Source organism: Falco cherrug, chromosome 10, assembly GCF_023634085.1.
Source record: "Falco cherrug isolate bFalChe1 chromosome 10, bFalChe1.pri, whole genome shotgun sequence".
Taxonomy (NCBI): Eukaryota; Metazoa; Chordata; class Aves; order Falconiformes; family Falconidae; genus Falco; species Falco cherrug.
The window spans coordinates 18,197,950-18,320,381 of record NC_073706.1 but is presented as its reverse complement, the minus strand read 5'-3'; the positions used below and the strand labels follow the sequence as shown (position 1 = coordinate 18,320,381).

Genomic DNA, 122,432 nt, shown 5'->3' with positions numbered 1-122,432 from the left:
GCAGGCTTGGTGAGTTCCCAGACTCTGTTTTTGCATCTTCTCCTCTGGTGACAAATTGAGATTTAAGTGAAACATTCGATTTCTGTACCTGTTACAACTGGCGTTGGAGCAGGCTGTTACTTCACTATTGTTGTATAAGTGTGCAAGGGGAGGGGAAGCTTTGGCTTGTAAAGATGCAGAAGGATCACAGGCTGCTGGCCGAATGGACAGGGAGCTTTTGTGATTTGGGCAGCCGCCTTTTCCAAAGCCCTTTTGGACCTAGATTCTTCAGCTAAAATCTCTTCTACATCCTTTCCCTAGCTAGGATTCCTAGTCCTCCGAAGGAAAATGTGTTTCCCTTGAGATATTGTTGCCAGGCTGTGATAAGCCTGTCTCTGTGCTCCTTACTCTCTTGGTGGCAGACTGTCCAAGAAATCAGTGACCAAGAGCACTTTGCAGATACCTCTAGTAACAAAAATGGCTTGTCTGGACTGGTTTCTGGATGTAAGCTAACTTTTAAAAATTCAGGGTACTAGGGATTTCTTGGGAAGTAGGTTGGCTGCAACACACGACAGCTGGATTGTCATCTTGGTTGGTGAATCTTTGCGCGATGTTGCCATTGTTGTATTGGGTCAGTCATCTGCATCTGAACGTAATTTTTTAGTGCCCTGAAATGGTGCAGTCACCAATCTCTGGTAAACCTGGGGGTTAAAAGGCAGGCTGTCTTGTTATCTGTTGTATTACTTCAGCTCCAATTCAGTCTTCCCCTTCATTGCTCCTCGGGAAAAAAAAATAATCAGTTCACTTAGTGTAATTGTATTAGGTAAGATAAGGCACAGGCTTTTGTGTTGCTTCCTAGATAGAAATCGCTGTAACCTCATGATTTGTAATGTTATTTCCTCGGAATTGCTAGTGAGGGTTGCTCCCTTTACACAAACGCTGTCCTGCATGTTACTTGCAAACAGAACTGTGTCCCATTTCCAGTGGGAAAGGGAGTTGTCTGAAAGTCAGTTTGGATGAAGAAGATAGTCAAATGTGCGTGAAGCCTCTTAGGCCCTTTGCTTTAGTGACATAAGGAAGTTAACAAAGAGTCTCAAAAGTTCTGACTGTGGGATGTTCCTGTAAAAGCATGATGACTGTAAGAATATGGCTGGAATAGTGGCATCTGTGTTTCTATTTTGTTACTTCATTTTCTTATTGATTAAACACTCTTAACAATTCCATAATGCCAACTTTTCCTCCAAGCTTTGAGTCTCTGTACTGTTTAAGGCCTGAGTTCCAGATTCTTGTCCTCTTAAGAGCCTTTAAAAAATGGCAGCAAAGAACAGAAGTCGCTGTACATTTGTGCTTCAGGTGCTACTTAGTTCTGAAACACGGTGACAGAATGCATTGTCAGGTGTTGAGGGAAGGTAAATACCATGGTAGCTTTGATTTTTTCAGTTCCTAATCCCAGTAATCACTTAAGTGGATGGAGGGAAGACCAGGTCATGTTCTGGTTTTCCTTTCTGACTGAGAAGAGTCTCATGAGGGAGCAATTGGACTTGTGGTGAAGAAAATTTCTGCTAATACTGTCTTGTCCAACTCTCACGTGACATTTCAGCACTGTGTAACACTGCTTCTGCTTTGCTCCTTACAGAAGGATTTGAACTGCAAGCTCTGTCAAATGGAAGTGCTCCCTAAAAGAAGGAGCAGTAAGTGAAGAATTATCAATGATGTCCAGACAAAGGTGTGTCTAGATCAGAGGATGTTTTTTTAAACCTTCTTGATTCTTTCCTTGCACGTAGATGCCTCTGGGTTTACACCTACTTACTGATGTATAGTGCTTGTCCTCTGCCAGTATGCGCTGGTCTTGTCCCATTGAGCTCAGTTTGTTCAAGGAGAGTGCATTTGGTGTAATTCACGTGCAGAGGGACCAGAAGGAAGGGAAATGGCTGGAAAAAAAGTTACTGGAGCATGTAATATGCTCCAGCAGCTAGCTCACATTTTAATTTTCTAAAAGCTACCTCTTCCTCACACATGTTGTCTCCTGGTCTCAACTGATGTAGTGCATACCATCTCAATCCCAGATTCCTGGGACGGGGCTGTATTTCTGACAAGGAAAGTGGTGTTATTTTTACTCCAGATCTTGGCTTAATTCATGAGTGTAGCTGAAAAGCAGGCTTGTGGTGTAGTGTTGACAACAAAATCAGTGGCTGCTTCAAAACAAATCTCAGTGGGCCACTCTGGTGAGGGTTATGCATGTGGGGAGGGGTATTATTGACAGCCGGTTGTGAGTCCTGGAGGTGCTGAAGTGTGTGGAGAGGGGTACGGTATAAGAAACAGCTATACCTGAGCTGGAGCATGAAGCTAAGGAGGTAAAGCTTGACTTCTGTCTATGCCGCGTGTGTTCAGAGGCAGTTTTGGGAGAGCTTCACATCTGGTCAGTTGTTGTGTTGCTGCACTAAGCTGGTGCTGTCAGGAAGTGGCTGCGGACTTCCCAGTGTGTTGGCTTTGCCTGCCAGTAGCTGCCCAGCCTGTGAGCCTGTGAACTGGTTGAGCTGTTCTTGAACTTGTCCTTTTTTCTGAGGGAAGGCAGCAGGCAGTGCTTTGAACTGCACAGCAGTGCTGTACCCTGCTCCTGCTCTGTGCCTCTAATTGACTTAAAAAGCTTTCCACATAACTTAAAAAGCACTAACTACTGTATTACACACTCCAAATACAAAAATTCCTGTCTAAATGCCAGTTTAGCTTCAGGCTCCTGCCATTTGCAACCAATTTATCTGGAGGGGAACTGGTGTTGAAGATCAGTGAACATTTCCGTTATTTCTGCTTCTAGACTCTGTATAAGGCTTCACTTGTTAGTAATTTGTGCATTCTGCTTCTGCTGTAGGTATTAGATTTGCTGGGATAAGAATGGAGAGCTGGAACTGCTGTCAAGATTTTATGTCGTTGCCTCGTACAGCAATTGGCTTGGTAAAGCTTTGGAAACTGAAGCATCTCCAACTTTATCCAGATGTATTTTTGTCCTTGGCTTGAGGGTTTTAAAATTGATCTCTTTATACAAGAGTTGATTCACTAGTCTGAAACGAATTTTGATACAAATTGTAGTTACAGAGTTGCTGTGTTGACATTTGGTGGTACATTTTACCAAGTAGAAGAGAGTCTAGCCGCAAACTGTTTCTTCTGTTTAAAGAAAAGGGTGTTCTGCCTGAGTTGCTGCTGTTTTTTCCTGTTGTCTGGAAGAGCTAGAATAACTCTCACAAAATCCCTGAGCTACCAGCCACTGCTGGGAGGAAACAGCTACCTCTTGTAGGCAGATGACTTTGCACTCTGCAAGCTGCCATCACATTTGCTTGCAAGAAAAGGGCTGTGGCAATGAGAAGGCTTTGATGCCTCTGAAAAGTGAGCCTTGCGTTACAATGCAGGCTGTCTTCACTGCAGCAAGCTTTTCGGGTGAGTTAGCCGAGCTAGCCCAAGAGTGAAGTGCAGTCCTAAGGGGTAAGCCATCTGAATTGGAGCTGTTGCTCTAAAAAGCAGAGATTACTGATTCAGTTCAGAAAACTCTACATGTGGGACTGAAAAACACTGAAGAAACTGGAGCTTTTTCCTCATTACAACTTTTATTTCATATAAATAATTCCTCTACATCAGATTTTTTGATTTTTCAGTCTTTTCTCTCACTGTAAAGAAGAAACAGCTAGCCACAGTTTTCTGAAAAATGGCAATCCAGGCACCAACCAAAGTGCATTCAAGCGAAGTGTTAATGAGCAGGAAAAAAATTACACTTAGAAACAGGCACTATCTGTACAGTCCCATCCCTGGAGCTTGGTACAGACTCAGTCCTTCCTAGGCATCACTGAATGCAAAGTTACTTGGATTTGTAGGAGAAAAAGGAGGGAATGTGGGAAAAGTGACAGTTTTCCTTTCAAAAAGGAGTCTAGGGCCATAAAATACAGCAACAACTGCAGCTGAGTTTTTTATCTCTACAACTAAGTGCTGGACCAGGGGCAATATAAAAGTTTGTTTACCTGGCTGTGTGCCTGACTGCTGCTGAGGTGCAACAAGCTCTTGATCTGAGACTGTATTTTGTGTGGACCATGAGGCAAGCCAGTTCCTGGTATTTGCTGGTAATGTCTCAGTCTGACTGGACCAAGATTGAGATCAGTCACCTGATGTACAAAATAATAATAAATTTTAAAAAAATAAACAATTGTAAGCAGGTTTTTGAGCCGGTCAGGTAAGGCATATCAGCCTTTAACAGTGATGGAGAATCTCCAGGACATGGAGCAGTTCTACAGTCTGGCTTCTTTTTTCTATCTGTTCTTTTTATCTGTGGGATAAGTCCAAATAAACCCAGTCTGGTCTTTGGTGGGATTAAGATGTTTCTGCTGATAAAACATGAAAGCTGCACACTCTGTTTCTTGATAATATCTGGTCTGATGCCAGTAAACTCCCCTGAATCTGGCATGTAGAGGAAATACCCAGGCTTGTTCTTCATGAGATAGGTGCTGTAGATCTAAGTTATGTGGAAAACCAAAATGTTTATCTGTGCAAATATTAGTTTATTAAAACAGGATACAGTATTTCAGTCCACACGTGCCAACCTTATCACCAAGGCACTCTGCCATTTTGGTTAGTGAATGCGTCCTGCAATGAAATCCAATAAATCTCCACGCATATGTGTCTGCATGTATGTGTACTCCTGCACCAAGTTTTAGAGCAGCACTTCAAAACAGAGGTGAGATCCTCTTTGCTCTGTCATTCAGAATTCAGAAACTATGTTGTGTTATTCCTTGTGCCTGTCTTCTGCCACCTTAATTGGTAGCTGTCTTTCAGCTAGGTCCTGGTTTGCTGTGAATCTCTTAGCTGCTTGGGGAAGTCCGAGCAGCTGGGATTCTCGCACATTTATGCTTGTAAATGCTCATCCAGATCCTCGATTTGAAAGGTGTCTTTTAAGGCCAGGTCAAAATGTCTGCATGGCAGCTTCCAGAGGAACTGCTGCCCTCTTATTCAAGCACAAGGCTATGAAAGGCACAACCAGGAACTTTAAAACATTTGATAGGAAGCCTTAGACCTTCAGCTGCAATTTGGGCTGGGTCCTGCTGCCAACTCCTTTGTGCAGTGTGGTGGAGAAGGAAAATTATTGCATTTGTGCTGTCCTCCTCCTTGCCCTGCTTGGCACATAAAAGCTGCAAGCATCTCCAGCTACTGTAGATACTCCTGGCCCTATGAAGTGGGCACGGTGTTGTGCTGAGCTGCATACATACCTGCTCAGTCTAGCAGCCACCTCAGAAAAAAGCATGGGCTCCTAATGTGCTGACCTGGCCTCTGCTGCAACAGGAGGAAAGCAAGCTGGTAAAGGACAAGGTGCGGTAGTTGATGTGTGCTTGTCAAAAGCACCTGCACCCCACAGTGTCACTGGAGGACTCTCCATCCCCTTCGTGTCCCATGGCCCATGCAGCTACCATACGCTTCTGCCAGCACTTCAACCACATACAAACCTCTAGTACAAGAGCTGCCCTAAACACTACTTTTTCATCCAGCTACTGAACTACAATGTAACACCTCTCACCAGGTCTCCTATTGCTCTGCTGTGCCAGTCGCCTGCTCCCTGCCCAACAGCGACCGGGAGCTCGCACAGCCCCTGCCGTCCTCCCAGCACGTGCAGTCCCCTGCCAGCCTCTGTGGGAGGAAACGGGTGGTGTGCCTAGAAACTTAAATCTTAACTTTAAGCAGAATTAGTTATTAAATAAAATAAAGTGCATCCAGTAGACATTTCATGGGCTTGCCACACAGCTGCAATATAGGCAAAACAAATACAAAGGATAAGTGACCGTGTTTTCTTTGTAGGTTGGGAGTGTGTGTAGCCTTCCCTGTCCTTTGGCATATGGATAGGAAAGGGTGATGCCAAAACTGGGAGTGGGGGGTGTTGACGGGGGACCCCATGTGTTGCAAATGGGTGCTGAAGGGCACTGGGGAGGTGCTGAAAGATGATTTCATAGAAGGTAAAAGAGTGAGGACAAGCTTGTGCTCCTCTTCTCCTTTCATCCACCACCTTCAGCGTGTTAGCCTGTGAAACAAAAGCAGAAACAGCAGCGGGATTATCAGCCTTTAGGGAACTGCTGAGCAGTAAATTAAAAACGTCTGCTGAGTTTCAGCCTGACCTTCCTGCACGGCTGGGGCTGCTTGGGAGGTACCACTGCAGCGTAACCCAGATCCCTACATGCCACATCCAGTGGGAGCAACGTGCAGCTCTGTGGCCCAGGGGATGGACTGAATGTACCAGTCTCGATGAAATGCTCCCAGTCCTCCTCTGGGTTCATTAAGACTACTTTAATCTCTTCTTTTGTCTCAAGGACTGTATGGTTTTGTGTGTGTTTGTGCAGCACCTGGAGCCACATGAGGAAGGGCTGATTTTGCACAGGGCTTTGTGGTCCTTTTCTGAAACCTTGCCTGGGGATGCAGCACTTGTGTTCGCCAAGTGTCACCTTTTCTGTAGTGAAAAACCTAACCTGTAAGTGGAGCCTGCTGTCCTGTAGCTGCCTGCAGACCCAGATATGTTGATTTTAATTGGGAAAGACAGACTTTTTTTTCCCCCCCTCTCCTTGTAGTTGCCAGATGCTTGGCTGCTGCTCAGAACTGCTGAGCTGGCATTTTCCCGCATCCATGTTTAAATCCACAGATCTGCCTTTTGCTGATGCAGATTTCAGCACCCAAAGCTCCCAAGAAAGCACAGAGAGGGGATATAAAAAGAAAAACTGATTAAATACCATGAATGCAGGAGAGGCGATAGTAAGCTTGGCTCGCATAAAAAGGAAACCTCTACAGGAATCATTCAAGGACACAGCCATGGATATCTAGTAAGGAACTGCACTGAAATCATACCTGAGGTACTGAAATAATTGGTGCTGAGAAGAGACTCTTAAGACTGTTGTGCTGGAGACATTTTTCATCGCCCTGTACATGTGCAACGGATGGGGTTGGCCACATCCTGCTGCTGAGGGGGTGCTTAGTGCTGCAGCAGCACATTTCTGGGATTTAACGCTACTGGGAAGGGCCAGGAAGCAGATTTTCAGAGTTGCTCTTGGTGGTCCACATATTGTAAAATAATCTGCTTTGAAAGTCAGAACTGACACCAGAGCTAGCTCTGTTTATTGTTAATCTCTTTTATTATTAATGTTTTCAAAAGTCTGATTGACAGCCCTGTGCTGTTATTGCCGGTAGACAATTCTCATTCCTGTTTTGCAGTATTATTGTTTCCATGCAGACACCTTCTTGCTGTGCATGAGCGAGTCCTTACAGCCAAGATACTGGTGGGCTTTAAAGTCATTACTTCTCTTAGTAATTAGACATAGTGATTAGCATTTCTCTCATTTCAAACTGTATCCTCTTTTCCATGCATAGCTCAAGGGCTGGTCGGAGATTTAGCAAGCTCCATGCTAGCGTGACTGTTGTCAGTCAGGGCTCAGGAGAGCGATGCGGCTGTGTGCTGCCTTTGACTGTGCCATCAGCAGCAAGGGGATGCAGTGCCAAATTCCCCTCCGTGTGTCACTGTCACATGGGAGGATTAATGCAGATCGCTGGTGGTCTATCTCAAAGGCTCCAGCTGCCTCACATTTCCCAGCCTGGCTGGATGTGGGACACCACTGGGATGACTTTCACAGCCAAGCCAACAACAGCCCGTTGTAGGACCTACTGGTTAAATCTCGTGTCATGGGGGTGGATGTACATGAAGTCCCTGAAGACTAAAGCTGAACGTAGCTGATGAAGTCTGGAAATTTGGCCCCTCTTCCTTCGTCTGAGATTAGTGCCATCCATCCTCTGCTTGGGTTGGAAGACATAATGTTGTTTGGTCTCTCCGGAAGCAGGCCCAGAGTTTCCAGAGACAATTTTGTTCTTAGTGGACCACTCAGACAGTCTCATGAAATACTGCAAGGCAGATTCAGGCATGACGTGTAAGGACCATCTGTTAGACATCATCATACCAGATTTTCTCACTTAGCTTTTTAAAAATGGAGATATATATATATATATTTATCTGCTGTTCCCAAGTATACTGTAAGGCCAGAAAAAAAGATCAGTAAGATCATGAGGCATCTTCTGTCTAGCGCAAGGCCATTAGACATCCCTGAATTAATTCCCATTTGAATTAGAACTGATTATTTAAGGGGAAAAAAATCCTAATCCTGTCTAGATTTTCCACTGGTAGAAAAAATATCACTGCAACCCTTGATGAGCTTAAATATGTAAAGGCAGTCTTTGGTGGAGATTCCTTTTGGAGTGGTTTAAGATATTGTCACTCTCTGTAGTCTGCCTGTTCCTTCTCAACAGCAGAGCTGGCAGAAAGGAAGATGGGGCTGTGCCGTGGCAGGGCAGGCCCTGATGTGGTACAACTAACTCCTTTTCATGTGGGGTTTACATTAAGAGGGTTAACACAGCGGGCTGAGGTATGGGCACGTGCTCCCTTCTGCCAGCTCTGTCATAACGGCAACAACTGCAGGCTACAAGAGCAGCTCCATTTTCAATGTTTAAAATGGCAACAGCTTGCCTGTCAGAGCCCTAAATTATGTTTAGACTTGTTAAGCTTGAGTAAATAGCCATAAGGAAGTACAGGTGCTCCAATGACTAGCTTTGGCCTGGGACTCTTGATGCACTAACAGCTTCTAATAGTTCCTTCTCTCCTCAAGTCACCCTGACAAACCAAAGAAGAGACAGAAGCTCTTGAAAAGTGCCAGAGAGCTTTAGGAGTCCAGAGCCTACATTTCCAGATGGGATGTATATGCTAGTTGTTCTGGGTGTCAGTGAAAGCATCTGCTTTGACAGTGGTCACCAACTTTTGACAGAAGCATACACAACTGTCATCAAATCCATCCTGTCACTGTCAAAAGCACGACACCGGTACCTCATGCCTGCCAAAGCACGCTGGTCAGGCCAGCCTAGAAGATGATAAGAGTCCCTGCTTCAACCATGGCATGCTTCTAAGTCACCTGTCCTCTGACAGGGAGCAACCTTTTTCTGATTTTCCCATATTTATTCATGGGATGCTTCAATATATTGATTCTTGCACCAGCACTGTTTTCTGGCTTGAATGTTTCTCCTCCTCCATGGGTGTTCACTACTGCACTGTATTTACAGAGATCACAACTCCCATCACTTTCTGCCTTCATTTTGCTAGACTAAACAACCATTCCCTGAACATCCCTGGAGTCCTTCCCTGTGCCTCTTCAGTTCAAGTACATTTCTCTTGAACCATTCTGACATTAAAAAAAAATTCCCTGTGTTTTCCACTGTTAACAGTATTTTCCCATGTCGTGCCACGAGAAGGGCTTTCCATCACTCTAGAGGTATGAAGATAACTGTGCCAAGTCCTGTATTAAGCCATACCACTCCGTAATTCTGCATGAGGACTAAGCTTTCCACGTTGGTGGTACGTGGTACTAAGATGTGCTCTGGGAATTGGAAATGCCGACAGCATAATGGTGGGCTCCAGAAGGTGATGTGGACTGCAGGAAGGACCAGGGAGGCCGATGCTATTCAAGTCAAGCCCTTGAGACCTCACCCTGCCAATCCTAGGCCAACTTCCAAGACATAACAGCAGATGGCATCTTCTTGTCTCCTGAACCTTAATGAAACTGATATATTCTTTGGTAGCTCCATAAATGTATTGAGAAGTGTTGGTTTCTGCTTGTACTGCTTCCTGCACCAACCTTTAGCACTGGTTTACATCAGAAAGCTGACCTCTTCTGACCTCCTCAGTCCTGCAACACACAGGCCCTGCCTGCCCCACTCCTGTTTACGTCAGCCAGAGCGGCAAGGTCAGATCCCTGGAGCTGCTCTGGAAATCTACCCCCAGCTGCATTTTCTCTAAAGATGTTAAGATTAATTTTCTCAAGAGAATTCAGGGAAAAGCTTCTGTGGTTTTTGTGTATCGTTTACTTCTCTGGGACTTGTTGGACATTCTCCAGGGATTCCAGTCCTGCACTTCGGGTAAATATTTATTCCTTGTTATTTGAAGCAAAGGATAAAAGCCCCACCACACTCTCTGCACAGCATCTCCAACTGGTTTGAAGGTGCTGGCGATTTTTAGTGCCATAAATAGACATTAGCAGTGGAAGCTGTGAAACTCACAAGGGGGCTACTTACTGCAAGGAGCTGCTGTTCTGCAGAAATGGATGAGTAGCATCTGCAGTGGGGAGTGAGATCTGCAGATTAATGTGTGGGGGACACGGGCCCCACAAAGCCCAGGAGCACAGCAGGTGGAGAGCACATTGTTATCACTGATCACTGATGTTTACTGCTGCTACAGGTTATCTGCTGTGCTTTGCGACGTTGTGAGGTCCGTGAACAGAGGGCATGTCCCTGGCATCACATGAAGTGACCTGGTACAGGATTTTCTACTGGATGGGAATTCCACAATATAAACTTTTCAACGGTATGATATTTTTACAATCCTTTCAGGGTTGATAGGTTGTATTTTGCAAAATCATACCATCTGTTTCAACACTGATTTTCCAAAAATTGCACAGTATCAAAACTGAATCACCAGTATTTAAAAACATAACATTAAAATTTTCTGTTTAGAAAAGGTTTAACAAGGACTCCAGTTTGGGCTTTATGAAATATGAGATGTTGAAGCAGACACATTTCTGGTACATGCATGGCATTTGTCAAATCTGTATTTTTCACTGAAAAAAACCCCTATCTCACTGGTAAGTTACCTGCTACCTCCTAGCAGGAAATCATTAACCAGTCTTGATAACCCATGACAACAGATTCCTCCAGATGCTTCTCCTTAAGGCTAGTCATATTACATGTAGGTCTGGTTTACATTAATCATCTTCCTTTTTCTCTACAAAGTCTCTGTCCTCCAAGACAGTAGCCATCCAGATTATAATTTGGGTTCTTGGCACAGGCTTTGCTCATGTATTCTACCAGGTGCTTCAGGTCATTCCTTGGTGTAATGTCCACTGGGTACGTGGACACAGAACACAGTAAAGATTTCCAGCTGACCTGGATTTACCAAAACAGAGCTGCTCGGTACCTCCTGGAGGTTTGCAGAACAACAACCCATTTACCTTGCCACATAAAGCCCTTCATCAAACAAAAGAATTTGTGATACCATTGCTCACACGCCACAGGGTGAAAGACACCCCCTTCTTCCCCTGCTGCAGTGGGATAACATCGTAATTGTGTTGGCCTGATGTCAGATCAATACAGTTAGGCACGGACACCTGCAATTCAGTGTAAGCATCAGCTGTTAAAAAATATACATGAGGCACCAGCCCACAGCCTCTTAACTGGATTCTGGGCTATTCACTGAGGACTAGCTGTTCCTTAAAGATTATACTCAAGTGGTGAGAGGAAGCAAATAATTAAGGCAGTTTGGGCACCTGAATTCATGGTACTAGGCACAAACAGAATAAATAAACTCTTAATTTTGCATTCTAACAAAAAGTGCAGCTCTTCATTTAATGCTTGATCTTACTGCTCTTTCAGCTTCTTGAATGATGCTCTTTTCCCAGTTCTTGCTAAAGCTTGCTCTGCTGGATAATGCTGTGCTTTTATTAGATAGGCTGAAAAAGGCAGAATCATCAGCCTGCCACATGGTTACATTCGTGATGGGACTCAGCTGATGTAGCAATGTTTCCCTTGAGCACAGCCACACCTATTAAGTCCCTCTGGGGGCCACCCGCAGTGGCTTTGCTGAATGCAGGTTTCCTACAGGTTGCATTTTGGGCAATCCTTTACCTAAAGCATCAGCTGCAGGCATCAGGCTCAATAAGCAAAAAAAAAAACAAAACCCAAACCAAAAACCCAAGTAGAAAATCCCACCAAAGATTCAAACATCCCGCAAATGGGGGCAATCCTAAGGGATCTGGTTCCAAAGAATTCCTGTGAAGTAACACTTCAGGGAGAATTACATGAAAATAAAGTAGAGCTTTGCAGCTTTTTATACATACTGTGGTCTAAAACTAATCTGTCTGTAGAGCACTGGGAAACAGAAGCCAAGGGAGAAGGGAAGTGACTGTTACCAGCCGGTGGTTATTTATGACTGCCATCTGTGTCATTGTGCAGCCTGTCATGTTGATTTGGGAACTTCAAAGCAACGGCAGGAATAGACACGAGACCTTTTCACTCCAAAGACACTGACAACTTAACCTACTTGAGCCAAATGAGCTATTGCTTTTTTGGTGGTTGTTGTTGTCATTGTTGCTATTTTGTTGCTCCTAGGAGCCCTGCTGTCAAGCCATGCAGATGAACTGTTCTCGTTGTGCTGAGCTAGTGCTAGAGAAATCCAGGTCTTGCTTTTTTTTTTTTTTTTTTTGTCTGCCAAGGGATGTTCCTGACAAATTGGACACAGGGAGCAGACAGCTAAAGACAGGCCCTTCTGTCTTCCTCTTGGCTTTTCTCCCCACTACTGATAGATAAATCATGGCAGAATTCACCCTGTCTGCAAGTGATCTTGTTTGGGAAAGCCAACCCTGATAGTGGCATGTCACTGGTGCAAAGGGAGAGGTCAAATTGCTTTGTGCTGACTTCAGCAGATAGGAGGTGACGTTGATGCCCTAGAACATCATTAAAGACTAACAGGCAAGCAGCACTCATGCACTCGTTCTCTAAATGCTCTTGCAGCTGACGGAATGAAAAAAAAAACCCAAACCAAAAACCTGGAGAAATCTATTGCTGGGATGGGGAAACACAGAAACTGTGGCACTGGCTCACCCTGGTACCTCCATGGGTGGTGAGAAAGCCAGAGGCTTCAGTGGAAAGTGAAGAAACGTTCAAATGAAACAACCACAGACCAGTGTGCTCAGAGAGGACTAAAGGAATGAAAATGCATTCTCTCAGTTTAAAATTTGATGTAGCTGTGTTGCTTCCTGTGATCCTAACACAGATCTGACACTCTAAAGGCCCTAACACTCTAAAGCACTGACACTTTAAAGGCCCTCACCCCAAGTGACCTGCCATCCATATACTGCACAGGGTTCCTCTGAAACTGGAAGCATCTCCTAAAATAAATTACAGGAAAGAGCAAGAAAAGGAAGTATTTTGCTTTAATTCATATGCCTCAAAAGGTGGTACCTGATGCTGAGTGCATAGTTCAGGCACACCTAGAAACTCATCTTAACCTATTTGGGAAAGAGAGGAAAGTGAGGCAGGAATACACGCTCTTGTGGGGGCACACTTAGGCAAGGGAAAGTTTCAGCTAGGAAGTACATGGGAAGGCAGGCAGAATGAAATGGCAGTGGGTAACTGGGACACCAGTTAACCCCTCATTTTCCCCTGGCATCACTACACTTGGTGTTTCCCAAGTAATAAATATTTTCAGAGAGCAATACTAGTCTCAAGTTCCAGCTTAGCCAAGCAGACATGCGAGTTCTTAAGTGCAAACACCAGGTTAAGTCACCTTCTTTTCTCTAAGACATAAAGGTATGTTTATAATTAAGCCTGCTGTAATGAGTTCAGTGAGGAGTGATGGAGTAAAGAGCCATGCTGAAGTGAACTCAGGGCCCTACTATCAAACCATAGGAATCTCCATTGCTGAGATGAAAATGGACTATTTATTGTTTCTTCTTAGCTAGTGTCTAATTAAAGTTATCCTGAGTGAGAAAAGTAGTCATCAGTTCCTTCATCCTCTACTTTGGGGGGATTTTTGGTAGGCTGGAGAGGCATGGCCTGGACAGTAAACTCCCGCTACGTGCATCCAGGTGTCTTTAACATTTTCCTAAATGCTATTGGAATTCATTTCCCTCACTTGAAGGAATTTTAGTTCACACACAGACCTAGCTCCTGCTGGTTCTTAGTGTTTTGTCTTTTTTTAAACAGCTGTAACGCTTGCGCTTCTCCATGCCTTTTGTATAGTATTGGATTATAGTGAAAGTCTTTGTTAGCAGCTTAACCACTTCATCCCTAAGCTCATTTGTACCTCTGGGATGAATACTAAGCAATACCCAGTGACAAGCTGCTGGGTCGGGGTCTGAAGAAAAGCCTGCTGGAATCAGGGAAAGGCACTTGGTGGGGGGGATCTGCCTGCCTCGCTTTGAGCTGAAGTGCCTACTTATGGAATATAACTGCTGCCTTTCTACTTAAAGGATAGAGCCAGGCGCAGCCTGAGAACAATTCTGGTGTTAGCAAGAGCTGGATTGCATTCTGGAAGTGCTCATCTCTCTTCTTTGAAGCAAAACAAAGCCCAGATCTTAAGTTAGGTGCCTGTGAGCTCAGCCTGAGTTAGGTGGGGTGAATTGCAACCTTACTGCCTAACCTGGTAATAGAATCACATCCTGACTTACTGGTCCGATTCAGCACCTGTGGGTATGATACACTGATCTGTGCATGACATTGCCTGGAAAAAACACATCTTGCCAAGGTAGCTGCCAAAGAGCCCCTACACTCTCTCCTTGCCTCTTCCCCCTAATTTCTACATTACTTTTCTGCCTGTCATACTTTGGTGTTTCTCTTGGCTTTTCTTGTTCTGCATTTACCCCGCTGGAAGAAACTTCTTTGCTTGCATAAAACCTGGAGCATTGCTATATAACCAGATCTGTTCTTCCTCCTTTAGGTTTGGTTCATAAACCTTTTTTACGGGAACCACCTCACCCTTTGTATTTATAACTGCCTTGCACATTAGTGTTACCACATGTGTAAGCCAAAGTGTAGCATTCACAGATCTTGTACTGTGAAGAGAACCCCACATGCAGCCCACCTTCTTCAAACTACTGTCCACGATGTGGGTTTCTATAGCTTTGCAAGTGTTTTGGGAAAGGGACCATGCTGACCTCAAGTTACTGTAGTTGTGATCACCCCAGAGAGAAATAAATTCATCCGGCTATCCTTTCTGAGAGTTATCCCTTCCCAGGAACAGTTTCAGTTTGTGCCCTGACTAATGCTTGTCATCAGCCAGACTCAGCAGCCCAGTCTTCTGTCCAAATTTTCCTGTCTAACTTCCCATTGCTTCCCTGACCAGTCCAGGACAGCTCTTTGGGATACACAGATTTAGACTACCTGAGGGATCCATGTAATTATTAATGAACATTTCTGGATAGTTATCTGGTGTGATGCATTATGGTCACAGAAGACGCAGTCGTGGACCTGTACTATGGCTGACTGTGTTAATGGGATAACAAACACACCACAAGGAGTGGGGTCAGGAACTCACCTTCTGTCTCAGGCAAACCAGTGCAATCTTTGCTAGTTGAGAGTGTCCCCACTGTCCTTGTCCTTGCAATCCTCGGCCTGGTCCCCTTCCCTGGGCTGTGATTTTGCTGTGTCCTGCTTGGACAAAACAGTCTTGTCAGAGTTGGCTTTCCTTGGGGGCAAAGGCTCTCCTCTGTGTTCAGTGCCTTCAGCATCTTCACCTCCTTTCAGTGCAAGTGTCTGCCCCTGAAGGGCAGTATTATGGGTTGCTTCCTCCCCTCTTGTTTTCACCAGCTGTCCTTGACTTGCATCCAGTCTGTCTCCTCCTACTGTGTCCAGCTTTCCTCCATGACTGTTTGAAGAGCCCTCAGTGGACTCCTGCTCTGAAGCTGTGTTTTTCTCTAAGCCAGCTCCATCTAAATTCGCTCCCATGGGCAATGACAAGGTCTCCTCACTGCCACGCCTGGTGGCCTGCACAGTGCTTGGAGGGCTGCTCTGTGAAGCAGTGCTGTCAGTGCTCTCCTTCTCCTGGCAGATGTCAGAAGTGCCAGGTTTCCCATTGGCATCTTCCACAATGCCTTCCTTACTTGGCTTGGGCCCTGGCTCCGAGTCACCTGTGCTGGCTGCAGGTGCCTCCATGCTGAAGCTCTTCATGCCTCTCCGCTCCTCCTTCTGGCCATTGTGGGCAGACTGGACCTTTCCACCTCGTAGCCTTTGTGATGAGGAGGCCCCATGATCTTGGAGGCTTGGCTGTTTCACCTTCTCCTCCAGTTCAGCTGTGCAGTTCGCTTCCACCCCATCCTCACCTCTGTTCTTCCGCTTGTCCATACCAAGGCTCCTCTGAGAAAAGAAGGAGATACTCAGTTCAGCTTATTGGAATATCAATATATGGTATTCCCTGTCTATAATGGTACTCAAAACTTGAGGAAAAATTTGCCAAGGCCATTAAACAATGAAAAAAGCTGTAAGTGGAGAAGATAAGTGTTCAGGGACCAGAATAAGTGGAGTGGTTGTGCTGACAAAGGGTCAATGCAAGAAGTGAAGCTGCTCTCACATCATGCCACCTGGAGAGTGTAATGAGGGTACATTTACCCCAACATAGAGGTGTCCCAGCTCTGCAGTGGCTGAGAGCCTTCAACTTTCCTGATAATGCATGTTTTGAGAAAACAGCCAGCCTTGAACTCATGAACTCACCTGGCTGTCAAGGTCATCCTTCAGAAAAGATATGTCCTCGCCTTCTTTTGCATCCCATCTGTCAAGAAAAAAAAATATCAGAATTTAGGCTTTCAGGTTCTTATATAGCAAACCCACTCTCCCTGCCTGACACCTGGATAGGAATTTCTGCCAGGCCATACATTCCTTGTCTGAGCTCGCTGACCAGGCAATGAGAGATAAAGGTGGCAGACATGACTAGTCCAGTTCCTTTCAGCATCTGTAAAGCACACAGCCCATCCACCAGAGACACTCATCTGAGATAGCTAAATCTTAATGAACTGGTTGTTATAATTCTAAATGTAGTGAAAACATAAAATCCAATTGCCAGAACAGACAATTGTCCCTAGACTAATAAGATACACAGTTTGTTTATGCTGATGTCTGCCATAGTCTTGTCCTGCTTGTCTGAGAGTGCCCAAGTGTCCCAAATCTCCACAACAGCAGACATGGAGGCAAACACTGAAGGATAAATTTGCTTTGAAGTAGCCTGGGAGATTGGAGATGTGGAGATGTGCAAGCAGACTGCAAGAATAGCCATAAGGATTAGACTGAAGGTCCCCCTAGCCCAGGCTCTCTTCCCCTCTCAGCACCACTAGCAGATGCTTAGGGTAGAGTTTGGAAAGAGCGCAAGCATGTTGGTACCTCCCCTGTACCCTACCCAGCTTCCAGAAACGTGCAGCTCTGGGATTTCCTGAGCCTAAGATGGTATCTCTGGGTTGAGTCATGCTTAGCAGACAGTCTCTTCCAAGGATTTGTGTAAGTGCATTTTGACCCCATAGTAAATTCCCAGCAGCTACAACATCCTATGCCAAAGAGAGCCACAGCTTAGTTAAAGGCTGCAGGACAAACTGCTTTCTTTTGCTTGTTTGAATTTGATAAGGTGAATATAAATCCGAATCTGGCCATGCAGTGCTACTGGGCAGGGAATGGGTCTTAGTAACCCTTACCTTATATGTCTCCCTGGCAAGTTACATCACACACACACAACCAGTTTTTATATATATACACACATATTTCTCCCTGCCCTATAAACACATCATCTGCAAAGGTGTGTGAGATTAAATTCTTCTCTAGATAGACTCAGCTGGACTTACTGGTCTCTTCGTTCAACAGATTTGGACCAAGATACAAAAATGAAAACACATATTTAGATGACTGCAGAGTCAGGCATTTCCAGAGGCAAATGTGTTACAGTGATCCCATGTGCCCTTGTGAAACTTGTGTGGGAATTACCATCACGGACTCCACTATACAATCACACTAAGCTGCTCCACGCTGTCTTTTTATCTAGCAAAGTCCTTAGGGCAGAAGTGAGTTGCATTTGCAAGCACCTCAAGGTGCTCTACAGAGCTTAGAGCTGGATGCAGTGTCCTTAATAAGCCAGAGGGCAAAGCAGCTTGGAGCAGTCCTACAGGGCTTAGAGCCAGACCCAGCACCCAAACCACAGCCAGTGAGTCCTTGCCCTGAACACAAAGTAGGTCCCTGCTGCGGGGCCAGCTCAAGCTGCAAAAGGTCCCCCTTTATTGGAAGCAGCCCCCACCACGGGGATTGTGTTTTCAGTGGTGCCCTGCAAAAGCTCTGAAAGTCAGGCTGTAGGGGTAGAGCTCCTCACACATGGTCAACCGTGTTAAATTTCAGCGTGGGCTGCCCTCATGATCAGTTCCCTTCTGCACTCAGCATTGATGCAGGTGGGGCTGATGTCTGCTTTCCCCAGACAGGTACCCTAAACAGAGGAATGACTTGCTGATTGCAGGTTTCTGCCTCTCCCTACTCTATCTACTCTACTGCTGCATGGCTCCTGCAGAGCCATCCCAGAACAGGCCACTTCCACAAGTCTAAAGATAGGCAAAACTAGCTAGACAGCAATTTTGAAATATTCAGCATCTCTGCCTCACATCTTCCTCTTCCCCATCGTTACCGCTAAAACACCAGAGTGTGTTATTAATCACTAACATGCAATGAAAATACTCAGTGCATTCCCTAGCATGGCTGCTGCTATCCATGATAGGTGCTTGGGATATGGGAACTTGGCTCCAAACTCTTTACAGGGTGAGGTGCTGCTGGAAATCACCACCAGATGCTCTAAATGGGTCTCACCACTGCTATTGGGTTGCTTGGACTTAAATGGGAGAGGATTCTCTGAAAGGTAAGGAATATTCAGCACCCCAAAGGCTCTCTGAGCTGAGGTTTGAAAGGAGAGAAAAAGCTTCAGGAATGTTCTTCCCAAAAAGAAGCAGTAGAGCAAAGGATGCTCTTTGAGCTTCAGAGACAAGATTACATGGCCAGAGAGTCACAGGATCCCTTCTAGATCAACAGAGGACTCAGAAGATGCAATGAAGAGATCAGAAAAAATAAAGTCCATGAGGTGGGATGGGGGGGCAGAAAGAGAGCTATTCTATAGTGATTCTGGCAGGATGGAGCAGCTGGATGGTGCTGAGGGAGGTGTCCATGCTGCAGCAGAACAATGTTTGGATTCCTCATTTCCCCCAATTTTCCTGGGTCTACAGGTAAAGGTGAGGATTTGGTGGCATGGCTCCATGTTTCAGCTACTCATATCAGTAGAGATTAACATACTTCTTTGTAGTTTCAAATGAACCATGATTTCCCATCCTAGTAGTTGATAAATGTGAAGTACAGCAAACAAGAATGAAAAAACGTATATTGAGACACCTTCTAGCCCCGTTTCTAATGCATGATGTTCAGGAAGGAGTACCATGTATTTTTCCACTGTGAGATAAAATGAGAAATAATAAAAAGAACAAGAACAAAGAATGTCTCTGCAGAGACAACAGTATGTAAGATTTTGTAATTTCATCATCAAGAGAATTTAGGCATCTAAACAAGATTCTAGCACCAGCCATTTTGGGGCCTTAAAGCCTTTAAATGGATACGAAATATCCTGATTGAACCTGGCAGCCCTGGAGGCACAAACATGTACTGGAAAACATACCATCTCAGTTTGTTGTGAGGAAAGGAATCAGGCTATGGAAGCCCATGACAAGCCAGGCATCCTCTCTCCAACACATCCCCCCTGCAATACATCCTCTGGGCCTCCTGACACAAGGTGCTAAACCTCGCTGTGTCATCTGGCTAGCTGACCTGCCCCCCTCCCCAGATACAGAACACATCCCAGAAACTATTTTCACTTTGAACTGGCTGACATTGCTGGTGTGCTTTGACTCCAATATGCTTCAAGCAGGCATGTCCAAGGCACAAGGGATCTTAAGTCTGCTGGACCCACCGCATAAATGTCCTGCCAATGGGGGGAGGTAAGAAAAGCAAGGGAATAAAACTATATTATTTCAGCAGGTAGGAGTGTGGATACCCTGATATAGCCCTACTCAAGCTGTCCCAACCGCTGGCAGAGAGGAGTCTGCTATCCAAGCTCTGGAGCAGAAGAGGCAAACAGAGACCACTGCAGGAAGAGACTCTGAGAGCCGCTAATGAGGTACAGCTCAATGAGATGTCATCAAACAGCACTCCAAGCTGGTCAGTCAGAGGCTCTGAGACAGTGTGCAAAACATTAAATCCCAGCCCAATATTATTTCTTTGAACTTCTGCCATAAGACATCTAGCCAAGGCATTCCTTCTGGGCATGGCTCTGAGAGCTCAGCACAGAAGGAAAAAGAAATGGCTTCAGACCTTGTTATGATTTCTGGAAACCACCCAGTATCTGCCTGTCACAGGCACACTTTGGGGCCTAAGTCAGCCTTTGCCAAGGAGGAGGAGAGATGGAGATAGGGGAGTGGGTGGGTTCTCATCCCTTCCCCTGGGTCTAACCAGGGCAGAGATGGAGCCCAAGGCAGGACCTGAGCACAGGCGTCTGACCCATCAGCCGTGACATGGAGGCAGCAGATCATAGCATGATCCATCCGCCTGTTCTGCCTATAAAAGGGAAGCAACAAACTCATTTTCCATTCCACGAAGCCACTCAAAATCAACACTGCTCTTTCGTTTACAGCCTACCGACAGCACACATTTAACCAGCCATAAGCATCTAAATTGTACAGCTAAAATGTCCACAGAGCAGAACAGAATGACTGTATTAGGATTCAGATCAAACACTGGAAAAGAGGAGGTTTATCATGCCATCAGGTCCTTCTAACATCATTATTTTCTGAAGTCTTTCCTTCTATTTTCCTGCTTGGGAGGAAGGACAGGGGTGGGCCACATCTGGATAAGCTAACTCACTGCTCCCACACCTTATACACCTGATCATCCCTGAAGGGCCCTGAGACACATCCCGGGTCTCATGGTGAGTCAAAGCGGGCATAACCAACAGTTGAAGGCATGACCAGAATAAACCAGATGCACCACCACATGAACCTCCCAGGGAAACCTCCTCTGCACCTTCCCACCTCCCCAGGCCCTGGAGTGCAAGGAAATAAAAGACTCCAGCAGGAAGGAGAGAGAAAGGAAGAAAATTATGTTTGCAGTGGGTATAACTCACTCCCAGCAAACACTAACAGAAACCATGAGCTGCTGCTTCTGTGCAATTTCTTCCAGCCCTTAGGAGCACTGAACATCTCTCCCACAAGAAGACACAACCTGCTCTGTGGCAATAAGGTGTCCCGTGGACCCTTCTCAAAGCAGAGGGAATGGCACTAGATGCGTGTTTTAAAGGAACGGATGGATCAAAGTCCAAAGGGAAGGTGTCTCAGGAAACAGTGTTCTCTGATTAGCTTGGAGGCGACTTAGACAACTGATAACAAATCATTTAAGTTCAGAGGGAAGTAGAGACAGCAATGCTGCATCAGTAGCCTTCCCCCTGAATCCAGTTTAGCCCCAAACTGGTGTGTGATTCTAGGAAAGCTGTATTCTGTAAGAAGTGCTATCTTTCAGAAAGGCTGATGATCTCAAGTCACGTCATTTGTGGCTGTTTAAAATCTTACAGCCAGTGTGGTGGTAGTAGTGTCTGCCCGACAGCTACCTGTGCTTTAATTTCTTATATAGTATCAGGTGGGTGTATTTTTTTCCTCCAGTTTCTCTCCTCCAGTGCATCTGTTGAAGTAACTCCTGTGCACAAATTTTCTTTTGATGTCTCTCTCTGTCTACTTTCCTGTCCCCGGTTTTTAATTCTTCCCTCAAAGCCTTGTAGCCTGTCCCTTTTTAAATTTTATTATCTCCCTTTGTTCAGCTCCCTGTCCCTGTTTTGTAATTCCTCCCTCTCTGCCCTGTAGCCCGTCACTTTTTAGATGTTATTTCTGCCTCTCTCTCTGGCCAGCTCCCTGACCTCCTTTTTCTTATCACAAATAGCCAAATTTCAGTGGCAAACCTCAGAAGCTGAACCACGCTTAATCCTGAGGGTAGTTGTTGAGGTCTGGGAGGTTGGTTTGGCCCTGATGGGTTGGCATCTTCAGGTGGGGCAGAACTGTGTACAATCACTGCATCTTTCATAGTTTTGACAGCAACATTCAGCCTGCAGTCTGAAGCCTTCTAAGGTATTTACAGAAAGTAACAACATAAAGCAAATCTATTGGCATGCCCATCCTGCACATCCCCTGGGAACTGCTGTAATTCCCTGATGCAGCAGTCAGTGGCTAAGGGAGAGCAAGCATGAGCATAGCTCATGAGCTTTTCTTTCCCAAATACATTTTATTGGGGATGGAGCTGAAGAATGGAAAGGGGTGAAATGTAACTTACAAACAAAGCCAACTTGATTATTTGCATGCTGTTGATCCTATTCTTCATCAATTTCTCAGAACTAAATTTAATTTTAAAAAGTATGATTAACTAACAGACCTTAGGAAGACAGAAGATAACCCATTTTTATGCTGTAAATAGATTCCCAGTCCACAGCATAACTAGCTGAGAGTTATGGCTGCTCAAGGTGAATTTCCTCAAAGCACAGCCAGTGGGAACAGAAGTGACATTGTAAGATCTTCAGAGTTAATACAGTGCCAGGCTTCATATTAGACCTACCACTGTCCTGACACAGCAGAATCCTGCCCACACAGACCCTGCCTAACACTCTTCATTTCAGCCAAGTAATGGCTGACCTCCAACTAACTAATTTCTTCTGGGAAATGCTGTGATACCCCTATGAAGCCCATACCTGTTTATGCATCTGTTTAACTGCATGGTCATAACTGACCTGGATGGTTGAGGAATGTTAATATTAAATGCTGCTGGAATGGTTTTGCATCTGGATAAATGAAGACGCCTGGGGTATGTAATCAACTCTTCACCCTTTTGTTGCCCACTAAAGGGCATGGCAGTGCTGTGAAGGCGTTCATTCCTACTAAACCGTCGGTGTGGCTCCAGGAAACTGGAGACTGCACTGAAACTTAATTATGGTGAGCAGTAGGGAAGTGGGGCCCCTGGGAGGATGTGGGCAAACCTGTAAAATGAACTTAGCCTTGCTGATATTCCAAAATTACTTCTGCGCAAATTATTATATTGCTGTGTGCTGCCAACAGCTGGCAGGAGCAGGCCACTTCTCTCCTCACCAGGTTAGGGATCTTTAAGAAGAGTTGTTTAAGAAGAAAAGACATTTGTACCACAGTATTAATTCTAATAACTATTGGTTCAGTTGGGAATTATCTTTGGAGGCTGCCCTTCTGTATCAGTGGTGCCTGGAAGTCAGATTACGATGTGTTCAAAAGCTTGCTGAGGCATGTGCCAGTGCTACCCAAATCTGGTCACAGAGTAATCCTGACCCCCTGCGCTGTTCTGCAGGGAGTTGATGCAGCGGGTCAGTAAAGCGATGATGCACCCCACAAGTACCACAAACCCCACTAAGTAAAGTCCTGCCAGACATGGTCCCAGCCAAATGGGACTCATCTAAACAACTGCTGTTGTGAAACAACATCTTTTTGTGTCTGTCCCTCTTCACAATTAGGCAAGGAATGAGACCTGAACACGCATATCACACCCAGTACCTGCTGCCAGTCTCCTTACCTTCTGGCTCTGCCGGTCAGTCTGTCCTTTCCTTTGGCTCGGCTGCTCACAGCAGGTACTGCTTTCAGAGCAGGATCGCTCACATTCACTCCATGCTGTCCTCCACCTAGAAGACAGGTTGGAAATGCCATCCAAGAGCAGGCAGAATCAGCTGACGGACCACTGAAGGGGCCAACATTCCCATATCACTGAAAAGTACCTCTGGAGGGAGAAGTCTCTGAAGCTGTATACATACCATACACATATTTTCTAAAGTAATAGATATAAATTGAGAATTTAGGGGTGTTTTTTTCTGCATTTCTTATTTCAAATTCCAATTATAACTTTAAATCTTGTTTCTTGAATACAGTATCCCTTTAGCTAGTCTTGGAAGACTTGTTCTCCCCTGCCACACAGCATAAACTGTACCACATAGCAACAAGAGCAACCATGCGGTATGTTCCCAAAAGGCACTCCAAATCTGTGAGCGTGCCTGGAGAGAACTCTTTCCACAAGGGCGTATCAGATGTGCAGACATTTAGTGGGTTGATGCAACTGAGTCATGTGGTTTACTCACCTCTCCCATTGGGAGGAAAGGACCTGTGCTGGAATTTCCTTGCGTTTCTTCCCCCTGAAAGCACAAAGCAAAGCATGAACAGAAGTGAGTGAGGTTCCATAATGGACACACAGCAGAAAGCCTGGTGTTCAAATAAGGTGTCACAAGGGAAAGCTTTAGTTCTGCCAGTCCATCTCCTGAGAAACAGGAGTGATGATGGACTTATGCTAGTAAAGAAGCCAGCATGTGCCACAGGGATCAGAGATGATGTGCTCTGGAATAGGATTGCCTCTCAAACCAGTGTTTGGGAAAGGAGGCAGTGCTGAGCCTCCGTATTGTGTTGTACAAGGTTACAGAAGCCACTGCTCTCCCTGGGAAGGTAAAAAGCACTAGCACCCAGACGCTCAAATCCCATCCCCTGAGCACTCTGCAAAGCAGAGAGGGCTGAGACCCCAACACTGCGCTCAGAGGCGTTTGCCCAGGAAAGCCGAGTTTCACAACTGACAGCCACGACAGCTGCTGTGGCACTGGGAGTCGCACGATCAGCATTCACTAGCGTCAGGACAGAGTCTAGGTGTCCCTTGCCAACCTTTCTTATTGCTGGGATTATCCAAGGCTGGCTCCCCATCCTTAACAAAGTCCTCTTCAAACCTGCAGGTTAAAAACAGGCATTGTCAGACCTGACCGTTCTCCTCCGGTGTGCAAAAGCGTGGGCAGGAGACCTTGAGACGACGCAGGCTCCAGCCTTTGGCCCTTCTGCACCTGCCCACTGGCAAATATGTGCAGGTTTATCAGCAGGAGCTGAAACTGCATGCACTAACCAGGAGAAATGAGGCTGTGAGGCAATTCTACCCCAAAGGAAAACTTCTAAAACCTTTACATCACTACCCATATGTATATATTTAATTTTAAGAACATCCATGAAGCCTACAGATGCCTGTAGTGTAGCTGTACCATGCTCAAATGCAGCTTCCCAAGCTTCCAAACACAATGTGAAGTAGCTTCAGGACTTGTCATGTCAGATCAGACTCGTTTGGTTGGTTTCTAATCCTGCTGTTTTGTATTATGGCTTTTCTCTTAAAAATTGATATACTGGAGAACAGTAGGGCTCAGACCTGTCTTGCCAGCACCACTCAGCACCCACTTAAGTCAATTCACCTCTAATTATTGAGGTCTCAGTGACTGAAAATCTACGTATTCGGTCCCATTCCTCCACCAAGATTGTCCCACCTATCTGCTCCGTACAAACTCTTTTATCAGCAAACCTATGTAACATTCCCTAACTCCACACCCTATCAAACTCCTATCCTGGTGCAGGGGCCATGTCACCCTCCAAAGCTTTCTAGCTTGTGTGACCCAGCTGAACAAGCACAGTTAGAGGGAGCATTTAAAGCAGGGAAGTGTCAGACCCCATTAGAGCTCTCCTATATTGCTGTTGCCAGAATTTCCCTCATATCATACAGGTGGCCCTTTGAAGTGATCCCCTCACACCGCAGTGCCTGAATGGGCTCAGATGAGGTGTGGTGGATTTACGCATGTTGGCCTCTCCTGTGATTGAAAAGGAGAAACAAGCAGGGCAGTGAGAAAATCTGTGGACTAGCAATATGAATTTGTCCATCCTTGTTTCTAGAAGAGCACCTGCACCCTCCTGTCATTGAATTTGTCAATATGGAGATCAAAAGGATCCTCCAGATGTAGACCAAGTGGTGGTTCAGGCTCCCCTCCCTTCCCCAGTGCAAGTCCTGGTGGGACCAAAGGCAGGCAATCAGCACGCAATATCTCCCACCAGGGTAGGAGACCTCATGTCAGAAAGAAATAGGGGAATCACTGTGGTATCTGGTCCCACTGAGAGACATATATGATCAGGAGAAGAAAGAGACAGCAATGTGGATTTGTTCAGAGAGAGGCACATGACAGCATGGGATCTGATCAGCAAAAAATATCTGCACAAGAACTCATCACTGACTTTAGATGGCCTGCTGCAGACAAACCACCCTAAGACAGCGGAGGACCTACATGTGCTCTGACTTCTCCACATCCCAAGCCCGTCGCCACTCGCCCTTCGCGTTCTTGTGACGCGCCAGTCGTTCCAGGTCAATCTGATCTCGCTCCCTCTTCCAGCGTATGTACTCCGACCGTTCCCGTCCAGTCATAGGAAAACTCAGGTCTCCGGGACATTTCTGCACTGACTTCCCACCATCCTAAGTGGAAGCAGAAGAGCTTCTTATTAATAAAAATGTCTGAAACAGCTGCATTCAGTGTACTTTGTACTGTCACCACCAGAAATGTTCAGTAATATTTGAAAACAACTTGGACACAGGTCAGCATCTCTCTCTCTCTAGTGATGTGCACACAAAAGGGCTCTGTTTTACTCATAGCCTAAATATACTGGTCCCAGGGCTGGTTGACTTTACAGAGAGGAAAACAGAGGCAGGAAGAAGTTACATAGCTTGCTCGGAGTCACATTGTAAATCCATAGCCAACCACAGAGTTGATTCACCCCATTTGTACTTGCAGTTGCTTCAGCTGCAGGCATAAATTAGACAGCAGCTTTCACCTGCTGTGTTTGTGCTCACCTGAAGGTTTTAAAACCAAATATTCTAAATTTTTCCTGGAAGAGGCACTTTGCAAAGGTTTACTATGGCATATAGCTAGTTTCTGGAGTGCTTGCAACACAGTTTGAGAGGCTGAAGTCCCCTCCACCTGAAGACTTTGGGACACTTAAAGTTATGCCTACAAAACCCTTCACACTGACAGGGTTGAGAAGGAAGACAGCCTCCTGTGATCACCAAGCATCCGTAGGAGCCCACAGCTAAGGGCTGGGGGAAATCCTGTGCCCAGGGCACGCAGTACTGCAAGTGCCAAGAGCAGCACTCTCAGAGCAAAGGGGCTCTACACCTTCGTGGCTTTCAGCCTCTTTGTTTTGTTGTCAACCACTTGCATATACATGGTTAACAGAAGGTCAGTCTGTTATTTAACTTGAAACTTAAGACAAAATATGTAAATATCTATAATGAAAAACAAGAAAGAATTTGAAAAATAGAGGATGTTACAAATTGTTAAGAACACGTGGCCTTGGGAGAAGGGATAAACACCATAAATATGTCAAGCTGGGGCATAACAAGACAAGCTCAAGGAGAACCAAATGGTTAATGAGATCAAATAGAAAATTACTTGAACTATGTGTGAACTATCCTAATTAGCTTACTAAAAGATCCACCCTCAAGCAAAGAAAGCCCTCTCCCCACAGAACCTGCAGAGGCAAAATCACAAATAATGCTGTACCTTTAAATGGAGACGAAGCTCCTGAGAACCAATGAGAGTTAAGTGACTAAACATAATTGTGAACAACTGTTCAAAGTGTATAAAATGTTTAAGAGGTTTAAGAGGTGTGCTAGCTTTGCGGATTTACCACCCAGCACCCAGCTCTGTGCAGACATGCAATAAATGATATCTTGGCTCCATGTGTGAGATTGGCTTTTTGCACACTGGGTAATGAAGTCACTTTGTGAGACACCAGTTTATCACTCCTCCTTGTCATAGACTAGTTAAGGGCTGCCACTGTTCTAAAATGTAAAGCTTAATGAAAAGATAGTTCAGAGCTGATGGCATATGGCTCTGTGTGTGCACACACATGTAACACAGTCATCAGGTTTATGGATGTGGTGGGAGCAGAAGCCAACTGGCCATGGCTGTTGTCGAACAAAAAACTTAGTGCAGAGCTGAGTCCTGGGGTGCCAATTACCAGTAGATAATTCATCACTTCATACACATGCCCTTCCACACCATCCACCCTCACCACCTCCCCAAGCAGGAATTAACTCCTCAGCATTGCACTGCTGATAAAAGTAGAGCAGCAGGGAAGGAATGACTGAAAGCCCTGTTACCAAGGCGACCCACCTGCGTGGGCCAGAGATGGGGTGACAGTAATTGCTCCTCCATTCATTAGCTGGCAAGAGCTGGGGGACCTGAGACTGCATCCCCAAGAAGGCAGAGATGAGGTCTGCAGGAAGGGAAGGCACACCAGGGCAAAAAAAAGGCAAGCACTGGTCCCTGGGTTGGGGCACAGGCCACAAGATGCTCCCCACAGCTTCCAGCCCCATGGCATGGTAAGGCAGGGTGCATCCTGCCACGACAGACCCCGATGCACTCACAGAGGAGAAGCATGCAAGGGCTGAGCAACACACAGCCAGAGGGAGTAGGGTTCAACCTCCAGAGCTGGAGGATAAGGGAAGTGCCTGCACCGTTACCTTGGCACTTAGCAAAGGGGAGGCCAAAAGCAAGTGAAAGACCAAGGCTGATGCCCATGCTCTCTTGTGGGTAGATGCAGAGGTGGAGGCCACAGAGCAGAGGGAGCTGGTCCCTGACCAGGGGCTCACCTCAGTTGCAGCATAGCTGAGGTTAGCTGGATCACAAAGCTCCCCTTTTCTGCTCTGAGGGGCTCAGCTGCAATTAATGTTCAAGAGCCCATCTGTGTCCTGCTAATGAATCACACTGAGGTGGGGCTATTCAATTTGTGCTCCATTAATTAAGAGCATCTGCAGGCTCAGAGGAGCCAGCATGTCCTCCAGGGTTTGCATTAAAACAGTCAGTGGGAAGGCCTATGCTTTAATTTATCTCCATCTTACTCAGCTTCTGCTGAAGTGAAGAGCTGTAGCTAATATGGCCTGAGTCTTTCAACCCACAAGGAAATGATTTTGGGAGAGAAACTAGCCAGGACTGTGCTGCCACATGGGTGAGCATGCCACCCTTTGTACCATCCCTGCTGCTGTGCTAGGGACTTAGGCAGCCATGACAAGGTGTGAAGGGCAGGTCCCCTGTTACCTTTTTCCAGTGCTGCTTTGCTTCAGGTGTGTCAGCTGCTCAGCAAAGCTTTGGATGATGAGAGGGATGAACAGTGGGGACCACATCAGAGCACATTGCTGCTTCCTTTAGGACTGAGGCAACTGGTGAGGCAGCACAACCTACTGGGTTCCTCTTCCAAGACAAGAGTCCCCCCAAAGGGACACAGAGCCCCACTCACCTTCCGGCCTTGCTCACTCTCTGGGCCTCTGTCACTGTCTGATCTCCTCTTCTCTGCTGTTCTCCTCTCCTCTGCCTGCAAGAGGACAGACACAGGAATTATTTCAAGGATTAAGTCAGTGCCTCCATCCTGTGCCCACCAGGACATGTAAGCACTGCCCAGAAAAGGTCAGCAAAAGAGAAAAGATCAGTTTCCCGGACCCTAAATCAAACTGATATTGAAAAAGAATTAAGGAACGTATGAGAAAAGCAAGAAAAAGGGATGCATTCCCACAGGTCCCTCTTCCTCCCAAGCCAGAGGTAGAGAGGTGTCCTGTATGGTCCCATTTCTTTCCAAAGCAGGCCAAGTTACACGTACCTTTTCAGATTTGGGCCAAAGACCCAGTTTATGATTCATCTGTATGAGAGCTGGGAGCCCACCTAAGATGCAGCTAAAAGCCAGCACAGTAAACCTGGGTGTGATTTTTGTCCCTGTCAAACACGGTGCCCTTCCACTGGGGTCCATCACTGCTTCCACTGGGTTTAGCTGTGCTGCCACCAGATTGGCAAGCTCTACTCTAGTGTCAAAATCCCCCTGCCTGGCAGGAGGTGAAAATTAGCCCCTCCATCTTAATGAACTACAGACACCAGACATGAGGAATACCACGGGCCAGGCAGTTCTCTGCCCTTCGGTGGGACTGATAATACACACACAGCCATGTCAGAGGCCAGAGTAGGATCACAGTGGGTCTTAGCAAAATAGTCTGCAGAGCATAAATACTTTTTAAGAAAGGCTTTCTGCCCTGGTTAGATAGCATTGTTGGGGTGCCACTGGGAGGGCTGCTTGCCATTGCATGTGTCAGGCAGATGAGGGTAGGGTACCTACCTGCCCCCCATGCTGTTGAGCCTCTCAGGGCAGGTGCTTGCTCGGGGCTCTGCTCTGGGGTGGCCACACACCTCTGTGAGTGGCTCCCACTCCCACCCAGACGCTGCCATAGCATGTGACTTGCAGCACAGTGGCTGCCAAGCAGCACATTTATCACGGCTGCTTCACCCCAATTTGTAACCGTACATGGCAGCTCTGGGGCTGCCCTGCACAAACATTGCTGCAAGCAAAGAGGCCTTGGCATGCTGCAGCCCAGCAGGCCCCCTCACGCCCAGCACCCAGGAGCCAAGGCATCCAAAAATTCCCCTCCCTGCTGAACCACTAAGGGGCAGGGAGTGTGTGGGGCTGAGATTAGCGCACTGCCATTTCACACCACCAAGCAAAATTGAAACACAAAGAGTAAAGTCACAGCACAAACTGCCAGGTCAGCTGTTCTAGAAAACATCAGTGCAGTGAGGTCCAACCCAGGCTGGAAACAGAACTTTTATTCCAGCCATTTGCCAGCCCCAGGTTTTGCCCAGCATTATGTGGCTGGATGTGGGAAACTTGGGCTACTAGTCTCAATACCTGCTGGCTCTGCGCAGCCTCCTAAGGCAACTCATTGCTGCTGCAGCCTGTTCCCACGTACCCGATGGGACGGTGCAGGGAACAAGCTGAAGGCAGACGGTTTGGGTATTGTCCGCATGTGCTAAATCTGAGGCAGGTGGCAAGTGTGGCCGTGAGCCAGTGCTCATGGACATTGCACTCAATGCACGACAGCTTCACAGGTCTGACTGGTGTGAAGCTAGTGTACCTCCAGTACAGGTGGAAGCTTGTGTAAACAAATCCTTGGAAATAATGATGAAGATTTAGCTATCTTGTCCTAGGATTTTTCAGCAAAGATTTAGGAAAAATTGCAGAGGGGTCTGTGCTCAGAAAAGCCACCCCTCACCATATCCTGGCCCGTTGTGAAACAAGGCCAGGATATGGTGAAGGACGATACTGGGTATTTATTTCAAAAGGTTGCTAAGAAAACTTAAGTAATGAAATATGCTCCCCTCCAGGCTTCAAGTCAACTGCTCATGCAACCCCATTTGAAGAACCTCGCAGCGAGGGATCTAATGAGTCTCTGCAGCCCCAAACTGAGACATTGCATTAAAACAGCAGAAACCTGGAAACTTTGCTTATTTGAGGAAGGTGGCTGGGGAGCAATGCAGTGCAGGTGGATGTTTAGCCTTTAAAGCAGCTGTAAAAGAAAGTCACCATTTTAGAAAGACTACAAAGGAGAAAGCTGCTGCAGAAGAGCTGGAGCCCCTCCCTCCCTGGGGAAAAGCTTATGCAGGAGGAGAGACAGGAGAAGAGCATCCTCAGACTGCCTCTGAAAAGCCAGACAGCTCATAATTGATGGGGAAACTGAGGCAGGGAGCTGCATGGGTGTGCTTATTGTTTCATCTGAGTCTGCATATTTCTCATGCAAAGAATGATTTGGTTTGGACCCTTTACAATGCCTGATTGTGTCCCTGAAGACAGGAACCGGAAAGCCAGAGCATCCGCACAGCCGGAGCACAGAGCCAGGGTGTGAGTAAGCTCCGGGGGGAGCAGCGTGCCTCTGCCTGTCTGCAGCCCAGCACAGCTTGACTTCAGCCCTGTCTCTGCCAAGGAGCAGCGAAGAGCAAGCTTGCACCCAGGAAACATGCCGCGACGGCCCAGCTGTGGGACCATGCTGGACCTCACGAGAAGACGCAGCTTCTGCATGGCTGGCCAGCGCCGAAGACCTGCGTCCCAGAGGCTGTCCCGTTTTGGGCACTAGCTCTTCGGTGCACATCACAAACTGCTCTGTCACAGGGACACTGTACAACTCGCCAGCCTTTTACACCCATCATGCAAAGCCAGGCTGCCTTTCTCCTTAGTCTGCTTTGATTTTTGCTTCTCAGAGGGCGTTGTGGAAAACAGGACCAAAAAAATCTAGCTCTTTTCTACCAGGAAAGCAGGTCTGAACTGTGCAGTTAAGAGAATATGGTTAGCTTTGCTTTTGCACTGGCTCAGGAGCAGATTTTCACATTTGCTCCATGGTGCCCCAGAGCTGCTGTTAGCCTGTTATGACACACCCAGGCCATGGGGAAGCAAAACATGTTTTTCTCCTCCTTCCTCCTCTCCGCCCCCAAAATTATGAAATATGACAATGACATTATCATCTCATAGTTTAACTATTCCTGCACATCAGGGGAAGAGATGCAAGGAAGGAACAAAACCCTTAAGTAGACAGAGAAGATTACGTTTGTTTATCCTGAGATTTATGCAAGGATTTCTTAATTTCTCAGCCACAGAATGATGTGGGGTGGGGCAGAGCCTTCTCCTAACCAGGACATGGCCCTGGGATCCCAAACGCTTTCTGACGCTGGGTTTGTTTGACCTCCTAACATAGATATAACCAGGTAATGTGCAATGGTGACGATGCTGATGCCATTATCCAACCATGTTAAGCATTGTTTAGTACTAATAATTCTCCAAACCAAAAGCTTTGACAGGCTTCAACATCTGTGGGCTACCTCACTGTCTTCTTATTTTAAAAATAAGTACCAACAGATGTGTGTTACATTAACCTTTTGGTAGCCACTTCTCCAGGCATGTGTCCACACCAGAGCTCGCATTTCTTTTGCAGGAGATTTTTGTAAGAGCTTAGAGCTGGTTTTCCAGTGCTTGGATCCCCCACTGGGCAGGATTTTTGAAACTGGTACATAAGAGGATTTTTTTTTCTAACTCTTTGGAAAAATCTGCCTACTAATTGTGCTGCCTGAAGGGAGCTAAAGACTTTTAAGCCACCCTTTCTGCATATCTTCCCCTCCCATCTGCAATGTAAAAGCCTTTCTCCTGCCACAGATTTAATTCCTCTCCTACACAATCAGGGGAGTCAGACTCATCCCTGTAAGTCCCTGAAAGCAGCTTTTGTGTCTCTTGATTACAAACAGCCCCTTCTGATACATATCCTGGGAAACTCTGTGTAAAAAAGGACCATTTAAAAGCCCTGAAGCCCTATCAACTGTCCATTTAAAAGATGATTTGTAACCTGCTAATTAACCATTATGCTCCACTGGTCCTGGACTGCTGGCTCACAGTTCTAATATATTAATGATCCTGAAACACTGCCAGAGCGTGGAGTAGCTTTTTAGGAAGACTGGTGCTAAACATCAGGCATTATCCCTCACCCTGCTTGCAGGGAGAGCCCTGATGCAGATTTAGGGGCAGCCAGGCAGAGATGGGAAGAAAGGTCACAGCTGTGGTACCTCCAAGCCAGCAGCAGCACTGGAGGTCGTGAAGTTGCACCAGAGAGCTATGTGCTCAGGCTAATTCGTTCTGCAAGGAGACAGGATAATTTGGTCCCCCCAGCCCTCTGTGCTAACACAGACTGAAAGAGTCTTTCACTGGGTAGAAAAAAACAGGCTTCAAGATGGCAGGGTAATATAAGGCACTGGGGCTGTTTCAGAAAATGAAATCATGAGAACAGCTTTTTTTTTTCTTGCATTTCCTCTTTGGCAGCTTCTACCACAGCTGTGTGCTGCCAGCTGTGATGCGGTCTGGGACCGACAATGTGGTGCTAGCTAGAAGCACCAAGGGTAGCAAGAATGGCAATCTTTATTTTTTTTTTATTGAATTTCATGATGAATAAAAATAGAGAAAAATGTGGGATAACAATGATACCCATCAAATGTTTTAATAGGATAAATCTGGTAAGTGCAGAGAGGAGGAGGCAAATTTGACAGTGGCCAGGCTACGGGATGTAACTGAAGTGAGAGTGATGGATGTGATCCTCTCTCCTAGGCACCACAGGCCTTTGTGGGAAGGAGGACACAAAGAAGCCAGAATGAGCAGGGAACCAGCTGGGGCACGAGGCAAAAATCCCCAAAGGATGGACTATGCTGGGGTAATAAGGGGGGCTGAAAGCTAATCCTTGAACTGGGGGTCTCATCTCGGGTCCTAACACACATCTACCCAGCTAACAACACTGACACCCCATCAGGCTCTCCCAGTAGGTGATCAATTTGGGGATGAAAATGAAGTTTCTCTTTTGGGTTAACAATTATTAAAGGACAGAAGACAAAAAGTGGTAAGAAAATGCTGGTTTCCATGGCAGAAGATTAGCCCGGGTGTGCCACTGGAACATGTGCTGCTCAACATGCTCATAAATGGTCTGGAAAAGGAACTGAATAGAGAGATGACAGTTTGCTGATGATACTAAATCATCCAGGGCAAAGAATGTAATTTGCCAGGAAAGAGCTGCAAAAGATCTCTTGACATTGAATGCTTGCATCATAAAATTACAGATGAAATTCAATATCAACAATACAAAATAACTGACATGGAGAAAAATGCCTCTTCTTATATATGTGCACACAGTAATGAAGCCTGAACTATGATTAACACTCAGGAATTAAATATTGGTGTTATTGTGACTAGTTCTCTGAAAATGTTAGCCCAATTATTTAAAAAAAAAAAAAAAAAAAGCAAAGAAAATGCAGAGTTGCTAGAAGAAGAATAGAGAACAAGCCAGAAACATTGTAATGTCACTGAGTACATCCACAAGAGACCACAGGTTGAATACAATGTGCAGTTCTGGTCTTTTTGTATTTAAAGAATATAGTAAAAATACCAAAGGCACAAATGAGGACAGTGAGAGTGACCAAAAAGATAGAACTACTTCCTCACCAGACATGCCTAAATAGGGTCAGTCTCTTCAGCCTGCAGAAGAGATGGCTGAAGTGAGACGTGAAACAGGTCAATAAAACCATTTGTGCTTTGGGAAAGTGAACAGGGGATGATCTATACACTGCTTCTCATGATGCAGAAACAGCAAATGGAGTTATCAGGTAACAAGCTTGAAGAAAAAGGAGGGATGCATGTTTTCAATACAGCATGTCACTTCACGTGGCGGCTCCTGGCTGGAGATGTTGTGGGTGATAAGGTTTAGATGGACTCAAAAAAAAAAATAAAATTAGAATTCAGGCAACAAAAGGTCTGTCAAGGAGAAAGATGCTGTTCTTAGCAGAGGAGGCTGCTAACTTGGGGGCTGGTGAGTATATGACGAGAGGGACGATTGCAGGCTTCCCTAATCTTCTGCTCTTTCCCTGATGCTGTGCTGCTGGCTGCTGCTGCAAACACTTGGTGTGAGTGCAAACACTGCTGCACTAACACTCCTGTTCATGCACAGCCCACACCGGGCTTGTCCCAGCTCTGCTGCAGTGCTGGGGCAGGGCTGCAAAGCACACCAGGGCAAGTTTCCCTGTTTATCAGCTGGTTCCCTATTTACCAGCTTTCCTGAAGTGATGCAGTGCCGAGCCACTCAGCATTGCTCACATGCTTGTCATCACCACATCTAGAATGGCAGAGGCGTGCTGTAACCCTGTTTACATAGGGGAAATCAAAGCCCAGGGCTGCCGGGGTTTGTGGGTGCTGTGATCCCACTAGTGCTGGTGGGATTCAGCTTCCATTTCCAAACCGAATTGCTGTATTCAATATCCCTGTGACACACACTGAGTTTTGCAGGCTAAAATTATTTAATAGAGGTTTTATACATTTTGGTATTACTAATTCCAACCTGCTCTCTGCACTGCAGCCTTCAAGTACCTTTTGGAGAAACACATTGCTCTGAGGCACAGCATGTGAGATAGACTTGCCTGATTTCAATTTTTCAAGCACTAGCTCTATCAGAACAAAGTACTTGTTTAAAACACTAATCCTTAACGAAGCTTAGGAACAGCTGAAGTGACAGGATGGGCCAGACCAACTCTCCCTTGACTCAACCAGCCCAAGCTGGCATGATGTTTGAGATGTCAACGTGACCTGTCACTTCAGGCCCCATCTGCTTCTGTCATTGATCCTGGGAAAAGGCTGACCAAGTGCAGATGGAAGAAAGTAGCTTGCAGAGGTGACCATGAAATCCAACCACTTAACTCTCTTACAACCACCTCCTTTTGTCACTTGCAAGGTGCCCACTCTCAAGCTGGTTTTTGCCCTGGCTGTTGCAGCTGTTGTCTGAAGTTACACAAAATGGTAATATGAAGATATCTTCATTAACTAGGGATGGAACAGGGCCTGATCAGTCTAGGGAAATCACTGGGAACAAGGGAATCTCCTGAGCTCAGCTGGACTCTGAAACATACCCAGCTGGTAACAGGTATTGGAAATTAGTTTTAAGCACTTTCATATCTTTTTCCAAATTAGGAATCCGAAGAACAACAACAAATATCCCACAAATGCCCATTTTTAAAATAAGCTCATTAACACGCTCTTCCTGCCTCTCCATTTCCCAGCCATGGGAGGTGTGCTCTGTGGCAAACCCCAGTGCTTGCTCCCTCCCTCCTGTGCAGGCTGGGAAGGCACGAGGTCCCCAAAAGCAGCCTGCCTTCCAGGGAGCAGTATGTTCCCATTATGCTCTCTGTGAGCTTCCAAGAGGCTGGGGGAGGTATGCTTCAAAGCTCAGTAACAGAAAGCAGGGGACAATTTTTCTGTGACAGCAAGAAGCATGATGCTGTTGCTAAATGGGTCTCGCCAGCAACATTAGTCCAAGACTGCTGTTGAGCCAGGCTATCTGTCCAGCCAGAGGTGTGATCAAGCAAAACTTATCTTTCTTTTCAGTCTTAAGTAATGCTGAGGGCATACACTGCTCCTCAGTAGTGTTATTTGATAGCTAGACTTACATGAAGCCTCTGTGGCTTTCCTGTGCTCCTGACAGAGATCCTTCTTTTTCTCAGCCAAGGTGAGAAGGCACCAAGTGGCTCTGCACAATCCTTCTCCCCGTGGACGTCAGCACCAGCAGGCTCTCATCCAGCACCTAGTAGGCCTCCCTCACAGCTAGGAGAGTGTCTGAGCTTCAGTCCTACCCTCTGCCAACCAAGCGCCTGGGTTTGGATTAAGGGGGAAAAAAAGGGAAGACTTTCAATGAATTTTGGTATCTGAGGAGGAGCAGCACAGAACTGTTTGCATTCCTGGGGATTATCAGGATTACCTTCTAGCCCAAGCTGTGTGAAGGAGACCACTGTGGCTATGTACAATTGAGGAAAGGAGGGTTGACAGAGTTATGTGAGCTCCTTGCACTGCTATACGGAGGTAATTGCGTTCATTGGGTATTAATTTAAATGAATGAGCTTAAATGAATGGTAGCACAGTGGGAGCTGAAAGTAGCAGGAGCAAGACGCTGGACACCAACCTCTGCTGAATCACTGAAATCAAATCTGCCAGGCATTAGGGACTTCACACCAGCATTCTCAGCCTATAATGCAAAGCATCAGATCTTTGGTGGTTCATTTTAAAAGGTGTAGGCAGACAGGGCTTTAAGCCAGCGCAGCTGTAGGCCTGCTTTCATATGCACTCTGAATGTAACTGCTTTGGGGGCAATATGAGCAAGGCATCACCAAAACCACATATGCGGACAACCAGCCTCAAATTTCATGTTCCATAATGAAAGCACAGGAGATTACCTTTCCCAGGGTTGTCCATATACTTAAAACAGCACGCAGGATCTGAAGCCAAAATCTAGGCACTCGTCCTGCTGCTCTCTCCTAGCACAGTCCCAGCCTTGATGACCTCAGAGACAAGTATTTAAACAAGCTCAGCAAGAGCAGAAGTGGAGACACTTGCCCTGCACATCACAGAATTACATTTGGCAGGCTCAAGACCAGCTACAGCACAGGCATGGCCAGGTCAGTCTCACCATGTCTAGGTGTGTTCGTGATGCCTATACTGAAATGGGCAACATCTGCCACGTGAACCTCTCTGGTGAAGGGATAGTTACTAGTGGCTCGATCAGGCAGCCCATGCAAAGTTTATGGCATCCAAAAAACTGCTCAGTAGCCATGAGAAAGGAGCACATGGGCTTTCAGAGCCTAGCTAAACTCTGAGGAGAAGGAGAAGCTGAAGATTAATGTGGGCAGTTAGCAGACGGTTGGCTGCTGTCCCAGAGAGGGTGCTACATAGGTCTCCCAGCGTTCCTGGGTGTGTTTGGCAGCTACACTAGATGTTGTTTTCCTTCATAGTCTTTGCTGATCCTGTTTGCTGCAGGCATTCTTACTTATCTGTGCAAACTCTCAAGTAGGAAAATATCACATGCTTCCATGTGTGTAAAGAGGAAGGTATTTGCAAAGAAGTATTTGAAATATGCTTCAAAGATTAACAAAGTTCAGCCAGCTCACCCAGCAGGTTATGGCCAGGCACAGCAGGACTTGGGTTTAGAAGCAGATATTGCCCAGCTTGGTTAACTTTGAAGCTGTGCAGTGAATCAAGAGGACAGTGCTGCTGACTCAATCTGCTGTATGGCCCCAAAAAGAAGTTGGCAAGAGGCAGGAGGTGGGATTCATGCCCCATATCTGGCAGCGCTTTCATCAATCCTCCCAAAACAGCATCTGATATTTCTGATGGACCCAGTATGTTTAAGAGCCTGCTAGCTCTATTTAGGATCACAGAGAAGGGAAAGGATTGTAGCCTTTCCTCTTTCACGGTGATGGAATCCTGAGTGTTTTATGGTGATAAGCTCCACACGATTAATATATACTCGCTCCCAATGTCCTGTTGCTGGGCTAGTTACTAATACATCTCCACGGCCCTTCTCGTGCCAGCAGAACAAGTGGATGCCACTGTTACGCTGCAGTCTGGTCATTTGCAATGCACTTACTTTTTCCTTGTTATCCATGGTGATGGCAATCTGCATCCTTCTCCCCCGGCGGAAAGCCACCAAATGGTCTGTCTCTTCTTCGCTCAGGTCTGGCACTCTGCCTGGGCCAGGGAAGCACTCAGCACGTTTCTCACTGACGATCCGCTTGCCCTGGAAAGGACAGGATGAGTTGATGACACCCCCTTTAGCCCTGTGCAGTACCTTTCCTAAGAGAGTGGCCACCCCCAAACTGCAAAGGATTTTGGTTTGGCAGAACAGAAACATGAGTCACAGTCAATCAGTTTATAAAGCTGCCACCCTTAAAGTAGGGTGCATGTTTAGCTGAGCACAACTTAGGTAGGGTGGGATTTGCCCTATGCCAGATGCAAAGCCCTATTCAGATGCTTTGCATCTGAAAAATTGACATTTTTATTTTAGACAGGCAAGCCTTCTTGCATTTGTGTCTTGGAAAAAAATGTGAAGTTGTTCTTTCTCCGAACGTCCCAATAAAATGTGAGGCTACATTGGAGCAGAAGCCTAGAGGCTGAAAGAGAGGAAAACAGCGGTGTTCTCTCCAGCCTTACACACAAAACAGTTACTACCCTGCAGTATATTAACATTTGATAATTTATCATTTTCATAGTCACCGTGCATTCATATTTCTGGAATGATTTATTCAGCAGTGGAATAGTTTAGAAAACTGATATATAAACTTCTTGAACAAGGGCAGTTTACCCCTTTCAGATATTATTTCCAGCTGTCTGTATCAGTTCACGACTTTACTGCATGGATTTACATCTGGTTCTTATTTTGTTAATTATCTTTGTTGCTGGCTGAGCTCCTGCCAGTGTCCTCAGCCATCACTTCCACAAAATGAGCACATCTTTTCTACAAAAATACATACTTTTTCTCATTTAAAAGTATCATCTTTCAGTTCCTTCCCCCCCCCCCCCCCCCCTTTTTATTTTTGCCTTGCAAGGAAATGAGAGACTTAATAAGTCATCTCCATCTTTACCTCTGATCTTTTTCTTTTCTTTTCATCTGTATGATTCCTCTGCTCAGCTTTACCAGGGATGAACAAACCTCAGAAGCTTCCCTCTCTAAAGGATGGTATATTTTCCTCTGTTTTTCTCCTTGGACTTTTCACACGTACTGGAGTGTTGATTTCACAGGAGCTCAAAATCTCCAAGTAAACTTCAGTGAAACCTGGGAACTTTTTGTTGCTATGAGCTTGGTTTCAAAAGCAAACAGCACACACTGACCTCTGATTTGTATAGAAGTCTTGCAAGCATCAGTGAATTTGCCATGACATGTGATATCAAGATGTCTTGTATTAGCCTCATCTTCACTTGACTCTGCCAGAAGTGCAGATGTTAGTAAGGAGCGAGCCTTGCTGTAGACAGCTTTCGTCAGCAAGACTTTTTTTATTGCTTGTCCAGTCATCGAGCTTCCTAACACATGATAAATGTTTTAGGAGGTACCTGAGTACTTCCAGCATCAGACCTTCAGTCTCTTGTTTATTCTTTCACATCTGTGTAATTTTGCTGTCTCAGAAGAGATAGTTCTTGAGTTAGTCTAATGCACGTGAGAGGAGGAGTGGGTCCCTGCACTGCCATTGTCTGCCAGAGCTGTGTGGACATGGTGGGAACCTTTTTCTACATTCTCTTGAGTATGCACAGCTCTGGTTTTAGGTTTCAGCTGTAGTTCCTAACAAGTTTTGCTGCCCTTAGTAGGACCCTTGCTATTTCTGCTTTTCTTGAAATAAGTGAAGCCACATGTTGCATTCAAAGCAAGGAGCTGCTGCCAATCTGTTTAATGCCATTCTAGTACTTTCCGTCTTGTTCTCTAAGTTTATGTCAATGCAGCCTCCTGCTTTGACTGCTGCCAAGGACCAACATCTGTGAGCCATCCCCAGAGATGTCAAGATCTTTTTCCTGAGAGAGTAAAATCTGACTGTCAAGAGAACAGGCAATCATTTAAATATGGAGTACAACTGTCTTGGCATCTACCATAGCCAGACATCTAGGTGTACTTTTGCTTGCAGCTAGGTTATACATTCTGTAAAAGTCCCCATGCCTATAAACTGTGAGCTGTTTTAAAGGTTTTAGTCTATGTATCTGTCTTGAGAAGGGTATTATTTTATCAGAGATCAGGCAGAGCCAGAAAGTTCAAACCAGAATCTAAACTGCTATGAAATCCTAGCTTTACTCCCACTCCACAAATAGGGCATGCTATACCATCCTTAATTATACATCCCCTTGAAGTCACAATGTTACAAGCAATTACATTACTGCAGCTTAGCAAGTGACTGCCTAATGATAAAGTCAGAACTGGTTGAAGATGTGAAGGTCAGTGGCAGCTTTCACAGCAGTGACCAGAAGACAGTGGATTTTAGGAGCCTGAGAGCAGTAAGAAAGTCAAGCAGCAGAGTGGAGACCATGGGCTTCAGGAAAGCAGGTGTTGAATTGTTCAGGGAACTGGCAGGCAGGATCCTGCAGGAAGCTGTCTTGAAGGGGAAAGGAGCCCAGGAGACCTGATTGATTTTCATGGCCAAGGCACAAGAACATAAGTAAGGACTTCCTGTTGTGCAAGAAAATGAGCAGGTGTGGGAAGAGGTCAGCTTGGCTGAGCAGGTTGCTCCTGGTTGAACTTAAATGCAAAAAGGGAGTGTGTGGGAGGTAGAAAGTGACAAGCTCTCAAGAAAAATTATGGGAACAGGACCTGGGCATGCAGGGAAGAAGTTAGAAAACCAAAGGTCACCTGGAGTTGAATGAAACAAGTGAGAGATGTGAAGGTCAGCAAGAAGGACTTCTGTAGATACATTAGCAACAAAGAAAGTTAAGAAAGCTGTTGGCCTGTTGCTGAAGGTGGGGGGTGGGGGCGGGCAACTTCGTGACACAGGGCACAGAAAAGACTGGTTACTCTATGCTTTCTTTGCCTTGGCCTTTTACTGGCACGATCTGCTCTCTACCTCCTGAGTCCCTAACTCAGTGGCAGAGTCAGAGAAGTACTGCACTCCCTCAGCATCCAGGAAGATTCAGTTATGGACCATTTAAATAAAGTAAGAAGGTGGGACTAGGTGGGCCGCATCCAAGGGTGCTGAGGGTGTAAGCTGATGCTGTGAGGCTGCTTCCTACTTCAACATCTTATTCAGGGATCTAGATAATAGGACAGACTACACCTTCATCAAGTTCAGGGGTGACACCAAGCTGATATGCCAGAGGACGGTACTGTCTTTCAGAGGGATCTTGACAAGGTGCAGGAAGGTTAACAAAAATTAATTACAAGTCCTTCACCTGGGACAAAAGAACCCCAAAGAATCCTATGTACGACTATGGGCAGGGGCCCAGCTGGCTGGGAGCAACTCTGCAGAAGTATTTTGGGAGCCTGGTGGGCTACGACTTGACCATAAAGTGAACAGTAAGGCAGGCTTGCCTTTCACTTGGTTCCATTAGCATGAAGATAGCCATCAGGTTGAGGGAAGTGATTATTTCCCTCTGTTTGGGCCATATTTGAAGTTTCGTGTCCATTTTCCCTTCACCACAAGGTGAGAGAAGTATAGACAAATTAGAAAGAGTCTAGTGGAGGGTCACCAAGACAGTTACAGAGCTTCGGAGCACAGGATGCACATGGTGAGGCTGAGTTTGTTAAGTCTGGAGGGAGAAGAGAAGGCAAAGAGGGAACCCAGTTGCAGTATTCCTCTGTCTGAAAAGGTGTTACAAAGAGAACAGAGCCCAACGGTTCTTGGAAGTATATAGTGAAAAGGCAAGAGGCAATGGACAAAACCTGCCACAAGTCAAAGTACAACTGGAATTAAGGGAAAAAAAGTCACAATGGTGGTAGTCAAACACTTGAAAACAGGTGCCAAAGAGGCTGTGAAATCACTGTCACTGGAGATTTTCAGAACTTGATTGGATTCAGCCCTGAGCAACTTAAGATAACTTTTTAGCAGGGGATCCGACTAGATGACTTGCAGTGGTCCCATCCCACCTCAACTATTTTAGGACTCTGTTATTGTATCCAAGTCTGTAGCCTGCTTCAATTGTGAAGTAAAACTTATTTAGGTATTACACCTGTATATGTGTGTATACGCACAAATGCATGTGTGCAAGTAATGAATTTAATATGCAAGTGTTTATTTAGTAATTTTACCTGTTTTCTGTAGCTCTGGCCTTTATACAACTAGAACTAAGTAGTACAGACCAGAATTCATGATCAGTCAGCCACAAAGCTCACAAGCGCTTAGGTCTTGGCTTTTAAGTGGCACCTGCTTCTGCATGACTGAATCATATAATGTCCCCAAAGGTAACATATTTCCATTGCCAGAACTATTAGCCAATACAAACACAGGATGTTTTAAATCAAAATGAATATTGCAAATCCTGTCTATGTCCTGTGATTCATGTATTTTATTCCTAAATTTCACTGAAACTGGAGGCTGGAATTAGAATGGTCAGCATAGGATCCCTGCTTGCAGTCGAAGAAACCAAAGTGGTTTTTCTTTATGGCAGTGCAAATCACTGTTAATGGATGTGGGTGGAAGAAAAATTAACCTTTTCAATAGACTATCTTGGTTTTGTATTTCAGACCACAGAGCTGGGCTGGATAATTTGAAGCTGCAAATCTCTCCTGCTAACCCCTCTGTGTTCATGGGGCAATGTCTGCGGCCACAAGAGTATCCTCTGGTCTCATTCACATTGGCAGTTATGCCGAGAAGATCTAGTAGCTCAGAAATACATTATGGGCATGGTCATTTTACGAAGTTACTGCATATCAGCACTAATGGCCATGCCAGTGCTCCTACCTTGTGATAAACAAAGGAAAATGCAGTTCTATTTAAGACTATGTAAATGGGCACCTTTTATATGGTAGCTTGCAAAGTTATGCTAACTGAATCATCTGTGTTCCAGATATATGAACAAACACTTCCCTCTGCGATGAAAGGGTAGTGAAAACTGAAATCTTGTCAGCCACTGAAAACCTGAGCCTTCCTATTTAAACTTTCTCCCACAGCTAGAAAGGATGAAGTTACAAGCATCACTGTGTGTGCTTCACAGTTTTCCTTTATAAGGAAAACTAAACTCTTACATGTGGAAGACAAGGATGAAAAGTGCTTAGCAGTTTTTTGAGGCCCCTTGCACATCACAGGTCTGTGACTTAACCACAGAAATTTCAGTGGAGTCACAACAGGGACAAATAGAGCCTCTCTGTTTTGGAATTGGTGTCTACAAGACTGCATCTCTCCTCTTTCTCTCTCCATGCCAGCCTCTCCTCTTCTAAAAACCTGTTCCTCGCTCATATCTTTTGGGGAGGAGGGCTCTGTAAAGCAATCTAGGCAATTGCCCAAAGCAATCTGTAAAGCAGTTTTCTACAAAAGACTCTTTTTCTTTTCCCCAGCACCTGCCTCCCTGGCAGCAAGCCTTCAGCCAAGGAGGCTTGCCTGCTGCCGCCGAGGAACTCTGCAGCCCAAGCAAAGCACCGTTTTTTTCCTCAACATGCAAACAGTCCCCACAAAGGACAGTGTTCTCCTACTATAAAAGCAAAGCTCTTGGGAATCATGGGAATGACACAAGTGAGACCCTCCTGCAGAGGGCCCAGTCCTGCATGACTGTAATGTATTTTGGGAGGAGATGAGACCTGCTGACATCCTCTGAAGGCAGCCAGACACATTATGCCTTGTGGAATAGGCTCTTAACTGCTTGCTGTCCTATCTTCCTACTCTATTTGTAGCATGATTCAGATGCTGAAAATATGGGGTGGCTCTGCTTTGGAACTGCTGAATCGCTCACTCGAGCCTGGCAAATACCTTGGTGAGTTTTTTTAACAGCTCAAGCTGTACATCGCTTTGTTCTTCAATGATTATTATTCCCAGGAAATATCTTTGCTCCAGGGAAAATCCCGAGTTTCCTGGGACATTCAAGAGCATACAACTTCCCTCCTTTAAGCCCTGAGCAGGTATGTACAGTAATCCTAGGTGGTACTGCTGAGGTGAGTTAATGAACTGGAGAGCTGGGCTTGCTCTGTCATAAACAGAGCACCAATATGAGGTGTTCAGCACTCTAGTTAATTTTTTCATTAAGAAAGTAAGCCCAGTGAGGGCTTAACAAATTAATAGCAAGCTATTAATCCAGAACTTTGTACATCAAACGTTAATTCTAGCTTAACTAAACAGCTGTTCCCTAGAGCTCTTCAGTGTTTAGGTGGTGACGGCCCATCACAAATAACTCTTGCCAGGGAGGCCTGGCACCAGGTGGCTACATCTGAAGATGACTTCATCACTATCTGAGAAAGTCCTTCCTGAGGAGGGACATGGGCCCTAAGTGCAAGAAACAGCAGAGCCATCACCCAAAAACCTATGCAGAGGACCTTGTTCCCAAATACTGTGGGCAGGACTGAAGCCTCAAGCACACTACAATGAGGTGGCAACTTCCTTGGGCCATTAGATGTTAAAAGTCACAGTGGGAAGGCTGGCTCATCGGCAAAGCCATTAAACCCTGCAATTTATTGAGCAGATGGCAAGGAAGACTGAGAGGCTGATACAGGAAATATCTGTTTAACAGAGCTGCGATAGCTGACATAGAAAAGCTGGTGGTCTCCCAGCCTGTATATGTAATACCCTCTCTCTCCCTCCCTCGCTCACCATATTGCTTCTGGCTAAGTTGTGTTGCACAAAGGCACATTCTGCTCAATGTGCCAACATGTGTCTTCTTTTGTTTATTATTTTAACAATATCAGTGATTTCCTAGATTGCTTGTCCCACATTGGGAAATCCTGTGCTAGCTCCCAAAGCAAGGGGCATCAGATGAGGAAAGCACCCATGCAGAACCAACAGGAACAGAAAGCGGGGCCCAAACAGCTGGCAGTGCCTGGCAAAGCCACCTCTTCCCCTCCACAGGGCCTGTCCCAGCTTACTCACTGCCTACAGGAGATTTGAGACTCTGGCATTAGCTATTTAGCCGCAGTCAGACAAAACTACACCGCTTCCCTTCTAGCGGTTCACTGAGAAAAGTCATAAATTGAGAAGTGCCTATCTTATGTCTGAGGCATGCCCCAGATAGCAAAGGCTGTGTTAAAAATACCCACCTGGAGTATCAGGAAAAAGAACATGGGGAACAAAGGAAATCACTGGACTTCTGTCCAGTTTACACAATTTTCCAGCTGCCTTTCCTTTGGGGCTTCTTGCTTTACGATGATTTGTGCTCTTTAGAATTGAATGTAAATAGTTTTCTGCACAGCCCAGCAACTCTGTTGCTTGAACCTTGCCACAGTCATAGGAAGGTTGGTGATGGCCCATTCAATCATCCCAGTATCACCAAGCAAATCTCTCACCTGGTGAAGCTTTACTTACTGGGAATCTGAAGCAAGTTATATAGCCTCTTTTAATCTTCAGCAGCCCAGAGGATGCCTTAACAGGCCAGCAGCAGCAACAACAAATAAACTTGTACTTCATGTGATAGCAAATACAGTTTTGTCCAAAATCTAATATTTTTTCCCCTCTCACCCATTACAGTTTGATGCTCTTCGTACTCATCCATTTTGAGAACTATATTTAAAGTAACTAAAGTAAGATTCTGGATTGATGCCTCTAGACATTCACCAATAAATCAGTTTTCCTCTATCATCAAAAGCCAGGCTGCTGGGTTGTGCTTTACACCAACACACAGGAGACTTTGGGGGGCTTCTAAGGCATGTGAAAGGTGCTTAATGCAAGTAAACTCATATATATCATACAACAGGGAACTTATGGGGACTTTCCACAGAAGTCTGTGTTTCCAGCAGAAAAATCTCAGTGGTCTATTAATTGGCCACACTGAAAAACACTGGCACAGGGTTTAAAGCAGCAATGTGATTTAGCTGTCAGTGCTTTGCACTAATACAAATCCCCATCTACAACCTGAATTCTGAGCTATAGATTATGGAAACAGCTCCAGGGGACAAAACCTGTCTGTGAGAGCCACTCACTCTGCAAATGTAATTTCTTCAAATACAACGCCCCCATGCAAAGCTACATAGCCATGAGAAACCTTGGAGGAGACTCTCAAGTATTTCACTGGTAAAGTTCAGTCAGTAATGAGGATGGTTAGATTTCTATGTACCCTTTCTTCTAAGAAAAAGCGGGGGGGGGGGGTGTTCCCCTTACATCAGGAGGTGGTTTGGTTGTGCTGGAATGAGATTTCATTTGAAACGGATGTTCATGCTACCAGTAATCTGTCTGGAACAAAGGAAGTGAGAGGCCTCAGTCCCTTTCTCCTGAAAAATCATTCTGAAAGGTGCATTATTTCCTAAATGATTCAGTTCTTCAAGGTGACATATGACTTTATAATGGCATAGTGATTGTGTCCTATTTCTTCATGGAAAGAAAGGGTAACTAGGTCACAGAGAAACAGAAATTAAAAGGTATTCAAGGCACAAAATCAGAAAAATATTTCCAAGCTGCCTCAGAAGGAGAAATGGCTCTCCGCCTTTTGTTTACAGCCACAGTTTCCAGCACTCATACCCCAGTGTACCGGGCTGGCAGGAAGGGTGGGGTTTTGCTTCATTGCTCTGGGGAATGTCTTTGGCTTGGACCTCAGCTCAAAAAAGCCCACTCTCATTTTGTGGGCCAAGCACGTTGCTGTGCCTAAAAGGGGACCCATGGGAGCACCCGTTGCTGCCACCGTTTCCTTTTCGCAGTGCTACTGTGATGGAGACAAGGGCTGACCTTGTCCATCCCAATGTCTCAGCAAGACACAGGGCCAGCTGAGGCTTTCTGTCTCCTTCACATCGGCATGGTCAGCACAAAGAGGCTCTGCCCACCTGGGTGTTGCACCTCCTGTTGTCTCAATGCTGTCTTTTAGTCTTAATCAATAGATAAGATTATCTCTTGTATTCTTTTGGAACATATTCAACAGCAAAAAGAATAACCTGCCTCCAGAGACTCACTAACTAGAGAGCTTCCCTGAGTTCCCATACAGGTGCATCTGTGCATGCAGATACTGTTTTTTCACAGAATGTGGCACTTCTGATCCTTGTTCCTCATTTTCTCAGTGGTCAGACTCACTAACTCCAGTGAGAACAAGATCAGTCCCCCGAGATACACTCCAAGGGATGAAAATAAGAGCGTGAAGCTCATACAGGCACATACTTCCTTGAACATTCTGTCAATACTAACTGCCAAAGTTTTATCAAACCCTTCTTTGCAAGTAAGTCCCAACATGCCAAAGCTACCATTTCGATCATTTTATCTACATGCTCAGACTCCATGAGGGATGAGGTAGCACCCAGGAGGGGATGCCTTGAGATTTAAAAAATGAAATAGCATTTTCAATTACTTTTGCCTTTTTGTACATTTTTTAATTAAGTCCACAAATACTGGGTCACATTTTCTGCCAGTCACATTGGCAGCTGCAAGGGTACTCATGCTGCTCTTTTTTCTTCTGCATTTAAGACTTTCTGAAATATGGTAACAGGGAGAAATGATGCTTGTTTTGCTGCCAAGCATCACTGCCTTCCTGGGAATAGTCGGGGAGTAATGCAGCTAAATCTGTCCAAGCTGCCAATTATTTCCATCCCTTTTCCGGGCACAGCAACACAGTTTACTAAACCCACTGGTGGCCCAGGAGGGCAATGAGGTGGCTGATCTCTCAGAAAGTGAACTGGCTACACCTGGCTGAACAGATCTGCTAGGCAATTTAGCAAGGGCTGGGGGCTGACTCCAGTGAATCAGACAGAGGGTGGAGGTGGGGCAGGAAGTGCGGGGCAACCCAAGGTGAAAACTGAGATTGTACTGAGAAATGAGAGAATAGGACTGGGAAGGGAACTATTCCCCTCAGAGATGAGACACAGGGTACATGATGAGCAGAAAGTTCAAGCAGAAAGCAGAGCAGAAGCCCCTTTGTAAGTCAAGAGGCTGCAGCGTTAAGAGGAATTCTCTTCCCTGCTCACCTTGGCTTTGTTGTCCATGGTAACAGCCAGTTGCATCCTCTTCCCCATCCTGAACGTGAACATATGATCTGCTTCCTCCTCCTCCTCTTCCTCACTGCCAATGCCAAACCCGGGGCTCGTAGGACAGGGGCTCCCCCATTTCTCACTCACCACCCTTTTGTCCTGGAAAATGAATACTTCTGTTAACAAATCTAGGCCCCTTGGCTCACCAATGCGACTCCCTTCCCCAAACACACCTGCACGCAAGCAGGGAGGCCAGCTACAGAAAAGGCAGGCCTTGCTCTGAGGAAGCTTTCTGCACCCGGCACAGCGCCGTGACATTCTTGGGGAACAAGGGGCTCATTGTCTGCTCAGCAGCAAAACCCACAATTACAGCAGGTCTGGAAAATCCTTTGCACTTACAAATCTGACATTTCAGACTAAAATGCCAGAGTTATAGGAAACAAAAGTCATCCTCATCTCTTTCTGCGGCACACTGAATTAGATTGGGAAAGCCTAAGTCCTGATGCAGATGGCCTTGGAAGCCAAGTGGATGGCTCCTGAGAGCGGTGCTCACCATCGAGAGGGCTGGGCTATCTTGTCCATAGTGTTCAGTCTGGGTAATTGCATCTTTCAGGTCCTGTATGAGAGAAAAATGTGTGCAACAGCGCACCTCCAAGAAAAGCAAGGGCCAGGACGTGGTTGAGAAGTGGGCAACACACTAGCCTGGATCTAACAACCCAGGAGTGATGACTGCATGGAGGGAGGGTGGGATGGCTCAGCCAGCTCTGTGCAAGCTCTGGCAAAGGACTTCACCCAGGGGTTAAAGCAGGACTGGCCAGGTGGTTTACCAAGCCCCGCACTGCCAGGAGGGGTAGAAAGGGCTTGTCAGACACAGATTTGATCCAGTTAGGAAGGAAGCCTGGGACTTGTGGTCTTTGCCCTGTTTGCGGGAAGCCCCAAAGCAGCCAAGGGCTATTTGCTTTGCTCACTCACAAAGCCTAAGGAGACTGTGCTTTTGCCCAGCCTACAGGCATTCTCAGAGGCATTCCTGATGCCTCCAGTGACACACGTACACCTGATACAGTTTGCCTACTTATTTACAGTCATGTTGACACCTGGGACCCATCCAGGGCCAAGGATGCCTGTTCACACATTCATTCATTTGCCTGTTAATTCTGCATGCTTGGTGACAGCTGCCTGGGCATGGCTGGAAATTGATGTGTATCACCTAACAATTACTCTGAGCACACATTTCAGCAGAGTTTTCACTTTTTTTTGGAAGGGCTTAGGAGCCATGTCCTATGCCTGAAAGAGCTTTGCTGTGGAGGCGCTCTTTCAGAAATGTCACTTTGCTGAGGTAGGACCGGAGCAAGCTCTGGCCCATGATGAAGGAGGCGCAGCACTTACATTGTGAGCTTTGGTGATGGTAATAGTGAGGCCATCCTGCTTGGGTCTCCTGGAGGTAACAGCCATTCCCTCCTGCTCAGCTCGCTTTTTGTCCTCTTCTATTTCCTGAAATACATACATACCCTTATCATCAGTCTGTACTTGGATGTCTACAGATGTTCATTTTCCTGTTTAGGATTTCTACTAAATGGACCCACCTGCAGCTCTAAAAGGGGAGTGGGCCAACTTGTGTCCCATCTGTGTGCCCTTGGAAGGAGTCACAGGCAACTGTGACCTGCACTACAGGCATCTTAGTAAATCTCTTGTTGACTCAAGAGTGTCCTCTGTGGTCTCAGCACTTGCAATGGAAAGCAAGCACAGAGTATGGGGGTCCCTTTCCAACAGGCAGGAAAAATGATCAGTTTGAGGTTTGGGAAAGACTGGGTATAGGACCCATGGAAGACACCAGGCTGGCAGGAAGGGAGGGCCATGCACAGGTGCTATGGTCCCTGTGCCAGTCTGGGGCCAGGGCATCATATGTGGCCAAGGAAAGATGGCTGGCACCTGGCTGTCTACTAGGCAGCTTCCCCCAGAAGTGGGGTTGACAGGTGGGTAGCATTTCACATGGGAGTAAGAATCCCTCTCCCCCAGCTGCCTGTGGCATTTACCCTTCCCCTAGCTTTCTGCTATGTACCATTTTTTGCTGCCACCAGAAAAGGTCCAAAATGGTTCCTGTGGCATCAAAGGAAATGTCTTCTAAGCAAGATCTAACACAGAGGACCTCTCAGTCTCTCAGCTCTGAATCCAAGACACAAAGCATACTTTGGGTTCTCAGGTTTTAAGCACAGCTCTTTGTCAAACTCAAGAATGCCCATCCAGATGGCAAATGTTAGAGAGCCCCTAAAGCCAAGTGGCCTTGGGCACAGGCAGGAAAACATCCCTTACAAACCAAGGAGGACCCTTGCGCCAAGAGTACCCTCAGGCTCTCCTACTCTGTACTGCTGTGTACAGTTCCAGGTTACCACAATGGCACCCAAACCAGCTCATACAAGCCAGGCTGGATATCTCCTGCAGGCCACTGGGTAGACTCTCTTGGCCAAGACAGAATCAAAAAAACAGACTCCAGCTGGATTACTGCCTCCTAATTCAGAAGGTAAGTCTGCAGTAACCAACAGCCTACTAAAGCCTTGATTTGCCTTCATCTTCCTTTTATTTTCATGGAGTCCCTTTTCAACACCCCTGTGCTCCATAGAAACACTCGTACTGACCAGGGAAGAGCTTCAGCCCCTATCAGTACCCTGGTAGGGAAGATAAACCTACCAAATGTCTGGAGGATGCAACCTCCTATACATTCAAGAACATAAACATGAGGCACTGGCAAGGACAGATAGGGAAAAAGTCAGACCAGTAAGAAGTGAAGGGGGGGGAATGGTGTGATGCAGATAGAGGAAGACCGTAGGGCGAGAGGAATGCTGCAGCAGCAAGGCAAGCATCAGCAAGCTTGCTTTCCACTGCAATTCAGGAGCCGCAGCTAAAGACAGAGCTCTGCCCACCTGCTCCAAATGCTTTCCAATGTAAAAATGATACCTATATAACAATGTCACTCCAAAGCTGCTGACTATTCTCTTTACACTGTGAGCTGAGGACTCCAGTACAGTGCTGGGGAAGGTAAGAACCCATAGACTTACCTGGTATCTTCGTATGAGCGCTTCATTCTTCTTCCGCAAAGCCAAGATTTTCTTATCAAGTTCAACATCTTTCTGCTCTTTCTTCCTTAACACTGCATCATCCACAGCAGCATCCTGAAAACAGAAGGAGCAAAGCTATTCTCAGTCACTGCACCAACAGGATGAAACCTGCTTCTTCTGTTTGGACAGGGTGGGAAGTGGAAGAGTCTTTCCCTACCATTTCTCCCCTTGGTCCTCCATTAAAAAGATGACTGAATCTTGCAAATTGACTTTTTCCTGACAGATCTGACCTTTTCTTAGAATTTTTGTTCAGCCATGAGGTAGATAAAGCAAAAGCCTGATGTCCTGTTGCAGCACAAACTAGTAGGCTGCAACAAGACTTTTACCATAGGCCAGATTCTACTGTCTGTGCTGTTGCTCCTTCCTCCAGCAGTCAGACCACACCACCCCCCCTCCATCCAACCTCCTCTCCCACACTCCTCAGGGCTATTTAACTACTTAGCCAGAACGAGCTACAGCCACACATCATCCATGTCAATCAACCCACTGCCTTCGAGGCAAGGCCACAGCTGCATGTTATCAGTGCTAATCAACCCACTGCCTTCACTCCTCTACAATGTCCCACTTCTATGTCTGTCTGTCGGTAGGCTCCAGAGTTAACACACTGCTTAACTGCATGCAGTAAACAACACCCCTCCCTGCTGTTGGTTCAGGTGTTCTCAGGCACATCAGTTCCCCTTCATTGACATTCAGATAGCACCTTGGTTATCACAAGGGATAACAAATCGGATTTTTTAAATTCTAGTGACGGCAGTGTCTAGCAAAAATTAATGCTGATGAGTATCAACTCACTGCAGTAAGCTGATCCATATCGTCTAGACTCTGCCTAGTGTTTGCATGAAGAGCAAGGTGGCAAGGCTGAGATCTTCAAGGCACTACAGGTTTATTTTTGAACAGTGTTTTTGTGCTTTCCTTATCAGCATGGCATCTGCATGCTGCAAAGATCTCATATTCCCTCTCCTTCACTCACACAGAGAGCTGTGTAAGGTGAAGTGAGACTGAGGAGGGGAGGAAAGGAGCCCCAAACCTTTTGCACACCTGGATACCTATTTTGCTGACGTTGCAACTCTATCTACCAACAGGCTACCCCTGGCCTCCCGCCTTTGCCATTTGGCCCTGTGCAGTCAATCTGCCGCAGGAGCACTGCAGCAAACCCAGCCTCTGTGCACAATGCATATTACCCACAGTGACGGGAGAATTTGGAGGAATCAAGAAGCAAATGGAATGAAAACATCACCCATATTGCTACAACTAGATGTTGCTCCTGCAGGTGATTCTCAGGGTTATGTCCCTATGAAGCAGAATCAGCCAGCGCGTGGTGGAAAGGCACACTGACAGTCCCCAGGGACTGGTGAAGATGTTAATGTATACCAGCATCCTCGGGGGCCAGCACTGCCACCCTGCAGCTGCACAGGGCCATCCTGGCCCCATCCTCACCCTGGAGCTGTCGAGGTCTCTGGGGTCAGTATCAAACCCTGCTCCAGGGCACCTCAGCCCCCAGCCGTACCCCAGGGCAGGGAGAGGGCCCTGCCAGGGGAAAGCTGCTCCCCACTGCCAGCCCCAGCCTCAGAAATGCCCCCAGCCCCAGCCCGCTGCTAACCTGACGGCCACTACAAGCCTGGTCCTAACCTTGCTCCAGTTGCATGGGTATACTGGGTGTAGTAGGTAGCAGGGGGTGGGCTGCAGAGCGCCCTGTGAGGGAGGAGCCCGGGACAGCCCCCAGCCGGCCACAGCCAGTTCCAGCCGGCTCTGCCACCGGCCTCCCGCCAAAACTCAGCCAATCAGGGGAGACCATGGTGCTCCTGAGCCAATCAGGGAGACTGTGGTGCCCCTGAGCCAATCAGGGAATCTGTGGCACCCCTCGAGCCAATCAGGGGAGACCGTGGCGCCCCTGAGCCATGGAAGCGAGGTGCCTCTGCACCCTTTAGGGGAACAATGGTGCCTCTGCAGAAGCACCCTGAGGAGAAGAGGGGGGTCGAGGTCAGAGCAGGAGGAGGTAAAGAAGAAAAAGGCCCTGCTGGGAGGAGGAGGAGAGAGACCTATCCCCATGGGGACTCTGGAGGGGTTGCTGCTGGTGGGGGAGCCACCAGGTACCTCGCCGCCAGCGCTGCTTCGCCTTGCCAAAGGGACAGTGTGCCCCGTGCTGAGGGACAGAGGATAAAAACATGGGGGTGAGCAGTGCCGGGAGGGAAGCAGGGATGTTTTTCCTAAAGGTGTGTTTGGATTTATTTTTCTTTGAAGCCAGAATCAGTCAATAGATAGTTAATCGGCAAATAAAATTGATTAAAATTCCCCAGAACAGTGAAGTGGTTTTCCTTGTGACGCATGAGCAAGGCATGTTTTTGGCACATCCCTGTTGGCTTCCTATCAAATTCCTCATAAAACCACCAAGACCCTCAAGACAACTGTGGGCTCCCCCATTTTTATGGGAGCAAACCACCACTGCCTTCCTGCGAGTGAGTATTTCTGCTGCCCTTGGTTCTTCAGGGCCGACGGCTCCCGACTGTGCCCATCCCAAGGGCAAAATCCCCAGAAGCATCCTCCACTGCAGGCTCTGTGGCATTCAAGGCTGGGAAAAGCTTCTGCACAGGCAGGAGGGGTTTTCCCTTCATTAATCATGACATAGCAGGTGTGACCTCCTTCAGGGAAGGATACATCAGGGGCCAGCCACAGCAGCTGGGGACACGGGATCTGGGTCTGACACCCGCTGTGCCCTGGGCGCCTTTGTGCCAGCAGTAAGTCAGGCAGTCAGGCTCCCCAGGGTCCAGCCTCGAGCAGTAGCCAACGGGCTTGCAACGCCCTTCTCCTGGGAAGGGAGGGTTTCTCCTGTGACCTCAGTTGCCTTTTGCCCGGTCCTCATTAGGTCACCAGAGGAAAAGCTGGAGCAGTGGAGGTCCAGAGGAGGGGATGGAGGGGTGCTGTCAAACACAGCCCTTCTGAAAATGAGCAAACATGCAGTGAGAAGCCCAAAGTTTGAAGGCAAAGAATAAAACCACAGATGCTGTAGCCCAGGGGAGAGAAAGCCTTTGACTCTGCTCCATGTTCCCAGCTACATTTGTGAACTCTATCCGGTGATCTATAGGTGCTCCAGCCTCCTGAAATGTATGTGTCTATAGCGGGCCAATGCATTGAAGAAGGCAGAATTAAGGTGCTGGGAACCTGACCCTTGGTTTTTTGTGTGTCATGCAACATTTCACCAGGATGGGAATATCCTGCCCATTTGAAAGCACAAGATTTAAGATGAGCTGCAGGAATTAATTCCTTAATATGAGAAGGTTTTCAGCTATTTGGGAGATAGACACCAAGTAAGAATGTGGGTACATTTGATTAGCTGGACCTTCAGAAAATAATTCCAGGTAGCCAGTGATAATTCAGCCAGGGGTTAGCATCACTGCTCTTCCAAAAGTGTCATAGGCCTCCTGGGAACCAGGGCTGCAAATCATCCCCAGTGTGCAGGGCCAGCACTTGCCTTCAAAGGAAGGGATCCAGCTGCTGAATCACCACGCACCCTTGCAATGCTAGGTTTTCCCTTCAAGGGCTTTACATGAAAAAAACCCCAAAGCTAACTATGTTTCAGCTCCGAACAAGAAGATCTGTGCTTGATCTGCAAAGAACAGGGCCACGGACCGGGGGGAAGTCTGCCTGGGTAATGTTCTTTGGAGAAAAGGGACTAAAGGTTGAAAACATGATACCATCACAGAGGGGTGTGCTGGATGTCAGAAACCAGAGAGGGAAAAGGCAGGGGAACCGGTTTGCTAAGGCAGACCTCAGATCCTGCACAAGCACATCCTCACTCATGCCCCTGATGAGGGGCATTTTATCAGTGCTGATTTAACAGCCCCTGCCGAGGGCCACCCTGCCAGGACACAGGCACACGTTTGTGTTCAGGTGGAACAATGGGGACATTTAAACTGCCTCCACACATTCTCCTGCTGGACAATGGGATTTTGTCAAGGTCTGCAGGAGAACTGAACACGCTTTTCCATCGCCATCAATCAACCGGGTACACGACAGGTGAGTAGATTGTGTATGTGGGTGGATACACTTTCATGGCCATTTTGCAAGGCTGATTAAAGCTGAATTCAGTGTTTACCTGAACAGAAGCTATTCTGCGAGCGCTAAATTGGCAGGTTCGCTGTTTGCCGAGTGCTGGGGTGTTGGCTGCTTGAGGGTGGGATCAAAGTGGTGCATGCCCTCAAACACACCCCTTTCATCTTCAAATTCTTTTGAAGAAGGACTGACAGAGCTGCCAGCTCAGGAAAATTTTAAAAATTCCTGCAGAGATTGTATTTGTGCTCTTCTCTTTTCAAAGGCAAAAGATGGAAAAGACCTGTCAGGCCATTCTCCCTCTCCACATGAGACTGCACATTTGTCAGCATTTTGTCTACATTGCAACACAGCTAGTGCAGGGGGGAGGGGGGGTCTTTCCATTTCCAGCTGGAAACAAGTTGCTGGAAGGAAAGTTTTGCCAGTATTCAGCACTTCTCCTCCCCTTTATTAACAAAGCCATTAAAGTATTTCACTCTACGTGATCTTTTCAGCAAACGCTGGGGAGTTGTGGATGAGAGGTGGTCCCTTGCCCGCACACCCCGGGACCGCAGAGCAGCCCTGCTGTGCACAGAAGCACCGAGCGGCGTTTCGAGCCCACGCACCAGCTCACAGGGGCTCACCCATTGTACAGTTAAGCCAAGTCAGCGTTTGCTCGTCAGCTGCCGCTCTGAGCCAGCCGATAACAGGGGGACGTGCCCTCTCCTCCGCTTCTGGAATGAATCCACCACCCCAGCCTGTGCTGAAGCCGATGCTCAGGATGAAATGTGGCTACACCATGCCCTCCCCAGAGTAAAGCTCTTCCGGGGAGCCAAGGTGCCCGTATGTCACAGTGACGGGAGAGTTATAAATGGCTTTGGCAGAAGAAACGTGCGATGGCTTTGAATCAGAAAGCAGCGGAGCCTGATGCCTCCTAGATAGCAAGGCAGAGCAATGAAGCTGCAGAATGAGAGGCCTCTTTTTATTGCAAGTAGAAATGTCACAAAAGGAGAAATGGAAAGCTAGCGATTTCATGCTTCAATTAAATGACGACATCTCGTTCTGTCATACCCCCCACTCCTAAGCGGCACACACACTTCCTACGCAGCTCATCAGGGGCCAGAGGGACGCCTCGCTCCAGACTGTCTCTGCACACAGTGTTTTCCTGCATACTTCTACGATCGCCTGCTTCTACAGCAAGAGACCTTGGAGGCAGCAGGGTTGGAAAAGCAAGAAAGACAGAAGGTGGGGGGGAGGGAAGAGGAGAGAGGAGCAGGGCCCTTAGCGAACGCTCTTCTGCGTAAGCAAATGCATCCGCTCTTTTTCAGAAATATCCTCTGGCTTGACAGCTGCAGCTGAAAGCCTTGCCGGGATAGGCAACATCCAGCACTGCCTGGGTTTCTGTCTGTTATCTACCTGGCTTTCCCACCCCCCAGGAGGCACGTTGTCCTGAGCCAACCACCACAACCTGCCCCGGCGATGGACATGCAAACCCCGGCACCCAAAATCCACCACCCCAGCACCCCCCCCAATGCAGTACTGCTTGTTTGCTCCCCGTGCCTGCTGGCAGCCAGGCGAGGTTAAAAAAAAAACAACAAAGCGACAACCACCAAAAGGCCACCCTGAAGGAAACGAGTGCAAGTCCTTTCATGGCCTTTTTGGGTGAGGGACCCCACTGCCCCGTGCCCCTCCCAGGCCCCACAGGGGCAGCACTCACAGCTCGGTGCATGTTGGACATCGGCGGCGAAGCCCAGCAGATTCCAGAGCAGAGCTAAAAGAGGAGAGCCATCAGACGGCCTTTCTCAGCACTGGTTGCACAGCATACAAGATCATGTTTTGATTACAAAAGCCTCGTCTGGGCTCCCAGCCAAGAGCACTGGCTGCCTAATATACCAAGCACAGACAGGGTTTTGAGTGCCTGTGTCCTCCTCTCCAATCTCACTCTCTTTTTAAAAGAAACACTCCCCCTTTTCCCCCCTCCTGACTCCTTTTAACTTCCTGATGCCACAAGCCCTCGTTCAAAGTGGGAAAAGCAGGGCGAACAATGAAAAATGGATCAGGCAAACAGCTTGACTTCACTTCGTGGCCATTCATGGGGTCGTGTTATTTGTTATGCATGGCTGGTTGCACGCCTGGCGGGGGATCAGGAAAATAGCTGGGGTCCTGAATGTCTTGTGAGTGCGAGTATGTGCATGAGCTTGCATGGGAAAACCAGTGCTGGATTTGCTTTTTTCTGTTTCATTTCAGTATTTTCTGGGAATGATTTCCCCACTTTTACAATGTGCATTTCTTTCAGGGAGGGAGCAGAAGCAATGCTGTGGGGTGGGCAATACCAGCCAGCACCGTAACTAGCAGAAAGCACATAGTCAAAGGAGAGGACCCCTGTAAGTCCTCTTCTGAAAGCTGCCAAAATGACCCCTGGAAAAGTCACAAATAACAGGGCTTTGGGAGAACAGGCAGCACTCATCTGCTGCGTCTGCTGCGTCTTGGGCTGCCACACTCAAACCTTTATCTCAGCACCGCATCCTGGCTGTGTGCTATGATCTTCCTCAATGCAGGCTGGCTGCCCTTTCCCTCAGCCTCCAGGGGACCCAGGTGAAGCAAGAGGTGAACAGGAGATGGAAGCACACGGGAATATTTTGTTGCCCAAGGACTGATGCACACCCCAAACGTAATGAGGGCCCTGCTATGTTCATGTATTAAAAAACCCAGGCAGGCCCACTGCTGGTACCTCTCCCCTCTAAGGCCTTTGAGCAAGTCAGCTGCTCACAAAATCCAAAAAGTTCAACCTGAAACTCAGTGTGGTTCAAGAGAAGTCTCTAAAAGACTGAAGAACACTGAATCTGGTCCCTTCTCTGCACATAACTAGCTGTTGGAGATCAGGGCTAAGGCCCTAAAGGAGCTGGAAGCACAGCTTAGTAAAAAGCGCTTAGAGGGAAAGACTGACCCATATTAATTAGTAGGGCTCAAATGATGAAAGAAAATGGAAACTATTTCACAGGCAGTGCCTCTGGATTCAGGCTTAACAAAGGAAATGAAGACTGCTGTGGATGTAAAACTGGGAAAAAAGACATGAGCTTTGCTAAAGCGTAAGTGCTCGTTAAGAGGTGTGCAATGGACAAGCCTATGCAGGAGGTGCGGAGCCATGCAGGGCTTCTCCATGCCCTGGGAACACAGGGGAGCTGGGAGGATGGTGCTGCCCTGAGTTTCCAAGTTGGCACTTAAAGTCCAGCTTGGACTTAAGGATGGTGCCCAAATGCATAGTTCCTTGTGAGGGTGGAGTGATGGCCCATTTTTGGGCTGGTGGCCACAGGGACAAGGGCAGCCCTGTGTGAAGCTACTGGGCTGAGTCAGGGAGTCTGTGCTCATGGAAACTTTCCAGTGACGGTACACTATCCTGTTTGTATGGTGGTCATGTTCCTGGGCTCAAGGAGACTGCACATGCTGCTGACACCTGGTCCAGGTTAAAACAGACCCACAACCTTATCCCAAATTGCAAGGCTGGGTTCTTTGCACAGTGCAGGGTAAACACTGTGTGCAGCAGGGTCAGTCATGCTGCCCGTGGATCACAGAGCTGAGGGACCATGTCATGCATCATGCCCAAGTTGTCAAGGCTTACTAAGGGCTTGCAAGGAGTTTCTACAGACCTCATAGCCATGGCATCCTAGATCCCTGCTGCTATCAATGGTGTGGCCAAGCTCTTCCAGCAGCAAGCACTGCCATGAGCAGGCATGAAGAGCCCTAAAATACCTTTGCTGATGTCTGTGGAGAGCTGCAGTTCCCTTCAGGCCAGTGTTGGCTACTCCACTGCCCTTAACAGAAAGACCTGACATTCCTCAGCTGTCTTTTACCATGTCTGAGTGGCACAAATGACAAGCATCTACTTCTGCATTGTCATCTGAGACCAATGAGAAGATGAATGCTCAGTTAACACTGTGGACATGAAAACCCAGGGGCAAAAGAGCCCATCAAGGGGCAGAACAGGCTGGTTTGGGACCTGCTTGTGCTCTTGGGACTCTCACAGACTGTAGAAAGCAGAACCTTATAAATATGCTGAGGTTTATGGGGTTATATGCATGCACATATATTTCCTTTTTCTGGGTGTCATGGCCAGACAGGGTTGCAATAACACCACAGCTGTTTGCAGCTTGAGGGCTTGCTCTGAACTGTCAAAAACTCTGATTTGTTCTTAAATGCAGTGTCAGTGCCAAGATTAGCACTGCCTTCCCATGGGGTCTGTGCCTACCTCAGGGTAATGCAATCCTCCAGGTCCCTCATCCTGGCACCAGGGAGGAAAAATACCCAAAGCTCTTCCACTTGGGAAGGAGAGGAGCCAAAGATGGTTCCCAGTCTCATGCTCCAGTGAGAAAGGTGTGCTGCATGCATGACATTTCAGGGGTCCTGAAGGACCTTGGGACACACAATCCTGTTCACATGAGCACCCCTACCTTGGTGGCTGAAGCACATCAGTACGGCTCTCTTGGGCAGTTGGTGGCAGCTATTTCCCAGCATGCAGCAACTTGGCAGAGTACTTCAGGCAGGGAGTGTATATCACATTCATGTGCAACAGGAAGGATGTTTGGAGAAACCAGCTTAATTACTCAAGCAGGAATTTGTCCACCACCCTCAGGGTTAATCCCTTTATTCTTCTAAAATTGCCAGAAGACCTTTAATAGGCAGGCATGGCCTGATTCTGGGCTCTTTATTGTGTCCTGGCTGCTGTGGACTGGCTTGTACCATCTCTGAAGCCTACTCAGCCCAGAAGCTATGGGGCATACCTAGCATAGATACCCCAGGCTGGCCCTGCAGTTTCTGCCTCACAGAGAGGGGGTGTATCAGCTCTTGCTAACTATTGGCAGCCCCTGAAGGAGCAGTCCCTGGAGTGGACAGCAGCCTGCCTTCAGCAAAGCCTGAAAGCTGGAGGAATCAAGAGGGCATCAGGGGGGTTTTGGTGTGTTGTCCTGCTGGGGCTGCGCTACACAGGAGCTTGGCTGACCTCCCTTGAGCACAGCCTCCAGCTGCCTACCTGGGGCTCCTGCTCTCCACGCAGGGCAAAGTGTGCTGGGGCAAAGGAAGGAAATCAAGGCAATGACCTGTCCATTCTGTGCTCATGACGATGAAATAGTTCCCTTCTCTAGCTGTGCACTGCAAAGCCTCTCTCTTTCCGTTTCAGCACAAAGAACCATCTGACAGGAGTCTACAATCTCCCCGCTCCAGGACAGCATTCAGCAGCTTGCAGAAAGCACTGGCCTGCATTTTGACAGCTAAACTATTTGTTTCCTCTCTGTCTCTCTGTTACACAAAGGCTGAAGGAAAGAATCTGATTCCTCAAAAACCCCAAACCTGATTGCCCCAAGAAGCATTCCTGGCATCCCTTCATCAGCCCTTCCACCATCAGGAACCACCTTGGCTTGAAACCCTCCCTCCTTTTCCTTTTGCATTCTGTGAAACTCCTCCAAAGCCACTCAGTCCCACGCTGTCACTTTTCCCAAGCGCACTTCGCCCATCTTCATGTTGGCTTTTCTCCATTTTTTGCATGACCACCATTTAGTCAACAGATGGCACTCGGTAACTGCTGGGAGAAGCTGGGAGCCAGCTGCCGAAAAGCCCACTGTAGAAGGATCTTGAAATCAGTCTGTTTTGGGAGGCAGTTTTTGTATCATGTATTGGGACTGCAGATAAGCCATGTGGCCTAGTTTCAGAGGTGCTCCTGCATACTGCCATATGCAGCAATGAACTCGTAGGTCATCCTGCCCAAGGCTCCTGAGCAGAACCGGCAACCCCTCTCCAGGCCTCTCATATAGAGGGAGGGATGGGAACACCCTGTATGTCAAAGAAGAGTTTCCCAGAGGCTTGGAGGCATCTTTCATGTCAACCACAGAGCAAACTTCCCCACAATAAGCAAACACCTGCTTTGCCTCCCTTGCTTACCCTCCGGCTCTGGTCCTTCAGCCAGCTGCAATTGCAGGACAAAAAGGTGTGTGAGGCATTTTCTCCAGCCAGCCAGGAGAAAGGTCAGCATATTCCCTAGACGGGAAGGAGGGACCAGCCAGAAACCTTAAATGGGCTTTAGCTGGAGAGACTCATAGGGATCAAAGGACTGCTGAGACATTCATTTTTAAATGTATCAATATACAATTAAAATGAAAACTACCGAAGCTAGTTAAAGGATATAATGGCAGCTTGGTCCTGCTTAAAATCAGTGAAGATCATAGCTGCCTGTTGCTATTTCCCATAGCGATACCAATCATAGCACCAGCACAGAAGCTTCTCATGGTGTGCAGAGCAGCCCTGTTCCTGTTGGAGGACAAGTCTGTCCCCAACCTGCAGCCTGCAGGCTCTTGCCCCAAGTCCTGTGGGTGACATCTGTGCCTACCCACATTTAATGTCACCTTGAATAACTCATGATCTCATCACTTCACCTGACATTTTCTGCTCCTGAAAAACTTGTAATTCTAGTGTAAGGCCTCTGAAGGAGTTACAGGCTGAGTGAAAAATAAGAGGATCTGTCCTCTTAGTTTTTCCCACTTCCAGACATGCACAGCAGAGCCAAATGCAGGCTTGCTGACCCCATTTGCTACCTCAGCCTTCAGATGTAGGACATGCGACCCAGCCTTGGGAGGGGTGCCAGGCTGTAGGAAGTGGCCGGGACAGCCAGTCAGGCAGGTTTTTTTCATCTTTTATGGAAATGTAGTCCTTTGGGAAAGTATGGAGAGCTGCAGACAGTAACTGGTTCACCCTGGGTGAAAACTGTCATCAGCAGGGGCCAAGGGTTGTTCCCCGTTCCAGCCCATGGCTTCAGCCCAGAACTAGGAGGACATGGGCAGCCCAGTGGCCTCTAACTTGTAGTGCACAAGCTGTAAATGAGCATGCCAAGAGCCAGCTGTCTCTTGACATGGTCATGTGCCCTTTGTGAACTACAGAAAGTCAAAACCATTCAACACATGGCTCCTTTGGGGCAACATGAGTGGCAACATGACCCACTTTCAGTCTGATGCAAGAAGAAAGAAGTGGTAAATTCAGCATCTGCTCTCTAGGCCCACAAGTGCCTCTCATCCCAACCAAGCTCAATCGAAACCTAACAAGCCATTTCACTTCCCTTTGCCAGCAGAACTCAAAAGCAAGATCCAAAGACCAACCTTGGCTCCAGGGTCTAAACTGACCTTCATGGACTCCAGCGGCGTCACATTGCACTGATGCTGCATGGGTTCGGTTTGGGCTCAGCTTGCAGGCAGACAGGCCTTTCTTGTGCAGAGGGTTAAGGTGCGGAGCTGATTTGGAGGACAAGCCCAGGAAACTGCAAGGGCCAGCCTGCAAGAGGCACAAAGACACCTGGAAAGGGAGGAGATGAAAAGGGGAGTCAAGGTGGCAATTAAATATTAAAGGACCAGTTCAACAATAATTAATACTTGGGTGGAGGTACATGAAGTGCTTGCAAACACTTGCTGCACTGTACCTGGCTGGCTGAGCACCTCACTCAAGTGGCAGACAGATCCTGAAATTGCAAATAATCCATGCTCCAGGAGGAGGGAAATCATGATTCAAGAGGGTGGATTAAAACCCAGCTGGAGACTCTGGTCCTTCTCCCAGCTATGATCAGAACTTGAGACACGTTGGTCTTATTTCAACCCTTGCATATGCTGAGGAGCAGCTTGTGATAAATTTATATTACATTTACTGAGGGCCAAGAAGAGACCACACAGTTATGCCTGGGAGGTTTCCTAATTGGACACAACACATCATACTCAGAAAATCCCTGGCAAAACACTTGAGGAGTCATCATATGTGCTTGCCCTGTTCTTACTTTTCTCTGGGCGTCCATTTCAGGTCTCTGTGTGAGCTCCTGGGTGAGGTGTCCCTCCATTGGGAATGTGGACATTTTGTTGGTCCTTCTGATTTGTTCCCTGCGGTGTGGCTGAACATGTTGCTCAGGGCTGGGGGCACTGTGCAGCCCAAACATGGGATTAGGGTGGGCTGAAATACAGGGTTTAGAACTGGGTTTGTAAAAAGGAAAAATTCCATTTCCTTTCTCCCCGGAATACTACATTTCATTCTGTACCTTCAGAAGGAACTGATTAAATAGCACCCTTTCTTTGACCTATTGTTATTTTAATCTTTTGTTGAAAAAGGTTTGGAACAAATATAAAGATGCCTTTTTCTGGAAGCATCAGCTGAAATATTTTGAGCATTTCTGAAGCTCAGTTTCTAACCAAAAAAAGCAGAAGCATTTCAACAATTTCAGAGATGGAACCTTCCCCCTACACTCTCCTACTTGCTCTTGAGCCAAAACAACTGCTTTTCATATACCCCATGACTCTGATCCTTCTGAAATGGAACATTTCATCCCATTTCCTCTCCAAAATGTCAATTAGGTCATCCCTGGATGGCACTGATGCCATTGGGACAGAACAGCTTAGTTCTTGCTGAATCCTGCACGTCCTGTGGGGCTAAGATGAGACTGGCACAGGCAGGACCAGCAGCTTATGGGCAGCTCTGCTCACTCGAGTTTTCTTCCCATCGCAGGGAACAGTACAGGAGCCAGACCAGCCGTAATCTTGCAGGATCCAGCTGTAAAGCTAGTATTTGTGGTGTGAGTAAGGGTTAGAGTTGTTATTATGAAGTAAAAAGGGCAAATTCACAGCTGAATACAGGTTGAGGATTGCTTCATGGTTAATTCCATGGTTGCGATGGCCCTGGGCACGTGATGGATTGGGTCTGAGGGGGTACCAGCTGCCATCTGTGTTACTGCAATGAAGGCTCAGAGGGCTAAGGAATTGCTTGTGCCAGCAGCACTAAGTAGCTTACGGGAGGAGCGTTAACAGTAGTTTAGCTCTGGTCAGCTATTAAAACAGTGATCAGGAATGGGGCTGGCAGCTCAGCCCTGCCAGGATGGGATGTCACGATCTTTTGTTGGGATCTGCCAGCCCTGCACAGACAGGAGGAGTTTCTCCTGGCAGAGGGGAAGACCTTGTTAGTGCTACATTCAACAGCCAGGATTAGGGTTGTATTTCAGAGCAGTTCTTCTGCCCTTTGTCATCCCTGGTCCTATTCCCAACTGCAGCTCTGATCACCACCTTCACAACAGTCCAGAAACCTGCCAGAGCCACCAAACTGATTTTAGGGATATCACCACTGCTAGCATCAGCTTTTCCCAACTAGCTTTTATGGTTGGAATTTACACTCATCCTCGGCAAGACTACAATATTCCTATTTTGAAGGAGGTGTGTCAAACCTTAGATTCAACAAGATAAATAATGACACAATAAGATTGTAAAATAAAAAGCTCTTCCCATGTTAGAACTTCCTAGCTGACACCACTGGTCATTCATCTGATTATCTTTTCCTTGGTGTGGACAGACTCATACAGGCTGAGAATTCCTCTTGTCCTTAAATCTGTTAGCACTGCCTTAACACACCCAAATGAGGAAGGGGAGAACGGGAAGCACTTAAAAAACCCTTGCCACAACAGAAAGAGCAACACAGTCCTCTCTTCACGGGGCTGGAGCAGGAGGGCAGACAGTTAAACACTCCCTGGAGCTCTGAGGCAAACTTCCCTACTGAAAAAATTAGATTAGCAAGGCTGAGAGTCTCCTAGTAACTGATACTTGGCTGTGTATGCCAAGTGGTGATAACACAGGTCGTATCAGCCTGCAGAGCTACCAGACAAAACCACAGGAGCCCACAGCATTTGTAACCTCCTGCGAGCAGCACCGCTAATGCCAAGGAAGGAGTGAGCTCAGGGGAGGAGGGATCTCCAGGTCGAGAGGAAGAGGCCAGAGCTGTATGTGCAGGGAGCATCACACGGCTGCCTTTGGAGGAGGCTCTGCGGAAACATTTTGAATGCAAACACTTTTGTCTGCTGACACAGAAGGGCTGTGTGCAAAGGAGGGGACACAGATCCCCAAAGGCATATGTACCTCCATCTAACAATACTTAGGTGGTTGGAGTTTTTTTTTATAAGATTCACCCTGCCATCCCCCCCACCCCCCCTGCCCTGTATTGGGGAAATGTCAGTTCAGGAAAAGACTTTTTTCACATGAAAGGCTCTGTGCCAGCAAATCTCCAGTTTCAAAAAAAAAATTAGTATTCTGAAATCTCGGAGCTGTGGCCCTTTTTGTGTTTCCAAATCCAAGTGCCCAGACCCACAGACAGCAGCAATGTGCTCATCTCTCACCTGTGTATTCCTCCGCATCAATCAAAATCCCCCTTTTGTGCAAAGCTTTGCCACTATACACTGAGAGACCCAAGGTATTGCCAGCAAATAGTGCCTCCTGGTGTACTCCTTGCCATGTTTATTAATGACCTGTCCTTCTGGAATGAAAAATCAATGCCTGAGACTCACTGACCTGCCATACTCCCTTTTCAGCAACAATTTACCTGCATCCAGCCAGGAGCAGATACAATGTGACAAAAGCAGGGTGTGCAGAGATGCAATAGATACAGCAGAAAATTTGTGGCTTGCTCCCTTCTCTATCAGCATGGCATGATTTATGAGTCTCGTTCACATCCTGCTTCCTCCCACATCTTCACACCCAGAGGGTTGTGAACTTTTATTCACTTTGAGAGTTCAGGTCTCTGGGATTTGCTGAGCTCTTCACATTGCCTTTTGTGGTGCCTATAGAGGCTATGTCAAGGCTGCTGCTCTTGTCTGGAACTGAGAGAACTGAAAGCTGTGCTTAGGAGTATGGGTCACACATTGCACACAGCATCCCCTCCACCTTTAGCAGACTTCATATGTGCTGCGTATCATGACTGACAGCACTCGAAAAAAATCCCATTTCTGGGATAGACATGGGATGTACAGAGTGGGACTAACAGCATGCCAGGGCTTTCCTGAAGACTCAGCCCCTTTATTTATTCCTAAAGACTCAACCTTTATTTATTCCTAGGGCTTAAAAAGAGGGTGTTTGACCCATTCAGCTCATTATCATGGCCAGGTCTCCTTTCCTATACTCCAGAGACATGGGTATTCCAACACAGGCTTTACTGAGCTGTGAGACACTTGGATATAGCGCATTTTGCAGAATCAATCTTGAAATGTGGGTCTCGTGAACTGCAGGAGCCTGGGAAAGGGGATGGCTGGTTCTGCAGTGTTTGATCTCCTGTGAGTATTTGGCCAAGTCCTAGCAGGACCACGCTGTGCAGGCTGTTGCAGGATCCTCTATTCCACTAAAAGTCAGCTGTGATTTTCAAACCTTTTTGAAGCTAAAGAAGGCATTGTAACAGAGTTAATCAGGGTATGTTGATATATCCCAGTCTTCCCTGTCCTTTCCTAGGCTGAGAATTTATGTCCCAAACCCTCATAAGAAGAATATTTACACGCAAAGGGTGAATTAGTCTGGGATATGTCAGGATGCTCTGAGGGAACTGGCTCACTGTCAATCACACTGGGAAATGGTGCGAACATATGGGCTGCTTCAGAGCAAATGTGGCTGTGCTCCCAGCACAAGGCACTACAGAAAATGGTACAATATATCTACAGTGAGATTTTCCCTGCCAAGACAATGCTGAATTGGGTCTCCATGGGCCTCCTGCCCCTTCAAACACACAGCAAGCTCATCTCATCTCTTATTTGCTTCAGCTTGCAAAGTACTGGTGCCCAGAAACATAATTGCCATATGCCTGGTACCTTCTCAGCCCATGCTATTGTGTCAATAGTTACTCAAAGGTTTCCAGCACTGCCAGAACCTCGCAGTCACCCTGAGAAGCAGAGAAGGGCACTGCACAGACCTCCTTTTCCTGTGCTGTGTGTGGGCCATGCTCCAGCACACACCTTGGGCACATGTGATGGACAGAAACAATAACTGGCCATTAAAATTGCCCTGTGAGCCTGATTCCTCCACCCCTTTCAAATCTTGTGTCTTATGCTAATGCATATATTGTGGAGGATGCTTCCTCTTGGCACAGACAACTCTGCACAAATTTTGGAAGGTGGCAGCTCCTACACATCCCATCCCAGGACAGACTGGTCACAAATGGCTTTGAACAAATAGGCATTTAATCTGATTTTTTCAGTAGTTATATTTCTAAGAATTCACAGCATCAGTTCACCTACATGCTACAAAAAGGCAATCATGGATCAGTTCATCTGACTCATGTAAATGAAGTTGCATGGAGGAAAAAGATGGGCCCTGTTGAGTGCAAACGTCTGCACAGACATATGTCCTTCTGCACACAACAGCATTGCTCGTGCCATGCTGCCGGCGCCGCAGATCAGCAGCAAATCAAACCGGCTCTATAAAGGAGATCAAACATGCATCTAGGCCTTTCTCTTTAGGCACCCAGTGCCAAAGTTTTTGCTGTGTCAGCCTAGGTGTAAGCGGCCGTTCGAATAAACAGGTCTGACTAAGATTTTGGCATTCAAACCGTGACTAAAGTGCATTTCTCTCTCTAAATTAAACCCTCTTGAAGATGCAGAAGGTGGGTAGCTATATTCATCTGTAAAATAAGTTCTGTACAGTGAAGGTCAACGAGGCTGAATCTGCTAACACAGCGCCAGCCTTACCATGGACCTGTACTCCAGCTAAGGAAGCAATTTCATGGGCTGAGATAACAGAGGGTTTATGAAGCAGAAGAGGCCAGGACTGCTGCAGCTATACCCATGGAAATCTTCCAGCACGGGTGGTGTCTGGCACGCTGTTGCTGGCTTGGAGGAGCAAAAATACCCTTGCCATTTTATTGCTCCAGTGAGCAGTGACAGGCCAGGGTTTGAATGTAGCTGGCTGCAGATCTGTGAGACGTTGCACATTGCTTGGAAACAGGCAGCCTGCTGCAAACTGAAGCAGCTGCACAGTGATCTTGCACAGCCTTGCCTTGACCACAGTGACTCCAAGGGCTTGGCTGTCCATGCAACTCATGAGTGATTTTGCAGTGTCCAAAACATCATGCTGGTGTCAGCACTGCAAGCGGTCAGCTTTGATCGTGGTGTTCCTGAGACCCAGGGTAGCATTGCCTGCAGCAAGAGAGGCAGGGATGCATCCCCATCCAAAGAGACTGATCCAGACCACTCTGCCTCCACCATGCTGACTCACCCACTGTGCTTTGCCAGGCACTGGGGAAGAAAACGTTCCTCTGGATGTAGGATGGTCTCAGCTTGAAGGAATTGTCTTGCGGGCATCATTTATGTTGCTAAAACAGTTTGGGAGCCCCATTTGCTCATCCTTCTTGCCCACTCAGGCTTTTTTTCCTTAAGGGGATGAAATCTTGGGATCAGGACATACCTGCCCTAGAATGACGCTGAGATCTGAACCACTGGTCTCACACTGACCAAGCACGGGGAGGCCACAGAGTGGCAATATTACAAATGGCAACAGGCACTGGGGACAGCATCAGCTTCTGGCCGGTGGTGTGTGCTGATGGGCACAGGCAGCTCCTCCACTGCTGCAGTGTGGGGGCAAGAGCCAAGCAGGTCCTGAAGAAAGGGACTCCTGGCTTTCAGGAGTTCAGCCACCACAGCTGCTCCCTCCCAGCACTCACTGCAGGTGGGTGTGAGCCCAAGCAGCAGGTCTAGGAGGAGCTCCTGCTCCATGCCAGCCTCCTCCTTGGATGTGGATGGCACAGAGGTAGCCGTATTTGCAGCAGTCTGTTTGTATCAGTTGCCAGGACTGCAGGACTTGCTGTTTCTTTCTCTGTGCTGGCACTGGCTGCTCGCGAAGCCAGACACACACAGCAGAGCGGGGAAGCAACAGAAAGTGGGTGTCTGGCCAGAAAGGTAGGAGCTGGTTCTGGAGCATTACTGTGCAACATGGCTGCACCGGCTGCTGGAAAGGCCCCAGCCAGTGGGTAACCATGTGGTGTGTACACATTCGTGCTGCTTGTTGCAAATTGCTTCAATCAGGGAAGAACCCTGAGGATTTTCCCTAACTGGAAGAAGTGCCAATGTGTAGGTCACATTTCTGTCTCATCTTCCTGCCCCAGGTGCCTGGGGTATCTACCAAACCATTCAAATTGCTATTTTAAAGCTGAAGGGCCCTAAGTGGGTTGGGTGCCAGGAGAGCACCACTTGCTGAACAACAGAGCTTTTGCTTGCCTTGCAGCTCACACAGTGATGGGTGATGGGAGCTGGGCAGCACCCATGCATGTGTCTCCAGTGCAGCAGCTCCCAGGTTTACTGACATAGCGACTGGTAGAAATATGATGGTCTGTGTTGCAGAGGAGTGAGATGACCATCACAATTCTCTCTGGTTTAAAGTCCAGTCACGTGCTCATGCACAGCTTGGTGATGTTTTTGTGAACAGGAACCTTTTTGCATACACAACCCGCCTTGGCATACAGCATTTGTTGTTAGTCACTTGTGCACATGGGGGCTGAGAAAGAGGCATCCCCAACTGCAATAAAAGCAGCTTCATTTTTTATTCCCTTTGCTCTTATCTTTCTTCATTGGTCAGCTCCTGTATTGAACAACCCATTACTGATGCAGGTAAGGGGTCCTTGGACTGTTACTGAGACACTCTCAGGTTTTTCCCAAGACCCAGCTTTCTTTTGCAGGCTGCTGCTGACACTATTTTTCTTTCTGTTCTCCTCTGAGGGAGCCAAATGTCAGATAGGGACTCAAAATGATTGGCAGCCATGACAAGCAGAGCTCCAGGGTCAGGCATCATCTTTGCTCACTGTGCCATCCCAGGGATGCCAGTCAGTGTTGTCTCTTTAACAAGGAGTTATATAGTTTAAAACCACAAAATAGCCTGGTCTGCACTTCCAAAGGGGCCAAACCCCAAAACATCTCCTGGGACAGCAAGAAGGACAAACAGGTGCCAAAACCAACGCCTGAGACTCAACAGAAGGTTGTAGGTCCACCTTGTTTAAAAGAGGTCAAGGCCTTATATTAAATTAATATATTTGCAGTGTAGCAAGAGGCATTCTGGAGGCTCAGGGACCCAAGATGTCCTAGAGATACAATTATCTCAGAGGGTGATGCTAACGCTGCATAAGTAGCAAAAGTGTGCTATCAGGAGCAGGCATCCCCTGATCTGTGTGGTTGTGTCACTGCCTGTTCCTGATGATCCAAAGAGGAACAGGAGCAAAAGGATAAAGGGCAGAGCACAGAGGGGATTGTCTGCGTCAGTGGAGAGAAACTGAAGTGATCCAAGCCAAAATAGCTGATGGCAACTGTTAGCGATCAGCCAAGAGACTGCAAAACAGCCCAGGGCCACCACACTCCAGTACCCTGCCCTGCCTGGGTGCTGCGTGGGCTTCGCTGAGCCAGCCACTGCTGGTGTGTGAAACGCTGAGCTCTGCTAATGGGAATCAGGACATCGTGAATTGAGCTAAATTCTGCTTGGGGAAACGCTGATTTACAGTGAAGGAAAACAAATTGTGCTGAAAGTAACCGTGCTAAGATAGGGCACCGTGAAATGAGCCACGCTGAACTGTGACTGTAGCACAAAGCAAATACATTGGGAAATGCTCTTGGTCATGTCTGCCAGCCCATCGATTTAAAAGTCTTATTCTGCCTCCTTAGACTTCTCTAAGGATATGCTCGGCTTGCTCCTAAAGCTTGGCTTGCTCTCCTAAAGACAAAGGGAGCCTTGTTAGTGACTTTGGTGGGAGAGGGAGGAACCTCCAAACTGGGGGGACTTTGCAAATGTAGAGCAAGTGAAGTGTAGGGCTCACTTCTGACTCAGACTTCTCCCAAGACAGAGGAGAGCTACAGACACAATGTTTGGCTTTTTGTTTGTGACAGAAATGCAAATGGATGGTGAGCAGGAGGGCTAGGAGAAGCAATAAGCTACACAAAATGAAGAAAAGAGATGCTTCAAGTGAAAAATATATCAAAGCTCAAATGTGAAGTTTTTTTCTCTGACCTCTTTCACAGGTCAAGCAGGGGAGGTAAGAAATCTTGTCTTCAATTCCCACAAATACCAATTAGTGTCAAAAATACTCAGCTCTCCTCCCAGGACTCCATTACACAGTCCCCTTGGCAGCTTTCCTACCTCACCCTGCCTCCTGTGGAGACAATCCGGTGAGGTGGAGAGGAAAAGTTTGCCCTGGCTCTCCTGGGAGTGGTGCGGAGGAGGTGGATGCCCTGGCTCTCCCAGAGCAGTGCTTTCTGACCTTTTCCCATATGTAAATACCTAAGCCATTTACTAGCAGAGGTTTCAAGCCCTTCCTGGGGAGCTCAAGCTCCAAGTCAGCCAGCTTTCTGCTCTTGGATACTTTTCATGAAATGAGTAGTTGGTGGATCCCCTAAGTTTCACAGGGTCAGCAGCAGAAAATTGCTGTCTTGGATGACAGAGGATTTTCTGCAGCCTAGCAGCTTCATAAACCAGCTTCATGCCTCAGCCACCTCTTACACCACCCCCAGCGCATCTTTGTCCCATTCACCTGCTCATTTATTTTTCTTCTCCTTTCGCCCTCCCCCCCTTTCTCCACTCACCAGCTTTTTTCTCTTTTCCACATGTATTCGTTACTGTGTGTCATCTTTTTTAACAGTCCAGACCCTACGCTTCTCTTTTTTGCTGTTTTTCTCTTTGCTTCTTTTTTTTGTCATATCTCTCACTGTACCTCTTGTTCACCCTCCTCCACCTTCTTTCACATCAGAGGGACACTGGGGACCAGCTGGACCTGTCTGATGCTGTCAGGTCTCGGATGCGGGCTGCCATTGCTAAGAGTCAGCTCCCACACTGACGAAGAGTGAAAAAAAGCCAATGTGACATACTGACCAACGGCTTCAGCCCCAGCTGTGTAGCAGCAGCCCCGAGAGGGACATGGGCAGCCCCACAGACTGCTTCGCACTGTACTTCACAGCTAGCTGGGAGCAAGAGCCTTGCTGTAGTCCCTTGGTAAGGGCAATTAAAAAAAATAATTAATTCATGTGTTGAATACCTTGCAGGCCACAGAGGAAACCTGCCAAGCTGTGGGAGTGAGGAAGTGTGATCACCCCCACTTCACAGACAAGGAGTTCACACATTGGGCTGAGCCAAATTAAAAGCTGTAAGCTGCAACTGTCTGTCAGAAGCAGTGGGATGTTTGCAATTCAGCCTATTCCCACCATCCTTTCAGCTTCTGCGGCTTTATTATTATCATTACTGTTGCAAGTATTATTATTTAGCATTGGGAAGAAAGAAAAGGAAATAGCACCCATGTCCTTGTCATCACATTAATGCCAGCCAATCTTTTCTGCAGATACCAGGTTTCAGACTTTCCTGCTGGACCACATAATACAAACTACTCCGTAGCTGCACCTCACACATCTCTCACCCTACCAGGCAAGCAACATTTCTGTGGCTAAGGCTCAGAGAAGCAGGCTGGTCCCCTATAGCCTGGTCCAGCAGGGATCATTGAGCTGGGACACCAGTGCTGCCAGCAGCCTGTCCTTGGAAATTGTTTGGAGAGGCATCAGCCTAGGTCGGAGAGTCACCCACCCTGGCATCAGGAAAATCTTTTTGTTCTTTAAACTGTCTCAGGCATTTAAGTACTTAAGGCAGGAAGGGCTTATTCTAAGCAGCTAGAGGATTAGTGGGAGTTATAGGATACTCTCTGGTCTAATACTCTCCCTTTTTGCTTCAGCTTTTCTGTAGCATGTGAAGCAAAAAGGATGCCACCCTCGTGAGAAAGAAGGTCACGGCCACAGTGAGGGCCACAGGCATGGCCATGACAAAGGAGAAGGTCGTAGCCGTCACCATGGCCACCCACAGGAAGATCAGAAGGAAGAAGATCGCTGACACTCCCACGGCCATACACACAGTCATGAGAAAGGCCCAGGCCCTTCCTAGCACAAGTAATGTCATGGTCATTGGCATGGGAGCGGTTGTGGAAGGAGCAGCCACCTTCCACAAGTTCCATGGGAAGCTCTTCCCCCGGCACAAGGGGACATGTGTGGCTACAATACAGCTCAGTGCAATTTCATGCTACCAACAGACAATGACAGCAGGATCCTGCAAGGAGGGGAACTTGTCTGACCTCCTTGTGTTCTCCGTGCTTTCAACTCAGTTGTTTCAATACTATCATCTATTCCAACAAATTGTTTACTTATTTAATGGCGCTGAAATCCAGAGGGTCAACCCACATACTCCAGAATGCTGCCCTGCACATGCCACGCAGGTCCAGGAGTGCTTCTGGGCACTTTCCCACCTTGCGCCAAAGCAGGAGCACAGCTGTTGGGATGAGTGACTCGCCACTCAAGCGTGTGTGCACTGTCTGAGCCTGCAGCCCCCCCGCGCTGCACCCCCGCAAGGCACCTTTCCTCGGGAGCCCTGCGCGGCGCGGGGCTGGGCCGGGCCGGGCCGGGCCGGTCTGGGGGGCCAGGCGAGGCAGTTGGGCCCATCTCCCGGCTCGCAGCAGCCCCGGCTCCAGCGGGGCGCTCCGGGTCCCCGGGGAGCCGGGCCGGCGGCGGGGGCGACGGGAGGAGCCGGGCGACACGGCCTCGCTGCCCCCCGCCCCCCGCCGCGCTCCCCGGGCAGGCGGCCCCGCGGCTATGGGCCGGCCGCGCCGGGCCCGCCCCGCCCCCGCGGTCGCGCAAGCGCCGCGCAGAGCCGCGCCGGGGCGCTGCCGCCGCCGCGCCGGGAGCGTTCAGCACCGCGGGCTGCGGACAGCGCCCGCCGCCGGCCATGGAGGCCGCGCCGGGCCCGCCGCGCCGGGAGCAGCGGCCCGAGGGGACGCGCCGTGGCCGCGGCCCCGCCGAGCCCAGGTAGGAGCGCGGGGCACGGGGCGGCGGGGCCGGCGGCGGGGCCGTCGTGCCCGGGGCGGCGGGGCGGATGGGGGGACGGGGCTGTGCCCGGGGCGGTGGGGCCGAGCCGGCGCTGCGGAGCCGGTGCCCCGGCGGGCGGGAGGTCCCGCCGTGCCGCCTCCCCCGGCTCTGCGGGTGCGGAGGTTGCCGGTGCCCCTGGGGGGTCTCCTGGGGCCGGGGCTGCGGAGCTGGGCACGGCCCCCAGCCCCACCGCGGTGCGTGCCGCCCTCCCACCCCCTAGAGCGCCGGCAAAGCCCCTGGCTGCGGGCCGAACCGCCCGGCCCTCGGCTGCGGCGTTGAGCGGTGGGTGCTGCCTGGCCGGGGCCAGGCATACCCCGCGGAGCCATCCCTGCCCGGGTCCCGCTGCCTGGCTCGGCCTGCCTCGCAGGTTTTATCCTGCAACATGGTGAGCTCTCCCTGCTGCAGCAGCGGGTGAGGAGCTATTGTTGGTGAAGCTCAGCATGTTTCAGACAGAGTACTCATTGCACTAGGCTATGGGCAAGCACCGTTTTCACTCCAAAGATCTCTTCTATAAAACCCTGCAGCCCTCATCCTCTCCCCCCTGTGCCATATACTCCCTTACCTGCTGTCTTAAACCAGGCTGGCAGCCACAATCACTGTCATTTTCTGGAAACGTCAACAAGCCCATAATCGCAGGCAAGGAGCCACCCCCGAATTTGCAAGCACACTGCCATGTGTTAGACCGGAGGCAACCGATCTTCTGAGCTCTTCAGATTCTGTTTGACCAGAGCACACCCCGAGGTCAACAGCACACAAATTCCTTCTGAAAGCCAGAGAGTTTCATTCACTTCTGCCTGGTACAGGATAGTCGTGCTGAGATATCCCCACCTGCCTGCAGGAGCCAGCGGGGCAGCCACTTCTCTTTAGGTAGCTCTGAAGATCTCAGCCAGAGGCCGGTGTGCTTTTGGGTCTCGGTGCTTGCTGAGTGACTGTCACACAATCCAGCACTGGTTTATATCTTGGGCATTTGACGAGGCTGGCACTGAAGCCCTGTTAGCTTTGCTTGCTTGAGTAATTGTTGCTCATTCAAACAGGTCTTTTGAAATGAGTGCTGCAGCCTGTAAGAGTTACATTATAGAGATGAGTTAAGGCATCTGAAACAGTTGTATTTTGAATTTCACCCATGCTGCTCACTCAGGAACTGAAATTTATGGCAATAAAGTACAGGAGGATAGCGCTCGCACTCCTAGAGCTTACAGATTCCTAAATGCTCCTTTGTGCAAGGCTCTTCGTATAGCCGTTAAAGGGTTAGCTCTGTAGTCCCCATCCTCTGGTCCTAGTTGAGGCTCTATCGTCAACACTCAATCCATCATGAGAAAAATACAGATGTTTGAAAACACTACCCTCCTTCTGGCCTTTTTCGGACTGGGACAACAAAAGGTGTTTTCTTTTCCTTTCCTTTTTCATTTAATTTCTTTTTATTTTATTTCTTTTTTTTTTCCTTTTTTTTTTTTTTCCTTCAAACAAGGGCTTAGCAAACATGGTTTTAACCAGCACATTTTACAGTGTAGATTGAACAAACTGCATCCAGACCTATTCTGGCACTGAAGGCTGGGTGGGGATCTTGAGCCCTTTGTGTCTAGTTGCATCCCATCACACAGACCTGTACCCGCAGCAGCAGGAGCCGCCTGGGGTAAAGGTAAGGCTGCTCAGACAAGTCAATGGAAAGGATTATAAAAGTAAAAATTTCTTGGCAGACTACGTGGGAAGCACAGTTTTGCAGTCTCATTAATTTTTCATGATGATTTAACGTACTCAGGAGTCTCATTAACAAAAAGATTGTAGCTCTTCTCAAGGAGACACACTATCCTGCTGTTAGACCGAAAAAACCCAAACAAATAGCAACTACACAGAAATTTTTCAATGTACGAGAATTTGACCTAGCCTAAGGAGGAGATGAATTGCTTAGGAGATGCCTGTCTCTTCCTGTCAGCTAGACCGGGCAGCTAGATAACAAAGTGACAGCGAAACACAGTGAACCCTTCCCTAATCTCTGGAAAAGGGTACTCTTATCTCCTTAAAAACACAAGCAAAGAAGCTCTTTTTTCTCAAGAGCTCCACTGCTGTTTTGCTAGTGGTATGTTCAAAGAGAAAACCTCTATTTAAATTCCATTATGAAAACTCATTCTTAAAAAATCATTTATAGCTCTCAAAGAAAAAGCCATTAATCTAGATAGAAGCTGACCTATAGCACGCAGTTTTAATTCAGAAGGAATTTATGTAGGTGGGATTTTTTTATTTTATTTGGGATAACTTGGACAGCTGATATGCAAGCAAAACCTTGCTAGAGTAAGAAAAAAAGGGAAAGAAAATAAAACTAGCTTCTTTTCAATGAATGAAATCTTGGTGCTTAATGCCTAATTGAGCAAAGGGTCCTGGGGAAAAATGGCTCTGGTTGTAGTCAAGATACAGATTCTTGCCCTTTCTCTCGCTTGTTTTTATTCCCCCTTGAGACTTCTCTGTCAACAGAAGTTGCAGTTTGACTCAGGCATCAGACAGCTCCATTCACTTGGTAGGTGTTTCCCACCTTTCATATGCAAAGTGCTGCTTTCCTGATCCTCTCCTTCGCATGCAAAGGGTGAGATAATCTTTCTATTAAAAAAGAGAAGTGCTTATAGGAATGGTCTTGGTGATGAAGGTGGAGCTAGACAGACCAATAGAGAAGCCATTCTTTCAAAATGCCGAGTATTTTTGGCCCATTTCTCACTCAGAGACGCATGTGCTCTCCTGCTGCGTGGCTCAGAGGGAAGTAAGACCAGAGACATGCCAAAGAAATGGAGTGGCTGAGGAAAGAGAAGGTGGCCATACGCTGTCATTTCCCTGCCCTGCAAAGCCTCGTCTGCCCGAGCTCAGCTCGGTGTGCTGGCAGGGCAAAGCCATGCCGAGGGGGAAGGAGCTGGGGGCAGGCAGCCAACGTGGCATGGCTCCAGCAAACCCTCTGACACCTTCTGCAGGGCAGTCTCTGAGCTTCATAGCAGGCTGCTGATCCCTTGGGGCAGGGAGGTAGCCCATGCCAGGGTGGAGGGGACTCACAGCATTTGGTCCTTGGCTCCTGCCACAGACTCTGCAATGCCTACCACTGCTCTGCATGCCAGCAGAGGTGGAATGGCAGAAAGCTGTCTCATTAGAAATCTTGACTTTATCTTGCCAGTTTTCTTGTGGGAAGAAGCTTTTGTCCTTTTGCTGGTTCCCCACACATGAGGCAGGCTGCCTATGCCCTGGTACTCATCTCGGAAAAGCACTGCTGCACTCAAAGTGACATGGGCAGTTCCATATACTGTCTGGACACCTCAAGGGAAAAGATAGGGAAGCAAATAGTGTGAGAAACACAACTCATTGCCGTGGGTAAAAGGAGCAGTTAACTCCAGTCTTTCCCTTGCCCTGCTCCTTGTTCTCTCTTTTCCCAGCCGTTTTTGGTTGCATCCAACTGAGCTTGAAGGAGAAAATGGAGGCTGCCAGACTGCCACTGTAGGTTTTTCTGTGGCTGAGACACCATTTCTGCCCACTTAATCCCAAAGATGTCAAATATCTGACATGGCACAGACAGGGAATGAATGCTAAAAAAAAAAAGTTTCTCTTCCCCTGATAGCAGTCTTTGTTAGTGCCAGTGTGGCAAGCAGAGTCCGTTGCAGTGCTCTGCCCAACCTCTGCTCCTGCCTGACAGTAAACACAACTCCCCCACAACCATTTTTCTAGCATAGTTCAGGGTCCTGCAGGCCCAGAAAAGTAATAGCAATATGGCTGCAGGAAAGAAGAACCAGCCTACATCTCTGGTGCAAACCTCAGCATATCAAATATTAAGCCCACCAGCACTATGGCTAATTGGGCGTGTAGCAAGTGAAGACTCAAATTCTGCAGAACTGCCAGCAGTGATTATACAAACTGATCATTATTTGCGAGCTCCAGGTTTCCCTGGAGATTTTGGATAACCAAGGTCACATCATCATGGAGTTGGAGAGAGATGAGCATAAGGTATCTCGTATCCGGAGGGTGATTGACAGGACTGTAATTGTTTAGTCCAAAACGGAGATAATGAAGAAGAGTCACGAGTAAATGATTTGAACTAGCTAAAGTTATTCTAAAATATGAAGTCACGGAGCAGGCAGGGGATTGAGTTAAGAGGCAACACATGGGGGAAGAACGGAACCCAACAGTATTTTGCAGCAAAGATGGTAAACAAGAAGAATGAGCTTTCATGTGAAGTATTACAATCAAATATATTAACATATGTGCATAAAAACTGGAGGCAATCTGCGATATCCAAGAGTTTGTCATCTGCCTTTCCCACCAGGTTTTGTAGCTGAGGGGTTTTTGGAGGAGGAGTTTTTCATTGCGTGCTTCCTGCATCTCCCTGACCACCTTCCAAGTGTATCTTGTGAAAGCCTTTTTGTTCTGTCCGGTATTACATATTCACCATCAGATAAGGCAGATGTGGCAGTACAGCCATGAGACTAATTTAGTTATGAAAAGCCTCTGGTCCAAATTTCCTACACAGATCAAGCAGTTTAAAGGAAAAAGAACTTTGATTTTGTTTTGAAAAACAAACAAACAAACAAAAAACCACCACAACAAACAAAAAAACCCCACCACCAATATTGTACAGGTGTGGGAATACCGAAAGCATAAGTTGCCAGTGCAGCAGTGTCTCTGTGAATTATTATGCATTGTAGGAAACTCACCTATTTAAACTGTACAAAAATTAGGAAAAACAGCAGGCTCAAGGTATAGGGAAAACAGTAACTTACAGGCATCAAAAAGGGAGTGAGAAAAGGTCTAGACCTTGCCAAAGCACAGCACTACCACAACCCCAGCTCTCTGATGAAAATGCCCTGATCCAGGACTACTGGTACAAAACTGCAAACCCCCCAAAAGATGCACCTGCACTTCAGTTACTGGGCACCTGGGAAGAGTGAGCTGAATTACACTGCAAGCTTGAGCAGCTGGAGGTACTCTCCAGGTCAGCTCTCCCCAACAAACTCTGCCTTTGCAGCTCACCAGAGCTGTAAGGGGATGTGGTGGTTAGCATCTCCCAGTCACGTTGGTTCTATAATTAGTATAGATGGGCAATGACTAATTAAAGATATAATTTTTTATGTTGACTACCACAGACTCTAATCTTTTTGTCTGTCTGCAATGTACCTGCCCTGTGCTGCGCCAGTAGAGCTGAACTGGCACCCCTCCCAGTGCAGGGATGGCTCTGATAAGGCTGTAACAACTCCAGACAAGACTTTAGATTACATCTCAGGAACAGCTTTGCTGGCGTTTGATTTATAATCTCATGTATTGCATTCGTTTACACCAATGACAAATTTGTAGCCTCCTGTTGTAAACTACCTTTATATAGAGCTACAATACAAATCACACACTTGAAAGGCTGGGTAATCCTGCCACTAATCCATCTGTGACAGGACAGCAAGGACTTCATGCAACATGTTTGATATTATTTCTCTTGACAAATTCTGTGGGTGAATGGGATATCATTGTCACAACCTGTCTGGGAGCTCCTGCTTTGGCAACAACACTCCCTCTTGCTACGCTGAACTAGCTCAAGTCTTAGTAATACTTCGGGTTGCAGAGCAGAGGCAACCAAGCACTGGAACCGCTGGGGAGACTTCTCAAGCCTACCTCAAAGAGGTGTGCACACATCTGTCTGCTGGTTTTCTGGCACCTGCTTCAGTGCAGACCTTGACTTATTTCCAGCTACTTTACATATGTCTTGTCATAGGAAACTTTAATGGTCTTGCAGATTCCATCTGGCATTGCTCTTTTTGGGTGCACAGCCTCTTCCAAGGATGCAGAGATGCTTACTTACACAGACACTGGCATTTACATACTATTTTAATATCATTTTGCCATTTCTTCACTCTTTCCTTGGCTTTTCCCAAAAAAAATATTCAGCAAAGAAATTTGATAACCCTGAATAAAATCCCCCATGTAATTCACTCCGACTGCATGGCCTGAGCTGCAGAAAATCTGCATTTTAATGTCAGTTATTGCTTCTGAAGTCAGTGTCATTGTAATGAGGACCCCTGAATATGTCATTCATATCTGTAACTATGCTGCAGCTGTCTTCTGGCTTAAAAACTAAAATTAGCATTTGATGGTATCTAATCAGTTGAGATTGCTTTGTTACTAGTCCCTGGACTGGTACACTGCAAGTAGAGCTGAGTCTGTGCCATGAGCCTCCACACCAGCACCTGTATAACTACTACCACAAACAATAGTCTGTTGTAATGATTTTAATGAAATAAGCCCATTTTGTACAATCATGACATATAGTTTCTCAGTGTTTATAAACTCAACTGATGTTGGAAAGTACATACCACAAGCTGCCAAAGCCAATATGTCCTTCTTTTGAACAAAATATGAATTTTCAAGCAATCCTGGGCTAATAGTATTCTTCAGATCCTTTTTGTCATTTATATTATCATGCCATTTAACTTTGTGTGCAATTCCAAAGACTTGTAATTGCTAAAATTATGTCTTTTTCTGTGGCTGTCTGAAAAAGAAATTAGGACTCTGCAAATTTTCCAAAAATATTCCCTTCTCAAACATTTTGCTTTCATTTCTTTTCTACATCGCATCAGGTGCCTCAGGCTAAAGTTCATCTCACTGTAGGCTTGCTCCAGCACTCATAATTCGTTGATGACTCGAGACACTTGGTGATTCTAGCTGGCCTGAATCATTCATCATACTTAATCCTTGATGCCAGACACTATGGCAATACACATAAGTCAGCCAGCTGTAGACACCATGGCACATGCTCTGAACAAGGGCCAGAGACTACTGGTGTTTCCATAGCGTTTTTTCTTTTTGAGCTCCAGATTTCTGGGTGCTGCTGAAACCCCCTGACACCTTGGCCAGCTGCATCTTTTGAGACAGTAATTCCTAAGGCATTTTTTGGATCAGTGGGACCTCAGTTTATTGTGTGTGAAGGAGCTTTTAGTGTCACACAGACTCATAATTCCCTCAAAGTATTACTCAAACTTTATCCAAGCTAGCAATATCTCTCAGGCTCCATAAATCAAGAACCACAGGAGTGAAAGGATTTTTAAATTCCTTGCAGAGAAGAAAGCATATTCTGCAGAGACCTCATTACTTGGGAACTGAAGTCTGCAAATGTTTTGTCTCAGTAAACTGAGCAGTCAGAGGAAAGCCAAGGTTCAAAAGATCTTGAGACGTCCCCTTCCTACATAATAATATCTGTTGCTGTCATCCTTGGGAGATGTATGTCTAAAATGTTTCTGAAGACCTAGTGGAGAGTCTGCAGGACATGAGAGCCATTAAGGCATGTGCTAGGTTGGAGGCTGGAGCCCCTTTTACACCATCACAGCCATCAGGTTCACTGCTCAGTTTTTTTAGTGCCAGGGATCTTCACTCTCCTACTGCCCCAATGTGGAGCAGTGCCAGTCCTTCTGCAGAACAATCCAACAAATTCATCTTCCCAAGAAGCACAGATAATTGAGTGTCTTCTTCATATGCAGCCTCCTTTGTTTTCCCCAGATCTCTGTAATCACTCTGGGGTCCTGAGTTAGGGCCCTGCCATTATCACCAGCCAGTGTGTTCTTCCCCCTCCACAGTGAAATATCTTGGAGAATTGTTTGAGGGGATATCACCCAATTTTTCAAAATTTTGGAGCAACATGGACAAAGACATGATGGATTATCCATCAGCTGGAATCCCCAAGCGAGTTACAGATGTCTTTATAAAAAACATAAACCCTGAGACTGACTCTTGGTACAGCAAGTAGTGGCTGAGGTTTTACATTGTGTGTTATGCGGGAGGCCTTTCAGAGTCTCTAGTCTGCAGGATGCAATCCGCCTGCGTAGCCTTTCTGCTGCTCTGCTGTTTTACCATACCTTTCTTTTCTCTCTCAGAGAAAAACAAAATGCAGGACCTTGCCAGACCTGTCTCGCTATGCCAGAGATCGGGAACACCGAGCCCAGCTACAGTGGCACTTCCTGGGAACGAATCTGCCCGGTCCATCACTGCCCCATTCCTGCCTCCCCCAGGCTGGGGGGAGACCACTTGCCCTCCTCCAGCCACACGCTCGGGCCAGTCTCCACCCAGTCCAATGGCCAGGTACCATCGAGCTCCCAGGACTCACAGCAGCAGCATCTGTATTACCCCTGCAACCAGCATGAGCCCCAAGGCAGTTACAGCCTGCCCCAGCTCCCTGGGCATGGCCAGAGGCCTGTGTTGTGTTCCCACCTTTCCAGCAGTGATCCCATGCCAGCTTCCCACCATGAGGCCTCGGAAAGCCCCTGGAAACAGTGGTCCCCCAGGCAGCGACGGCCGGTGCAGCATCACGTTGTAACAGTCAGGTAAGAGGCACATGGAGAGCGGCTCAGGGGCTTTCAAAAAGTATCTCCTGAACTTTGTGGCGGGAAGTGGGAGGGAGTGGGGACACACAAAACATGGGTTTGCTCTTCAGGTTTGGGCAGCAGCTGCCCCAAAATGCACGGAGGGATCCAGTCTGCTCTCAGAGAGCTGCCATTGCCACACCAGGGAGCAAGATCCGCTTCTCAAGGTGACTCATTGAGTAAAGCCAAGGCAACTCAGTGGCTTCCAGATCACACAGCTGTGATTATGCCCATCTTCTGTGATCTTTGCATTTTATCCTTTTGCACTACAAGACATCCAGCTGGCTAATCCTTTATCTTGGCAGAGTTTCTCAGTGATAAGAGCAGAGTTAATTTATTTTTCTACCCCCACCAAAGCTGCTGCCTGTGCTGAAAGGGAGAGAGGCAGCTGAGGGTGAGCATTGGCTACAGCTGTACAGTGAGAACTAGAAAAATGGGGATGATTATTTGGTTTTCCAGGCTGGGCAGCAACAAGGGTGTCAATTCTGTGTTGTCCATGACAGAACTGAGCAAACTCCATGGGTGTGCAGAGCACCCCAGTGACTTGCTTGTGTGGTGGATGTTTCTTGGGCAGCACTGTAAGGATGCGTACAGGATGGGCTTCCCAAACAGCCTGAGCTACAATCTCTTCTCCTTCCAGCCAGCATCAACCTTCCTCTCTGTATATGCCTTTAGGAGTCCACTGTTGGTATTAAGGACCATGATCCCTTTGCTACAACAGCAGTAGCTACCAAAGTCCAATAGAAGATAGCACAGGATTCCTTCCTTGCCTTTGTACAGCAGTGCAGGGTCAAGCATAAAACCCCTTTATGGTCTCATTTTCTAGCCATTAACAGATGATTTAATTCGCTTGTGTTTGCAGTGTAGAAGAATGAAGCTGGGTTAATTAGCATTGATAATATACAACTGTGGTCTGGCTTCTGGGCAGCAGGTTGGCTGATGTAGATAAGGTGCAGGTGTGGCTGGTTAAGTTAAGACGTTGGGCAGCCGATGAAAAGAGAGGAGGAAGAAGAAGCAGAGATAAGTCAGTGTGTGGGTGCCCTGGGTGAGGAGGGACAAGGAGAAGGCAGCAGAGGGACTGGCACAAAGAGTATGTTGGTATGAGATAGTAAAAAGACCTTGTTGCAGCTGGCTAGTTTGGAGAGTGCTGTGACACAATTGCAGTCAGAGGAGGGGAGCCTGGATCCTTTTTAGCTTGTATGCTATCAACAAAATTGTCAACTATGTTCTCTGTAACAGGTTATTTAAGTAGGAAATGCAGCTGGATTGCAAATCCCTGGCAGAATCTGCTGCACTAGCAGACAGAAAAGTGATAACATAATAATGCTAGAATGGGAGTTTTAATCCAAGCAAATCTGCTTGAGAAGCTATTGTGTGAGAATTAGCACAGGATGGGCAGTGTGCTGCCAGAAAAAGACCTCTCTTTAATAATCTGGTGAAGATTTTTCTTTGCTCCTCTCTCAAATCTGCAGAGCATTAGCATGCTGAGGAAAACACGTGCCACTGACAGTGACTTCCATGGGGAACTCTACCTCCCTTCCTTTTTTTATTTCTTCCATTCATAACAACCTGCTGGTAAGGATAACCTGCAACAAGATCACCAGCTGGCTGCCTGGGATGGAGCGGAGCCATCTGCCCCACACAGATATTGGAGGGCAGTAGGACCTTCTCCCAGTTTAAGCCAAGAGTGTAGGAGTGCGAAGGGAGGAGGGAGCACTCGCTGAGCTTGGCATGGCTGTGGAGAGAGGAAGAAGCCACAGCTGGGAGCAGTTTGCTAGAAGCTGCATCACAGCCCAAGGCTGGGGCATATTTCAAGGGGACACTTCAGTGGAAACGGAAAGCAGAATGAAAGGTCCTTCAGACATGGTAACCCACTGAGGTGCAGCTTTTCTGTTAAGATGTCAGTGGAAAGCTTGCCCTCAGGGATTCATTAACAAATGTAACCCTGGTTCCCCTGGGAAAAGCTTATTTCATTCCTCAGAGCCCTACAAGTAGGAATGACAAATGCTCCTGTGTCAAGGAAACCCTGGTAGTGTTTTTGAGCAGCTCCACTGGCCTTCTGCTCCTCTAGACTGGACAAATGCTGCCTTTGGAAGGGCCCAGGAAACAAAAGAGAGCCACCTTTTTGGAAAATCCTTGCTAAGCTAAGCATGAAATAAAAGCTATACAGGCTCTGCGAGTCCAACTCATGAAATTTAATAGAGAGGTATGCATTTGCCAAGAAAAAAAATTAAAAATTCAGTAGGAAAGCACTTAAAACAGATATTTTCATAGATAAAAGTTGCAGTGTGATTTCTATGGGATTGCATTGCTAATGTCCATTACTTTCTACGGGGTTTTCATAAAGGGACAAAAATGAGGAGTGACATCATGCCTTCCCATCCTCTTTGGTTAAAGTGCCAACAGAGGAGAGGCAAAGGCTGTTATTCATTAAACTAATTCATGTAGTCTTGGTGTTTTACAGCCCTGGAAAGGGTTAATTTGCTCACTAACAGCCCTGCACTGTGCTTCATAGGAAAATCATAAATGAAAGCATCTTTTTTTTTTTTTTTCTGTCTGCAGACATGACAAAGCTTTCAGGATGCCAAAAAGGTATGTTTAATATCAAACGCTTTCTGTCCTTCTACCCTATTATCATTGCTCTCCTACCCTGCTATTAGGAAATGCAGAGTGTTACCGCTGGTGACATCCTCAGCAGGCCCAGCTTCAGAGACAAGGTCAGCACTCCCCGCTCAGGGCTTCCCATCCGCTTGGAAAAATCTCAATTTGCTTGCGAGATCAATTTAACTTGCATTAATGAATAGCGACGCTGTCTTGATAGCTGTTCTTGGGGCAGGTGCCTGGCTCTAGTCCATACAATAGCTTTGTAAAATATACTTAAATATTCCTGTATGTGTGTGTATGTGTATATATATAGATATACATGTGTGTGTAGATATATATATTTATGATTAATCCAGCTTGGCCCCCTAGATGAGCAATCAGGAGGATAGCTCATCCATGAAATAAACTCACCTTTTCAAAAGACAAAGGATTTTTAATATATTTCATAAAACTAAAATAATTTGGTCGATTTCAACTTCTGTTTAAAAGCTGATTTTCGTAAACTATTTTTTCTGGAGGGTTTGGTTAAGTATCTTCCATCATCAGGTACTGCAGCTGATTCTCTTTTTTCTTTTTTTCCCCTCCTGGTAATTGGACATGGAATAACCCAAAACAGCCTCCAGAAATTAGACAGTCTAATGCACAAAGGGTAATTTTTGTTCATTTTCATAGAAAAGACTTCATCTATGAAAACAAACTTGATAAGGTGGTCTTAAATTGAAAAAAATACTAGGCCTGACCAAAAGTCATGTGAAAAGCCATTTGAAGGGCTCATGATGATTTATGAGGAATAGCTTTGCTATTCGACCCAGTGACATTTTAGGCAAGAGGAGCAAAGGAGCAGGCAAGCAGGAACATTCTACCTCGAGGCTGATATGCACTGGCATAGCTGCTCTAAGGTCCATAAATATTTCACTTTCCCATGAAGCTCAAATATTTGTCAACTATTTTTGAACAAAAATTCTTATATTTCAGAAATACATCTGAGTACAGAAGAACTACCTAGAACCTGCCAAACCAGAGCAGGAACCCATCCTGAAATCTTACATCTCAACAGATATTTTTGAGAAAGACATAAACCTTGACACAGTGAAACATGCACTGGTAAAAAATTGTGGGACAGTAATAGATCATCCCAAAAGAAATCCAGAACGCAGATGAAAAATTTTAGACCAGCTCTTAAGAACAAAAGTAACTAGCAAAAATCCTTTTGGCCAAAGTAAGCTGCTTCTCTGGAAGAGTTTTGTTTGTATAGAAATGTCACTAAAATGTGTGTGCCACCTTATTGCACTGATAGGTGTTCCAGGCATAGCCCTGGCCCATGGGCTTGTACTTGTCCTCCAGACCCTGAGGGATAACTGGTCTGCTGCATTTGCAGATCTTTTACTGTAGGTTCAGCGTTTGGTTTTGAGACTGAGATCAGGATGAGATTCACTCATCCTGCAGATGCAGAAGCCACTTGTGTGCTCTGTGAACGCTGCCAGCAATCCTGACACTGGTTACACATCAGCTTAGTGGTTTCCATCCTTTTTAGCTGTGCAGATGTCCGTACATCTCCCAACAGTAAAGCAGGCCCCTATATAGTGAGTGAATTTAGACCAGTGACAATGGACTTGCTTGAGTTAGTTATTTTAGGGGACTCTTCAGAATAGCCCAAAGACTTCTCAGGGTCCACAGGTTGAAAATCTGCAAGCCAAACTATTAGGCAGCTACTGGTTTACATTGCAGAACAGGGCGGGGGGGGGGGGGGGGGGGCGGGGGAAGGAAGAAGCTCTTTTCAAATGCAATCTTTTAAGTTAAATATTTAAAGCTTATTTTTGCCCTAGGATGCAGGAGTCTGGCTTTTATTATTTCTGATTGAAAAAGCAGGAAAATGCAGGGAGGCAAAATGTAATTACCCAAGTTAATTAGAATCGCCTGCAAACATCCAGTTGGAGGTATAATATGTTCATTAATAGCTGTAGTAGAGCCTCTAAGCTTTTCAATAAATAAATGCTCAAACCAGAAAGCCCTGATTCTTTTACTTCCTTTTACTCACACTACGTTGATTCAACAGCAGGTTTTGTGCTGATAGCAGAAGCACCTTAACAGCTGCATTTTTTTCTTCTCCTGTTGATTCCAGTTATTCTCAACTGATTGCGGAGTGGCCCATCGCCGTCCTGGTGCTGTGTTCAGTGATGGCTGTGGTTTGCACAGTAGCTGGCTTGCTTGTTGGGAATTTGCCTGACTTTTCAGAACCTTTAATGGTAAGTCCCTACAGATGATACATCAATGTGAACATAAGGAAAATCCACAGGCCAACCAGTGATATATTCTTTCTGCCACATAAAATGAGCCTTTACTTCCCTCCTTCTCTGCAGATTGAGGCAGCAAGGCAGAACAGTAAGTCAAGGAGGATGTTAAAGCCACTATAAAAAATGACCATGTTTATCAGCAATCTGCTGTCCTTAACCCACATCTTCACAGCATGCAACCAAAGTTAGACTCCTTCAGGATAAACGTAATGTGTCAGCGATGTGCAGTCTTTGCTGTGTGTCTGACACCACAGAAGGAGCACAGTGTGTGCCAGTGGCAGGCACCAGCCCATCTCTCAGCAATGCTGTGGACTCACTCTAGTGCCCTCACTCTGGTGTGGAGACACTGCCAACACAAACTGGGATTGCTCCTCCTGCTCCCCTTCCACTGCTGGAAGGCTGGGGTTGCCTGAAGGGACTAGCTGGGTTGGGTGGAAATCGGATGGGGGATCTGGCTTTTGCTCCTACAGCCTGTGTGTAAGGCTTTTGAAATGGAAAGACTGCCCCGTGCTGAGCTCTGATGCACAGGCTCCTGTTTTCCATGCAGCATCCCACATTTCCTAAAGTCATTAGACTTCCTGTCTGTCGTTAATGGAAGAATCCTGAGAAAATAAGCATAGAATAGAGTCTGTCCAGGAAGAGGAAAATTACTCACATTTCTGTAAGTGACTCTTTCACTTGAAGAGGATAAGAGTCTTATGAGATCAGAGAGAGAGAATTGTAGCCATTCCTGCAAAGAAGGGAAAGGGAGAAGTTGGGTTTTTGTGTCAACTCTGGGTTGCAGCATTTCCAGGGGAAATTCAATATGTTTTTCTACAAGATGCAGTAATATTACCATATAGTTTCTGTGTCTAGGAGGAGAATTAAGGAAAGCTAAGCTAAACTAAAATGCAGGCTGATGACAAAGCCCTTTTGCTTGGCTGCAGGGTTTTGAGCCACGAGATACTGACATCGGCAGAAAGCTCGTTGTGTGGAGGAATGTAGAGAGCCATACAGGCTACAAGAAGACCTTTTCCCTTTCTCCCTATGCCAAGAAGAAAAGGTATTTGAATGTGGTTGGGAGGGGTTGAGGAAGATGTTGCCTGTAAAGTTACAGATTCAATGTTCCAAGATATCTATGTGAATTACAACATATATGCTACACTTAAAGGCAACTGATGCACTGGAGAGTTTAAAATCTGTTTGCCTGCAATAGACTTGGGCTCCCTATTCTGGAAACCAGGAATTTAGGCTCTAAACTGTTCATGCATTTACTTCGCTGTTTACCTTTAAGAGACAGCAGAGGTGACTCAGCATTGTCTGCACAGGGGGATGCAACTTCTCACTTAGTCTTACAAAGATCCCCACGAAGGGGCACAGTCAACCTGGTATAGAAAAGCTCCCACCCAAGCAATGCTCTTTCCAGACCATGATGACTCTTACTGCTGCAGCAGTGTCATGCATGGCACCAGAGCCTTGTCAGCAAACATAACCATAGTCAGATGATCTCTAGTTACACCAATAACCTGATCTCTTGCCAGCTATGATGATATTGGCATCAACAGAGGACAGAAGGCTGCTCAGGGAGAACAAGAAGCCAGGACACGGAGAATGGTGGAGCAAATCTACAGAGCGGATGGTTTCTTTTGTGGTCCCCCAGGTGAGTGAAATCCTGATGGGGCAGTTAGTATTACACATTCATAAGTCAACAGCATAGAGAATTGCCAGAGTGTTTTAGGACACAGGGAAAGACTCTGAAAGTGCTCTAAGAAAGCAGCACATCAAATGCCACCTGTGAAAGCTATGCCACCTTTCAGATCGTGATCTTCCAGCACTTCATAACTGAGTGGCTAGAAAAGGCATGTTCTGAAATTCTGGAGATGTTTCTCCTTCTTAATTTTTTGCCATACTTCTTTTTTGCCCTTTAGAAATATACTTTAAAAGCACCAGTAAAAGGACTAATGTTTTCACCATTTATCCATATCAAAAGAATCTTCTGAAAACATGGCATGTGCCCCACTCCTCTGTTCCTATTCCCTCTCTGTTCCTTCTTTCTGAAAAAAACTGGAGAGAAAAGCAGAAAACTCCAAGATACCCCAATTTTGTCCCAAAATGGGCATTAGTAAGAAAAAAAGAGGAACAGCATACAGATATTTTTACTCTCTTACCTGCCTCTACTCCACCTCTGAAACTAGTCAAACACCAAACCCACAGGTCCTTGGGAGTTTTTGGCTGAGCTCAAGCTCCTCCTCACTTGTCCTGGGGTGCAGAACCAGATGCCAGCAGCCCCCAAAAGCATGCTGACAGCATGGAGAGCCTATTTTGAAAATGCCTCTCCTGCTGCTGACAGATGGGCAAGGAGCAGAGGTCAGACCACACAAGGCAGATGCTACCACTCAATACAACCTACTTACAACCTACTGTCTTTGTGACCTGCTTCCCTTCAGGGAGTCCTCCATATCAGTCATATAGACAGTAATGTATATATATACTTCCCCCCCCCCCCCCCCCCCCCCGGAACAGAAAGTCTACTCCAAATAGGTTGGCTGATTCATCTGTATTACCTAACACACTTCCCCTCCCGCCCCCTTTTTTTTTTCTTCTTTGTTTCAGAAAAGAGCTATTCCCAGCTGGTTTTTATGTCCACAACTGCTGGGAGCTTATGGAACTTGCAAGCTATTCAGTCCATGTGTCAAATTGAACAAGACAAGGTTAGTAATGTCAGGAAGAACATATATACATGCTGTCTCTTTTCTGACTGCTGTAATCTTTAATCTCTAGCTGAAAGGAAGCCAGGCAAAAATCACATAAGCTACAGAACAGGTTTCAGCCTAGGGGACTCCAAAGCATTTTATCTACTTAGCAATAGATGGGTGATTCCACCTGTCACTAAAGTCCAGCTGCAAAGTAGCAGCTGCCATTAAACACAAACAAAGAGACACTGAAGAAGAACTTGGTCCCAAAGCCAAAGGTGTCCATCAGAAGCTGCTGAGAATTTTGGGCAGCAGAATCTAATTACTGAAATGGAGCTATCATCTTGGAGACTGTGACAGCAAGTTTTGCAAGTGAGAAGCTTAATTGGATTAGCTGATTCCCATAAGATCCAACTTTTCAAGTCAGAGGTTATAAAATATAAATAATGGACAGGGTTTAATTTTTGCAAAAGGCTAGCAAGTTTTAATAGCTTTAGTATTTGTCATTTGTCATGGGGAGGACGGCAAGCCATTGCTGGTACACCTGGAGGGGAGCATTATGGCAAGGAATGAGGAACATTATGGGGCTGCAACGTGAAGCATGCACAGTGTCTGACATGATGGTGTCTCATCTGTTTTTCAGATACGCTCACATGTTCATTTTAGAGACCTCTGCCAACGTACTGAAACCAATGAATGCTGCCCAAGCTGGTCTCTGGGGAACTACATTGCTGTCCTGTACAATAGGTCTTCGTGTTTGGAGATAACCCAAGGAGATATTTCCCATACCCTGGCTCTCCTTCGTGCCTGTGCTCCAGACTACCACAAAGGTATCCTCACTCCATCTTGCATAGGTCCTGAGACTGTGAGACAGAAACACTCTCAGTGTGCCCAAGTCCCAGAAAAATGTACCCGCTTCAATGCCATTTACCAGCTTCTTCACTTCTTGGTTGACAGAGACTTTCTTAGTCCCCAGACAATTGAGTACCAAGTGCCATCTCTCAAATACAGCCTGCTATTTTTGCCTACAAGGAAAGGTGCATCTATGATGGGGATCTACTTAGACAATCTTGAATCCTGGGATCTGTTTGATAACTACACATCTATCACTGGAATGGACCTGGGCCTTAAACAGAAACTATTCCAGCACTATCTTTTACTGGATACTAAATATCCAGTCCTGGCAATATTAGCTATTTTTCTAAGCATTTCTTTTTATTTACGCTCAGTCTTTATTACCTTAATGATCCTGCTCGCTGTTGTCAGTTCTTTAATGATCTCCTATTTCTTGTACAAGGTGGCCTTCAGATTCACCTATTTCCCTTTTGTAAACCTGACAGCAGTCATCATTCTCAGCAGCATTTGTGCCAACCACACCTTTGTCTTCTTTGACCTCTGGAACCTCAGCAAGAACCAGAACCCTTCCGCTGGGCTTTCTCAGTGGGTGAGTCAAACCATGCACCATTTTGCATATCTCACGGTGGCATCTTGCTTCACAATGGGCGCTGCCTTCTACGCCAGCTACATTAGCAATATCATAGCCATCCGCTGCTTTGCTATTTACATGGGCACCTCCGTGCTGGTGAATCTGCTGTTCATGATGACTTGGCTTCCTTCTTCGGCTGTGCTGTATGAGCGCTACATAGCAACGACCTGCACTTACAAGCCAGAAGACTACTGGAACAATACTGGTCATAAGAGAGTCGCTCTCTCCCTCCATTACATTCTCAGGAGTCTCCAGAACACACTGTCTGAAACCTCCAAGCTGCTGTTTGAAAAGCTTCTACCTTGTGGGGTCATCAAGTTTCGGTACATCTGGATCTGCTGGTTTGCTGCCTTAGCAATAGGAGGTGCCTACATCTCCTGTTCCAACCCCAAACTCAAACTCCCGACTCTCGAGACGTCGTCTGTCCAGGTGTTCAGACTGAGCCACCCCTTCGAAAGGTACGATTCTGAGTACTGCCACCAGTTCATGTTTGAGAGGCTGGAGCATGGAGAAGGGCAGCGTATGCCTGTCACAATAGTCTGGGGCATTCTGCCCCTGGATAACGGGGACCATTTAGATCCAAAAAGCAATGGCACCCTAGTGACAGATGTCACCTTCACAATCCAAAACCCTGATGCCCAGAAGTGGCTCCTTGAATTCTGCCAAAAAGTGAAGAACAAAACTTTCTATTACCCTGACACAGAGCAGAAATCTACAGTGTGCTTCATGGAGGAGTTCCTCAGGTGGATGGACAGTCGCCAGTGCTCCCAGCGAGACCACAGCTTCAACCTTTGCTGTAACCAGTTTTCTTTCCCTTACGGAAGCGAAGTCTTCCTACACTGCATCAAAATGATGCTCCTGGAACAGGGCAGGGAAGGGGCAGAAATGTACGATCTGGGCCTCAGGTTTGACGGGGAGGGAAATCTCGCTGCCTTAGTGCTGCAGTTTCAAACTGTTTATCACTATAGCTTCAACTACAGCAAAGCCAAACAATTCTATGAGGAAATCAGCCTCTGGGTAGCAGAGGAAATGAAAACTGCCCCTGTGGGGCTTCAGAATGGATGGTTTACCAGTAAACTAGAGCTGTACAACCTCCAGCACAGTCTCAGCACAGAAACAATGGTGGTCATGGGGCTCTCCATAGCCATTTCCTTTGTGGTGCTGCTGCTCACTACCTGGAATGTTCTCCTTAGCATTTTCTCTGTTACTGCCATTGCGGGCACTGTCCTGGTAACCATCGGCCTTTTGGTCCTCTTGGAGTGGCAGCTCAATGCAGTGGAGTCTCTCTTCATTTCAGCTGCAGTAGGTCTCTCCGTTGACTTTACTGTCAACTACTGCATCTCCTATCATCTTTGCCCCCATTCTGACCGCCTGAGCCGAGTGGCCTTCTCCCTGAAGCAGATGAGCTGTGCCACGGCCATGGCAGCTTCTGCTCTCTTCTCTGCAGGGGTCATTATGTTGCCTGCCACGGTCCTGGCATATAGGAAGCTGGGGATATTCATCATGATGATCAAGTGTATCAGCTGTGGGTTTGCCAGCTTCTTCTTCCAGTCCCTGTGCTGCTTCTTCGGCCCAGAGAAGAACTGTGGGCAGATCCTTTGGCCTTGTGCCCACACCATGAAAGACTATTCTGATGACTCCGGGCTGAACGGAAGCTTTTCCTGTGGGGGGAGTGAGAAGCAAAACCGGTTGCGGAAGGTCCAGGAGTCCAACACTGCAAACGAGCAATACGAGCTCCAGCCCTTGTCCAGAAAACTCAGTGACAGTTTTGACAACAGCACTTCCACAAGCAAGTTGTCCAACCGGCCATCAGTGCTCTCTGAAGACATACAAGCTGAAGACAACAGGTGCCCCAGAATAGGAATGCATCCCTCCCTTGAAAGAGAGATGCAGAATCTGCAGGAGACCCTTAGAGACCAGCAGGTTGGCCTGTGCCAGTGTCCTGCTTTGCAAACTTCCTCTCCTTACAAGCACAGCAATTCAGAAGGAGAAAATCACCGGGAGAGACTCTGCCAAGACTGTCGATGTCGGAAGTATGGTCTGCAAGCTTGGGATGGGTCTGGGCTGGACCATATCCAGCTGGCTGGCATGAAAGAAGAAGGGCAGCTCAATAAATCACAGTGCTCTAGTGACACTGCCCAGCAGCAGTCAGATTATACCTCAGACAACAGCCATCTTCCTGCTGCTGACACCTACAAAATTCACAGATGCCTTTGTTCTCTTGGCAGCTCTTTTGACATGCTCAACATCTCCAGTGAGACGTCGATTAGCGATTTTGAGCAAGGCCTAAAGCTTGCTGAATCTGCCAGTTCTTGTCCTGATGTCTTAGAGCTGTCTGATTCGTACAGTCAAACAGAGAGAGGTTACTTGAACAGGAAGAGAGATACCCTGCGGCTGGACCTGAGGGAGACTGTCTTTGATATCACTCCAGCAGCATCGCAGCAGAACAGCTCTTCATGGAAAAATCGATTTGGATTAGGCAGCGAAGGTCCGGTTGTGTTACCAAACAGCCAACCAGACATGCCTGACGTTTGGATCAAGCGATCTAGTGCACAAAGTTCTGGTTACAACAGCTGAAACCTTGCAGAAAACAAAACTGTACTGCTAGGGAAAGAGGAAGTTGAAATGTCCTTGGAACTGTAAATATCACTTTTTTCCTCCCACCTCTCCTAGAGCTGAGATTATTTCTTAGTATTTCAGCTGTGCAAGTATCTGTGCTTTCACAGAACCAGCAAATCTGATACTAGTGAGCGGATGTGAGATCAATCTTGATGGGAGTACAAGCCCTTTGACCTTCCAGTGTTTGGTGCCATATTCACAGCTGTACTGCAAAACTTAACGAGTAAACCTGTTCTGTCATTTCTTAAAAGATGAATGGATTTTGTTTTCTTGTCAAGGTCACATAGGAAAGAAATAATGAGGTGAATCTCCCCAGATATTTAACAGCAGAGAAAGACAACTCATGTAAAAAAAATATAAAATCCAAAACCCAAACCTGCAACTATTGAAAAGCTAGATATCAAGTGGAGTGTATTGTTAATAAAAAAAAAGAAAACCTTTCATTTTCTATTGAATCAGAAACTGCTTTATGTGAAGTCCAGGTCCACAGATGTCACCGAAGTAGTTTAGATATTATAAAAAATCTCATTGAGACTTCTGAGTTGATAGTCTTTTACTTATCATGGAGGAGGCTGCAGAATGCAGCCCAAATCTATTTCAGTAACAATTTCCATTTGTTTTATCAGAAGAAATTCTAGTACTGCCAAAGATTTTCAGTGTGAGATTTCCCCTTTGAGAAAAGTGTCCTCGTCCCTGCTGTGACTCGGGTGCTTTGTGCGTCATCTTCATAGCTTTTTTTCCGCTCAAGGCATTACCCACAAACACCTAACTTTTTAAAATTTGCGTATCTGGTAAATCTTGAATTTTATGGGGTTTTTTTCTCTACCAGAAACAAACAGGAAAACAAACACTTCCTTGCCTTTATCTGTTGAAAAAGAGAAATCATTCTCTATCCAAGTTGATATAAAATAAAATGCTTATGACAAACTTTCCTAAATCTGAGTGATGCTTCATTTTCACCAAGAACAATGTGGTACGTTTTCTTCAAGTGCCTAGTATTTTTCCAATATGACCAGCAAAAGGAAGGTATTAATCTTAGAAGTATTCACACCTCCTGACACCCACAAGTGGTGGTCTGGCTCTGCAGGATAGGCCACAACTGCCTGATGCCAATTAGGAATATGCCCCTTTTAAAGCTAGTAATGACAGTTGAAATTCACAAGGTATTTCAGTTTTGCATTTTCAGGGTGCAATTCTTATGCTGGGTATTCGGGTGGATGTTTTGGCCAGCAGAGCTGCTGGCAGGCTGTGAGCCAACACTGACCAAAACCCCCTGTGCATGGGAGCTGCTTCCGTTAGCATTTGGAGGGATCTCCCACCTGTTTTGAAAACTGTGTCGGAAAACACTACCGAAAACATCTAATCAAGTCGGGAAATGTATTATGCAGATGCTTCCTTTCCCCTGACACTGTGGGAGGGTAATTGTAACTGCCTGAAACACAAGCAGCACTACCGGCACCCTGGCTGTGCAAGGGGAGGGGGGTGCTGTGCAGACACCCACTGGAAGGCCTTGAGGGCTCCGGGCCTCGAGTGCCCAAACCACAGGGCGAGGTAGCGGTTGGCTGGGAGGGCCCTCCCCGCCTCGCCGGCGGCCGGCTCAGCTGCGGGCAGCAGCGCTGGAGAGCAGCACCGCAGCCGCCTGCGACGCCCGCCATGCCCTCAGCGCCTTCCCTCCCCTCAGGAAAAGGGCGCGAAGAAGGCACGCAGCGCAGCCACCGCGCCCGCGCACCGCGCCCGCGCAGGCCGCTCCGTGGGGCGGGGCCAGCGCGCGGCCGGCGGGCGCCCCTGCGCATGCGCGGCGGCGGTGCGGCAGTTTGGCGGCGGGTTCGATTCAAACGGCGGCGGGAGGATCGGCCTCCATGGAGGGTGAGTTCTGCCGCATCCCCGTCTACGATGTGCTGCACCGCGCTGGGTATCTCGCGGGTGCGTACCCTTCGGGGGAGGGGGGCTGCGCCGCAGGGCACCCGGTCCCGGTTGCGGGGGCTGCCGAGCGGGGTAGGCCGGCGCGGGAAGGGGGAGCGGTTGTGGTGGGGGGGCTCGAACTCTGCCTTGCTCTGTGGTGACCGCGGCGAAGCCTGGTTACAGGCTTTATTCAGCCGTTTTCTCTATTTAAGGCTTGGGCTGGCGCCTTTTGGGCTGGCGGGGCAGCTCGGCGCAGGGCGGGCCCAGCTCGCTGCAAGGCGGCCCGGGCTGGGCCTGGGGGGCCGGCGCCTTCCCCCCCCCCCGAGCGCCGGGCCGCCTCGCCCCGACGGCCTCTCCCGCGGGGACCCTGCTTCCAGAATTCCTTTCATACTATTTACAGCATTTTAGAAATGTGAGGCACGCGGGCTTAACGTTAAAAGCACGGGAGCTAGTCTGTACCGATGGGAGCTCCGTTACTCGGGTATAAACGCGCTTGTGAGGATGTCATTTGAAAAACGCTTTACTGGGCGGGGGGGCTTCCTGGAGCCGCTGTGAACAAACATTACATACTCTAAACAGCTGCGGTTTAAAGCCAAATAAAGTTTACATAGGAAGATGGTTCTCTAAAGTAGTGGTATTTTAGAAATTAATCTACTCGTAGAGAATTGAAATGTAAAGCTCTCTTAACTGGGTTTTGAGCGGGCTGTGTTTGTTTTGCTTCCAGTACTGCACGACTTTGCTCAGAACCTTGTGCCCCACTGTCTGCTTGATGTTGAGACCCCCTCTATTATCATGCCTGTGTTGGCACTTTCAAATTTTTTCTCATTAGTGCTAGCTTGTAACTATGTTTTAATAGTGTCTACCATTTGAGCTATCTGTGGCTTGTTCTGGACCTTTAATCATGGGTAAAGTTTGAAGACTGCCCTTGGTTGTCGCTACCTTAAAGTCTCTGTTCTAGCCAGATATAATTTTGATTTATCAAATTGAAGGTTTAAGAGATCTAGAGGTTCAGTGTATTATGGTGATCTCTTGTAGACTGTAGTGTTGTTATGGTCTTTTTCTTGCAGAAATACAAATGGCTTTTCCTTCAAAGAAACAATGTGTCAGCAAAACACCAGATCTAGATTTCAACGAAGATCCCAATTCTTTTAACTCAAATGTTCCAGCAGATGGTATCTCCAAAGCTACAAACCAAGGGTAAATGAAAAGAAAATGTTGATGGATTTATTACCTGGCAAATGTCCTAAAGACAGCTTAGCATTTTGCAGATTTTGTCAAACTTAACAGACTTGGTAGTCTGCAGGAATGCAGTGGTCTTCTGGTAATTGTATTTTTACCTGTCTTTTAAGGTTGCCTAAATCTGCTAAGAAAGTGGAACCGCTTTCAAAGAAGTCAGCTACAAGAGGGTATGTTTCCTCAAATCTCTGTTAGCTCCCCTCATGCAGTAATGCTCCCTCTGAAGGGTTATGATGAGCTTTCACCCATGTACGGTTTTCTTGCTCAGTTTTGCTGATTAAAGCCCTTGGTCAGAAACAAGAGCAAGTGCTTCAAAAAAAGGGCACATTTGTGGAAGTAAAAGAGAAGAAATGTAATACTGATGGTTTTGCCTTTAAATCTTTGATGCTTGATTCTACAGACATATCAACAGATACAAACTAGAAGCAGAGCTGAAGACCAAGAATCAGCTATTAGAAACAGCCAAACAGCAGCTACACTCCAGACTAACAGGAGCACAGGTAAGCAAAGCAAGGGTGTGTGTGTGTAAACAAATCATTAAGTAATTCTTATATTCTGACCTCTACAGAGTCAGATCATAAGATTGTCTTGCTCATTTTCCTGTCTCCATCAGATGTCAGTAGAGTTTGGGTGGGCTAGGGTTTCTCCCCTGATACCCATAATATCTGCTAGAACCTGGAAATCAGCTGAGCTGCAGATGTATTTGGATGGATAATGTGTCCAGATCTCTTAAGTAGACATCAGAGTTCTAATTCCATTTTAAACTCCTGGTGGGAGAATATTTCAAGTTCACAGCTATAGACTTGCATGGCATTTTATTAAAACAGCCTTAATATTGCCAGGTGCTTCCTAGCTGCGTTGAGAGAAAATGCCTAGCTGCATTGAGAGAAAATGTGAATATTGCCACTGATGGTTTGAGGTCTGTTAGTTCTTTTTCATCTGTAGCTCCTAACACATGGTAGATAAACTATCCGATTTCCTTGTTCCTTTTGCCTAGTTTCTGCTAGCTTTGGTAGGCCATCACACAGTGCCGTGTGAAAGTGCATACACTATTGAAGGTATAGGTTCAGAAATGTGTATGGTCTCGTTTCAGTAATGAAGAACATTATCCTTGGTTTTTGCTCACTGCTGTGCACTGACTTTGAGGGACAGCGACCTCATTCTCTTCCGAGTATTTAACACAGAGCTCAGTTTATATAAGCTTATGTTCCTTCATGTGCTATTGTTTCATATTGTTGCCTAATCTTTTAGTGCCTTCTATATTTTTCTGCAAGTTTTTTTCCTGTCTGCTCAGCACAAGTGAGAGGCCAAACTTGGAATATTGTGTCCGGTTCTGGGCTCCTGGTAGGAGGGAGACATGGACATACTGGAGAGAGTGCAGCCAAGGGCCAGCAAGATGATTAAGGGACTGGAGGAAAGGCTGAGAGAGCTGGGACTGTTCAGTGGATTTTGTTTCAAACAGATTTGATTTCTTTATCAAGTCTAGGTTCATAATTGGCACATTGTTGTTCACCTCTTGCAGATCACTGCAGGAGACACTTGGCACAGTTTTTGTCATGTGCAAGAGGCTCTACTTGTAACCTTCAGTTATAAGAGCTCACTTTATTTCCTAGTTCTCAACCAGTTACTAATCTGAGATGATCGTTCCTTTTATCTCACAGCTTGATTTCTTTAAGAGCCTTTGAGACCTCCTATGAAATGTTCAAAAAGCTTCTGATGCTATCAGCTGGATCACCCTAATCCACATGCTTATTGATTCTCTTAGAGAATTGCATTCCACTTGTGAGGTTGATCAGCTTATGCAATTGCCTGGTAATATCTGAAATGTGTAGGGAATAATGCTGTAGCTTAAAGATTCGAAGATGCCCTTTTCTTCCCAATGCTTATATGCTCTTCAGTGTGTCAAATGCTTATATATATATATATATGGGAGGGAGTACAAGAAAAGATATGCTAGGATTGCCAAAAGGGAATTTATCTCTAGGATTGACTTTTTCTAGTAATTGCTATGACATGTGGATGTGATAAATGTATTGATCCTGTCAAGAAGCAGGAGTAAGTGTCTGCAACAGACTAATTTGGTGCAGTAGTAGAGACAGAAGGGCAAGATCTGATTGTTGGCGCTAGCGGAGCACTTGTTAAGCCATTAGCATCAAGCTCAGTATTAGTGACTAATGAGAAGAAAACCTCTGGTAACTTGCTTCACTTGAAACCTGTGTTAATGATAGGGTACTATAAAGGAGTTAAAGGAGGAGAATGAAGGCCTGCTACAAGAAATTGAGAAGCTCAAGAAATTTCAGCAGACTTGCATGGTGATTTTAGAAAGCAGAAACATTGATCCTGGTAAGAGCTATGCACTTCACATCCCATTCTAGTTCTCATTCTTCAGAATGATTTTTGGGTTTTTTCCCCTGTCATAACTGTTCATCAAATGTTTGGACTCTGCTTCCTTGTTAAGGAAATACTACTGTGGCTCCAGGGGAAACTTTTATCGTAGCTTAAGAGAAAAAGATCCTTCCTGTAGTAAGCCCTGTCCTGGATAAATTTTGAAAATAATTTCATCATTCTTGCTGTGGAAATTACTTTGAAAACTCTGCTTGTAAGAACTAATAGTTTATCTGTATATTAGAGGTTCACTAATGCATCTCATAAATTAGTTACAGGCAGCAACATTTTGGAGGAGGAAGAAAAGGCACAGGAATGCCAGAAGCAGACAGTGGTAAGAAAATTTTGAAATAGTGGTAGGAGTTCATGGGCTTTGAGAGGTCTGTGTGCTGCTGCCCTTCTCTACTGATGTGATTGAAACAGCTGCTGAGACTTCAATTTATTTTCATTATATTAAACTATTTTCCTTTTGGCTCTTCAGCTGTTAACTGAGAAGCTCGTAGAAGAATTGAGGCTATTTAATCAAACAGCTGCAAAAGAAAAGGAGGTGCTTCAGGTAAGACTGAGACTTTGATTCAACCAGGTACTGAGCACCTGGTGCTGAGTGAGATTCTGAAGGTTATTTTGCTCCCTCCAGTCCTGCTCCAATCTCCAAATGAACTAGATGGTGAGAGCCTGCAGTATTCATCTTTTGTTATAAACATACATGCATGAAGGAAACTGTTATGTGTTACTCCCTTTCTAAATAGAGGACTTTAAGCCCCCTTTGCTTTAGCAAAGTTTCTAGTGGGGCAATGTTAATTCTCATCTCTGTCTCTTCAAGTTGAATCGTATACCTTTGAACTTGAAGAAAGGCAGAAGGTGAAAGTGATATTAATGACTGATAGCTTTCAAGTTAGACTGAATCAGTTCCAAAGTAAAGATGGATGTTGGTACTGGATCTATGTAGATCAACTCCTCTTGAGAGAGGTTCTGGACTGTTACAGGTGCTTGTAAGTGCCGCTGGCGGAACACTGATCTGCTGGTCCAGTTGTTACACTGGGATTCAGAAGACTTCATCTAGCTTGGGAACTGCTGCAGACCAGTAAGCAGCTTCAATAAGTCTATGTATGGACCAAAATAGTAGTCAAACTACAGTTCTGCCATTCTTGGTAAGAAGCTTAAGAGCTAATCAATGAAGATCACTTCCGAAATTTTGCTTGTAGATAAATTGCTGTTTTCCTCAAGGAGCTAAGGTAAAAGACACCCCAGTCAGGGTGAACTGATGTTAGTTTAGCACATAAGACCCTGCTGAAGAGTTCAAATACTTTACTTGGAGCTGCTTTAGAGCCTGGCTTTGCTGTTAGTACTTTAGTGTTAGTAAAGTGTGGTGTACACTGACTTCTCTATGCAGATGGCAATGGACAAGTGGAAGTCAGCAGAAGAAGAGAGACACCAGTCCCTGGAGAAGCATTCTGCCTTTCAAGCAGAAATTAAGGAATGTTCAGCAACACTTAATGATTTGGAGCTGCTCCTGGCAATGTGAGGCATGAAGATGGACTAGACTGGGTTTTTTGCTGTTTTACTGATAGTTTAGTGGTCTCTACTTGGCAAACCCAGTTCTGTCGGGGCAGGAACAGGACTGTGGCTGGGCAAGCGGCCGGGGCAGGACTCGTGGCTCTTACTGCTCTACCGGCAGCCGCCGGGGCCTCGCCTGGACCCTCCTTACCGCACGCCGCTGGCGAGCGGCTTCCTCCTCACGATCCTTCGGTTCCTCCGCGCTATAACTCATTAAGTTAATCATTAAACGCGCTCTCAATTCCCCGAGCCTGCGCTGCTGAGCTGGTGCTTTCCGGGCCCCACCGGAGAGGCGGGCGGCGGGGCGGGACGCACCCCCGGGGCCGGGCCGCGCTTGCGCGCCGGTGCCTGCCCGGGGCAGCCATGGCGGCGGCAGTGATCGGGCGGGCGGCGGGCTGCGCGGGGCTGCGGCGGGCGCGGCGGCTGCAGGCGCTGGGGCTGCGGCGGCGGGGCTGCGCGGGGCTGGCGGTGGACGACACGGTGAACGGGCTGAGCGACGAGCAGCGGCAGGTAGGGCCCGCCGGGGCCCCGCGCCGCCGGTGGCGGGCGGCCGGAGCGGGGGGAGGAGGGGGGGGCTCCCAGCGGCGCCCCGCCGGGGGTGTGTCGGGGCTGGCGCCCGGTGATTGGCCGACGCCGCGGGGAGCCGGCCTATCCCCGGGCGCGCTCTGGGGGCGTGGCGCGGCCGGGGCGGGAAAGGCCCGCAGCTGCGGGAGCCACGGCCCGGCCTGAGCCCGCGCTGCCGCCGCGTCATCGCGACAGGGCGCTTCCTCACGATAAAGCCTGCTCAGCGTAGCGCTCGGGGGAGAAAACATGCCCTGCATTCGCGCTGGACCTGTTTTGTCAGAAACCGTCAGCAGTGTGGTCGCCAAAGGAACGAGTTAACTGGGCCAGGTCGAATCTCGAGGGGGTGTGCGGCTCTCCTAGCGCGTTCCCCTTGCCCAGCGCGGGGACCGAGGCGTTTAGGATAACGGCGCCTTGCCTTGTTGTTTCCTCCTGTGTTCAACCGCAGCCTGGTGCCAGCCAGCATGGCACTTAGCCCCCTGCTGCCCTAGGCACGGGGTGGAAGGCGCTGGCCCAGGCCGGCCGCTGGAGCGCTGTTCCTGGGGCCTCAGACCTGCAGCTGTAGCCCTGCCTCCCAGGCCGCCGTGACAGCAACAACACGAATGTACCAAATAAACTTACTCGTTCTTGCTTTCTTATGAGAGAAGTGTTCTTTGCCAGGTTCGTGTTCGAGGTTTACAGCCTTATCAGCTTGAATTGACTCGTTTCTTTGTCCTTCTGCATTCAGTAGGTGTTAAAGGAGGAAAATATTCAATAGTTCATATCTGTCTGGTGGAAAAGCTAAAAAAAAAAAAGACTGCAGTAATGTTCGTTAAACTGAATTAAGAGCACTGTCATTGTTATAAACTGGCTCAGACTATCAGGGATGTGTGTCTGAGTCTATTCCTCAATCTCTAAATTGTTATAATTATGGTTTAATCTGCTTTTCTTCCCTCTTTTAAGCTTTAAGCTCAAGTTTACTGCTGACAGCTTTATCACAGTGGAAACATTGAATGTGTTTTGGGGTTGGTTGGTTTGGGTTTTTTTTAAGTTTTAAATGTACCAATGGTGGGAAAGCTTGTTTGGTGGTACTGGAAACCAAGGTCTGGGAGGTCATGGAAACTTAACATATCTTCTTAATTGTAAAAAAGAGGATGCTTTTGTTGTGGGGTTGAAAGGCAGAGAAGTGTGGGCATATTTTGGTTTGTTGCTTCTGACCTTTCTACAGGTTCTGGTTAAACAGCAGCGGGTTTCAGTCTCATAAGATTGTTCCTTCACCAGCATTAATTTGTCAGAATAAAGAACCAAACAGGAAAATGGGATTATTAAGATCTCCTATAAAGTCTGGACAAAGTTTTAAAATCTTCATATTAAAAACACTTAATGTATTGTATATATTTTATTAGGGTGTGTATGGACTTCTGCAGAATGTAAGTATTCGAATTTTAAAATTTAGAATAAATTTTGGGATTTTTAACACTGGAGTCTATGAGCATATCTAACTTTATTAAATTTTCCCTCTGCAGAAAATAGCACCATAGCTAATGTAGTTCCAGTTTGATACACCAACATATTTTAATTAGTATGCATGCTTGTTGCAAGCATCTGCATATAATTGAATGAAACTCTAAACAGCTACTGGATGGGGATAATACATTATAAGTTCCATTCATCAACTTTCAAAGTTTCCTGACCAAAAACATCTCCTGAAACCATGGTGTAGGCAGTAGTTAAATAACATTCTCTCAGGGTGGGGTAAGATTTTTAAGGTTAAACACTGAGAGGAACTTAGAGAAGATACTGATGTACTTAAAGATTAAAGGGCCTTTCATGTGGTCTTCCAGCTAGTAACCTGAAACATCCATTTCCTTGTGGTCTTCTCCTTCTGGGTTTGGGATCCTGGAGTTGCCTGGCAGGGGAATTTTGGGAATATCCTAGAGAAGATGACAACAATATATTGATGAGGTATAACATATGTGTTTCTCCTCATCTCTTTTCCCAGCTTAGACAGACCATGACAAAGTTCTGTCAAGAGCATTTGGCTCCAAAGGCCCAACAGATTGACCAGGAAAATGAATTCAGAGGCATGCGGGCAAGTATTTAATGTGTGCATTTAAAATAGATGGTAGTGAAAGCCTGTTGGTACTTTGATCTGTACATTAGTCCAGACAGAGTCCTAGTCCACACCACAGGAACATATGCATTAACTTTTCAAACTTGAAAGCCTCTATAGAAAACAATTTTTGGTTTCCTGTTTTATGTTTTGTTAATGACTTTCAGCAACCTGGGGCAGAACCCAGTCAGCATGCAATAAAAAAAAAAAAAAAAATGAAAAAAAGGATTGATAATGGCTTTGTTTGGATTCTTATTGTGGTATTTCTGCTTGGCTTTGTTCACACTCCTCCTCCAATATATGCTTTGTATTCTCCTAGCTAGGACCCTTCCTTGGACAGCTGAGTTTCCTCTCAAATCTGTTGTGAAAATATTGTGTGCAAATGCTGAAGTGTAGCATTGTTTGACCGTCTAGCTGAAACTTGCCTTCCTAATAAAAACAACAAATTTTGTGCAACAGGATTGTTTGATGGATGAAAATGAGATATCTAACTATTGGTTTTCATAAGCTCCACAAGACTTAAAAAGCTCAGAACATCTGCTAGGATTTCCCAGAGCTCTGATGTTGACATTTTTAGGGATATATGCACAGCTTTGAAGTGAAGTATATAAATTTAGCCTGGTGCACCAGATGTCATCCAGAGCTATTGAATAATACTTTCTGAAGTCTCTGGAGACTATTTGCTGATAATTATCACTGGATGCTGAGGCCATGAGACAAGCGTTCACCTGTGGGTCCATCGTGTAGTGGAGGGGAGGCTGCAGTCTGAAGGAGCAGCAAAGAGATGCTCCCCTCCCTGCCCCCCAGCATTTTTGTGGTCCTCATTGGGGACATCCTTTGCTACTGCACTATGTCATGAGTTCCCTCTTACTCTGTGATGCTATGTGCAAGACACAGCTGTTGCGCAGGTCTGAAGTCAGCTGGCAGCTCTGTGCCTTCAATCATGAGGTTGTCACTTGAGCAGTGTCGTTGCCAGTGATAATCGGGGTGGTAGGCAAATGGAGGAGTTGGTGAACAAGGAGTACGGTTTGTCCTCTAGCAGATGGACATGTACGTTACAAAGTTCAACTACGCAAGACTCAGTAATGTTTATCTAGGCCCTGTGCATGTCTAGTGTCTTGGCAGTCTTGAAAACCTACAGGTTACATGTTTGAGTGGCCCTTGTGGATTCAGCTCCCTTAGCTTCACAAGTCCAAAGTGTTCACAAATTCTCTGTTGTGGTCACCTTATAACTTTTCTAGAACCACCTGCAAGGCTGTAATGTTCCCTTTTTTTTGATCTCTACTAAGGACGCTTCCATGGCTTTGCTTACCAGTTTCTGTTTTACTAAAAGTACCAGCGAATAGCAGCTCTTGTACATAAGTCCGTGGTTTCAGTCATGGATGGCTTGTGCTAACTGCTGTTGGCAGCAGCTGCAGGCTCATAGGCCCACACTGTGCTGCCAAAGCAGTGACAAGGATGCCTGAGGTAAAAGGCAAGCATAAGTTTAAGTCATAACATCCTAAGTAATCTTTGGCAAGAGATAGTATATGAAAGTCTAGAAGTGCAATTTTTTAAATTAATGTGAAGTTTTAATTATTTAAAATTCTTTTTAAACTGGGCAGTGAGTTAAATCTTAAGACCTGTCCTTCCAGAATTAAATGTAGACTTGTGAATTTTCACCAGATTCAACAGACCACTCCCGTGTGTAGCATAACTAATGTCCTTAAGTCTGTCTGGGTTCTTAGTCCAAAGGATGGAGCTGCTGCTGCTGCAGATGGAGTAGGTATTATGTATTTATCTTGGAGATATCACAAGAATAAGGTAAATTGATGTGTTCAGTGAGCTACCTGGGAAAACTTCTTATGCTGATGCTCTGACTGTGCGTCTGGACTGATTGCTTGTTCTGTATTTGTAGGAATTTTGGAAGAAACTCGGGGAACTGGGCGTTCTGGGGATCACGGCTCCTGGTAAGTCTGTCCCCACCTTTTACCTTCTACTGGGTGATTCCTCAAACAAAAGAGAGACTACTTAAACACAGGCTTTCCGGTTCATAACAACCTTGTCTGTGATGTGACACCTGCTTTATCCAGAAGCTCCTATCTTTGTGTTTTTTAAAAAGTATTTCGCAACTTTTGTTACTCTTTACTGACTTGGAATCCTTTTTCCATGTTAGGCTTCTTCTGGATGATTAACAGAATGCCTTTTACAGTTTAGAAGTACTGCTCAGAAATGGTTTCTCCAGATATAACATATGCAGCTCGAGCATGTTTGCGCTTCTCTAATATGAAGCGTTTGCTGCAAGTTTTGAAGAAAAGTATCCTAGAACAAACATCCATCTCTAATAGGAGAAGTTAAAGGGTATAAAACAATGCTCTGAAAAGCCGTGATAACTAATGGAGAGCTGACCACGTCCAACCAGTCAGAAAAAATCAGGGTAAATCTTATTCAGCCTTGTCCAGGTTAGTTGAAAAGTGTTTTGATTAATGTTATAGATTACTGAGGCTGCTATGGTCATGCTGAATGCACTAACACAGTGTAATGAGGAGAAGCCCTTAGTGGAGAAAAGCAGCCAATGGGGCCTTTATTTCCCCATCGTGAAGTCTGTGTTTCTGGATGTGCGTGTGCAAAGGCTTCTGCAGAAGCAAGCTGAATAGCAATGCGTTGAAATAATGCCTCTGCATTTCTTTCAGTGGCACTGAGTCTGCTTGAAAGAGTCTGTATTTCTGCTTTCTTTCTCTTTACTCTTCCCAATTTACTGCTGCTCCTGTTTTTTCTCACTCTTACCTTCTTTCTTCTTTGATGTTGTGCCTGAGGCTTACAGCAGTTTCCCACACTATAAATAAGCCGTCCCCTCATGAGCCCTGTCCTTTTTGATTTCCTCAAAGATTTACCTCTAAAACCTTCCTATACCCAGAATTTTTTGCCTTATTTTTGATCGTGGAGTTGTGTGTGCTTTCTTTATTGGCTTTGGCTTTAGTGCAGGAGGTGAGGACAGGGATTTAGGATGTGAAGATAATGTGAAATCTTACGAAGATGTATGCTCAATTAAATGGCGTGTTTGGGCACCAGTGGATCAAGTCTATTAAGGGAGCATTTTAAATAACAGTACTTTTTGTTTTCTTCTTAAAACTAAGAAAACTATGTTGGTTTGTAATTTTCCATTCATTTTATAAAGAGCTAAGTTAAGAAATGCAAATATGTAGCTGCTGTGGAACAATAGTACATAAAGACTAATTCTGAAAGGGCAGCATCATTCTAAGTCACACTGTGGTTTGTATTATACAAGAAGCTGACTGGCAGGATTATTTTCATGCACCCCTTGCAGTACAGAGCAGTCATGGGCCAGTCCTGCTTACAGCAGGCAGTTACTGTTTGTGTCTTGAGGCAATAGCACCAAACCCATCCGTTCTATGGGAGTGAGTAGAGAACTCTCTTGTTTTGGCATATATGGGAAATTATTAAACCCATCTTTTAGGATATTGATGGTAAAACCCTAAACGTTGATTGTGGCAGTGAGAGGTGATTCAGAGGACGAAGAGCCCTGCAGATAAAGACAGGAGTCAGAATGAGTGCCATGGGAGGAAAGGCTGCGTGTAGTGCCAGTGGCTGTTGTGTTAATTTGATGAGTCAGGAACAGTAGCCCTCTTCGAGCCCAGGTTACACACTCAGCTCTTTGGGCACTGTAAGTGTGCAAACGTATTTGCTGTTACTGTTGTTGCTGCTTGCTTACAGCATTCATCTGGATGACAAGTAGGTGTTCCCGGGTTACCTCCCTGACTACTTCGCAGTGTTTATGACCTCCTGGTTTAGTTCTTGGCAGTACACCTGCTGCTTGCCTGCAGAACAAAGCTTCTACATTGGGATGTGACTGTATTTGGGTGTATATAAGTGTGTGTGTAGGTGTATCTCTGTATATTTGTGGGCTGTCAGCTGCTTGAGGACATTATGCATTTCTCAGCCTTCTCATTTTTTTCCTGCCTTCTCCCTCTCCCTGTTCTACTGTGTACCTTTAATCTTTACCACCAGTTTTAGACTCAGCTCGGTGTGCCTAGCTGGATTCCCAGTTAGGATGATCGTGCTGCTCTGTCTCACTTCATCCTTTCTTGAAATCTGCAGTCTTGCCACTGGTGAATCACAGCAGTTACATTTATGGATCATTCTCCTTCTGAACTGGATACCCATGAAAATGCTGGTCTCCTGCATGTTTGTGGGCTTAGGAAAGTCCCTAGTGCCCCACTTCTTGAGCGGTTTGAGGATTCCTCACTTGTTAAGGGGTCCTTGTTACGACAAACATGCATGGACTTTACAGACTTGCCCTGTGTTCCTTTGTCCTCTCACTGAATACACATTGCCACCTTATGATTTAATCTTTGTCATAACATTAAGGTTGCACTTAAGGTTGGTTGATAAGGACTCATTGTTCTGCAAGTATTGGTAGGATGTTTTAGATGTATCCTTAGGCATGTTATGTATAAAACTATGCTGTACAAATATGCAGTAAATTATTGATTATGCTGAAGAAGTAATATCACTGTGCCTTTAAGATAAGAAAACTGAAATTCAGATGACGGGGAAGGCCAGAGGTCCCAGCTCAGGGACAGTGTCAGTCAAAAGCAGAAGCTGCCCTGTGTCTTGGGTCTCATTTAAGGCTGAGCCTGACCCTGGGACCCCATGCATGTGTGATATACTCCATGGTGGTTGACATGAGGTTTCTCTTCTCTTTTCAGCGGAATATGGTGGATCTGCTTTGGGGTATCTGGACCATGTGCTGGTGATGGAGGAAATTTCTCGTGCATCAGCAGCTGTCGGGCTTAGTTACGGTGCCCACTCAAACCTCTGTATCAACCAGCTAGTGCGTAACGGCAACGAGGCCCAGAAAAACAAGTACTTACCCAAGGTACGTGGCTGGAAGAGGTGAAACTGGAAAGGGTTTGGGTTTTGGCTGTGTACAAGGATGAACATCTTTCATGGTGTGTAGCATTTTAAGCACTAGTCAATCTCCGTCACCCAACCTTAGGAAATACCTTACTTGCTAAACTTGCCCTTCTCTATTGTGTTAATATTTGTCCTGTTAATCCATATTGACCTCTGCCTGTGCCAAGCTCCACGTCTGTAGGCAGCGTAGTCCAGCTCTCTGGAGCTGCGTTATTAAATGAGGATTTGAGGTGGCGCTGGATGATATTCTTCCAAATTCTGAAATCGGTCAGAGATTTCTGAATGAAAGTCACTGCTTTCCTATTATGTTTTCCATTTCTCACTGCTTAGGTGCTTGGTTTGCCTATGCTGATTAACTACATGCGAAACTTCGTTATCTGGGGCATTGATGTTTGTGACTCAAAAGCATGTTCAACAGATCTCAGGTTTCTAAATGCGTGGAAAAACTTAGCTGATACATTGAATCCCAGCTACTAAAATTATCAGTGCAAGAAACTTGATTTAAGCCACATGCAAAGTATAGTATCACTTCCTCACAGGGTTGTGCAGCCTGCTAATATGTAACTCTGAATTGTCCTCATTGCTGCTCAGGTGTATGTTGATGCCCTCATTCGCTGCCTTTCAGTAAGATGTGTGATCACTTTAGTTCTTGCTTGTCTTGGTTTGTGACAGGGTACTTAACTAGTTTTGAACAGATCACAAAGACTTCTGTGGAAATGCACTGATGGATTGAATTGCTTGAACATATATCTTAAGTGTTGAGTCTGTTTTTTAAAAAAAGAGATCAAAAGGAGCAGAAGATGGATAAAAGTACACAGGGAGAAAAAAAAGGGTTGGGGGAAGCAAGGAGAAAAGGGCAGGATGAAAGGAACAGGAAGCAACAGCTATGACAGAGCCTGGTATGAGCAGGCATAGAAGAAGGATGTCCATCTGCTTTTGTAGTGCAAGTGTGGGGGAACTGGGCTATGAGAACATTGCTAAGGACTTTGCAATCTCTTTTCATCCCCATCATTGGCCTTTTGTGTTAAACAATCCTTGTTTATGTAAAAGGGCAGCCATAAAGCCCAGAACAAGGAGCTTGTGAAAGGCATATGGCTGCCTGCATGGTTCTTTTGGCATCTTCCTGGAGATGGTGTTTTATAAGCAGGGCTGTACTCATCTAGCTCAGACATAAGTTGAGTCATCCTTCTCATCCCGCTGTGATTTGGTTCTGTTCCCTCAGCACAGCAGTACAAGGGAGCTCCCTGCTAGGACTCTACCAGGAACAGCAGCTCTCATTTGCTGTTCTCACACGGAACAGCTACTGTGGAGATTCAGTGCAGGGGAGAGGGGAGGAGAGGGGGAAAAAAAAAAAGAAAAAAAAAGAAGGCAGGCTAAAGAGGGAACAGAAACAATGCTACTGCTCTTCCTCCCTTTCTAGTATTTGTCATTTCTTCCAGCTAATTAGTGGGGAGCACATTGGAGCCTTAGCAATGAGCGAACCTAATGCTGGATCTGATGTCGTGTCCATGAAGCTGAAAGCAGATAAGAAAGGTAAGGCTTGTCGTGTGCTGTCTGGATAGATTGCTGGTGTAAATGTCTGCTGTAAATTTAGACTAAACTCCCCAACACCACTGAGATACGGTGCTTGGTCTTGGATATACCAGACCATGTTTGCAGGCTTGTGCTGCCTCCCAGGAGATTCAATATGTTATAAAGCCAGGTAGTGAAGGCATGAGGTACACGGTTGAAGGTCTGAAAGTGGGCTTCTGATTGTGGCTGTGGAGGTTGATGGTATGATGGAACCAGTGGTAGGTTCTTTAGTTTGTCAAGCATTTGTTAAACTGGTTTTGGACTCCAGAAATTAAGGAAATTAGCTTTCTTGAACTCAGGAGCAACTTGCGCATGCTGTTTGTAGGGGTCTTAAGGAGCATCCTTGAAAGCCTGTTTTGAAATGAATGGAGTGAGGATATAGGTGTTGGTCTGATGTCTCTTGTGAACTAACAGATTGCAGCTCTTTGCTTCTAGGAGACTACTTTGTTTTGAATGGGAACAAATTTTGGATCACCAATGGACCAGATGCAGATGTGCTCATTGTTTATGCTAAAACTGATGTTAATGCTGTTCCAGCCTCCCGAGGTATAACTGCATTCATTGTGGAGCGGGTAGGTTTAACAATTCTCACAAGTATTATTGTAGTGGGTTTTCTAAAGCTAGCTCCTTCACTGGCTCATTTAGAAACCAGCTAGTTTTCTTTCTATAACTGTCACCCCCTTGCTCAATGACCAACTACTTTCTGACAATTGTATAAATCTGTGAGACTAGTCCTCTGCTGCGGTGACATGGCATACTGCGCTGTCAGCTGGGCACCCCTGGCGTATCCAAGCATGTCACCAGTCTTTAGGCCAAAAAGTGTAGAGAGAGCAGACAAGATTCCAACGTGAAAGGGCTTGCTTGTTGCCAAAAATTGACAGAGATATTGGAGGCCTTGTAAATACATCCTACTATCCTATTATCTAACTTGGTGGGCTGGGTTTTGTTGGGCTTTTTTTAAGCCAAGACATTAGAAGACCTCTATTAACTTCTTCCTCCCATTTTTTTGCACTGCCCCTTTGGAATCCTGAAATGACCTAAACATTCATGGGCAGGGAGCAGAAACAGGTTGTTCAATGGGGAACCCTGGGAAAATGGGTTTTTTCTTCCCTTTTAAAGATTTGGGGCTATGCTATATACACCTTCACCACAAGGAAGACAGGAAGCTGTGATAAAATAGATGGTACTGGAAATGTATAATCTCAGAGATCAGTAAGCCTTCTGATGGACTTAACCTGACAGCGATTAAATAGTTCAGTTACTGGCAAAGCTTGCAGCCCTTACTCTGGGAGAGTCAGTGTTGGCAGCTGTCCAGTTTATGTATTTGATATTTACGTGCATTAGAAAATGGATGCACTGGGTTCATATGTGCCCCACATATGTGCATTTTTCTCTGCTCATTTGCTTCCTCTGCACTTACACCTGTTCTTGTTCCCAGAGTGGGCAGTTCACTTTGACTCCCTTCATGTTCCTGTGGTCAGGGAAGTTCCACAGATCTCTAGCGATTTTATTTAGTCTGTCAGAATTGAGATTTGAAATGTATTTTAACTGTCTTGACTTTGCAGGGAATGCCAGGTTTCAGCACAGCCCAGAAGCTCGATAAGCTGGGAATGCGAGGGTCTAATACCTGTGAATTAATCTTTGAAGACTGCAAGATCCCAGGTGAGTTGCGTTCAAATCATGGCAGTGTGCACGTGGTGGTTTCCTGTCTTCTTGATCAGATAAATTGGATCGCTAATTACATGCGTGTTCAGCCTGTGACCTAGCGGGCTTTGCAGATGGTTATCTGCTCTTTGGCAGCCTCAAAAGAGAGCTAGCGAAACTGGAAAAGTGCACTCTGCTGGATTGCACTGAGTGAGCACACCCCTTGTCAGGTAACTTCTGGCTCACCTTCGTGGACCTAACTCTTAACCAGTGCTTCTGCAAAGCTGAGGTGGGGCTTCCGAACAAATTCATTTGTTTCCATTAGAGCTCCCCATCTTGTATATCGGAGAGCTTATTTCAAGGGTGTTTTTTTTCCAAAGTCACTGGAGACTATCCAACAGACGTTTGGTTTGCCCATAACATTTCTGCCTTATTTTGGGGTCAGGGCCTGAAAATGGACATCCTTCCCACCACGCATTAGTACAGCAGGGACCACCGTAATGGCCATTTCTGTTACTCCAGCGGCTATTTTTGTTGATAGAAAAGTTACAGCCTTTATATAGCAAGTGGAGGAGATGCCTTATCTGAGCTCATGAAAATCCTAATTGCATATCTGCAGAGCAAGTAACTCTCCTGCTCCCCATACACCACCAAAAGCTGCTTTGCAGTAAGTGGAAGAGTTTCAGCGGAAATCTGACATTTCTAACTTTATTGGATCCCTCCGCTCTGAAATCAGAAAGGCCAGTGCCCCAGTCTTCAGATCATCTCCTGGGTAATCATCCGTACAGAACAGCATGTTCTCATGGTAACAGGATTTCCATTTTCTGATAACTCGGAGAAGCACATCATTGCAGTGTTGAAAGTTAACACACTTTGCACTCTGGCCATTGATGCTGCTTCTGATCTTCTGCCTTGGAAGCTGAACCAGTCTGATGCTATTTCATATGTCTGCAGGATCTTTCTCTCAGATCAAGATGTCCTTTAGCACTGCAATTCCATCCACTTTAAATTATGTGGGTTTCGCTGTCAGCCACGCTCTGCTGAATGGCTGGTGTTTCTCTCATAGTGGCTGTTGTCCATGGACTCATTCGGTCATGTTGTACTGGTAAAAGTTGATTCAGAGCCCCAGGGGTTTGGGGGTTTTGGTGGTTTTTTTTTCTTTTTTCTGTGATACGCAGCCAGCAGATCTGCCCCCCTTGTGCAGTCAGCACGTACGTCCTTCAGCTCACCACATACCTATCCATACCTTTTCCCTGGATGTACAGGAAAGTGTTCAGGCTATTCAGTCCTTTTTTTAGCTGTAAGATGTCATTACTCGTGAACAGCTTTGTCACTGTATTATTACTGATGCTGACGTTAGTGTTCTGTTCTTCAAAGTGATGTTTGGTATTAGTATTTTTCTTTCTCGCCTGTGGCCCTTCTGAGGTTTTTCTCTGAAAGCCAAGCTTCATTCTTCTTCCTCTTTCTAGCCCCATATCATGATGATGACCCTGCAGAAGCTGCACTTCTCCATACGCTACATCAACATGCTTTTCAGTAAGCAGGAGACAATGCAGTCCATGAGCTTTTGCCACTGAAAAGCAGATTATATCAGGAGACTTATCTGCATGTGTCCAAGTCCCGTCTCATTTTCGCTTTGCATATCACACCTCTCAGATCTCTTGTGGTCAAATCCTGAAATATATATCAGTTCTCCTATATGGCTCGATCTCTGTCCATCTACAAAGCGCAGTTGTTGGGCTTTTAAGTTCTTTGCTAATGGTTAGAGTACAGCCTTGCTGAGGTGAGCCCTTTGTTCCTGCTTCTCTTTTTATACTTGTTAACATCAGCACGTGCTTCAGATTGCCCCAAAGTGAAACAGTTTCTTGAAGTTTTTTCTCAGCCCGTTACCTAATGTGGCTATTTTCCTGTTCCTTTTTCACAGAAATAATACTTGTCTTTTTAAAACGTTTATTTGTAACAACTGCAGTGTTCTGTTCAGGCTCTCTCACAGAAGGGGGGATAATGATTGTTCGTATTCTCCAATCTCAGAAGACTAATGTACATCACTCTGACATGTGATGAGTGGCGAGCTTTGACTGCTTGCTGTGTAGGCTTTGGTTCCTGTGCTGGGAATGCTCAGAGGTGTCCCAAGCATATCAGACAAGGATTTGCATTCATTTCAGATACACACTCGGTAGACATCAGATGGTAATGCTGTCAGTTTGGGTTAGATACAAGCTAATGGGGTGGTGAAGGGGGCTCCCATTTTGTCCTCCTAGGCTGTTAAGTCTCCTATTCTTGTTGGTGCTGAGCGGGAAGATCTCTGGAGAGCACCTTACCCTTTAGAAAAGAGGTGAGAGAATAGCAGCGATTGTACAAGCACTTTATAACCCTTTACTGCCTTTTCCTTTTTGGCTTTGCTTGGATTGAATATTGACATTTTGGTGGTAGGGAGTATATGTATTTAAACTCAGTGCCTGTCTAACTCAGCCTGAATGTTTGTGTCTCAAGCCAGAAAGAGAGGTGAATGGGACTGAAAGTTGCGGTCCTCCCCCCAGGGAGCATGGGCCCTTGGACAACAGTTTTGCACATAAGTAAATCACTTTCCTTTGCCAATTGCAGCTGAAAATATCTTGGGGACACTGAGCAAAGGAGTCTATGTTCTGATGAGTGGATTGGACCTGGAGAGACTTGTGCTATCTGGTGGCCCACTGGGGTAAGGGTTTGTCATCTTTTATAGATGTTTATAGTTTGTCATCTTTTATAGGCCAGAAGGATCCTTCACTCTCACCTAGCCCGGTGGGTCTCCAGTGGTGGTTGCAGATCTCAGCAGGAAGCATCTTGGATGGAGAACTGAGATACTGGGGCAGCTTCTGAGGGAAGAGGAAAGGCTGGGAGGAGGTGCTGGGCCAGAGCCGTGGAAGGCAGCGAGCTGCAGGGGAGGCGAGCAGGGAGATCCCGTAGCTGCTGGGTACTCCAGCTGTGCCATGGCTGCTCAGCTGGGCTGCTGCTGGAGGGTGCTCGGCTCCGCACTCCCAGGCAGCCACGGCTTGCTCTGCATCTGCTCCACCTTCTCCTTTAGCACTCCTCCTGCAGGTTTGTGGGTTTTTTAGTTTGAAAGCATCTGTGTGGAACACCCTCCGAGGGGCAAGGGATGGAATGAACCAGTGCCAGAAAGGTTGCAGATCTCTGCCTTCCAGTGTAGCCCAGGCCACAGACCCTCCAGAGCATGCTTTTAGAAATATTAGCCTTGATGTGAACATTTCCAGAGGTGGCAAATCCACCTTGGTCCCTGACTGCATGCTTCTGTAGCCCCACAGTGTGTATTACTCTGGAAATAACCAGTTCATTGCATCCTTAAAATCCAAAAGGCTATCCAGACTGTCACAGAGAGGGACCACTGGACTGGGTAAAGGTTTTGTTCTTCATTTATTCAGTCATTAAGCTCCCCAGTAATTGTTTTTACCCTACAGTCCTCTTGTCCTCTTGTTGGTCTCTCTGTACTAATCCTCATGCGGAAAGACCATCTTCCACAAAGCAGAAGGAGGATTTTTCACCCTTCTTGTTCTTGCCTATGCTGGTTTTTATGGTGTTGGCTAGTACTCCTTGAGTCAGCGCTCTCTGGAGATGCAAGGCAGCACAGACTGCCCTGGCTGCAGCTGTAGGAAAGCCCTTCAGCTCTTCATCTCGGTCCCCTGAATTAAGAAAGTAAGACCTTACCACAAGATGTCCCAAATGAGCAATATGTAGAGCACTAAGGAGAAAAAAGGGACCTTTGGATTTTATTCTTAGCGTTGTGTGAGCGGAGCTACAGGAAGATAGCAGCCTTATCATTTTAGGTGTGAGAATCTTTTTGCCTTAGATTACACTTCCGAGGTTTTTTTATTAATAGTTAATAGTTCTGTTTTCCTTTTCCTGCATATCTGTACTTTTCTTAGGCTCATGCAAGCTGTTCTTGACCACGCAATTCCATACCTACATGTAAGAGAAGCATTTGGACAGAAAATTGGCCACTTCCAGGTGAGGCAGAAAAGGAATTAGAAATTTTTCTCATCTTGCTTTTCTCTTTAAAATTAAGATGACGAGAGCTGTGTCACGGGAGGGTTTTGCACAGAGGAGGTTGCGTGGTGTTTGTGCTGGGGTTGCACGATGGAATGACGTTGGTGAGAAGGTGAAAGGATCTCTGAGCCCATTTACCTGAGTCGGTGGGTGAGGGACTGCTGCTGCCACCTGGGAGCCTGTGAATGGAGAGACCCTCCAGCTCCCTGCTGTGTCTTTGCTGAATCCATGATTTCTCTTTTGTCGGGTTTCTCTGAGATAGTTTGGGAAATGAGTGATCCCTAGCGCTCGGGCAGAAGGTGATCTTCCCCTTGCTCATGTTAATGTTTCTCTTCTGCGACATGCAGCTCATGCAGGGCAAAATGGCCGATATGTACACGCGGCTGATGGCATGTCGGCAGTACGTCTACAACGTGGCAAAGGCCTGTGACCAGGGCCATTTCAATGCAAAGGTGAGCTGGCTTCCACCTGGGCTGTGTCTGCTGGGGGAATTCCTTCCCTTTGGTGCCAGATCACGAGCAGGGTGGAGGTTCTGCACTGGGGGTTAAAATAACTCGCTCGAGTCCCCGAGTGCTTTTCTTTTCGCCTCCAAAGAAAATGAAAGCCTTGTTCTACAAAGCAACAGACTTAGCAGCATCGGTAGGTGTTTATTGGAAGCCCAAACACAGTATCTGGCTGCTGGAAGGAGCTGTAGCAGTCATTCTGAGGTGTTGGCATCTCCGCAGCCGGCACTGTCGCCACATCTCTGTCAAAGGAGGGGACCGAGCAGTTAGCAGTTGGAGCAGAGTGCCCTGCATCCCAAATCAAATCACATCGGTCTCCTGTGGGTATGATGTGCATTTGTGAGAGACCACCTCCCCTGGTGCTCTCTTTTTTTTCTGTCATTTTTTTTTTCTGTTTCTGTCTTCATGTGGCCTTTACAGGCCTGACACAAGTGTTCTGCAATGAGTGAAAGGCTGCTGCTGCTTCTTGCTCACTGGGGAATGAATCCTGTGCCTTTGTGATTAAGTAGTTCGGTCATCTTAGCAGGTGTCTGTAGAGTAATGGAAAGGTCAGAGTGACACAAAGATTGGAGATGGGCAGGTGACACCTTTCCTGACTGTCGTCGTTGTCACTTTCCTTTAGGACTGTGCTGGAGTGATCCTGTATTCAGCAGAGTGTGCTACCCAGGTGGCACTGGATGGGATCCAGTGTCTGGGTAAGTCCCTGGCAGCGTTTGTTTCTGTGAGTGGTTGCGGGAGGGAGCCAAGTGCAGTGCCAAAGCAGTGTGCTCCCCCGTCCCACCCTCAGCCCCCGACATCGAAGAAATGACTGGTGACTTCTTTTTGATGGCAGGCGGGAACGGTTACATCAACGACTATCCGATGGGGCGTTTCCTGCGGGATGCCAAGCTCTACGAGATAGGGGCAGGCACCAGTGAAGTGCGCAGGCTTATCATCGGCAGGGCCTTCAATGCCACTTTCAAGTAACGTCCGCCGGTGGAGCGGCAGTACCCTGACCACCATGAGGCCTTTGCCTGCACAGGCTGGAGCGCAAAGCTCCTTCTCTCCTTGCTTCTGATTCTGGGATCGTCGCTTGCAGACTCTCTTCTCCCTGCTCTGTGAACAGATGCTGCTGGACTGGGCTTTGACAAAATGAGTCACATGGTAGCATGGAAGGAAAAAATGTTTTTTCTCTTCTTGTGATCATCCTGATTCATCCTGTTCATGAGCCATCCTGATTTTCAGCGTTACAGGGCTGAGGTTCACCCAGGGGACGTATCACCATTGAAGCAGGCTGGTGAGCAGTGTGCCTTTGCTGAGCACAGAAAGTCACCCTCCCTTAAAGGAAAAGGGCAGTGAAGGAACAATTTCGTTCTTTAAAAAAAAAAACCAGAAACAAACACCAGAGTTCCATTACATAGCTAGCATTTAGTGTATTACCACTGGAAGGTGAAATTTCCCATTGTGACCTTCTGATGGGATTAATAACTTCCATTTTGGGAACCTGGCACCAACCGCATCATGGGGGTGGCTGTCATGAACACTCTAAGCATCATCGATGCACAAGCAGTGTTTTGGGTGATGATTCCTAAAACCTCGTTAAAATGCCACATCTGTTTCTTTGCATACTTCCTTTCCTGTTCCTGCTGCTTCTCAAGACATTTCAGTGCAGCCCCAAGTCTTTGCTGCTCTGATTGACTGCCTCCCGCGGTGTTATTCATCCAGAGGTGTCGCCATCCATCATTCTGGGAACAGTTAAAATGTCAGACCTGTATTGTGACATCCATGAATGAAGCAGGCAGGAGGAGGCTGACTTTTTGGGTTGGGGTTATTTGTTGATTTGTGGGGGTTTTTTTTTTCCCCAAAGGTTGTTCTTTTGGCAAAAGCATGTACTCACACTCCACCTTTGGTTGGCTAGAGAAGTCAGAGCGAGTGCAGCAGTATTTGTGGGTGTTTTCGGTTCATATTATATACAGCAAATTCAAGTTTACCTAGCTTTATTAAAGAAAATTGCACAGAATAATGCAAGCCTTAAAGGATGAATCACACAGAAAAATTGGATGTTGTAAATATGACAGAACAGTTAATTAAACAGTTGCCATGCAGGCAACATCCCAGCAGTTTTAACAAAAAAGAGCTTAAAGCTTTGTGTATTTTTGTTGTTGTTGTTGTTGACATCTGTCTATACTAGGTGACAGTAAACTAATATAGAACTTTAAAATGCCACGGATTGAAGAAAAATTCACTTTCCTGAATCACCAGGTAGGTCACCCATCACCCAGTGTTTATAAAAGTTACAAAACTTCATTTAATTGAGAGCTAGAAAGAGCTTCTAAAGTTACGGTGGTGGTGCCTTCTTCCTAAACTTCATTTGTATTCGGCCAGTGGATGGCTGTCACTCTGGAAGTGTCCCAGGGTTTAATTTTCAGTCTTAATCTCTGGATGGAGGTAGCAGAGTGGACAGAGGTGGCCTGCCAAGAATATCTTGTTGAGCTGCACCTGAAAATGCTTTGGGAATGAGCCTTGAAGCACAAGTGAAGTGCACTTCACATGTGAAGCACTAAGTGCATTACTGTACATTAATGTAAGAATTTATTTACGTGACCAGACGTTTATATTTGATCACAGAACAAATACAGATGTCGTCTTCTCCTGGATGTGCAAGTCACAAAACCGCTGCAGTTACTGCACCCCAACCCAGTGTTCATTGAAACACCAAGGGCAGGAATTTTCAGATTTGCCCAAATGATTTGGGGAGCAGATAGTGCTGTGGTGAGTCAGGGCAGTTGTGCAGCCCTAAATCCCTGAGCCCCTCATCCCCCCCAGCGCCACGGGCTGCCCGTGCCTTTCCTGGCAGGCTGTGGCCAGGGCAGCTGTGCAGCGGCCGGAGCTGCAGAGCTCCTTGCTCTCTACACTAGCTGCAGTTTCTGTGTCCCAGTAAAACAGCAGATTTAACTGGAGTGTGGTGGAAGCGCTTGCAGGGGCGGTGCAGAGCACAGGCACAGCCTCTCCAGCACGTATTGGAAACTCGTATTTTACCTGTTTGTTCTTCAGCTCTTTAAAACAGGAGTGAACCACTGCAGTTTTCCTTGAAGACCCTCACAAGAACATAGGGCCTGGATCACCAAATCACTTAGGTTGGAGAAGACCTTTAAGATAGAGTCCAACTATAAACCTACTCTGACCAGAGGAGCTTCTCTAATGAGTGTGGAGCCATGTTGGGATGCTAAAAATAGGTTTTCTAAGGTGGAAGGGGCCTGCAGATTTTGAAACCTGTCCTCTTAACATTGGGGAGGTCTAATTTTTAATACACATAATAAATAATGCCTTCACTTTCTAGGCTGATCAGCACCTTGGAGTTAAAGGTGAAATGAATCAATGCCTAACACATCACAGGACAGGGTGGAGGGAGAGATTCATAAATCTTAAGCAGGGTTATGTTAATCAAATCGTGCTTCCCTGGCAGCGCAGCACAGGCTGCCTTGGCAAGGGGCCGGCTTTCCTTGCGCTGGGCAGGTTTCACTGTGTATGAAAAGGGCTGGGGAGGGCTCTTCAGGGGATAAGGGTTTTAATCTTTATATAATACCAATAAAATAAACTTTTGCTGGGTGGCCTGTGCTGCTGCGGGTGTTTCCCTGCAGAGGGCAAGTGCAGACCTTGTCCAGTGCCCGCTGCAGCACACCCGGGCTGGCAGCAGCGATGGGCACGGCATCGCTTTCCCTTGCTGTCCCTCCCTCTTGCTTACCAACCACAGGGGGGGTTCCCCCCTAACTCACTCTCTTTTTTTAAAAAAACCCACACCCTTATAACTATACATCTGGGCTGTGCCTCAGGGCCTCCTCTGGAGAGCAGCAGAGCTAATAGGAGATCATGCAAGGCTGGACGTGGGCTGAAGGTGCCTGCTCTGGATTGGTAATAGAGGTTGTCCCAGCCTGGTAAGCCCTTGGCTGGTGGCAGGGCTGGACCTGCTGTGCCTTTCCTGGCCTTCGGGACATTGCCCTGTGTGCAGCTGGCTGGCTACTGAGCAAGCATGGAGAGTCTAGGGAATTACTCGTGAAGGTAAGTAGTTTTATTTTAGCAGTGCATATACAAAAACGTGGGGAGTTTAAACTAAGCGGGTTCGCGTGGAAGTGTCTCGGAGCTTACTGGGAATCCACAAATGCTGCCAGCCCTGGGAACGGCAGGACCGAGAGCCCACACCCAGCAGTACCCACCAGCCGAATGGGTTTTGAGGTACTCGCGGTTGTTTTGTATGTGTAAAGCATCCGTCCTGTAGCAGCTGGGTAGGTTTCACGGGTTAGCAGTTTATTGATTACTTGAAAGAAAAACCACACTGGGCTCCCGTGCTGAGGCTGCTGGCTCCCGGGGCATCCAGCTCGGGTGATTTATTTCTCGCCGTGTGTGATCAGAGCTGTTTTGTGGCTTGTTCCCTATGGTTGAACACCTGATGAACAGTCTGAGCTTAATGTCCTCAAGGTAGCAAAGCTTCTGGCTCGGTTTGGTCTCTTACTGGTGAATTTTGCAGCTGAAAGCATTCTGCTAAGAAACAGCTATGTTTGGACCTGAGGATTTGCTAATCTCAGGATCTCGGTTGACCGCAGCTGCTGCAGCGGGGTAGGCATGCGAGGCCAAGGCTTCCACAACAGCGAGCAGGTTCCTGACCTGATTTGGGCGCTGGGAGGGCAGGAAGGTCTGGGTTGCACCCTCCTGCCCCATGTTCCTGCCACGGGTGCCACAGCTCTGCTCCCTTCGAGCTCCTCAGCTGTACAACTGAGCTGCAATAAATACTGACAGCATTTGCGTGGGGAAGCTTGTTCTGTGTCCTTGATTGATGTCCCTTTGCTCTGGGAGTCCTCTCTGGAGCCGTTTGTAGGAAAAGCCACCTTGCCACGGAAAAGCTGGGCTCGTGCTGAGCTGGGGCGCTGCCAGAGCAGGTACTGAAATGTTATTTGATGCAGAAACTTGTGTCAAGAGGGAAGTGGAAGATGTAGCGGGGAAGATGGGCTGTAACATCTGGGTGTCCTGCTTCTGGGGGACCTCCTCTCAACCATGTCCAAAATCAGAGTTTGAACAGGGGCCCGTGTTTGTGGGGGTGCCCACAGCGTGAAGGTGGTGTTTGCTTTCTAAACACACCAAGGACATCTGCTTTAAAATAACATCTGCGAGGCAAAAACTGCTGTGGAGGGATTTGGCTGCGGTGAGATCAGCCGTGCTTTGTATCGGAGACTGCACGGCAGCTACGGCTGCAGCGTGGGGCTGAGCTGTGGTTACAGCAAATCTCGTCTGGTCTAGCAAGGGCAAACCACACCGAGACACCCAGGATGCGGAGAGAGACCCGTGTTTGCACAGCATCCCAGGCAGGGCAGTGGCTGTCCTCACTTCCCAGCAGGGACCTGCATGTGGTGGTTTCCCCCAAAAAAACCCTCCCAAGGGCGCCTGCTGGGGCTGCCAGATGGGTTTCCAGCCTGCTGTGCTGCTGTGGGGCCACCTGCTCGCTCAGCAGCTCCCTGCAGAACCCGGCTCCCCGGGCCCCCCTGTGACCCCCAGCAGCCCCAAGGGGAGGCAGGAACCCCCACCCCTGCTTTGGTGGCAGCAGGGGGAGCGTGTGCCCTCGTGTCTGTGCATGTGTGTGGCAGAGGATGCGGTTTCTTGCCTGTGGGGCTGGTCCCTGAGGGGAAGGGAGGCTTTGGTAACCTGTGGGGAGGGTGATGTTTCCCTCCTCTGCCAGGCTTCGCTGTGCAATTTCAGTACAGGGTGACACATAATGAAAGTGTCACTGAGTCTTGTTTTCACTGTGCAGGGAGATGTGCTGAGGCCGAGCCCTGCGATGATGCCGGAGCATCGTGCAGCATGTTGCTGCATCCCTGTTTACGTCCATCCCTCCCGCTCCTGCCTCCCTCGCGTACCCTGCGGGACCACCGTTCAGAAGCCCGCCTTGTCTGGGCTCCCACTTGCCTCGCAGCCTTCCCGGGGCTCCTGGCAGAGCTCCCTGCGGTGA

The 122,432-nt window shown here is 46.8% G+C and overlaps 4 protein-coding genes across 7 annotated transcripts; 3 read left to right on the top strand and 1 right to left on the bottom strand.

Annotated features, from left to right (window-relative positions):
• Positions 1-1,712: 1,712 nt before the first annotated feature.
• Positions 1,713-57,483, bottom strand: CCDC9B (coiled-coil domain containing 9B). Of its 2 annotated transcripts, XM_027804133.2 has the most exons (14): positions 57,037-57,483; positions 51,234-51,347; positions 49,567-49,671; positions 48,734-48,796; positions 48,178-48,339; positions 38,275-38,424; positions 28,767-28,841; positions 25,760-25,944; positions 24,333-24,394; positions 23,765-23,818; positions 23,209-23,314; positions 16,288-16,345; positions 15,116-15,933; positions 1,713-6,028 (listed from the first exon to the last, which is right to left on the bottom strand). In XM_027804133.2, exons 1-13 carry the CDS (start codon positions 57,055-57,057, stop codon positions 15,148-15,150), a joined length of 1,941 nt encoding a protein of 646 aa, XP_027659934.2. In that variant the 5' UTR covers positions 57,058-57,483; the 3' UTR covers positions 1,713-6,028; positions 15,116-15,147. The 2 variants fall into 2 exon arrangements, with proteins under 2 accessions (XP_027659934.2, XP_014134778.2); XM_014279303.3 differs by lacking the exon at positions 48,734-48,796 and having other exon boundaries at positions 57,037-57,481.
• Positions 57,484-73,833: 16,350 nt separating this feature from the next.
• DISP2 (dispatched RND transporter family member 2) lies at positions 73,834-94,970 on the top strand. Its single transcript, XM_055723016.1, has 8 exons — positions 73,834-73,947; positions 81,885-82,331; positions 84,933-84,962; positions 87,097-87,220; positions 88,195-88,310; positions 88,789-88,907; positions 89,861-89,958; positions 90,584-94,970. Exons 1-8 carry the CDS (start codon positions 73,868-73,870, stop codon positions 94,001-94,003), a joined length of 4,434 nt encoding a protein of 1,477 aa, XP_055578991.1. The 5' UTR covers positions 73,834-73,867; the 3' UTR covers positions 94,004-94,970.
• An 804-nt stretch (positions 94,971-95,774) lies between these two features.
• KNSTRN (kinetochore localized astrin (SPAG5) binding protein) lies at positions 95,775-101,374 on the top strand. Of its 2 annotated transcripts, none has more exons than XM_055722340.1 (8): positions 95,775-95,911; positions 97,015-97,144; positions 97,297-97,353; positions 97,584-97,683; positions 99,412-99,526; positions 99,841-99,902; positions 100,050-100,124; positions 100,962-101,374. In XM_055722340.1, exons 1-8 carry the CDS (start codon positions 95,905-95,907, stop codon positions 101,091-101,093), a joined length of 678 nt encoding a protein of 225 aa, XP_055578315.1. In that variant the 5' UTR covers positions 95,775-95,904; the 3' UTR covers positions 101,094-101,374. The 2 variants fall into 2 exon arrangements, with proteins under 2 accessions (XP_055578315.1, XP_055578314.1); XM_055722339.1 differs by having other exon boundaries at positions 95,818-95,968.
• Positions 101,375-101,465: 91 nt separating this feature from the next.
• On the top strand, positions 101,466-118,570 carry IVD (isovaleryl-CoA dehydrogenase). 2 transcript variants are annotated; one of them, XM_055722337.1, is made up of 12 exons: positions 101,466-101,635; positions 103,668-103,757; positions 105,676-105,727; positions 108,488-108,657; positions 110,135-110,228; positions 110,703-110,839; positions 111,833-111,929; positions 114,516-114,609; positions 115,832-115,913; positions 116,300-116,404; positions 117,078-117,150; positions 117,288-118,570. In XM_055722337.1, exons 1-12 carry the CDS (start codon positions 101,489-101,491, stop codon positions 117,419-117,421), a joined length of 1,275 nt encoding a protein of 424 aa, XP_055578312.1. In that variant the 5' UTR covers positions 101,466-101,488; the 3' UTR covers positions 117,422-118,570. The 2 variants fall into 2 exon arrangements, with proteins under 2 accessions (XP_055578312.1, XP_055578311.1); XM_055722336.1 differs by lacking the exon at positions 103,668-103,757 and having other exon boundaries at positions 101,467-101,635.
• The last annotated feature ends 3,862 nt before the right edge of the window (positions 118,571-122,432 follow it).

What these genes read in the sequence shown, in the direction of transcription:
- CCDC9B (XM_027804133.2), bottom strand. Translation starts at nt 57,057, where the DNA reads ATGTCCAACATGCACCGAGCT. An exon ending in TGTCCAACATGCACCGAGCT is followed by an intron (nt 51,348 to 57,036) that starts GTGAGTGCTGCC and finishes TTCTGTTTTCAG; the next exon opens with GATGCTGCTGTGGATGATGC. An exon ending in AGAGTGAGCAAGGCCGGAAG is followed by an intron (nt 25,945 to 28,766) that starts GTGAGTGGGGCT and finishes GCTTCCACTTAG; the next exon opens with GATGGTGGGAAGTCAGTGCA.
- DISP2 (XM_055723016.1), top strand. Translation starts at nt 73,868, where the DNA reads ATGGAGGCCGCGCCGGGCCCGCCGCGCCGGGAGCAGCGGCCCGAGGGG. An exon ending in CATCACGTTGTAACAGTCAG is followed by an intron (nt 82,332 to 84,932) that starts GTAAGAGGCACA and finishes TTCTGTCTGCAG; the next exon opens with ACATGACAAAGCTTTCAGGA. An exon ending in CCCTATGCCAAGAAGAAAAG is followed by an intron (nt 88,311 to 88,788) that starts GTATTTGAATGT and finishes ATCTCTTGCCAG; the next exon opens with CTATGATGATATTGGCATCA.
- KNSTRN (XM_055722339.1), top strand. Translation starts at nt 95,905, where the DNA reads ATGGAGGGTGAGTTCTGCCGCATCCCCGTCTACGATGTGCTGCACCGC. An exon ending in AAGAAGTCAGCTACAAGAGG is followed by an intron (nt 97,354 to 97,583) that starts GTATGTTTCCTC and finishes TTGATTCTACAG; the next exon opens with ACATATCAACAGATACAAAC. An exon ending in AAGCAGAAACATTGATCCTG is followed by an intron (nt 99,527 to 99,840) that starts GTAAGAGCTATG and finishes CTCATAAATTAG; the next exon opens with TTACAGGCAGCAACATTTTG.
- IVD (XM_055722337.1), top strand. Translation starts at nt 101,489, where the DNA reads ATGGCGGCGGCAGTGATCGGGCGGGCGGCGGGCTGCGCGGGGCTGCGG. An exon ending in CTGCATTCATTGTGGAGCGG is followed by an intron (nt 110,840 to 111,832) that starts GTAGGTTTAACA and finishes TTGACTTTGCAG; the next exon opens with GGAATGCCAGGTTTCAGCAC. An exon ending in GGATGGGATCCAGTGTCTGG is followed by an intron (nt 117,151 to 117,287) that starts GTAAGTCCCTGG and finishes TTTTGATGGCAG; the next exon opens with GCGGGAACGGTTACATCAAC.